Source organism: Calliphora vicina, chromosome 2, assembly GCF_958450345.1.
Source record: "Calliphora vicina chromosome 2, idCalVici1.1, whole genome shotgun sequence".
NCBI lineage: Eukaryota > Metazoa > Arthropoda > Insecta > Diptera > Calliphoridae > Calliphora > Calliphora vicina.
Window position 1 is genome coordinate 7764942 of NC_088781.1, and position 144179 is coordinate 7909120.

At 28.7% G+C, this 144179-nt stretch overlaps 3 protein-coding genes across 8 annotated transcripts; 1 reads left to right on the forward strand and 2 right to left on the reverse strand.

Moving 5' to 3' along the window:
- Nucleotides 1–3279: 3279 nt before the first annotated feature.
- GlyP (glycogen phosphorylase) lies at nucleotides 3280–17486 on the reverse strand. Its single transcript, XM_065502065.1, has 4 exons — nucleotides 17015–17486; nucleotides 5378–5906; nucleotides 3694–5300; nucleotides 3280–3608 (listed from the first exon to the last, which is right to left on the reverse strand). The coding sequence occupies exons 1-4, from the start codon at nucleotides 17255–17257 to the stop codon at nucleotides 3453–3455; spliced, it is 2535 nt and encodes an 844-aa protein (XP_065358137.1). The 5' UTR covers nucleotides 17258–17486; the 3' UTR covers nucleotides 3280–3452.
- Nucleotides 17487–21979: 4493 nt separating this feature from the next.
- On the reverse strand, nucleotides 21980–66902 carry Rtnl1 (Reticulon-like1). Of its 6 annotated transcripts, none has more exons than XM_065500962.1 (6): nucleotides 65336–66902; nucleotides 58584–58619; nucleotides 25762–25969; nucleotides 25473–25681; nucleotides 24298–24403; nucleotides 21980–24223 (listed from the first exon to the last, which is right to left on the reverse strand). In XM_065500962.1, exons 1-6 carry the CDS (start codon nucleotides 66453–66455, stop codon nucleotides 24157–24159), a joined length of 1746 nt encoding a protein of 581 aa, XP_065357034.1. In that variant the 5' UTR covers nucleotides 66456–66902; the 3' UTR covers nucleotides 21980–24156. The 6 variants fall into 6 exon arrangements, with proteins under 6 accessions (XP_065357034.1, XP_065357036.1, XP_065357035.1 ...); XM_065500964.1 differs by lacking the exon at nucleotides 65336–66902 and adding an exon at nucleotides 58994–59087; XM_065500963.1 differs by lacking the exon at nucleotides 58584–58619.
- A 2344-nt stretch (nucleotides 66903–69246) lies between these two features.
- Nucleotides 69247–82962, forward strand: lace. The gene is made up of 4 exons (XM_065499891.1): nucleotides 69247–69664; nucleotides 79932–81026; nucleotides 81086–81348; nucleotides 81416–82962. Exons 1-4 carry the CDS (start codon nucleotides 69422–69424, stop codon nucleotides 81630–81632), a joined length of 1818 nt encoding a protein of 605 aa, XP_065355963.1. The 5' UTR covers nucleotides 69247–69421; the 3' UTR covers nucleotides 81633–82962.
- Nucleotides 82963–144179: the final 61217 nt, after the last annotated feature.

Sequence of the window (144179 nt, forward strand, 5' to 3'; positions counted from 1 at the left end):
TCTATCAAAGTATCAATGATTTTTTATGGTCTTCAAATTAATAGAAACGCGGTTGGTGTTAACTACGTAGAACACGAACCGCTCGTTCGCATTTAGTGAAACAGGCAATACAAACTTGTTTTCAGTATTAGGTTTCGCTATTTTATTTTAGCTGTAAAGGTTTACTTTACACAAGTAAGAGTCGTATATTCACCCCTATCGTGAAAAACATGTGAAATTTATCCATTTCCCTCGAATTGAAAATTGCTATCGTGATATTCCCCTGAACTTTTTATTCACAATAGTTGATTTTTCCATCTAAAAATTTCTTTTTTCACGTGAACAAAGTTTATGAACGAAAAATGGAAAAAGGGAACATATTTCATGAAAATATGTTTTGTTAAAAAAAAATAGTGAAAAAAATTGGTGAAAATTATCACCCCTATCGCGAAATATGAAATATTTTCCCTTTTCCTTTTTTCGTTCATTAATATTGTTCACGTGGAAAAATTCCCCTTGTTGTGAAATTTTTAGATGGAATTTTGTAAACAATAAACAGCTGTTACGAACAAAATCAACTATTGTGAATGTAAAATTCATCGTGATATTCCCGATAGCAATTTTCCCTTCGAGGGAAATGGATATTTCATGGGAACAAAATTTCACATGTTATTGCCGATAGGGGTGAATGTTAGGTGAAAACAAAAAAATTGTGAAAAAAAATTTGTGTAGTGTAAAAAAATGTTTGTGAAAAAATTTTTATAGCAATCTAGATCAATCGTATATGAATTTTATTTTGGGGTCTTCGGAAAGTTCATTTCAAAAGACAGACCGACATAGCTATATCGAATCAGCAATCTATACAGATGCAGAAAATAGATACTTTATGGGGTCGCAAATGAAAAATGTTGAAATTGCAAACGGCAATTAAAAAAAAATCACTAAACTAGAGTTTATAAAAACCAGATTTTTTTGTCGGTTAACCGTTTTCGACAACACCGGTTAAAAGACATTTGAAGGAATTATTTTAGACACAAGGAGACTTCTAGCCGCATTGCAAAATCATTTCAATTTTACACGGCGTGTCATTGCGAGCCAAGGCCTTGCACACTCGCTGCTGTTAGAGGGCTGAGAGAAGGCCTACTTTGCAAGGGCTTCTAGAAGGTCTAATTGGGAAGAGCTATTAGAAGGGCTATTCGCAGGGCTGCTATATGGTCTTATGCCTGTAAAAAAAAACCTGTTATTACTGATATAAAGAAAGACCTGTAGAGTAATGCCATATGGAATGCATAGAAATGTAGGACTACTGCAAAGTCTTATGGAAGGGCTACATGAGAAGGCCTTATAAAGAGAAAAAAGCATTAGAATAAGACATCAAAGGACAGCCTATGAAAAGTCGTGCATTCTCAAGTTTTATAGAACGTCTACAATGGAAGACCTATTTAAAGTCTTATTAGAAGATCTAAAATAAAAATAAGAATTAAATGATTACATTCTTAAAAAACAACAAAAATAAATAAGAAGCCACATCAAGCAATTTATTGTTGTAAATTTAGTAAAGAGAGTTAATCAAAGAGATTTTGGTGTAGACTATTTTTATTTAACCACCTTCTAAGAGCAGGCAATGTGGAATGAGTATCGGATCTTTTAGAATGTGTAAGTATGCCTACAAACTGAAGTCCTACAATTTTTTCCCGCTGGGTATATTAATATACTATGTATGTATAAATAAACAGATAAGTACACTACGTAGCTATACAGCCCAATTATGAGTAAAAATTCCCCGGGAGTTTTTTCCCTTTTCTAATTTTTCATATTCAAATTCTATGTTAAAAAAACGAAAAGGGAAAAAACTCCCGGGGAATTTTTTTTAATAATTGGGCTGATAATCAGCCAGTGCTTAGTTACTTATGGAGTAAAAATATTTGGTAGATATTGATTTGAAATTAATGTCAAGTTACCTATTTGTTGAAATTACGGGCATAAATCGTTAACGGGTTTATATACAATAGGCTCAGCTGAATCTATCATACCTTCACTTCAGTATTCTTACATTGTGAAAAAAGTTTCAAAAACAATTTCTCATTTATACTAACTGATACCACGTGAAATATTTGGGCAGACGAATTTCAACTAACAAACGGATATTGTAGACATCTCCTAAAAATATGTTATACAAAAATTCGGATTTTTAATACATTATTTCAATTATTTTATTTTTTTAATTTAAAAATTTTATTTTTAAATTTAAAAAAAAAAATTTTGGTTTTTTTTCCGATTTTGACCCATTGTAGCTCCAACTTACACTTTCTAAGAATTAGATTTTTTTAGAGCTGAGTAAGCTTTCCAACTCGAAATGTGCGATCCTCTTTTATCATAATAGTATGTTTGATAAATATATTTAGGAATAGAACTCAATGCCTAACAGCAGATATTAGTAAATTTTTTTTTCAGAAAAACTTATGAAAAATTTAGATTTCAAATAATTTTGGTGAGGAAATTTAAAAATCGAAAAATATCAGAAATTAATATTTCGACTTTGACCTCAATGCGTTAGAACGTATAGTTATTTTATTTAAATCAAACCTGTACCACAGAACAAACAAATACATATGTATTAAAATAATTTAGTTTATATGATTAAATTTGGCACCACTAAAAGCAAAATTTTAAGCCTAAAAATATACTATGATTTAACATAAAATACTACCCACTGATTTTGTATTTAAATTCAAAAAATTTTTTTTAAATTTTTAAAATGGATTTCGAATTTTAATATTTAAACACAGATACGAGAAGTAATTATCAAAAACATAAGTCTGTTGTCAAAGATCTAACTCTTGCAAAAACAAAATACATGTTGGTCAATGTGTTTTGTTGTTGTATCAGACATTAGATTTGTGTCTCTATATGCAATTCTCCATGATTTCAACAATTAACGACTAATTGAAATGATTTCTTTACGTATTAATAAAACAATAGCAATTAAATAAGAACAGCAACTTGTTTCAAATAATTTGTTAATTTTTTTTTTTTATTTTGAAAATTTCTTAATTACAACAACATTTTACTAGAAATTTAAAAGTTTATCAGATTGATTAATTTATGCTAAATTCAAATTAAGATCTTTCGAAATTTATTTTTTTCCTGAGGTGATTTACTAAGGTACAGGTGTATGTTTTTTTTTTGTATTTATAAGAAATTCAATTGAATCTTTAAAGACATTTTCTATTAAATTGTTTTTTTTTTATTTAATTAAAAATGTGTAAATAAAAACAAATAAAAAATAAACAACAGATGTTTTATTAGATGTTTTTACGTTGTATTTCTCTTACAATTATAGAGAGATTTCGATTTTCTTTTTATTTTTTATAATATGAAAACAAAAAAATAAAATAATAAAACTTAAAAGTAAATGTTTATATTAAAAAAATAGTTGTATAGTTTCCCAATAAATACGGATATTATGCTGTTTAATGGGCAGGAGCGTCTTCAGGAGCGGGCAATTTTTGCCAAGTTGGCTCAACACCCCAGATTTCACGAGCGTATTCAGCAATGGTACGATCTGAAGAGAATTTACCGCTGGAAGCGATGTTGTTAATGGACATTTCCAACCATTTAGCTTGGTTCTGTAAAAAGGAAATTGAGGAATATTTTAAAACATAATCTCATAAACATAATTACGTGAAAATGTTAATATAAAGATTAAATTACCTGGTAAGTTTTAGAGACTTGATCTTGAGCCTTAATGTAAGCACCATAATCGGCCAACAAGTAGTAGTGATCGTATTTCAATAGAATGTCAGCAATATTCTTGAATTCATTGGGATTGCCGGGACTGAAGAAACCTCCAGCGATTTGATCAACACATTGCTTAATCTCAGGATTGCTGTTGTAGTAATCGTAAGCATTGTAACCCTTCTTCTTAAGAGCTTCTACCTCAGTGACGGTCATACCAAAAATGAAGATATTCTCATTACCCATCTCTTCGGCCATCTCAACATTAGCACCATCCAAAGTACCAATAGTCAAGGCACCGTTCAACTGGAATTTCATGTTGCCAGTACCGGAAGCTTCTGTACCAGCGGTGGAGATTTGTTCGGACAAATCAGCAGCGGGCATAATCTTCTCGGCCAAGGTGACGCGGTAGTTTTCAAGGAAGATGACCTTGAGTTTATCACCAACAATAGGATCGTTGTTGACTACATTGCCGACGGCGCAAATCAATTTAATGATTTGTTTGGCGACATAGTAACCAGGGGCAGCCTTGCCACCGATCATAATGGTACGTGGAGTAAATTGAGCGGTGGGATCCTTCTTGATGCGATTGTACAAAGTGATGATGTGCAAGCAGTTCAACAATTGACGTTTGTACTCGTGGATACGCTTGACTTGAATATCGAACATAGAGGCAGGATTGACCTTGACACCATAATCCTTCTCCAAAATTTGAGCCAACTTCAATTTGTTCTCTTGCTTGACGCGGGCAACATTGCGTTGGAAGTTGGGATCCTTAGCCCACTTCTTCAATGCAACCAATTGATCCAAATGTACGGGCCACTCGTTGCCGATCTTTTCACAGATCAAATCAGACAAGCCGGGGTTGCAGAGCAACAACCAACGACGAGGAGTAATACCATTGGTCTTGTTTTGGAACTTGTGAGGTTCCATCTCGTAGAACAAATGGAAAAGATCATCCTTCAAGATTTGAGAGTGAATAGCGGCTACACCGTTGACGGCATGAGAACCAACAATGGACAAATGAGCCATGTTGATGCGTTTCTCACCATCCTCTTCTACGCAAGACATACGGCGCATACGCTCCATATCATCGGGGTAGTGTTTCTTGACGTTCTCCATGTGCAAGAAGTTAATGTGATAGATAATTTGCAAGTGACGAGGCAAAATGGACTCAAGCATGGAAACGGGCCAGCGTTCCAAAGCTTCGGGAAGGACGGTATGGTTGGTGTAGGCACAGGTGCGTACGGTGATATCCCATGCCTTTTCCCAGGTCAAATGTTCTTCGTCGATCAAGATGCGCATAAGTTCAGGAATGGCCAATGAAGGATGGGTATCATTCAATTGAATGGCCACCTTCTCGGGGAAGTGGTCGAAGTTGGTGCGAACAGCTTCGCGAGAACCGAACTTGGAAGCCTTATAACGTCTGATGATATCTTGCAATGTGGCGGCACACATGAAGTATTCTTGTTTCAAACGCAATTCCTTGCCCTCGAAGAAGTTATCGTTGGGATACAAGACACGAGAAATATTCTCAGCCAAATTACGATCCAAAACGGCTTGGATATAATCACCATCGTTGACTGGAAGAGTAATAGATTATAAGAAACTTGATTCACCTTATATATGTATATGTATATTGTATAAGAAACAAACTTACAGAATTTCAAATTGAAATCAACTGGTGACTTAGCCGACCACAATCTCAAGGTGTTGACATAGTTGTTGCCATAGCCGGGAATGGGGTTATCATAGGGCATGGCGTAAACAATCTGTGTGTCTACCCACTTCTTGCCTTCGGGTGTATCAATAACACGGCCATAGAAATTCACGGGCAACATGAATTCAGGTCTGGCCTTTTCCCAGGGGTTACCAAAACGCAACCAATCATCGGGCTCCTCAGCTTGCTCGCCGTTCCTGATCTTTTGGGCGAAAATACCGTATTCATAACGAATACCATAACCGTAAGCAGCCAAACCCAAGGTGGCCATGGAATCAAGGAAACAGGCAGCCAAACGACCCAAGCCACCGTTACCCAAACCAGCATCTTCTTCCATTTCCTCCAAGCACTCAATATCGAGACCCAACTGATACATGGCTTCTTCGCATTCGCTTTGGACACCCAAGTTGATCATGGTGTTTTGCAGCGAGCGGCCCATATAATACTCCAAAGAAAGATAATAGACACGCTAAAAAGAATAAAAAAATGTAGATGTTAATTCAAATATTGAAACTTGTTGGAATTAAAAATGAAAATGAAAAATTGAATTTACCTTTAAAAATATGATAAACGGTTAAAATGTTAAATGCGATTGAAATTGGGCGATTATCATTATTATATAAAATTTGAACTTTGAACATCGATAAAAAACCAATGTAAATTTTTTAGCAAGTTCATATTGTATGGCCTAAAGAACCTGTGTACCAAGTTTTAATAAATTTGGAACGGGTAATGTCCGATGCCTTCTCGGACATTTTTGTTTTCTCCCTTTATTTTAGAAATTCCCTCATATTTAAAGCGCAAAACATTTTATTATTTTTTTCAAAGATACTTGTGTATCTTTTATGAACTGTATTTCAATTTAGTATTGCATATTCGTCACACAAATAAATACTCTATCTATTAAGCATTCTTCAATTCCTCTTAATCACGTTTTCTATAACAACTTCTAATATGTATTCTCAAAAACCAATTTTATTTCAAAAACAAACAAGAATATAAACAAACAAAAAATCAAATGTTTTACTATTAATTGGTAAAACAAAAAAATACTTTCACTATCAGTTCAAATAAAAACGACGATATGATTAAAGAAATTTTGCAAATTTGCGAGTAATAAAATAAAAACCTAAGGTTATATTAATAAAATGAGTAACTATAAAAATACTCTGCCATAAAATTTCTCTTAACTACCAGCTTAGCTAGTAGAAATTCTCTTATTCTATAAAATGTTATTGTGTATTTGAATTTTATAGAAAATCAAGTACATTGTTAATTTGCTCTCATTAAAAACGACTATAAACGATTGTGTATCTCAAAGATGCATTTCAAATATGTGTCAGTGTGCAAATTTTTAAAAATAGCTGAACATTAAAATCAAGTGCAACATGTTGTCTCGCTACTCATTTTACACACACGCACATCTGAAACAACTTTCATGTGTATGAGGCAAATGAAAATCTATTGTAGTAAGATGGAAAAATAGATAAAGTTCGACAGTTAGATACTCTACAACTTTTAGGAATTGGAGTCAAATGTGCTGTCGTTATAATTTTATGTAACCCTCCAGACACAACATTTTTTTAACACCCAAAATTTTAAGCTATTTTTTGATAAAAATATATTTCTACTGCAATTTAATTTTATAACTCTTTTAAATACTTTGAATTTAATATTGTTTTTATGTTTTTGAAATAAAAAGTGAAGAGATTATTTTCAAACTTGTCTTTCTTTTATTGATATCAATTTGATAGTCTCGATTGAAAATGATTGCGACTAACGGAGGGTTAATAGTATAGTTTATAAAACGTCTTTGTACCTAACCATACTTTGACAAAGTGCTTCGATTTAATTCACCAAAATGTCAATTCAGAATTTAAATATGTCAGCAATTTTTATCATAAAACTATACCAAAATCAATGTTATATTCTTTAGCTTCATTCAAAGGCTTTTATTTGAACAGAATTTAATTATATAATTCTTAACAATTTTCATCCAACATCTGAATGATAAAATCTTTCAAATCGAATCTTTATTTAAATCGCTTTTGTTTTTAATCAATTACAAATTGAATTCAATGAATACATATCTTCTATATATATAAAAATGAAATGGTCCATGTATGTAATGTCATCACGTGAGAACGGCTGGAGCGATTTGGCTGATTTTTTTTATTCGATTCGAAATTTTCAGGAGATGGTTTGTAAAGAAAAAAAATTCAAAAATTCCGGGTAATACTCGGAAATTCTTTTTTTTTGTGAGTCTAGTCAACTGTAATAAAAAAGCTCCCTAAAGTATGCAGTACAAATTTATATATTTTATTTGCAAATAAATAAGAACAGGCTGGTGTGCTTGGGTTGGAGAAACTTGAAGAACTTACATTAGTAAATGCTACCGGGCGAAGCGGGGCGATCAAGTAGTATTTAATAAATTTGAATTGATAAAAAATTTATCAATCATTCAATAAATTTTATTCTGTTTAAAAAAATCGGGTTAAAAATATTTTTTTCAGATTTTGACCCATTGTTGGTCCGAATTTCTATGGTTGGAAATGTCTATCATTGGATATTATGTATGTTAACTTAGTAATCCAGATATAGATCAATAATAGGCAGTAATCCAGATATAGATCAATAATCGAGGTAGTCGTCGTGTTTTGCTTATATCCATCTCAGCCATATATGTATGTGCCGATTTTCCAGAATTTAAATAGCAACCTAACCGTCACTATAGGTATATTGATGTATTAATCATGTATGTAAGTTATTTGGGGGCTTCGTAAAGTTTATTTCAGATGGACATGGCTAAATCGACTCTGGTATCTATGGCGATTCAGAATGTATGTATAAACTTTATGGGGTTGCAAATGAAAAATGTAAATGTAATGACAAACTTAATGACAAACTTATATATTTATAGCCTTACCACTATGGTAAAGGGTATAAAAACAAAACGTTCTCGTTCCTTGACTTGTAAAAATAGAAATATTAAATGTATATAAAAAATAGACAATTTATGGAATAATTTATTCGCTTTAATGACAACACAATGTTCACTTCACATAAAGTGAAGAACTAGAACCTGTCCCTCTCTTCCCTTCCCTAGAGAATCATTACGGACACATGTTAATACATTTGTAAACCAAAGAGTTGTCCATTTATTTCATTAGAACTTCATATATCTACATGACGTTCACATTGTTCAAAAATCAAATATTTCACTTTTCTTTGAACAAATATTTATTTTAATTATTTCAGCCTAACCATATAAGAAATTTAAGTTAATCAGCCTAACTGCAAAAGCAGAAAAACCGATTTGAAATCCACAAAGTCTGAAACAAATAAACTTCAAACTGAATTTAGTCAAAAAGCTGTATTTTTAAATAAATTCGACTTTAACAAAAATGAACTATGTATAAAATTTATTTTATAGTAAGGCTTTATCGACTTATCTTCATTACTACTATGAAGTCGTTGATATATTGTCAAATACTTGACTGAACCCTAACTTCAACATGTAATAAATAAAAAATAAGTTTAATTATTAAAAAATTAAAAAAAAAAAAAATTAAAAAAACAATTCGAAAACAAATTGTTTTCCCAAAAAATTAAAAAAACCACTTTGGAAAAAAAAATAAAATTTAAAATTATTTTAAATTTTTATTTTGAAGTATAATTTGGTGAAGGGTATATAAGATTCGGCACAGCCGAATATAGCTCTCTTACATGTTTTTAATCAATTTACCTTTTATTCTTAAAACTTTAATGCCAAAGCACTCGAACTAACTTTTTTCCTTTGGAAATAAATAGGCAATAAATATAATTATATCTCGTTTTATTACTATTCATGTTTTAGGGAGTTAATCTATTTGGCATTAAATTTAAAAAGCAAAAACAATTATTTCCAAAATGAAAATCGTTGTTTATGCGGAAGGTTTGGAAACCTCCTAATGTACACCCAAACTGTATATGTTCACATCGATTTAGAAAGTTATTCTTAGTCCATTATTACATGTCTGGGTCAAGTAATTTTGTCAATGTTAAAAAACAAACATTTGCTGAAACACATGCCGGCCCAGCCGCCTGTGCTAGTTTAGGGCATTAATTGTGTTTCTATGTAGGTACTTCTTATCTGCTGTATGCTAATTTATAAATATATTTTTATTTTTATTACAATTATTACATAATAACAATTGACATTTGTTCCCCATTTATTTAAAGTTAATAATAAATATTGCAATTATTAGATTTATTTTAATGATTATAATAACACAATTGATAAGAAGAAAGTCGATCATGTATGAACACTAGTTGACAGCGTGTCTCTCCACAATAATGTTCCAATTGTATGTAGTTTTATTTTATTATTGCTTGCAATTGATAAAGTTTCGTTATTATTGTTTTTCTAAACATTTTCTTTATGGTCTGTTTAAAATTTATTTGTTACATTTAGTGCAAAATGCCGTCATTGGATGGGGTACATAAATGTATATTAAGTATTATATTTACTTCATCACTTCACAGCTAAAAGGTCAATTGAGAATTATCATCAAAGTACATAGAGTACTTCCAAGTAGAGACTAAATATCAATTGGATTCTAATTGTGTTAATAATTTTATTTATTATAAATGTATTTTGAGAATCCTAGACATACATACAGGTTGTTGATAAGAGTGCTTATACTTTGTACATATGTTTTATATGTAAAAAACAACTGCAATTTGTTACTTGCTGAACAAAATAACATTGCATATTGCGGTTTGAAATCTTTAATTTGATACCCTCAAAGCGGCGCTAAGAAATATTACATTACAAACATTTGTTGTAATTCAAATGATTATAAATATTTTTTTATTTCCTACTTAGCTATGAATATAATTGTCTAAATCAGCTGTTTTCTATCTAAATTTGTCCAATTGTTTTTTATAAGACAAGATAATAAGTCTACAGGCCTTAATTCAACAAATAAAAGGTAAATTCTAAAACCCAAAGTACAAAATTTATTATGAATTTTTATTCTGTATTTCCCACTAACCACCAAAGCCCCAAAATATTCAAACACTTGAAAATTTTGTTGGAATTTGATATGAATGTAAATGTAATTATGTTTTAAACTTGAAAATTATTTGTAAAGTTAAATATTTATCAAACAAAAAACATATGGCTTGAATTTATGTTATTCAATTGCTTGACTATAATTCAAGGCTTGACTTACACTTGCTTTCAACTTGAATTCCAGTAAAAATGCTTATTAGGTTAATTCTAGAGATAAAGCCAAACTTAAATAAATTCTTTTAAATGCAAAACTTTATAATAATATGTATAATGAAGTTTTTTTAAAAATAACAAATTTATTCTCAATGGTTAAAGAAAAATTTGGGCTTGAAATACAAATAAAAAAAACCTAAAGGAAAAAATATATTCTTTAGGGATCTATTTCATAGGCTGCTGCCACAACCACAACATTCTGCGCGTATTATTTTGTCTTTGGACTGAACTACTTTTGAGCGGTCCTAGTTTACTTCTCTGAGGTACACAAGAGGAAATTGTGGAAAATTTGTTTTATGCAACATTACAATACATTTACTAACGTGGAATGTTCTGTCGTTGCCGACCACTGCTTAAAGCATGAAAAATTGAGATTTTTAATTAGTACTCAACTAAAACCAAAGAAAAGTTAAACTATATATCATAAATAACATAAATCTCTTATTAATCATGTTATGGTTTAACGATCATATTATGATAGAAGCATAACCATAATATGATTATGTCAAACCATATTATGTTTCCACCTCAACCAATCATATAATGGTTGTGCCAATCATATTACTGTTGATTCCAATCATACTATTGAGCTCAACCATATTAAGGTGGTTTCACATTATGGTTGAATCCAATTATATTATGGTTGAATACAATCATATTATGGTTGAACCAATCATATTATGGTTGATTCCAATCATATTATGGTTGATTCCAATCATAGTATGGTTGAGCTCAACCACATTATGGTGGTTTCACATTATGGTTGATTTTAAGTCGAAAGTGCGTTGAGAAACTGTCGATTAAAGTTATGGAGAGTGCTATGTGACCAGGGTTAAAAATAAGATGTGTTTGTATTGCAACAGTTGCTTAGTATGACTTCAATTGTAAAATAAACTTCCTTCCCATGGTTATATTACTTTGTGCTCTGAATTTTTAACAGCTGAATTTTGTAGTTGTGTAGGAAGGAGTTATTTTCCTGCTACAAATATTGGACCTAAACACACTTGCGAGTTTAAAAGCTGATTTAAGTTATAGAAAGTGCTATGAGAGGTAATTTTATATTATCATAGAAGTGACCTGGTTGTGCCAACGCATGGGGTAATAATCTTTTCTACGCAGTTGTAGAAATTCAAGACAAACTTTATTTATAACCTTACCCCTCCTAGTGAAGGTTATAAAAATCTTATTTTCTTGAGATTTCCTTATTCAGTTGACATCAAAGCTATAGCCTACTTAATGGCTTTTCCATTGTGATGGAAAATAACACAAGACATCACAAACATTTTATATTTATCATAATAATATTCGATTTATTAAATCTACTCTAACATATTGTCTACACATTGATAGAGAAGTAACTAATGGAAACTTAAAAACAAATTGGTTTAATGTAGTATGTAGACATTAATAAATACGTAATACATACATATATGTATGTATTGTATCTATATTAATAATAAATATAAATACAAAAAAACTTTTATCTAGTTACTCCCTAATAATAAAATTTTATTTTAATATGTCAACCAATCAACCATCCATCCCCCTTGTGCGGTTTCTTTCCAATAGTGAAAACAAATTTTTGTCTGTCTCCCCCAAAACGACACTAAAAATTCTCAAAGTCTACTAAATAGAACAACAGAAAACGAAGAAAGAATTTTCATTTATTTATTTTTGGGTAGTTGTCTCTCTGTTTTGTTCTTTTTTTCTTATTCTAAAGCAATAACCTTTCAATGACCTTGAAACATATTAGAAGGAAAACAATTCTATTTCATTTAATAATTGTTACAATTCTACAAAGAAAAATCTACAAAATAAAAGAATTCAAAATATCACAAATATAAATTAAATGAAACCCACAAACTTTTTTATAAAAGAGTTATAATAAAGTTGGAAAATTTAAATCGAATTAAAATAAATTTTATTCTCAAAAATTTCAAAAAATTAAAATTATTAAATTGAATTAATGCCAAAACATTTGTCTACTGCTTGCACATTTTATTAAATTTATTTATTTCTTTAGTTTGTTCGTTCGTTCATCATATTTATCTATTATAAATTTAAATTACTTTTATTTATTTATTGTGGTGACCAAGAATCAGCATCTTTGTTCAAATTATTCAAAAAAATAAAAATAACAAATATGTTTGTACATAATTGTTTTGGCCTATTTATTTTCCATTTTTTTGGATTTTTGTATAAATTAACTTGACTTTCAGAGAAGGACAATTTAAAAATGCGTTTCATTGAAAAGTACTTGACACCTCATATGTATACAATTGTACCACCTTCTTATGCCCTTTTCAATACTGAATTATTGTTTATATTATTCAATAACTTATTTTGATTTCATATTCATATTTTTAAAATAGCACGTGCCTGTTATGCCTGGTAACATGGTTAAACATGACATCTCCACATGATAGTGTGGCAAAATGGAATTTGGAATAAATATACAATACATATATATACATAAATATATATTTTTATCCATATACATATATGAATATTTTCACAATATTTGTGCAAATTTATGAGACCAACAAATTATTAATCCCTAATCGTTTCATTTGAAAATTTCCCTCAAAAAATATATATTTTTTGAAATATATTTAAATTATTATTATAATACTAATTTAAAACACAATTTTTAGTGCTGTATTTATGAACAAAATTGTATTTTAAATGAAAACGTTTATATCATTTTAAAATATTTATCTTAAGATATGTACCTAAAGTATGTATAAACAAATGTTTGACAACTATATAGAACAAATAGCTATAATTGCAAGTTTTTTTTCGGATTTTACAGTAAATCATTTTAATATTTAGTATTTTTATTAGAAATGTGTGTTTAACACTTTTAAAGAAGACTTTCCAAACTGTTATTTTTATCAATAACTCAATAAGGAATATTGAATAATAATTTTGGCCTTTATTTATAATAATAATAGTGACAATTTACAACCATAATTGCAAATTAATTTAACTTTCGAGATTATGTCAATTTCAAAATCAGTAGAGTCCGACTGAATAATCGGTTTTCGAACAATATTCGAATACCGAAATTGAAAGAAAAAACATATATTATGGAATAATACTAAGTATGTTTTTAAAAAAAAAAAAAACAAACAAAAAATTTTCCTTAAAAACAATTCTGTTTATGATAAAGATGGAAATAAGTTAGCCAAAACTTGCTTTAAAATTAAGATATTTAATTTATTTCAGAAATTGCTCGAATATAAGGTTTGGTTTCATTCTGAATTCCTTTGTTTCAGTCGGAACCTATAAATCAGCAAAAATCGATCCCAAAATAGTTGAGGTATGAGCAAATAAACATGATTCCCTTTAAGACTGTTCTGATTACTTTATATCGTCTGAGTTAGTACATGTTTACCATAACCATTTCAACATTTTTAACAATATTATAATCGCAGACATTATGTATATATATGATAGCGGTAACCATAATATGTTTAAGTTATCATTGTAGTCAATAAATATATGTTTATGGCTGTCATGTTCATAATGAATCATAATATCATTATATCATAACATGGTTGCCACAAAATTATATATAATTACTACAATCATATTATGGTTACCGCAATCATATACAATACTAACAGTGACCATAATATTGTTAATTTATTTAAAAATGTTAAAATGGTTATTTAAACATGTACAACTATATTTTTTCTCTGTGTGTAATAGCTGGCCTTTGATAAAATACATAAGGCAGGGACGTGTACGTAACTGTAGTAACTAACCCGATTTTGCCGATAAAGAGTAGTGTAAGTCCTTCTGATTAATGAGTTATAATAGTACTCACCGAGCCGGTTAAAATGAATTTAAATGTGAACGAATTACTAATATAACGTTCACTGATATGCATATTATCTGTACATTATTTAACAACGGAATGACAAATTTATACATATACAGGCCTGTCATAGAATTCCATTCCAATAAAAAGTGGAATTAACTCCGTATTTTGCTTCTTCAAAAAAAGAAAAACGAAAATTTCTTTCGGAATGAAACCACTTTAAGTTATCAAAGTGGAATTGATATTTCTTTGTAATTATTAGTTTTTCTACAATTTTTAATCAATTTTTATACCAAAACCTTCATTTTTGTTTTAATATTAATAAATTACACGGAATCTGAAGAACCTAAAACGAAATCGATCGGAATAAAAACTACGGAATTGAAACCATTCCTCATGGCGAATTTTGAAAATTGCAAAATACGATTCTAAATTCAAATATGCAATCGATTTGGAGACTTTCAGGCCTGTCACACATTTTATTCGGAATGGTTTCAATTCCTTAGTATTAATTCCGAACGATTTCGTTTTAGATTTTTCAGATTCCGCCAAATTATAATTCTGTATTTCTGATATTAATTTGACATCGTTTTTTATAAATTGACAAATCGATGACTAAATTCTTCAAATATAAAAACATGATCCAAAAATGTTATGAGCATTAAAATTCGTTTGAATTCCTGTTGAAAATTTTGCGCTATAATAGTAAGTTGAACCTACAATGAGTCAAAATCGGGAAAAATATTTTTTTAACTCGAATTTTTTTTCATCAAAAAAAATTTTTTTGTTAAATTTAAATTTAAAAAAATCTTTTCAAAAAATATTTAAAAAAAAAAATTGAAAAACAATTTCGAAAAAAAATTTAAATTTTGTTTTTCTAAAAATATTTAAAAAAAATTGATTTTTTTTATAATTTGGTGAAGGGTGTATAAGATTCGGCACTGCCGAATATAGCTCTCTTACATGAAATTAATATACAATTCTTATTCTGAAATATCTGGTAATCGCATGAGAAGTTGATCATACCTGAAACCATAGATGACAACTGGATACATAGGTAACTGAACACCAAAACCCAAAACTGTTGTCAAAAATCTAATTCATGACAATGTATTGCCTTGTATTTTGTATCACATTTCTCTCTCCTTCCGTTCTATGTATTTATTCTATGCGTAGAACCTCATTTAATAATTCCTAAAGGTCCTACGAGTTGAAAAAAAATCAGCTGTCTAAGAATGTTTTAGTAAAACATAGCTCATTTGCGTCAAAATAGATAAACATAGTGACCCTCTCAAATGAGCGAAATGTATTTTGTTATTCTAAGTATCAACCGTATCTGAGAAGATAAATTAATATCTTTGATTCAGTTTCCTTCGAGCTTTCTTATCTTTAGCCCGAAGCTTGTAAAGGATTTGAGTTCGAAACTAATTTTCTAAGCAATTTAGATACCTACATTTTAATTATATTTACTACATATTTTTAATCTATCACGAAAACATCAAAGTTCGATTAACAAACTTTGCAATTTTCTCTAAACTAAAAAACGGCTCCACTCCCAAATTTCAGCAAACGTAAATCAGTATCCAACTGTCGTTTTGTAGATAAAAAATCAAGACTTAAAACTAAATTGCTTTAAAAATTGAAAACAAGTGGGTACTTGTAATAACAACAGAATGTCTCTTTTTTCCACAAAAAGTGAAAGTGAATTTTGAAATTATTAAATAAAAAAAAACGCAGTTCCCTGTTAAAAATAAAACAATTTGCCGTCTGGTGCATTAAGGCCAACAACACACGATCACCATCATCATCATCATATGTGCTTGGATGGCTGTGTCAGTGAGTGAGTGTGGTTGGCAATGATCTCGTTAATCGTTATAGCCGTTGTGTTGTATTCGCTTTTATAATTGTTTTATTCTATTTTATAAAAACAAAACGAATTGGCAAATTTGCAAAGGACGCCAAAAAAATAAATACATAAAACTAGCAACAACAATCAAAAGATCTAAACTTGATGTTATATTTATGCAGTTTGTTTTGAATCAAAAAACTAAAAAAAAACAAAATAAATAGAATGATAAACAAGAAAAAAAAGAAAGAAGAATTATTTATAATTGATCTGTGTGAAAAGATGTCGTAAGAGATTACGAGACTTTTAATAAAGATATTTTAAATAAATTTTCATTTTTAATTTATATTTTCTTCATAGGATGAGTAATAAAATATTGGAGTTGGGGTGAGTTGCGCAGGGAAATTGCGTACTTATTTAGTAAGGTAGGTAGGTATACATACTAAGGAAATGATGGTGACAGTTTGAATGAAAAAAACCAAGAAATGATGTACATTATCGAATTTTCAACAATTTCCTTACAGGGATTTATGGTGAAATAACCTTCAATGTTCCTTAATAATATTAATCTAAATATGTATGTACTATGTACCTATGATCATTAAATTATTTTATGATGATGATGAGCAAACTTACCTTAGGATCCTTTTCATAGTAGTGTTGTTGTGTACGAATCCAACGTCCAACCATGTTATCCTTAACGGTATTGGCCAAGGCAAAGTAATAGTCGCGTAGAGTGGCCACATTACGATCCTTAACCAAAGTGTAATGCAAATGACGATTGAAATTCTTTTTCACTTCAGTGACATTGCCCACCTCTGCAATACCGCGTACCGAGATTTGCTTGCGCTTATCAGCATCTGATTGGGGTTTAGACATTTTTCTAAAATTAAAATTTCTTTCACTTTTTTCACTAAAAAAGTTATTTATAAGCACTAATTTTTATTTGTTCTATTGGCAATTTTCTTTAAGAATTGCCTTTTTATATTAATTTTATTAATTTATTTTTTGCTAAATCTGCACTCCAAGTCAAACGTTAGAGATAGACAGACGACAACCGAGTGAACACAACAACGAACAACAACCGTTTGCCACGAACTCTGGAGTGTTTCTCACTAGTGTGTTTAAAAAAATTAACAAAGTAGAATTCATTAAAATTGTTTTATAGCAAAACAAAACTCCTGTTTTTTTCTTTCTTTTTTTTCATATTCAATTCAAAGAGAGACATGCAGAGCGGGAGAAAGTGACTCGGTTTGCTCTTTCATTAGAAATATGAATTAGTTTCTCTTATCATTTTAATGTTGTTGATAAAAGTGGCTTTTTACTAACAACAAACTAACTAAATTAGCTGTGTTTACATTAGGCTCTTTGTTTGTTTTAATATAAAATGCATTAATAAATATTTGTACATATAGCTTTAGCATAAACAACTCTAAATTGATAATGTAATTCTGCTAATGTTGCTCTTTTTATGCATTTTAACGGTCACCTTGTCGGAAGGTCAAACATGCGTATATGTATGTTTTGTTTTTCATAAGTTCTCTCTCGCTCTCCTCTTAATCATCGAAATTTGTGCTTTTTGTGTACATTCCTCTGCCTCCCTCTAGTTAAGCCGGTGTGGATATGACTTGTCAAACATTAAGTAGACACAAAAAACATTTGTTATTTCATTTACACTCCTAAGCAAATGTTTAGTGTGGTTTTTTTTTTGTTTTGCGGAGGTGGGTGGTGGGGGTCCAAAAGTTCTACACCTAGCAGAGATGTGTTTTAAATATTATGTATCTTTTTGTAGCAAACTTATGGCACAAAAGTACCAACAAGTTCGTTTATGTCACAACTACAATTGGGTCATAGATTTAGGAGTTATAAATTATTACTTACATACTTATGGTTTTCGTATGTCTACTATTTTTTTATTACATTAAGTTAAATAAGGCGTCAAGTTCTTTAACCAAATATTGAATAATTCGTTGTTTACTACAGAAGTATATCGTCCCCTCAACAAAACAATATGCATATACACCATTATTTTTTATTGCATAATAAGAATCTACATAACTGAGTCTATATATGGTCTAAATTTGGTGAAATTCTACTTCCACAAAGTGGGTCAAAAGATCAATTGTAATATTACTTTTGTTCTAGATGTCTACTAACACAAAAATTTTAAACTCTATTATTTCTAAATGGCAAAAAAAATTATACACTGTTGTTTTATTAAGGGGACGATATATTTCATAAGTGATTCACGTCACCCTCTTTTTATGGTTGCGAAATTTTGCTCAAACAACTACAGTATTAAGAGCAAAAGGTTTGGTATTTTGTTATTGGCTTGATATGCATTTTTGTATTTGCAATGTTGCAAAACCAGTCGCTCTTAAGACTGAATACCACTAATGTTGTATTTGTGCAAAAGTTCGCTATTTTACTAGGGTTCAAAATATATAAAAATATAAAAACTATAAGGCTGTAATATAGAGACCAAATCGAATGTTCAAAAACGAATCAAATCGAATGTTGCATGAGTAAACAAATTATTTAATTTGTTATTGTTTCTTCCGTATGTGCAAAGAAAAGCTTTTCATAATTTAAAGATAACTTTTCCAAACAGCTATTCCTTTACTGCTGACATGAATCACTTAATCTAAATCACTAAACTTATTTATGGTTGGTCCGTTTTTGCCCATTTGCATTACAAAATATTTTTTATCAAGAGAGCCTCTATCGACCCTTCAACATGCAGACGGACAAAAGCTTTTCATAATTTAAAGATAACTTTTCCAAAAAGCTATTTCTGACATGAATCACCTGAAATCACTTAATCTAGATCACAAAACTTATTTATGGTTGGACCAATTTTGCCCATTTCCAATACGAAATATTTTGTATCAAGAGAGCCTTTAACAGGCAGATGAATATAGAAGAGTATTATAAGGACACAGAAAACACTTTCGTTGGTGGTGGGTAAAATAAAACTAAACATGTGCCAGAAATTGAAGTAGGGTTGACTAGGCAGTTGATTATGAATGAAGTGTCATTGTGACCTTGACCACTAGCTGGTCATAAATTGTGGTCACACGGTAAAATTTAAATCTAATATTCCACCTGTTGCAATACCTGTTGGAAGATCAGCAGGTCATAGCTACCGATGGCCAAGATGTACTTTGAATAAATTTATAATAAACAAGTAAGAGACCTATATTCGGCTGTGCCGAATCTTATATACTTCACCAAATTATTCTTCATACAAATTTAAAATATTTTTAGATAAACAAAATTTTTTTTTTTTTTTTAATTTTTTGTTAAAATTTTTTTAATTGAAATTTTATATTTTTTAAATTTAAAAAAAAAAATTATTTTTTAATTTTTTTTTGTTAAAAAAAAATTCGGGTTAAAAAATATTTTTTCCGATTTTGACCCATTGTAGGTCCAACTTACTATGTTGCAAAGGTTTTTGAAATATCTATCATTAGATATTCATATTGTCTATATTAATGACTTAGTAATCCAGATATAGATCAAAAATCGAGATTGTCCTGGTTTTTTCCTCATATCTCAGCCATTTGTGGACCGATTTTGCTGATTTTATATACCAAACATCTCGAAAGCATGTCTGACAGAATTATTGATGATTTGGATCTAGAAGATATCTGGGGTCTTCAGAAAATTGATTTCAACAGACAGACAGACAGACGGACATTGCTTAATCGACTCCGCTATCTATAAGGATCCAGAATATATATACTTTATAGGGTCGGAAATGAAAAATGTAGAAATTACAAACGGAATGACAAACTTATATAAAAATTAATAAACAATAAAATATTTGTACGCCAGAAGGTTGAAAAAATACATAAAAAGCCTACTATATCAATCGGTTCATGTTCAGGTCTGAAAAGGTTATGAAAGGCATCTCCTATCATTGTTTAAATATGTATAACATTTAAATCTAAACGAAAACAGACGATTATTTCACATTTTATATAACTTGTTTTGACAACAAATTGTTAAGTAAAGATTTATGATTTTTTGTAATCTATAATTAAAATTTTATATAAATGCAACAAAAATGAGTTTGGGTGCAATCAGAGTTGAAAAAGTAACATTTTTAATAATGTTTGGCAGAATTTGTGAATTTATTTTTCTATCTTTGGCAACTTTTTGCGCAGAAACTCTTTTCTTCGTTCATTAGAAGTGTAGAGAAGCAAATAGGACAGAAAAAGTTGCACGATGTCGAGCTATGCGACATCGTGTTGTTAAAAATTATTATTAATAAGACTTGCAAGGCACAATATATGTATAAATAAAATTGCTACGATTAATCCCCAATGTAAATAGGCTCTAACATAATGTGGGCCAAGAATTTATTAGTTGCAATGAGATTCATTGCAACTAATAAATCTACATGTTTCCTTAGTTTTAAAAACTATTACAATACTCACCCATTGTTACCTTTTATTCCTCATTGTATAGTAAGATTAGGAAGAGTGTATTTTAAATGAAATTTTGAATAAGTCGTTTGTTAATTCATTTTATCAACTAAAAATTAAATAAAAAATAAAAATCTAATTATAAATTATTATGTATTAATGATTAGATGTAAAATACTTACTTTTACCCATATGATTCCTTAAAACAGGCTGTTAGAACGTGATAGGCGTCTAAATGATTTATATTTTTAAATTGTATTTATTAATGTTTCTTGTTTACTTCATTTTTTTTTTATAATTTAAATTGATTTGAAATACTTGACGATACTTTTTAGACTGCAGCAAATCAACGTTTATTTTTTTTGTTTTATTTTTTTTTTTTAATTGTATAATATAAATTTTGTTTTTTTCTTAAAAGATGACTGAAAACAAAAAAAATTAACATTTAAAACTAAAAGGATTCAAGTTAAGCACATGCTTAATAATAGTGAAATATATTTAAAAAAATGTATTTATATGTATGTAATTATGTATGTTTTTTTGTTCGATATTTGCAAATAAATGGACAATGAAATATGAAATATTTCCATAATTGTATGTTTCCTAGCGAGTGTTAATATAGTGTAGTTTATTAAAAAAAGAAGCATCAAATTTAAAGCATACTTTTAAGCTGAACATAATTGTATAAAAAATAAAGCAGAATTTTAGGCTTCTAACGTTTAGGTAAATTTGTTTAAATAACATTTTAAAATATTTCAGCTAAATAAAAACGTTTATTTTCTTTTAAATATTCTTGTTGTTATTTTTTTGATTTTAAGGCATTTTGATGATAACAAAGTTAAACAAAACTATTTATTTGCAACTTATAAAAGGCAAAAATTATGTATATTATTATGTATGATTCGTTTGTTGGTTGGTTGTATGTATGTAATGGGATATTTAAATATTGTTGTTTGGTTTTTGGTTTTATTTACTAACATTTATTAATTGTTTGCTTGAATCGGTATTATTAAAAAATAAAATTCATTATTAAATACATCAAAGTGATTCTGTTTTATATAGAGCGTTGTTGATGTATAGAGAGTATGTCTGTATATAATTTTATACTACCTGTTTAAAGTTTTGTTTTGCTTTTGGACAATTTTAAATCTTTACTTTTGTAATAAAAAAATTTTGATATATTTTATATATATAATTTTTTTGTTTAAGTTTTAAAGTTTCTTTTATTTATTTACTCAGTTATCTTAATAATGTTTTGTTTGTTGGTTTTTTTCTTTCTTCATGTTATTTATTCTTGGTTTTCAAGTAAATGTAGCTAGCTAATTAGCTTAGTAATGATGTCATAATATAATAATAATAATAGATAGATAGTTTAAGTCTTCTTCAACTAAAAAACAAAGGATTAAGCTACAATTTAAAAAAAAAAAATCAACAAATAAATGGGAAAAATTTATTTTATATAGAACTATAAATGTAGAAACTAAGAGAAAAAAAAGAGATAAAAACAGCTCGAAATTGCATTGTTTTTAGTTTTCCTTAAAAGGGTAAATTTTTGTTTGTTTATGCTTCATTTCTTTTTTAAGGAAAATCTATTTAATAAAATTACCAAATAAAAGAGTTATAATTAGTAATAGTAATAATCATCATAATATAATTCATATTTTCAAAAATAAGCATAATTAAAAATAAAACATGTTGGTTGTTATTATTTTCTTATTATATTAACACATATCGTTCAATCATCCAAAAGTAATAATAATCATCATTATAAAGTCAAAACTACATTACAAAACATTTTTGTTAAATAAAAATGTTTTTCTTTTTGTTATTGTTTATTTCCTCTTTTGTTTAAAAGTTTTATTTATGTAGTATAGGCCAAAATTGTTTTTGGTTGTTTGTTTGTCTGTGGTATTTGAGAAAAGTTTTGAAAAATATATATAAAGAAAAAAATACAAAATAAATAAAATGAATTTCGTTCGGTATAGAGTTTTAAGTTGAATTTAAAGTGCTACCAATAAATTTTGTTACGTTTTCTGTTTTTGTTTGTTTTTGTTTTTTTGAGGATTGTGTGTTTATTTTATACAGAGCTGTAAATGAATCACTCATTTTTGAATTAATTCGCGAATCATTCACACAAAAAAATGAATTGAATGAAATTTGAGTCAATTCAAATGAATTTGGTAAAAATGAATTGCAATTCGTTTCTAATTCAAATGAATTGAATTGATTTTGAATTAATTCAAATGAATTTGGTAAAAATGAATTGCAATTCGTTTCCAATTCAAATGAATTGAATTGATTTTGAATTAATTCAATTCATTTACAATTCATTTGAATTGAATTGATTTTGAATTAATTCAAATGAATTAGAAAAAAAATTAGCAATTCATTTCCAAATGCATTCTAATTAAATCTAATTAGCCTTATTTATGAAACTCAATTGTGTTTTGAACTACATACATTGTTATTTTTCCTGATTTTTGATTATTTTTGGAAGATAGTTTTATTTTTTTGAAATAAATATAATATAAATATTAGCAAAAAGTTTGTCGTTGGGTGGTCGTGGGTCACAAAATTTCAAAAATTATTAATTGCTTCTTGAATATTAAATATGTTTTGTCGTTCAGCGTATTTCAAAATAAAAATCAGTTCTTCTTGAAGAAATAAACTCCAAACACCATGTTTTCATTGATCAGGCGCGTATACAGGACAAGGCTTTTCAATTTTTGTACTGGATATTTTCATTTTGGTAGGAGAAATGTTTCATTCCCCCTAGAGATCTGCTCTTGAATTTGATTGATTGCAACTCATTTTCGAGTCATTCATTTGAATTGCTAATTCTTTTTTCTAATTCATTTGAATTAATTCAAAATCAATTCAATTCAAATGAATTGTAAATGAATTGCAACTCATTTTTACAAATTCATTTGAATTAGAAATGAATTGAAATTCATTTCTGCTTAATTCGTTTGAATTGATTCAAATTTCATTCAATTCATTTTTTCAATTCAATGAATTAATTCAAAATTTAGCTAATTCATAATGAATTAAAATCAAAAAAGAATGATTCATTTACAGCTCTGATTTTATATTGTTGTATATGGTTATTAAAAATGTTGTTTGTAAATTATTTTGGGTTTTATCTTAACACAAAGAAAAAATATATGTAATTGCAATTAGATAGTAAAGTTGCGTTTGTTTTTGTTTGCTTTCTCCTCAATCTTCATCTTGTTCTCTTGGTTTTTCTTTATTTTGTTTGTTTTTCTTTTTTACTTTTTAAGATGTTAATACAAATTAATGTTGCTTTACAACATGGTTGTTGGTTGGTTGGTTTGTTGCATTTGAAATTTACTTGTCCTTTTCGGTTTCAGCAGCAATGGGCTTCTTGTTGCCAATGGGAATGGCTACTTTGATCCTAAAAAGAAGTAAGATAAAAATAGAAATATTAATAACACATTAATTTATTAGAGAAGATTTGAGGTTACTTACTTTTCGGTTACTTCAGCAACTTTGCTTCTGGCCAAATCCAAGTAAGTATCAATAGATTGTTTGTTGTTTTCATAGACCTTGGGCAAGGTGAACAAGGAGACAAAGGCTGAAACAGAAAAAAGCAATGAATACATACATACATATTTTTTATAAAAAAAAATTTGTTAATTGTAAAAATTTTGGCGTGAAAAATCTTTAATAAACGATGACTTTTTTGTGAATTGATGTTTTTAGGTTATTTTTGTGTAGGACCATTTATACTAACAGGAAAAATAGGTATTTCAAAGTCTCATCGATCTGTATAAAATAAACATTCGAACATGTTCCACCATGCCAAAATTTTTCTGACAGTTTTTTCACCAACGAACAGTTTTCAATGGAACCTTTATTTTTAGTGAATTCAAACATTACTAGTTTGGAATAAAAATCGTAGAGGATTGACGAATTGTTAAATTAGCAATTCGTTGAAAATGGTTTTCAAAACTTTTCTAGAAATTTTTATATTTTTATTGAAATGAAACATTTTTTCAAACATCACTAGTTTGGAATAAAAAGCGTAGCGTATTTCCTTTAAAATAAGAACAGAAAATACGATTATATTTTGAGAGCATAAAAATCAGACATCCGAAAAAGAGGGTATGTTTTTTTCTTCGTTTTTTTGTTGCTATTTTTATCTGAGTTATTAAGAAATGTTGTTTTGCCAAATAGGCAATTCCAAAAATTGCGAATTGAAAATTAATTCAGAAAATGTTAAAAAATTTTGTAAAATTACAAAAAATTAAAATTAGCAGCAAATATTTTTTGGCGTTTTAAAATTCAGAGATTTGAAAGAATACAAAAAATACTCTTTATAAAAGAATAATCTTTATAAATCTACAACGGATTAAAAAAGTACAAGTACAATTTAAATGCGTAAAAATTATACAAGACAGTATTTTTACATTTATTTTAACTTTAAAAAAAAATACACAAAAAAGAGAAATATTTAAAAAACTTTCTGAAACTATTTATTGGCGACTTAAAAATCGCAGCGATTCTACAAAAAGTATTTTTTTTTTTTAATTTTAATTTTCGAAGTTTTAAGTTCGAATTTTTGTTTTTATGGAAATTTTACTTATTTTGAAGTGAAATGAAAAATATCTTTAACCTTTTTGCTTTAAATAAAGCGCACTTACCCAAAATCACCAATGTCATGCCATTGAACCAAGCTCCAATGTAGGTCATAACCCACATAATCACACCGAATTTAATGGAATCGACTAAATCCTCAACCAAGAACAATCTTCTCAATTCAGCAGTGAAGCCATTTAAATGGGCAACAGCAACACCGGCAATATTTTGGATTTTCTCTTGGGACAATGTTAAATCGAATTCCAAATATTCTCTAAAAGCGAAACGAAACAAAAAAATATTATTAATAACAATATTTTATAAATATTTAACAATATTAATAATACAACTTACTTGAAGGGATGACCATCGGAGGTCTTTTGTATGGCCTGCATAACTGATTTATAGATTCTGAAGGCAATTGTGCCTGTCAGTAAGATCAACGACAAATAGGCAAATACACTGATGACAGAGAAACATGAAATGGCCAAAAGTGTGACAAGACCAGCACCAAAAACAATACCCGATTTTTTCACATCGCGCCAGTAAATAAGGGACTCCACTAAAAGTAAAAAAAATAAAAAATAAATCAGTTAATTTTGTTTTTAAATTAAATAAATATTAAAAATAATAAGAGTACAATATATAAAATTTGTTATACAGTAGAATTCAAAATGTTTTAATTTCAAAATTGTTTAGACAGCTGGTTTTTTGTTTAATATATACAATATATTAAGCTTTTTAGGCATTTGTTTAGAGAGTGGTAATCGTTATTTGATAAGTAAAATTCAGATAATTTCGAAATGTTTAATATCAAAAACCTTTTTAAAATCTTTTCCAATAATTCCCCAGGAAAATGTTTAAATTTGTTTGATTTATGCGGTTTAATTGTAATATGTTTTCCACAGATTACACAGATATGAATTAGCTGGTTCCTAAAGAAAAAGAAATTGTTGTGGTTTTGAAAAGAGGGACAATGTCTATTGCATTTTTCTCTCGCTCTGCAAACCACGACCATTATAAAGTGTTTGTAGAATGTCAAAATAACGATATTACTTTTTTGAGAACTGTCATTTGTATCATATCTGTGTAATATGTTATGTTTTCTTTTGAAATTTAACTTTTTAAGAATCTTTTTCAATAATTCTTAGGAATATGTTCAAAATTATTTGATGTACATATATATTTTAAATGGAATTTCTTATGAGCCGAATTTTAGCCTTTTAAGAATTTTAGAAATTTTTTATTTTTTTTTAATTTAATGGAAGATTTCTTTTGATTGAAAAATTTACTGAAATTGGCAGTAATTTTTAGAATTAATCTAAAAATTTCGGAATAATTAGATTCTTACATTTTATTTGATCAGAATTTTTACTTTTTAACAATCATTTTCAATAATTCTTATACATTTGAATTAGAATATGTTTCTTTTTCAATAATTCCATAGGAAAATATTCGGATTAATTTGATTTTAATTCTAATATGTTCTCTTTTGAAACTAATTTTAACTTTCTAAGAATATTTTTCAATAATTCCCTAGGAAAATTTACGAATAATTCGAATTTGCTTTCATTTATGTCAAAATTTTGCATTTTAAATATATTTTTCAATAATTCCCTGCGAAAATTTTCAAATTATACAGTTTAATTCGAATATGTTTTCTTTTAGGTCGAAATTTGGCTTTTTAAGCATATTTTTCAATATTTTTTAGGAAAATATTCAAATTTTTTAGATTTTTTCATTTTAATTTTCTTTTGAGCTGAACTTTACATTTTCTGATAGTAAAATTGATAGAAATTGTTAGTCATTATCAGAATTTATCTAAGGATTTCTAAATATTTAGTTTAAAATTGAAATAATTTTTAAGATTTCAATTACTGAATCATTCGAATATGTTTGCTTTATAGGCACATTTTAATTGAAAAATATTCTTCTTTTTTTTTAAACAAACATAAACTGCGAAGCTTTTTGCTTGTCTGCGGGAATCGAACCCACAACCCTCAGATTGATAGCCCAGCACACTATTAACTGCTATAGTCTCAAAGTAAACTGATTAGTAATAAAATGTAGTCTTCTAATATATAACAAATGTTTATAATATTAGAACAAATATAGCAGGCAGCAGCTGGCATTTTAATTTAATTAAAATCTTTTTATTATTCGAAATAATTTTGCAAATAATCTGGAGATTTTCCGCCATATTTACAATCAATTTTTAAATTTATCAAAGGTTTATTTATAAAATAAAATTGGTATGAAAAATTGATTATGAATAAGGCAAAAATCCTAAAATATATTAAATATCAAACTAATTTAAATTAATAATTTATTGAAAACTGAATATGAATTAAATTCTTAAAAATTTCACATTTCAATTGTTTAAGTTTTAAATAAATTGTATCAACAATTATAATAAATTGTTGTTGTTTAGTTAAAACATTAATCATAGATATCACACACATCTCAAAAAAAATTTTAGATTTTCAAAAGATGCCAAAAATACCGCACAATAAAACGAACAGCCACAAACACACATGCCAACAACTTTTTTTCTTTTTTCTAAAAAAGACGAATACCACACACTCTCAAAAATCATAATTATGCAACCTTTTAGACAATATTTTCTAAATATTCTTTTTAAATATTTTAAAATCTTTGTTTGCTAAGTTTTAAAATAAGTACTTATAATTATTATATTTTTTGTTTTCATATATAACACAATTTCAATTACTTTTTGACATATTTGTAGGAAATTAAATGAAAAATACTATAAATGCACTTTATAAAAGAATTATCTGTATAAATCTACAACGGATCACAAATAAAAAATACAATTTTAAATGCGTACAAATGAGACAAGACTGAATGACTGGCGTTGTTACTTTTACTTTAAACTTTTTTCCAACAAAAAATACCCCCAAAAAAAATAAAGAGAAATATTTAAAAATTCGAATTTCGATCTTTACGTAGAGGAGAATGATTGTTTAAAAATAAACAAACAACATTTGTTTTATATTTTTTTGTTTTTGTTCTTTATTATAACCTCCCTCAGACAAAGCAGAGTAGGAGGAGTGTGAGTGAATAGTTTCATTATGTCAAACGGTTTGTACTCAATGACCACACGGCTGAAGAATTTTATAAAACAAATTTAAACTCTGTATTTTAGCAAAAGGTTTGTAAATAGATTGAAAGTTGTTAAGTAATGATAAGAAAAGGATGTATTTAGTATTACAGAAAATGCATAAAGAAATGTTGATAAATAAAGGCGGAAAAGAGCATTATTTGTTAATATAAATATCTATAAAATCAGGCCCTGAAGTGAGGATATTAAAAATGCTATTTTGTAGTTTAATACAAGGAAATGAGGAGATCATTACATCATTTAAATTATCATCAAAGTCTCACTGATGCTAAAAATGTCAACTTAGCGGCAACTATAACCGGCAGTTTTCTACCATGGAACTTAACAAGTCATTACTGTTCTTATAATAAAGATTACCAAAGTTTGTTATGCCAGAGGAAGGGTATCTACCATTCGCCTTAAAATTATACCAAATTTTACCGATTTTAATTATAATTAAAAAAAAAAAAACTCAAGATGTTTTTTTCGTGTAGCTTTGTATAAAAAGCGTGGGGGATTTCCATTAAATTAGGAAGAAAGCAAAAAAAAAAACAGATTTTATGGTGAATATTATTTAAAATTGAAAATGACTATTTTGAGAGCATACAAAAATAGAGAGTTGAAAGAAAGAGACTAATTAATGCATTTTTATTACTGTACAGAAATATTTGAAAAAGTTGAAATTTTTCAAAAAATTTCTAAAAACAATGTTGTTTACTAAATAGGCAATTGCAAAAATATATATTATTAATAAGTTCAACATATAATGTTAATGTGAAAATACTTCACATTGTTTAAATATTTGGAGAAATAAGATTAAATACTATTTCCAAAAAAGAAATTTTTGTTTGATCATAAATAATGTCAAAAAAAAATATATTAATGACCTTCTAGTCATCTTTTCTTAATTATAGATTGTTTAAGTGAAAGAGAAATAACGATTTTTTAGTGATCACGCATTGTTCTTGATATATTTGTACAAAGTGAACATATTTTATTAAATATTAAAGGAAATGTTAAATTCAAAGTACCAAAAATAAAAATTATCTGAAAATATTTGTTGACAATTCGAATGGAATGAAACACTTTCGAATGCCAATGTATTTCGGAAATTTTTATCTTTGAATCAAGTTAAGCAGTAAACTTCAGTCTTCAGATGGATTATAAAACTTAAGGTCTCATTTTATAAAACGAAGTGTTCAGAAACGAAACAGGAAAAAGGTTTCAAACTTGAATTTTGCCCATACAAAATTAGTTTACAAAATGAGGCCCTTATAGTCGACAAATGCTAGTAAAATACCAGGCAACCGATCAATATATTCTTACTGCGTCATATTTCAATTCTTTGCTTCTAGAAAATCGACATTTTGAAAATCTTCCAATCCAAAGTAAACAATTTAAAAAGAAAATCATCCAATAAAATCTAAATAATCGAGGTTTTTCTTTAGAGATTTTGTCTAAATGTGAAATAAATCTAAAATCTCCACACATCTTGATCTAGAAAATTAAATTATGTGTAAATTAAAGGATGCATGTAAACATTGTAAAGTATGATGAGATAGATCCATTAATGCTGACTTTAACTCAATTATATGTTGCGATTTAAAAAGAAGTTCTTTCTGAGTCCCCTCTATTAAAGTTAAACAATTTAAAAAGAACTTCTTGTTGTGACAGTTCAACAAATAGGCCTATTTGCAATGATTTTTACCGGCAATCCCAGCAATAATACTAAAATTAATAAGAATAGTGAATTTCAAAATTGGTCGATCTATTGGGATATCTATCTATATATATAAAAATGAAATGGTCCATGTATGTAATGTCATCACGTGAGAACTGCCGGAGCGATTTGGCTGTTTTTTTTTATTCGATTCGAAATTTTCAGAAGATGGTTTGTAAAGAAAAAAAATTTAAAAATCCGGGTAAAACTCGGAAATTTCTTTTTTTTGTGAGTCCAGTCAACTGTAATAAAAAGCTCCCTAAAGTATGCAGTACAAATTTAGATATTTTATTTGCAAATAAATAAGAACATGCTGATGTGCGTGGGTTGGAGAAACTTGAAGAACTAACATTAGTAAATGCCACCGGGCGAAGCCGGGGCGATCAACTAGTAATAAATAAAAGCTACCATAATTTGAGGTTATGAAGTTTTAAATTGCCTGTCATATGATGAAATGTCAAGAATTGAGCTGTCATCCTTTGACATTTATTTGACATTTTATTCGGGAAATAATTTTAAAACTTTTAAGGATATTCATATGGACGCATGGAACAATTGAATTGGCTTTTTGAATAACTTAGAAAAAAAAAAACATTTTTTTTACAAAATCATACTTAGTAATGAGGTACAATTTTCGCAAAATTTATCGATGTCAAGACTTGTTATTTATTTCTCGAGAGCATTTGAAAGACCGGATTTACGTGAACATTAAGAACAAGTGTTTTTTGGACATAGAGGTGGACATTTGTCCAACAGCATATTGTATTACAAATTCCCATATTACTATTTTATATTGTAGTCAAAAAAACTGAATTTGTCCATGTAGCAATTTCTGAATGAGACTAAAGAACTTGCTTGCTACAAAACAAGATGCTGTTAAAAAAGTATAGAAAATTTGTTGAACACTGACAAAATCTCTAAGGCCCTAATTTTGTAAATCACGTCACAAAGTGATATTTATATGGAAAGCAAAAACAAAATTTCAAAAATTTGAAAAATTTGTTTTTGTTTTATATACAAATTCTTAACAGAAAAAACTAACCAAAAATTCAAGCGTTGATTTGCCTTTCATAATTTGAAAATTTTGTATATAAAACAAAAACAAATTTTTCAAATTTTTTAAATTTTGTTTTTGCTTTTTATATAAATATCACTTTGGTGACGTGATTTACAAAATTAGGGCCCAAGTTACTCTATAATTTTTGATTCATAAGATCGAATACTTATGAGAAAGTGAGAGTGTATACAGGATTTTAAATTAAAAATGTCGGAATAACTAACATTCATAAGGGCATAAGAATTAGTAAATGTACGTTTTACTCCATCACTTAGCAACATATACATATTTATAATTTGATTTTACTAACATTTCAACAAATGAGAACGTCAAAAATAAAACTCTATTGGAATAATATACGGGTGGAGCATCATACAAATTAGATTTGACGTTGGTGAACAACCATTAAAACTTAAAGAATTTATATATTGCGATTTTTTATTTTTAGTATTGAGCCATTAAGAGATCAGAACAAGATATTTATGATATATTTAAAATTTCAGTTTCCTGCTTTAAATCTTTTGTATAAAACTGGTAAATAATTAAAAAAAAATATATTTTATAATACAAAACATAATATATTCAAACCAACAACAAAAAACCTATAGAATCTCATTAAAAACTAGATGCATTTAAAATAGATTTATTTAAAAATTTTGTTAATTTTGAGAATTTCAATACTTTTAACTATAAATTTTAAATTTAGAAAGTTAAATCTTAAACAAAACAAAAAACTAGTAAGAAATACAATACTTAAAATAAAAAACATCTTCATGATTTATTTACAAAACTATAAAAATTTTATATTTTCAAACAAAAAATTATGAATAATTGATGATGTCATAATTTAATGAGGTCGATTTGACAAGTGAATTGCTATAAGTGTAACAAAGTAATTATTGATAGAATATGTAAAAAAAAAAATCAAACATAAAATTACTTTTCTAGCATTAACACAACTTTATCAAAATTCCTTAGAAATACGTTTCTTATGTTAACATTAATGTACGTGTCAAGTTATGTTTGCTTTACTCATCATTGACTACGTAATTTGTTATAATTTGGCTCAAATGTGTTAAAATCTAGATTTTGTTTAAAAAGAAAACTAACAAAAACTAAACCGCACCCGCCAGCAATAATTCGAAAAAAAAGCAGGCAAACAAACAGAAAGTAATAAAAATTCACTATCACTAAGAGAACAAGTTATGACTAGAATCTATTTAAATTAAAAACAAAAATAATAAAAATAAATTCAAATAAGTTGTTTAAAACAAATGACTAAAAATGGTACTAACAACTAGTTGGGGAGTAATGGCATCACATAAACAACATGTTCTTTCAGATAACCTTGAAAAAAAATCTGTACAAATATTGTCTGGCAAATTTCGCACACATAAACATTTTATTCTACCCAATAGTAATTATTGTTAAACACAAATTGTTTTATTAATATTAAAAATAAAATGAAATAAAAAATGTAATAAATGATATGAAATCAATTAAAGAGGCCATAATGAAAGCGTGGCACTTACAAATACAATTACCAATCAAAACCTAACAACAACAGCCAGATATCAAAATTAAATTGTCTACGTTAATACGAAAATTTGGCCACAAAAAAAAATTGAATACGTTTACACTATTCAGCAACAATGAAAAATCGTATAACACAATTTGTTAGTGTTTTTATTATTGTTATTATTAATAAGATCAATTGTTGTGTTTAAATCATGTTGGGAAGCCACGTTGACAAATTTTTGTACAAATTTATAAATAAAAAAATAATAAAAAAACACAACATCGACTGAAATATTTTCGAACCTTTAAGAACGTGTATTTTAATGTTGTTGTTGTGGCTGTAGAGTAGTAGATACTTATAAGAGCTTTAATATTTATACAAAATCACTGCACTACAGCTCACAATACAAACAAGAGATAAGATTTGAGATATTCTATATACAGTTGTTCAGAAAATTAAACGTACATCTTTCTTAAAATAAATTTTTAATAATAATAATAGAAATTTTTAGACTTTCAGGTAAGTGATGGAAATCGATAAGTTTTTAAACGATCGATTTGAAAGATCGTAAGAATAATCCATTTCGTTTGATTTTAAATATGATTTTTTAAGTAAATACATCCCAGATGACAAATATCAAATAATTTAACAGAATTCAGTCAACAAATGTAAGCAAAAATATTAAATTGAATATTTTAACAATACACAAAACGAAAGTAATGAATCACAATATTTTTCGATTTCAAAACGATTCGTTTTCAAAATCGATTTGCATCAAAAACCTGTTTGTGAATTTCTTAAATAAATAATAACATTTTCATGGCTCTTTGATGACAACATTTGTTAAAATTTCAGGATGATGTCAATATTATGCAGTTTTTTACCCACCACGACCTTTAAGTTCTATTACTAACTTTACTTTTCTTGTCTGACAGATCTTATAAAAAATCAGGAGCTTTCATTAAGTTTTTTTTAAGGAAGCAAGTAAAGACAAATTGCAGATACCTTAAATTTTGTTTTATTTAGTGAAATATATCTTAGGCTTGATTCAGAAACATGTCCAACAAATTTTTTATGAAAATCTGTGTGTTTGAGTGTTTTTTTATACAAAACCAATAAGCCTCAAAGAAAGCCCCAAATATTCAAGCACTTGAACATTTGATTGGAATTTGACATGCATGCAAACATAATTATGTTTTAAACAAAAAACATATGGCTTGAATTTATGTTTCCTTTTTCATTGAGAATGCTATTTATATAAAGTGTAATACAACTATAATTCAATTGCTTGATTTTAATTCAAGGCTTGAATTACACTTGCTTACAACTTGAATTCCAGTAAAAATGCTTATTGAGTACATTTTTAACATTTCCCAATAAGAACCAAAGCCCCAAAAATTCAAGCACTTGAACATTTTATTGGAATTTGACTTGAATGCAAATTTAATAATGTTTTAAACTTGAAAAATATTTGAAAAATTAAATATTTTTTACAAAAAACATATGGCTTGTAATTATGTTTCCTTTTTACTGGAGAACGCTATTGAAATAAAGTGTAACACAACTGTAATTCAAGGCTTGAATTACACTTGCATTCATTGATTCCAGTAAAAATGCTTATTGGGTTTATTTTATTTGTTGAGTTTTTTGAGAGTACATTGTATAACGAGATAATAAGACAACAAATCCTCTAATTTTATCATTTAGACAAAATCGGCAGGTTATCGGAAAAGGTGAAACAACGTAGAGCAAATATGAGGTATGTAGTACTATATCCGCTAATTTTGTCCTGTTGGCATTTGAACAAATGTTTGATATAGATGGGGATTATCAAGAAGGTCATTGCGTAATTGGATGCACAAGAAAATATGTTCGAATATAATGGATTTCAAACAAATTCTATTAGAATCGTAATTACCAGATAAAACCCCTAGAATGAAATTAAATGTTATTGAAGGGGGGTTTGAGGAAATTAAAAATGGACAAAATCAGCAGAATATTATATAAAACTGAGACATCAACGACATTTTAACAAACTTTTAGTAGTATTAAAACCCAGATTGAAATTTGAAAAAAGTAAATCTTTTTATTACCCCAAAAACATAAAATACTTTCATTTTTTTAAACCATAATAAAATCCAAACTGCAATAACTATAAAAAATAATATGTATTCTCTGTCTTTGAAAACTACCCACTGTACGAACACTTGTCTCAACAACTGTTATACAAATAAATTACGTAGCTTGCTCTGCTTTTAGAAAGTTTTTTTTTATTTTTTTTTTAAATATTGTTTTTAATTAAAGTCAGTGCTTGTTTTACCTGGTCCTCTTTCGGGCAATTGTTGATTTGATGAATTGTTACGTGAAATTTTTCTACCACCAGCCATTTTTATTGAATATTTTTTTTTTATTTAGTTTTCTAAATTATTGAACACTTTTATTTTTAGTTATGGCAAACTTTTGTTTTGGCGCCAAAGGAAGGAACAATTAATTGAATTTTTTTTGTTAGATGCGTGTTAACTGGCAATTAAGCGTAACTAACTAATGTGTGTGTTTAACCAAAAAGTAAACTTGTTAAACTTATTTTATTTAAATATAAATTATAAATCGTGGCGATACTGCAGACCGTCAACGTTTTTCAAGGAATGAAGTTTACTTAATGACTAAAAGTCTATTGTGTTCCAAAGAAATTTAAGACTCAAAACCAAACCAAAAGCACTGACTGGCTGGCTGTCTGTTTGTATGTTAGTTAGTAGTTATGGTTGAGTATCATATAGAGAGTGTAAATACGTGTTTTATTATTGTTGTTGTTTGTTTAGTTTTTATAATTTTATTTTTTGAAAGGTTGTGTTAAAGTTGCAACGTAACCTACACGACACGATCTTAATACAAATAAAAATTCAAGTGTTTCTTAAGACAGCTCCAAAGAATGTATGTTTCTCTACAAGATAGTGCGGTTTGTCTCTCTCTCTCTCTCTTCTGTTTTTTTTTTTGTCGGAAACAAGTTTTGAACTGACACTACTTTTACGTAGTGATAAAAAGAGAAGAGGAAAATAGGGCTTTAAACTTGCAGACAAGAACTTGATAAAATGTTTGTATTATATACAGTGGGCAAAGAAATAAAAATGTAAAATATAGAAAATGAGACTTTATGTTTTAAAGTTTTTTTTTAAAAAATTTCACAACTTTGTCAGAAATTTTCGAATCGAATTTAAAATTTTTTAAGTTCCAAAGATATTCATAAATAGTTTTTAAATTTATCAACGATTTATAAAACAAGCTTTTTATGGAAATTTCGTTTTATTTACCTTTTTAAATATTAAAAAATTGACTTTAAATCATGCTTTTGTTATAAATAGCAGTCTATTAAACTATTTTAGATGGTTAACTAATCCACAGATCAATTATGGTTATATAAATTGATCTGTTTAGATTGAAACCCAGCTAAATACATACTGTATTATGATATGTTTGCAAAAACTAAATTGCAACTAATATAGAAAGTATGCCGCATTTCACTTTTCAGATCATCCATCAGTTATATGGCCCCAGAGAAAACAGTCCAGCAGTCACTATTTTTATAGAAAATTCGTACAATTAAACAATTTTGGTCGTGTTTTTATTGGTTTTTTAAATTTTTAAATAAGAACTTAACCCCCATTTTCTCAATCTCTGGTTATTTTTTATCGTGACGATAAACTGACAGTTCTCATACAAAAAAAATGTTAATTGGAGGTTTATCGTTACGAAAAACGATAATCAGATATTGAGAAAATGGGGGTTAAGTTCTTATTTAAAAATTTAAAAAACCAATAAAAACACGACCAACATTTTGTTATTGTACGAATTTTCTATCAAAATAGTGACAATTGTACGGTTTCACTTCTGCGCTACCAAACCATGATAACCGATATTTTGGTCTCAGTGACCAGTCAGTTATTCCATGAGAAATTTACTGGTCGCGGATTTGGCGATGTCAATTGTCCGCCTCCTTCTGTTAATTGGAGGTTTATCGTTACGAAAAACGATAATCAGATATTGAGAAAATGGGGGTAAAAGTACCAAAAATTTAATTTTTTAATACTTTTTGCAATATGTATTATTATTGTATTTTTTATTAAAATTATGAGAAAATGGTATAAATGACAAAAGGGACTTTTTTTTAAAAAAAGTAGTATTTTTGATACTTTTTTAAAATTATTAAAAAGTTATTTTATTTTTTTTACTTTTTTAACAACTTTAATTAAAATTTATAAATTTTCACAATTGGTTTTTAATTTAAGTTTCGTAAAAATAAGTTATTTTTATTGCTTTTTCTAGTTCTATAAATAAGAACTTTAAAAGTACAAAAAATTTATTTTTTTAAAAAAGTAGTATTTTTGGTATTTTTTAACTGTATTTTTAATACATTTTGCAATATTATTATTGTATTTTGGATTCAAATTGTGAGAAAATGGCCCAAATTGTAAAAGATACTTCTTTTTAAAAAAGTAGTATTTTTGGTACTTTTTTAAAATTAATAAAAAGTTATTATTATTAACAACTTTAATTACAATATGTAAAAAGTAACTTTATTAATAAATTACAATGATAAAAAATATTAATTTTTGGTAATTTCTAAAAATTAAAGCATTTACTACTTTTTTTACCAACTAGTATAGTTAAAATTTCTTAAATGTATTAAAATTAATATTTTTTAAAAAGTAGTATTTTAAGTACTTTATCAAATTTGCTAAAAATTTGGATTTCTATTATTTCATTTTAATTTATTTTTTTTAATTTACATTTTCTTCTGATTCAATCAGAAGCAATACATAGTTCTACATCTCGTCATCTTGTTTGGATTTAAAACAATTCTAACCTCCATTTTCTCAATCTCTGGTTATTTTTTATCGTGACGATAAACTGACAGTTCTCATATAAAAAAAATGTTAATTGGAGGTTTATCGTTACGAAAAACGATAACCATATATGGGGGTAAGTCGTCAAAGAAGCGGTCTATGAAAATAGAAAATCTCTTTCGCTTTAAGCCCGACAATATCTATCCATAGTATCTTTGACATTTAAGCGAAAGTCGTTTTGCGGAACCATCTAATATGACGGTTAGCAACTTATTCACCCTAAGAATTATTCTTGTTTGGATTTATTGGTATACAGAGCCAGTTTGAGGTTATAAATTAGAAAGAAATAATAGTTTTCAGGCCCACAGTAACTTATAAAGGGATAATTAAACTTGAATTTAAAACCAGACAATGAAATCTTTGTATACACTCTATCGACGTCATCACAGCAGGTCCAGTTTATTATTGAAATTCAAAAAAAAAAAAACAACAACAACAACAATACAACTAATAACTAACTATATGTATAATAAAACTACTTTTATACAAACTATAAAATAAATATTTGAGACTCTCCATGAAGATCATTGAACGATAGACAAGAGAAAGAGAGAATGCCCCCACATAATTAAACACTTTATTCATATACATAGATACAAATATACCTACATATGTATATAAATGTATGCCAGCAGATAATGCAGAAATCCACGATGGGCGATATAGTGTAGTAGTAATAACAATGTGTACCGTATAAAAACATACGTATACGACTTAGGGTACTTGCAGGCATACATTCATACATACGTTATTCGTTATTTATACATACATTTGACTACACATTCGTCGTACGCAAACACAACGTGTCATTATTATACGAATGTTGTTGGTGGGGTTCATCGTGAAACCATGGTTAAATTCGTATAACAATGTTTTTTGTTTTTATTTTTGTCTGGGGGTTTTTTCCGTCTTTTCTTAGTGGAGACTTAGAGAAAGGTAAAACGTAGTACTAAAAGAGAGCAAAAAAATTAAAGCAAAGTCTACAAACCAAGTATTTTTTTGTTTGTTGGTAGTAGTGGGTGCGGTTAGGTGAAGTATGAATCATTTTAAAAATGCAATAAGAGCAGAGCAGAAAAATATAAACTACGTAATATGTATAAGAGAATTGTGTTGAAATATAACAAGCTGTAAAAATTGGCTCGTTTTATTGTCTACTTTATAAAAATTATGACGTAGTTTTATAACGATTATTTTTCTGTTATTTTATACGCCGCTCAGATTTTTTTTTTTCATTTTATAGGTACTATAAATATGAATATAGTAAATGTATGTCATTTAAGCAAATAATAATGGTTGAATAATTGCAAGTAATATGAGAAATTTAAACGTGAACATGAAATAAACGTGAAATGTAAGATTCATTGTGTAGTAAACACTGGCTGCATTGCTATGGTTTGTCAAACTAAACAACAACAAAAGAAATTCTATTGTTTATTGTTTGAAAAGTGAGAAAAGAAAAAGAATGAGAGGAAATAAGGTAGCACTACATACATTTTTACATACATATATGGGCAATTCCATATCATCGTACGTGACATTTGTACGCCTATAGAGTGGAATAGATTTTGAAAAAATAAGAGTATCTGAAAAATAATTTTGTCTTTATGTTCCATTCAGAGAGTACTATATTTTAAAATAATAAAAAGTTCTTTCGAAATATTGTTGTCCAAAATATTGAGCAAAATAAGGGTATATCGTACGTGACATATAACGGAACTCATTTTGAGGTACATGTAGAAATATGCTAAAATATTCGAATCGTGAAAGGCGTTATGTTTTCTTTTAATTTTTTTGCACTAAACGAAATATTTTTCCTTTATAATCCATCATATTTAAAAAAAAAAAAAATCTTTGGATGATTTTATAATAAATAAAATTTAAATAATAAAAATTAAATTTCTCTTATAATAAAACAATATACTATATTCTGTAAATATAGGTATACAAAAACTAAAAAAGGGAATAGAAAATATATATTCGGTTTCAATAAACAATTTGACAATAGCAAAAAAAACAATCACGAGTCAAATTCATTTCATACTACAAGCTAATTGGGAGCCTAGTTTTCGCCGCAATTTTAGCCTAAAACATACCTAAACATTAAAAAATTAAATATAATCAGTTTAAACTATTATTTTTGTCTTTAAAATGTTGTAATATGATCCAAATACTTTCACATACTCGTAGTAACATTTTATTATTTTCTTCTATTCAAATCATCTTGAAAAAAGTTTCAAGGGTTTTTGTTTTTTCAGTCGTGGTAGCGATTCTCGTGGAATTGCCCATATGTAACTAAATTTTATTGTTTACAAAACACAATAAATAATTTAGATATTCTTGCTCACTCGAATTTTGCTAAATCTGTAAACTTTCATATATCTAGAGATGTAAAATGTTGCATGTTCTGCTTTATAAACCACATTAAAATAATATGAATGGACCTAATTAAAAAAAAAACAATTTCCTCTCTCATTTACCACACTATATACGAGTACAAAGTTCAGGTAGCACAAAAACAAACCAATAAAAAGAAAATTAAATGCCGCAGAAAAATTAAAAAAAAAGAAAACAAATAAATAAATCTACAAATTACACAAAACAGATACTGCCTTGTAACGGTCAATGTATAGTAGAGTCTGCACAAAGAATACAAATAATGCAGTCAAGTCAGCAAATTGAAGAAGAACAACAAAAAATGCGTAGATATAACAAAAAGTTCATTGGCATTTACAAAAAAATCTAGTCAATGCAGTAGTATCTTTATCTGTCAGTCAGTCTGTCTATCTAGTACTTGTCTCTCTATCTATCCATCCAACCCAAAGTCTATTTAAATACTCAAGTGAGTGTAATAATGAAATTAAATTGCGATTTCAGGAAAATAATAAAAAAAAACACAAAGAAAAGACACTTTGAAATGCAATTTAATTAACTAATTAATGTTTTTTCTTGTGTTTTTCCTTAAACTTGTGTTACTTTCTTTTATAGTGCTTTACAGTGGCCATAAAAACATAAATGACATCATAAAATAAATATTGAATGTTTATTATTTCATCATTTGTATAGAATTATGACTGGTAAAGAAACGTAGTTGAATTTAAATTCATATAACAACCCCCATTCATAAGTTCGATAAGTGTACTACTACAGTAGACTCTCATAATAAACCACTAACAATATTTGCTTCCATTTCTGTTTCTGAAAACGATTAAAATCGATCCTTGTAAGCGTAAGCTAAACTTAGTTTCCCTGAATAAGTGAATCTCAGCTTTTATAAGCGATAGGTACACACTTTCCTAATTAACATCAATTGGCTTCTCACATGTCTGCGAACAGAGGACTTGAAACATATGGTTGAAAAGGTTCTACTGTTTACATTTGTAGCACTCACTACCTTTTTCACATAGAAACAATTTAATAAAACATGTCTGACAACAAAGGGTTTAAACTAAACCAGCAGGTATATTAAACAGGTTCCACTGTACATTACTATATTCATTTAAAGCGTTCACACACTAACTTTTTCATACAGAAAACATGTCCGCGTACAAAGGACTTAAAGAGGTTCCACTGTACATTACTTTAGACATTTAAAGCACTCATTCACTACCTTTTTCATTTTATACACAATTTAATGCCACAACATTTCATTTTATGGCCCATAGAATTTATTTTTTTACTTTATTTTATAAACAATGATCTCATCTATTACTAATTCACGTTTGAGGCTTTTTGTTCAAAACGTAAATGTATAAATCTATTAATTTTAACAAAATTTTGCACTTACATACATACTACTACATATTTTACTTTATTTTTCGCATTTAATTTTCTTTATAAGTTTAAACAAAATTTGCCATATTATTTCATTACCCTTAATTTTGACATGCAAAATTTTGTGTTTGTTTTTATTTTGTCTACACCTGTCAATATCAAAATCTTCTTACATAATTATTACATGTGCTATAATTTGTTGAAAATGTGTATTTCATACAGAAACGCTTTTATTCGTGTTCTAACGTATTTATAGTACTGTACTGTTTAGTTATTGTGAGTACATTATGTAGGTATTTAGCTGAAATACTGTTTTAAACCATTACGATGGACATTTTATGCAGCAATGTGTATAGAAAATAGAATATTAATATAAGGATTGAGACCGATCAAATTAGTTCATGCATTTTTACTTGTCATATGCGGGAAGTTTAGCTTTACTTCTTTAAAAAGTGCCGCTGAAGAACACCGACGAAGCTTATGGTGAATGTATTCCATCGGTTTCAACGTTCGAGGGAAGGTTTGTGCGGTTCAGAAGGAGTGATTTTGACACTCCTTCTTCCCCCAGGCCAGTCAAAAAAGTTCGAAGACCAAGAATTGGAGGCATTATTCCATGAAGAATATTGTAAAAGAGCTTGTAGCAAGAGCATGAAAAATCATTGGTAGCTACTCAAGCAGAAATTGCAAATTGGGTACCACACGAATTGAATCTGAGAGAACTTTAAAGACAATTTTTTATGTCCAAAATGATGCTTGAACGCAATAAAAAAAATAATTTTTACATCGAATCATTACTTGAGATGAAAAATGGATTCATTACAATAATCCAAAGTGTAAGAGATCGTATGTGAAGTCCGACCAACCAGCCGAATTGACACCAAAGCCAAATATCCATGGCGCTAAGGTAATTCTCTGTATTCGGTGGTAGCAAAAGGGTCCTATCTATTATGAGCTGCTGAAATCTGACCAGACCATCACAGGGAACCTGTACCCAACGCAACGGATTCGTTTGAAGCTATCACTGACCGAAAAACAACCAGGTATGCGGCAGTCATGAAACCCACATGTTGCAATACCTGTTACTCTATTTCTTATTTTTCTAAATGACCTTCTACGTCAAACTTCCAACCCTATCTATTCTTTTGCAGATGACAGCAACATTTGCCATTCATATTCATACAGTTACAGACCAAGCCTGTCGGAGATTGGGGCAATGAGGCAAAATATGAATGATTCCCTTAATCGGGACCTTCTGACAATCTCTGAATGGGGTCGTGCGAATAGAGTCGCTTTCAACGCTCGCAAGACTCAGTGTTGCATGTTGACACATAAACGAATGACAGACCATCGCATCATCTGTATTTATAGGTGGTGTAAATATTGTGGAATCAGACACTCTTGATGTTCTGGGAATGAGAATACAATGTCTAAACACATTTTTCAAGTGTCGAAAGAAGCATTCAAGTGTCTCGGATTTCTGTAGGAATTACTTCACTCCATCTGATCTCCTCACTATTTACACCACCTACATATATCCGACCGAAAATGGAATACAACTCCCATGTATGGGCCGGTGCTTCAAAGTCTATTTTGGAGCTTCTCGACCGCGTACAGGAGAGGGCGAAGGTTATTATTGGTGACAGTAGGGTATCCAACTCTATTGATTCGCTGGATCACCGTCGCAATGTGGGCTGCGTTTCACTGTTCTATCGATACTACAATGGAATGTGTTCTGGTGAAATTAGGGAACTTGTTCCTTTTTCATCAATAACACATCCCTTTGTGGTCGATTGGCCAGTGGACCGCACAACACACTACAGAGAAAATTCGTTATTTAGTCGTACTGTACGTATGTGGAACAAACTTCCCGCTAAAGTGTTTCCTGTCAATGTAGGAAAGTTCAAATCTAATGTCCATAAACACTACTCCCTCTTTCCTCCCTCCCATAACCTATTTTCCTAGTTCCAACACAATGCTTTGCATGAGTAGGGGCCATCAACTGAGTGCTGGTCCAAGAAAAAAAAATTCCATAATCTGTGTTTGACAAAATACCGAATTCTAGTACATATTAAGACGATTTTTGGCCTAATCCGAAACTGAATATCGATGGGGCTCTACAAAATAGCCCCTTGTAATTCGGCCTGACTTAAATCAGTGATAGGCACACATAGCCGTGGCACTGAGGCCGAACTTTACATGAAAAATTCTCGAATGTCAACAAAGTTCATAAAAATTATAAAAAACAAAAATCTCAATAGCTATATTGAGAGTAGGAAGGATCATAACATGATATAATAGAAGTGCCATGTTCTCTTTATGACGACCACTAACACATCTAAATTAACAAAATAAATTAAAATTCACAAAAAAGTTGTCAAGGCTGTTTAATACATATTTAATCCCTTATTCACAAATGAACGTTTTAGTAAAAAAAGGACTTCATAAATTTTTGTTTGTTTAACATTGGATGTTCATACTTTGAATAACGGTAATTTAACGATAATGTTAGCTTAGAGGTAACGTCAAGCAGCATTGGCATATACAATTATATGCAAATTGACAAGTTGTTTGTCTCTTAAGGGATTAAAATTAAATGCAATGTCTCACTTCGCACAAATTACATACATTTAAATGTTATTAACAAATGCAAACAATAAAGATAATAACTAACTAAAGTACGTATATGAAAAGCATTTGAAAATGAGATTTAAAGACCAACTCAAAATCTGCTGAGTAACTCTCCTAATACAGATTATTAAAGTTAACAAATATTTAGTGAAAGAATTTCATATGGAAATTTTATTTAATAATAATTTAATTTTTCTATACACCGGTTAATTTTCATTTATTGCAATTAACGCCCATAATTAAACAACTAAAACTAATAATACTAAATAAAAAAAAATGAAATACTTACAAGATTCACGATTTAAAGGCATTTCCGTGATTTCTGTCAAAAGTGCCAAAATTTCTTGTACTTGTTCTAAGGCAGCCATTTTCAATTTATATTTTTATATTAAATATTTTCTTAATAAAACACACTTAAATTTTAATAATAGAATAGTAGAAGAGGAACGAAGAACACACTTTTTTTTTCTACGTACAAATGAAAAAAAAATTTAGAACTAAAATATGAAGAAAAATAAAAATAAATATTATTAATGATCACCACATTCACACTTTATTACGAAATGCAACTGACTGACTGCTGCAGTCATTAAAGGTTGGAAAATAACTGATTATTTAAAGTGTTCACAGATAATTGAAGTAACGTTTTTGGTTTTTAGAACTTTGTGTTGCGGCGAAGGGTTCAGCAGCAGCACTTTCGTTATCAATATTTGATTATTACTATTATTGTTACTTTCTATTTTATTATTTGCACTCAAGATAAGGAAAAGATTTTTGTTAAACTAAGGCAGGTTAAAGAACACAAAATTTTGTGTATTTATCTATTTCAAAATAAAGTCAAATAAATGTTGAGTTTAAATCGCTTGTTAGTTAGTTAGTTATCTCTATTATATAATTTTTTATTTTTTTTTTAAAGAATTTTGTAAAATTTGCAAGCAACACTTTCTCTTTTAATCAGTATTGAATTCAGCAGTACATATATATTTATTTATTTACTTTTATAGACAAAAATAATAAGTATTTTAGGTTTATTTTTCTTATTTTCTTTTTTAAAATGACCCCCACCTTTGCTTTACAAGAACTTTTACAAAATTCGTTTCTTTTAGAAATTAAATGAGTTCTCGAAAACCGTGTGCGTCGATTACGGTATACGGCAAACTAAAGGGAAGATTTTGCCTAAAAACTACAAAAATACACGACAATGAGACAAAAACGCCAGACCGCGCTAGCATCACCAAAATTAAAAACTATTTTTTTTCAATTTTTTTCTGTTGTATTTTCCTCGTTTTAAATAATCCCCAAGATGTTACAACAAAAAAACACACAAGAAAATCCAATTCTCTCAAATTGTATAGCAGGAATCCCAAAGATACAAAATACAAAGTGTCACTTAAAAAAAATCTTTAAAAATGAAATAAAACAGATTACGAACAATACAGAAATTAGTTTGAAAATAATAAATTTTCTAAATTAAAGAAAATTTTAAAACTTTTTTTTTTTTGATTGACGACTTAATACTGAAAAACAACTGAGAAAACGGCTTGTTTCAATTTGTTATTAATTTTGTTTGTTTTTTTGCGTCGCTTTACCTACGACTTGTTTATTGACCGTTTATTTCTTTACTCTCAGAACAACTGCAATTTAAAATAAATATTTTATTTTATTTATTTACTACTACTATGTATGTACTACCACTACTACTTTTGCTACTCTTCTCTTGTCAATGTTTGAGATGGAGATGGCGATGATGATGTTGATCATTTATCATAGAGTGTAATTCAATTGAGTTTTAGATTGGAAATTCTCAACGAATATGACTATTTTCTACGATATTAATACGCGCAATTGTAGTCGTATCCACTTGACTTCACAAACAACTCAACTAAAAAGCTCACTTGTGTAGCTGTGAATTACTGGCAAATATTTTAAACATTATTAATCATATAAATAGTACTCGTTATTCGTTTGTACTTGTAATTAAATTAAAAAATTATTTTATTATAAAATCAAACTAAAGCGTGATGAAATCATAAATTTAATGAGATGAATTAGTTAACCCCTTAGCATACTTTGATGTGTATTTGTTTAACCACATACGAGGTTGTATTGTTTGTGGGAAAAACCCAATTCATCTTTTTTTAAACTTGCTAAGAATGTAAAAGAATAATAAATTATATTTAGTACAGAATTTTTAGCTCAAGTACCGTTACCGCTAAAATACCGTTACTGAAATAACTGTAAATGACAATATGTACTTCAGAAATACCGGTACTGGGATATAACTTAAAAATACAGGGATTCACAACAGATGGTGTATCTTTTGAACGCGGTTTTTGTCTTTAATAAACATAAAGAGCGTTATTTACATACAACTTTGGTATATTTGGTGACCTCCACTAAAATTTTCCGGCATACATTTTCGTAGAATAGTTTAATCCTTAAATGTCCTTTTTTAAAGAAATTTTTTTGATTTTCTCCAAAAAAGGATCAAATTAATAAGAATTCTCTCATACATTAACTTACAACATTTTTTTCGTTAAAAAAATTAAAACTTTCACCCACTGTAAAAAAATTCAAACCAGCTGGACTATAAGTTTATTCTACAAAAATGATCTACTCAACATGCCCAAAGTTTCTTAGAATTTTTCGTAGATTACCTTTATGCTATACGCCTGTTGTCCAACAAAATTGACTCATTCTAGTAACAACAACGTTTTTTTGCTTCGAAAATGTCGAATTTTTTGCCAACAAAGCGTCATATGCGGGAAGTTTTGCTTTACTTCTTTAATTTATAAAAAGTGCAGCTGAAGCACACCGATGCTCACCAAAGCTTATGGTGAATGTGTTGCATCGGCTTCAACGTGCGAGAGATGGTTTGCTTGGTTCAGAAGTGGTGATTTTTACGCGGAAGAAAAATATCACCCAGGCCAGCCAAAAAAGTTTGAAGACTAAGAATTGCAGGCATTACTCCATGAAGATTGTTGCAAAACTCAACAAGAGCTTGCAAAATCATTGGGAGCTATTCAAGCAGCAATTTTAAAACATTTGCGAGCAGATTCATCCAAAAGCACCATACGAATTGATGCCGAGAGATCTTGAAGACGATTTCGAATGTCCGAAAAAAGAAAATCATTTTAGAAACGAATCATTACTTATGATGAAAAATGGATCCATTACGATAACCCGAAGCGGAAGAGATTGGATGTAAAGCCCAGCTAACCAGCCGAATCGACACCAAGTCAAATATCCATGGCGCTAAGGTAATTCTCTGTATTTGGAGCTGCTGAAATCTGACCAGACCACCACAGGGAACCTGTCCGAACGCAACTGATTCGTTTGAAGCGAGCATTGGCCGCAAAACGCCCAGGATATACGGCCAGACATGAAACCGATATATTCCACTCGGCCACATGTTGCAATACCTGTAGTATTTAGAATGATGTAGTTGGGAAATTTTGCCTCACCCGCTTTATAGTCCAGACCGTGCTTCGTCCGACTACTATTTGTTTCGATCTATGCAGAACGCACCCTCTTCACTTTGGAATAGAGTATCCGAAATTCGCTTGATTCCTTCTTGGCCTCACAAGATGAGAAGTTCTTTTGGCGCGGAATCCATATGTTGCCAGAAAGATGGGAAAAGGTCATAGCTAACAATGGCAAATACTTTGAATAAATTTATATTGTACAAATGTTTCAAAATAAAAACTAAAAATTTGAAAAATCCATCATTTTATGTCATTACATCTTTGTAATGTAGATGGTTTGTAGTTAGTTAATGGTTGTTTTGGAGTTAGAGACCGATTCCAGTTCAACGACTTCATATGAAAGAAACCTATGTAACAGGACACCTTTTAGGCAATTTGTGACTAGTCACGAAACTAACCCAAATGAACTTGTTGTTTTGGTCTTAATTTACTGACCATTTTAGATCACAGCAATATGCTTTGGACATGATGATATTGACCTAGTCTACCCCTAGAATTAAGGATAAGGTGTCGTAGCATACCATTGCATACCATTATTCATGACTTAACAACAGCTACAACATTCTTCTGAACCTTAAATCGGGTCGAAATATTATCCAAATATTTCAAATAAATATGTATATAGCATTTTAAGTCACTTGGAGGTAATAAACGTGCCACTTATGTTTTATAAAGAGTACTGAAAAGGAATTATAAATAAGGAATCAAATTAAATCTGAATAATCCTTAACTTCTTCAAGAACAAGGAATACAGTTTTTTTTACTAAGGAAATGTTTTAAAATCTTAATTTGAGACTATTAAGAAATATAACTATTTAATCAATATTATAATGCGATATTCTTTGTAAAGTGTGAGCAAATTAGAGGTTAGCAGATAAATTGGCTTAAAAGCATTAAAATTATCTTTTAAGAAAGTGCTGTTTTATTGATACCAAAGTAAAGCTGAAATAGGGCAATAAATAATATAATATTATGTAGGGCAAATGTCCAGCTACAGCAATTCAGCAGACCTTTGCTCTTTTCAAAAAATTTGTAACCACATTTTGCAATTCTGTTAAATTATCATGAATAAATGTCAAAGCTTCATTATTGACATTTCATCATTTGACAACCAATAAACTTCCAACCTCAATTTTGTTACTTTTGACTTTTACTCGCTTTTCTGAATGTAATTCAAGAGAAGTGCAAAGAATAGTTTTAACATCCTTACAAGAATACCATCATTATAGCATTTCAATTTATCTAAACCACAAAATTGTTTAGCTATAGGCTCTTAAACAAAAATGCCAATCCCAAATGCAACAATTTGAAAAAAGTCAATAAACTGTTTAAAATCTATAGATTGGTTTATTGGCATCTTGTTCTCCTTCCACTCTTCAACTAAACCGCACTAATCGTACTGCTGACAGAGTACAGTGGAGTGGTACATGCCCCGAAATACGCATAGACCAATAGATAGATTTGGCAAATTTGTTGGCAACCAAACAAACACAATACTCGTACATACAAATGATGAAAATGACATGGGTTAGATATTTCTTGAAAACATACTGAAAACTAACCGAAAAAAAGCAACAATTTTTGTTGGCTGAATGCTAAATTTAGAAATTCGGAAAAGTAGCAACTAAACGAAACAAGTGAATGAAAATTGCCACATTCTATAGACAACATGTATTATTGTAGAAGAAATAAACAAGCGCAACAATATGAAATTATTTAAAAACTAAAAAATAAAATTAGATAATAAAAATGTGTAGAAAAGAACGTGACGTTGCCAACAAATGTCCAAGAGAGCGGCCGCCACAATGAAAATGGTGTAAACAAACGCAATTAAAATCAGACGAGAAGAGAGTAACATAATTTCTTTAAGTCAATTTGTAAATGTTATTGGCAACATTTAAAATAATTCAAATAATATTTAGTATTAACTGTTTAATGACTTCTTCTGTGATTTTAGATTATTAGATTATAAAATACGCTTCCCCATTGGAACCATTGCGATACCTTTCAGAAATAGATCAAGTTAAGGAAATAAATGAAATCCCGGTCTGAAGGACAAAAAAATGTATAGATCGGGATTCTCCGGGAGGACTGCCATTCAAAATAGCCAGCCTATTCCCCTGATAAATCCTAGAAGCTTGTATAGGTTATATATAGATATATCCCCTAGTTCATTGTGGAATTTATCCCATGAAAAAGATCGATTAATATCGAGGAAAATTAAAAATTAAGTCAAATATTTACACATTTTATAAGATTATGAAAATCAACTTAATCCAGGATTAAATATATGGAACTGAAACCTTGTAGATACGTTTTTATAAGGGTTTAAAGTCCGGATTGAAGTCTATTTTTAGCTGGAGATATTAAAAGTGAAATGGTTACTGTTTCCCAAAGAATTTAATTTAAAAAAAATGTTCGATTCTTTATAATTGCAACAAATATTTTCTTATTAAACATTTCATTGTTTGATGATTTCATTTAATGTGTGTTGCTCTTATTCTAATTTGATCTAATTTAATGTCGAACATAGTAACAAGCTAATCATATTATGTAGTAGGTAGGGTACACAAACAAATCAATGTTACGTACTGTTTTACTGGCTAAACACAATTAAAGCTCATTGCACGAGAATAAGCGGCATAATGAATTCAAAATACAAAAACAAACAAAACAAATTTGAGAATATTTTCAAGGTTAAAAGATAATTTGTGAAATTAAAAAATTAAACTATTTAAAAAGCTTTCCAACTCAAACATGTATGATGCCAACATTTATAGCACACACACTCAAACACTCAGAAACCAGTGTTGACAAAAATGTTCTAAAGAAGAAAAAAAACGCCAAACATAAAACTGTAGCTTTAAGGTATTGGAAGGACCAGGTCTAGCAAAAGTAAAAGGATTCCTTTATATTTGATGACAATAAAAGATTTTATAATGATCGAATTTTTTCTAGCAATTGTGTGAATTCAAAATTACGGAATAATTGAATTTAAGCAAAACTTCAAAATCAAAACTTGCCGCCCACTACCGTAAAGTAAAGGGATCAATATGAACAGTTAAAGGTATAATAATGTGTCAAAGAAGAGATATCTTTTTCAAAATTACGGAATAATTGAATTTAAGCTTAATTTAGAATAATGAAATGTCTGCAATTCATTCCATAAAACCACTTTAAAACGATTTTATTTGAATAGAATTCATTAATTGTTAAATTAATTAATAATAAAACTAATTCATAATAAAATTCAACATTTTAATGAATGGTTACATTTTTGTTAATTCAAATCCAAATTGAATGAAAATATCTATTCATCATTTAATTTGTTTTGTTTTTAATCATTTACAAAATCTGTTGAAAAATATTGTCGTTATTAGAATTATTAAAAATTAATTTTCAAAAAATTAAATCCAAAATTTTTCAGAAATTAAGGCTATGAACTAATTCGTAATGAATTCTTTAAGGGAATGGTTATGAGATACAATTTAATTAGATTTTGAAAATAAAGAATTAATTCTTTCGAATTTTTGATGTGATTCGTTCTATCCAACAAAAGCTGTACTTTGGAAATATGAATTTGGATGAAAATCTTATTGACTATTTTAAGTAGTTGTGTAATAATTAGGGTTTTTAATTTCACGACCTTTTTTGATTCCCGGAAATCGGTAAAATTTGTCTCTACATTCCCGGGTACCCGGCTATTCCCGAAATATATAATAATACTGTAAACTATGAATATTATATCAAAATGTCATATAAAAACTTAGTGTTAGAGCTTCGTATCAATTAATTAAATTTGAGATTAATTCACTAAACTCTTAATCCGTTATTAAAAAATTTCAGTCTTTCATTTCATAAATCCATTCCCAATATCTAATCCTTTAGCTTCCAGAAAACTAGTGTTTTCTGGAATAATTCGCACCGGTCAATCTTGGCGTTTAAGATTATTCACCTTTATTTCTAGATCGTGCAGTTTTTCATATGCTTTTTTAAATGTTCATTAGCGGTCTGTTATTGCCGAGATATAAACCAAAAACTGTAAAAAAAACTTATTTTAAAAAATAGAGTTCTAACTTGTTTTCTTTGCAGTTTCGTCAGTTTTTAATTCACGGGAATCCCGACTAAAAATCCCGTGAATCGGGTAGTGAAAAATTGGCAAAATTACCGGGAAATTCGTCCCGGGAATTCCCGAGATAAAAACCATAGTAATAATGTATGAAGTTTTCAATAACACAAATTTTACGATTGTTTGATATTTTCACCAGCATAAGCTTATTTGGAACCAGTTTTTGGATTAATGATTTTAGTATGAAATGATCGCGCTTGGAACTAGTTCAAAAAAAGCTTCTTCTTGGCAACTATTTTGGAAGTAGTTTTTATCAGTGATATTTTTTTGAAATTGTATGGTATTAAATATACCTTTGAATAGTTTATTTAGTTTTATTTACCGTAATATATTTAAATATGTCATGTAAGTCTATCTACTTGAGATCAAATGTGATTCCAAGGAGCAAAAATCCTTAAATTTAAATTTTTGGGATTTTTTATTATCTTTTTTCTATGAAGCAATGAGTAAAAGCGAATTTCAGCCAAAGTTTTGTGTCTTGCACTTGAGATTTAAAGTATATTTAGGATAAAAGTTTCTAGCAATTCTATTTTTACATTGAAAATCTTCAAAGAAATATTTAAAACGCATATAAAAATTTCAAATCGTTGCTTTATTCTTGTGCTCCAATATGTAAATTGACACAAGTAGCAACGCCAAATAAAAATTTGGTACACAAAAATAATGCGATAAATAATTTTTTTTGTAGCTTGTTATCATGTTTTATATTTGTAGAAGTGAGTATAAATAAAAGTAAACAATTTTTTTTTATAAAGTACATATTTTTTTATATTCTTTTCAAAATGTTTTTGCAAAAATTTTCACAGCTTACTTTCATATTATTATTTTTTTAACGCTAATGAATATAATGCAATGCAATGGGTGAGTGTGTGAATGACTGAATGTTTTGTAAAGGTATTGATTGGTAAAATGTTAAAAAATATTGAAATATTGTTGAATTCACAAAAACCTGCAAATTAGTTTAGATATTTGAATGAATTGCAGTATAAACAACAAAAAAAAATACTGTCAAATTTAGTTTTCTATACAGAGTGTTTAAAGGAATTAAATGTTTAAACGAATCCCAATCATGAGATTTTTAATATTTGATTGAAAATATTGTTTAAGTTCAGTAAACATATTTAGCTGAGATAAGTCTACATTTTCTTTTAAAACCCTTACTAGGCAGCAATGTATTTAAATTTTAAAAATCATTTATTCTTTCAAATCCCTGCTGATACTAGATATGTAGGTATAACGATGATGATGATGATGATAACGAACAAATATTTGCTAATAATATTCCCATTAGTACAGTCAGCAAATAAAATAAATTAGCGTTCAAAAAAGAGTAGAGAAAACAAATCCTAAATTAAAATACATTTTTCTTTATGCACATAAGTATTTAAAAACAGCTTTTTCTTCATAATTAATATTTATAAACACCTTCTGCTCAAAAGAAACCAAAACCGGCCGGTAATTGTTGCATGTTTTTATACACCGTAGGTGTCTTCACGTTACTTATGGCGATAATTCTATTTTTACTAGTTTGTTTGCTCGTTGTCAGCCATTTGGATTTCCAAGTGGAATTGGTTATGCCAGTAACTATGGTTTTTATTTTCCGCATTAGTAATTATAACATGAAAACTCATTAATAACATGGTCGGTTTGAATGTTAAGCATTTTTACCAAAAATTTAAAGTAAATTTACATTTTTTGTTTGCTTTGAAAATAATCAAGCATGTTATGTGTAGGTATGACCTTTAATTAAGTGTGTTTTTCTGTTTTTGAAAGTAAAATTAAATTTTGTAAAGAAAAACAATTCAGGCTTTAAAAATACCTATAAGTTTTAAAATAAAGATTAAAAAAATAAAATTTTAGTATTATATATCATGAAGATAAACCAGCTATAGATTATTTATGGTTTATTTCTTATATTTTGCCGTATGGATCGACTAAAACACCTATGCAATGTTTTTTCCTAAAACCTAAAAGTAGGCAATATATTTTATTTATATGAGATTTTCTCAAAATTCGTCAATATGTATTAGGAATTTTAAAAATGGATTTATATGAAAAAAACATTTAAATTAAGGTCGAACGGTCCTAAAAGACACTTTAAGCGCTGTTCGTAACGTTCCCACGACAATTGGATCTACGCTCCGGAACAAACAGTATAAATAAAACAAAAGTTGAACTTGTTTTTCAAAAAGGTTTTGCAAACCTAAGGAAGTGATGCCGGTAAATATCATAGTGCAACATAGGGTTCTATAGCTCAAACAAAAAGTCGACTTTTCGACTTTTTCCGTTTTTTAAAAAGTCGACTTTTGGTAGTTTATGAAAAGTCGACTTTTCGAACTTTCGACTTTTTAGTTAATCGGCTTTTTTCGACTTTTCGACTATTTTCAACTTTTTACCATTTCTTGTAAAAAATACATGGTTTCTACATTTATTGATGCGCCTTTTGTAAAGTTTTGCAATAAAAATGAAATTTATCAAGGCGATAATAGTTAGAATAATGTTGTTGAATGTGTAGAAAAAAGCTTTATTTTATAAACATTTATTTATTATTTACTTATATTAGCATACAGTACAAAAAATGCAAGTGCAATATTTTTTTTAACAATCTAAAAAGTCGACTTTTTTCGACTTTTATCGACTATTCGACTTTTATCGACTTTTGAGATAACATAATCGACTGTTCGACTTTTTTCCGACCAAAAAGTCGATTTCGACTTTTTTCAGGAAGATTCGAACAATCGAACAATCGACTTATAGAACCCTAGTGCAATACGAAAAAAAATAACCATATACGGAAGTTTCCCTTATCATAAAGAACAAAAATTGTGAACATATAAAATCAAAAGAACTTCATATTCAAGATCAATATCGCAAAAAACTTTAAAAAATTCGATTTACCTTTTTCCCCTGTTCAGGTCCATATGTAGAAAACCGTTCAAAATTCAAGAAAACAATCAACTACAAAAATGTACCTATCTCATTAAACCACTTTTTAAAACATATAAACTTCGTAATAATGATTCTTAACACCGTTTAGGTAGGTCAGTATAAGTTAGTAAGAAAATACTAAAGGACTTAATTCCGTTTTGGGCCATAAACTATTAAATTATTATAAACTAAAGCATAGTTTTAGGCAGCGTAAACAAATTATTTCGAATTTTTTAAAGTTTTTTTGCGATTTTGATCTTGAAGATTAAATTTTTTTATTTTATATGTTCACAATTTGTGTTCTTTATGACAAGGGCTAAAACTTTGCCTCAGAGAGTAAATCAAAATTCCGGACTGTTTGCAAGATATGAGCCTGAGAAAATTATCACTTTTTTGCAAAAATGACACCGAGGCCCCAAAATTTTTGGGGGCCCATAAAATATGTACATGACTTTGGGCAAAACTGGGTGACACGGGTCTTTGTTTTTTGGTCTTTTATCACGTAATGGTGTCCGTATATGGTTATATTTCCATGAATCAAAAAATTAGAAACCACGAAATTTACAGTAATTCAATTTTTGGACACTGGACAAAATGTTTGAATTACAATTGGTTTCAAATTGAATTCCAGCAAAAATGCTTTTTGGGTAGAGAAGATTTTGGAAATAGTTTAGTTTCGAAAAGCCGAACACGCTTTCGACAATTCACACGAATGTGAGCGAAACTCGTTCAAATGATCAAAAAAGGTAACAAATTGCGAGATTTTGCATCAAAAACACAATCAGAAAATTCATTTAATGCAACATTAAAATATATTTACCACCGTTTCTCTAATTTCATTCACTTTCCTATTAGGAGTACTATGTAATAAACTGGGTGTCACACTAAGAAACTCACTTGGAATCGGGTTATAATAAATATAGTAGAAAACCCTCTAGGACTATTTGGTCGTCATAACGTGACCAGTAGATGTTTAAGGTGGTATGTATATGGAATAGCTCCATCTGCAAAAATGCGAGAATATGTATGCCATTTGACAGATGTAATTTCAGACTTAAAAATTAAGCCAATTATCACTTGCGCTACTCTAAACTTCATACGATTTTAACTATAGCCATAAAAAATAAGGTGATGTATTGAATAACTATGTTCCAAACTGCAACAATGATATGAAGATATGAAGGATCCAAAATTTGATTTCGAAAGTTCGATCTCTGTTTACTGGATTTCTATTTGTACATTGTTGTCTTAACTATTCTATATGGTTCATTAATCAAACTAGTTTAACTATGTGCCGCTTATGAATAAAGGACATGCGTCATATGAAAATGTAGTGCATGTAATTTATTTTAGTCCAGGACTCAGACTCTCAAAAATGTATATTTCTTTATCATAATTCTCGACTTAAGAAAGAATGCTTAACTTCAATTTGTTCCAATATAGGAACAAACAAATAAATAAATTTTAAAATGATTTTGTACATTTTTCTGTTCTTGTTTTAATCAGCTGTGTAATTACAATTAGGGTTTTTAATTTCCCGACCTTTTTGGATTCCCGGGAATCGGGAAATTTTTTTCTACATTCCCGGGTACCCTGCTATTCCCGAAATATATAATGATACTGTAAATTAGGAATATTATAGCCAAATTTCATATAAAATTTCATTAAATATCAGAGCTTCGAATTAATTAATAAAATTTGTGCTTAATTCACTAAAATCTTAATCCCTAATTAAAAAATATCAGCCTTTCATTCCATAACTACATTCCTAATATTTAATTTTTGAGATTCATTCCAAAGCCTTTGTTTAAACTTAATTAATTTTAAAGTTAATTAATTTATTCAAACTTTTAATGATCAAATTTTTGTTAAAATTAATCGAAAAATTTGTCTTAAGCCTTTTTGTAATAGATTTGAATTGAAGAACAAGTTAATAATTTAATAAATTTTTGAAGCTGTTTTGTTATGGATTTGAAGAAGAAATTTAAAGAAATTAGAATGATTCAATAAGAAATAAATTCTATATATGTATAATGAATTCACTTTTTAAATTTTCCTCAAATAAATAATAATAATAAGCGGTCTATTATTGCCGAGATATAAGCAAAAAACTGTAAAAAACTTTCCACTGTTTTTTGGTGAAAAAATAGAGTTCTAAGTTGTTTTCTATGTATTTTCATCAGTTTTTAATTCCCGGGATTCCCGACTAAAAATCCCGGGAATCGAGTAGTGAAAAATTGGCAAAATTCCCGGGAAATTTGTACCGGGAATTCCCGTGATAAAAACCCTAATTACAATATATTCTCTAAGGCGAATTTATAATATGTGGACTTATTAATACAGTTGATTATTTTTTGTATATGAAATTCTATATATATAATAAAATATTTTCTCACAACATCATCCTGGTGATGGTGATGATAATGTGTCTATTTTTATAGTTTGTTCTATTTTGTTCTTGGAAAATAATTTTAAGGATTGTTAAGTGATTCATTGTCTCGCCAAGGTGTGACTAAGTTTTATTTTCACCAAACCACTATCCACTAAATTTGTCTTCAATTCGTTTCATTAAAGTTAAAAAACTTTGGTATATGCCCATATTAATACCCCTTTTCTTAACACAGTTTTAAGAAGAAAAAAAACTATGTTTAAGCATAAAAGTTAAATTGATGTGTCTCTTATTTTACAAGTGACACGAGATAATAGCTTGCGAGGAGACTCTATAAGAAAAAATCATCACGTAAACAATTTTTACATTGGCAAAAAGCCAAAAAAAGAAAAACACTTACAGATAATAAACTCAATACATCAAATTGTATATAAAATTGAATTGAATGAAAAAAGAGACATGAAAATCACAGCATAATTTAAGGATTGCATACAAAACAAAAAAACGCAATATTTTTTTTTGCGTTTCCCTTAAGTTCACATCAATATATTTCGGTAAAACTGCTAAGAAAACTGACGTCATTTCCAAGATAATGACATTTCACAAATGTAACGAAGCGTATAAACGACATTAACAATTTCATTTTCTTTGTAATATGAGATTGTTCTGTTAATCTATTTTGCTGTAATAAAAAAAAAACTGTACTTTATTTATACACCTTCACAGAATTTTTAATACATACTTTATTGTAATTGCATGTTTTGCAAAATAATTGCGTTTTAAATAAGAATTGCAAGAAAAATATAAATGTATGTATGTTTGTATGGAAAATTAGCATATAAAATAGACCGTTACAGACATGTTAGCCAGTAAGAATAACCATTACTATTGATTTTCTTTTAAAAATTTGAAATAAAGCTTTTTTACAGGGCTGGTACGTACATACATATATGGAAATTTTTTGTAGTTTTATAAGGACTTGGGGTTTTGCAAAATACGGACACCATTTTCACATTGTAGAGAAATTGAAGAAACATTGTCATTATAAAGTATTTGCAAATAAAGAAATTATGCAGAACATGTTCATTTCTAAACAAGACTTTGGAAATGGTGTACAAATTATAAGCTATACAAAAACTATATAAAAGTGGTCATTGAACTAAAGGATAATAGATATATAATAGCTATAAAGACATACATATAAACATATGAAGAGGTAATATAAAAATACATATGTACATACAAACACGACACCAATTTATAGTGTATGTATGGATGTATAAATGTACAATACTTGTGCAAAATATTTTTAAAGTGTAAGCATACTTATAGGCAAAAAAAAAATTAAGCAATATGAATAATGTTAGAGCACAGACATTGAGTCTAGCTATTTATGTTATAGTTTCTCTATATAATTGTATCGTCCATTGGAAAATTTACAGGCGTTTTCTTATTTCAAGTTGTATTATAAATAGACAAAACGAAATTATGGCAGAAAGAGAGAAACATAGAACGTATTATAACTTACCTCGTGGATGTAAGCGTTCCGGCTTAAACCATGCGTCTGAAATTAGTAAATATTGATTATTTTTAAGGTAAAGAGGTGTTAAGAAAAAGCATGATTAGTCAAGAACAGAACAAAAGAAAAACCAGAAATGATGCAATATAATTTAGAACAGAAACAGATGATCAAACACAAACAAAGAAATTAAAATTGTTTATTAAAGCATACTTTTAAGAGGTTAGTTAAAAACAAATGCAGAGTGTTGTTGTTAGGGCAATACATTGTATTAGTAGTTAAATTACCACACCAATCGTTTTTCTACTTTTTTAAAAAATACTTTTTAAATAGTGTTTATTATATTTTATAGTATATATTTAAAGTTAGAAGACTAAATACTTGTATATAATTACTTGGGGAATTTAATTAACACTTACTGGGATCTAATAAGGAACATATGAAAGGACGTTTTTTGTAAACACCATTTTGTGCAGGTTGTTCTCCAACTGTATCCATTTTTTTAGTTTCTTTTTTTTACTTTTTGTTTAGCTATAAATTTTTGAATTTATTGTTTAAATTTTTTTTTCACTTCAAAATTCTTTTGTTTATTAAAAAACAATAAATTGTTAAATGTTTACAGACAATGACAGCGTATTTTAAATGTGCTAATTTCCGAAACAATTACATCTATATGTAGCTATTTTCCGGATAATAAACGAGTGTAAAAATCTTAAATTTTTTGACAAATATTTTTATTAAAAAATTGTAATTGAAATTCGTTTTAAAAACTTTCAAACTTAATTTTTTTTTTTCAATTTACACACCCTTTTATTTGTTAAAAATTCTTTTTATTTGCTTCCTATACTTTCATTAATATTAAATATTAAATGATTGCAAATTTATTGTTGTGGCCAGGAAAATACCATGTTACAATATTATAGGTTTATCACGTTAACACATCGAACAACTAACTAAAATCGAAATAGTATTACTGAAACAGTACGAGTACTTGCCAAAGTACACACAGCAAAGTCCTTTCGTAATTGTGATTGAATTTCCTGATTGTTAGACAAGGAAGCCTATAGTAAACCTCTGTCAACCTAAATAATGCGCAGAGCTTAAATCCGCATTAAAAGAGCGTCTACATGGAGACTTTCTGTCGCAAAAACAACTAGAGACTCATCACTACAATAAAAATAAAAAAAATTATTAACAATATAAACAAAGACAGTTCAAAGACTTGCTTCAAGGGAGAGTTTTAGCTTTAACTAGTACATTTGAGGTTACCCTGACCCTTATATGTATGTATGTTATATTGCCTAAAATATTTTCCCAAAGGGAACCAAATTTTTTATTTTAAATACAAAAAGTCTCCACTAGTTATTGATTATATTCTATTGTAATTTCTTAGTGGAGGTGAATTTTGTAGTTAAGGGTTGTCGTTTTGTTATTTGGGGAACATGCGCTTAAGAATACCAAAAATTACAAAGTATTTTTCAACAATGGTGTATAAAATTGTAACAAAGACACTGTTGCTGCTTTTATTTAGACTTTGTAAAGAAATGAAAACATATTAAATCATTTCAAAGATTGATTTTGTACAAAGTTAAATGCTAGCACATGAATAACCAGCCAGCATTTTAAATGATTTAGAATCGATTTTATTTATAGTCAAGTTTATAAAAATACAAAATGTCTTAAAATATCCAAACTGAACAGCCTGGATTCTTTACTTTTTTAATTATTATAAGAATTTTTCATTCTACATGCAATTACAATATCCCAGACATCTATCTGGTTTTGTTTAAAAGTTATAGACAGTTGTTTAAGAAAGAAATTCCGCAGTTTTTGTCAAAACACAAAATTGTCTATAGAAAAAACTGTTATACAGAAAAACTGTTCTATTATACTGAAAATTTTCCATAGAAAAAACTGTTATACACAAAATTTTCTATAGAAAATACTTTTACACAGACAATTTTCACAGAAAAAACTGTTATACTGAAAATTTTCTATTGAAAATCAGTTAAAAATTATCTATAGAAAACACATTTATACACAAAATTTTCTATAGAAAACACTCTTATAGAAAAAAACTGTTATACTGAAAATTGCCTATAATAAAAACTGTAATACAAAAAATTTACCTTAGAAACAAATTGTTATACCGAAAAACTGTTATACAGAAAATTATTACAGAAAAAAATTGTTATACACACAATTTAAAAAACTGTTATACATAAAATTTTCTATAGAAAAACTAGTCAACACGAAATGTTCTATAGAAAAAACTGTTATACAAAAAATTTTGAAGCTGTCCATCCTAAATAGCTTAGATTATTTTTTCGCATTTTCTGTGCAGATCGATATTAATTTTGATGTTCAAATTGAAAATCAGATGTATTTTAATAATTTCGAATTGAATTTTCAATTGAATATCTCCAAATTTTATAGTTTATGATAAATATTTTGTTATAAAAGCTACCACTTCTAATTTTACATAGGATGCGTTACAAGATCCAGCGAACTGACCTACGCTGTGCTATTAGACAGATATTTCTTGGGGAACCATATTTTAGCAGATTTACAATAGAATTCCAGCAAACATTTCATGAAAACTGTTCACGAATCTAATAAATAATTTACACAACACAATACCGATATTTACTTTTTTCGAAAAATTTAAATAAAGCTTAAATTACTAAAGAGTTTAAAAAACGTGGTTATATGAGTAATAGTAACAATTACTTTCTTTTTTACTTTAACAGCAACCAGCAAAAGGAGGAGCTTAATTACCGTTTCAAGTTTTTGTAATAAAAATAAAACCAACGATAAATGTCACAAAGAACTAAAAATGTAAGATAAATGGAATTCCTAGACAATAATACAAACAACCAACCAACCTAACCAAGCCCTAGCATTGATATTTTGCATTTTTAGTGTTTTAAATGACAATGTATTTTTCCTGCTTAAAAATAAAATCGAACATAATCAATAAAAATAAAAAGAAAATAGTTTTTTACCACGACACACACCACATGCCAAGCAAAAAATAAAAAATAAGGAAAAAAAAACAAGAGGTCTTGAAATGTTCATACAAACTAATTGAAAAACCAAAAGATACCCACAAGAGAAATTCCAAACTTAGTTTTTTTTTGTTACTTTTTATTCTTTCTTTTATCAACTTGGCATCTATAAAATGAAATGTGCTCAGGCTGTAGACAACAGCGTACCGCTAGCCTAGCATCACCCAAATCTGAAGTACAAAACAAACACACATGATACATATGGACTACTTACTACAGGAAAAAACCAACAACAACAACAATTCATGTCAATGACAATGAAAAGAAAAGCAATGCAAAACAAACAACACCATGTGAAATATGTATTCCAATTGGAGCGCATAAAAAAATATAAATATATTAAAAAGATTTTCAATAAAATAGATGATGGAACTGCAGAAAGAAAGCAAATAAAACACAAGACAAGACTTGTTGGCTGGCCAACAATTAAATTAAGAACAAAAGGAAAATAATGTTGAGCAAGAAAATTATTTTAAATCAGAAAAAATAAATATAATTTTAAATATTTTTTAAGATACATAATTGATTTTATTAAAGTATATAAATAGATTTTTATCTGCAGAAAAATAATTGAAATTTTAGTTCAAAATATACACCCACTATTTTTGGATAATTTTGATCCTTAGTGCAGAAAATGTTTCATTTGCAATTTTTCCTTAAATTTATCTTTTATTAGATATTCTAAAGTTGTTAAATTTTCACTATATTTCTAATGATTTAGGCAAAGTGATGACAAAACATAGATTTAATTCAATCCTCTAGCTTTATCAAATTAGAAAATAATGTGTGTTAGTGATGGAAAATTTTAGTAGAATATTTTGTTTTCCTATTGAAAATTTTGTGCATAACAGTTTTTCTATAGAAAATTCTATAGGAAATAATTTGTGTAACAGTTTTTTCTATAATCAGTTTTCTGAATAATAGTATTTATATAGAAAATTTTGTGTATAACAATTTTATCTATAGAACATTATGTGTGTAAGTTTTTTCTATAAAAAAATTCCCAGTATAACAGTTTTTCCATAGAAAATGCTTTGTATAAGTCTTTTTTATAGAAAATTCTGTGTATACAATTTTTTCTTATTGGAAATAGTAGTTTTTTCTATAGGAAATTCTGTGTATAACAGTTTTTTTACTATAGAAAATTTTGTGTATAACAGTTTTCTCTAAAGAAATGTTTTTCTTTAGAAAATTTAGTTTTGGAATTGTTCTGTATAACTGTTATACACAAAACTGTTATACCGAACCTTATCCATTAAAAAATTCTGTATAACTGTTTTTTTCTAAAGAACATTTTTTTGTTTTTATATAGAACAACTGTTTTTTATAGAAAATTTGCAATATAATTTGTTTTTATAACTATTTCTACAGAAAATTTTCTGTATTACAGTTTTTTCTATAGAAAATTTTCTTTATTATAGTTTTCTTTCATAGAAAATTTTCTGTATAGCAATTTTTCTGTTGAATTATTATAACAGTTTTCTCAGAAAAATTTCTGTATTTTTCTATATAGAAAAGCTATGGAAGATATAAAGAAAACTTTCTGTATAAAAGTTTTTTTTTGTATAGAAAATATTCTTTATAACACTTTCTATAGACATTTTCCTGTATAACAGATTTTTTCTACAGAAAATGTTCTGTATACCAATTCAACATTTTCTGTAGAAAAAATCTGTTACACAGGAAAATGTCTATAGAAAGTGTTATAAAGAATATTTTCTATACAAAAACAAACTTATAGAAAATATTCTTTATAACACTTTCTATAGACTTTTTCCTGTATAACAGTTTTTTCTACAGAAAATGTTCTGTATACCAGTTCTTTTTTTGAAAAACTTTCTGTACATAAAATGTTCTGTATACCAGTTTTTTCTTTGAAAAACTTTCTGTATAACAGTTTTTTCTATAGAAAATTGCAAAAATATTTAAAATTTAAAGTTTAAAAGTACTCATGTTCTTTAAATTTAATGTCTTCTAAAAGTGTTATACTTTTATGATTTTCTACTTTAACAAAGTATGTATATATAAATCTTTAACCTTCATGTTTTTATACCAACCATAGACCAGGTACTTTGAAAGTTCTTCAAAACATAATAATGAATAATCCCCACTACTTTTTATTTTCAAGTGTTTAGTTAAATAATTAGAAATGCTAGTAATTCTATTTTTTTTTACTTCAGACATGACGGCTAGAAAAAAAAACTTTAAGGAAATAGAAAAGAAAGAAAATATAAAACCAAGAAACACGCTCTTGGTAACAGAAGTAATTGTTTGACGAGCATTTTTAAGACTTTCCAGCCAACTCAATAACAAGTGAAGCTTTAAAAGATGAAAACAGCAAAAAAAACATGATAATGTTTTAAAGTTAAGAAACAGTTTAAAAGAAAATTAAATACCTTTCAAAAAGAAATGTGGCAAGTTTTGAAAAATATAAAGCAAAATTAAAATGAAATGAAACATTTCTAAATATAGAGAAATAAATAAATTCACAATCATATGACTCATTTTTGTTAAATGTATTTAAAAAAATAATGCAATAAACAAAAAAAGCCGGTATGTATATGTTTAAATAAAAGTGATAAAGCCAAATTCTTTATAAATAACGAAATCAAGTATTTTAAAAAAAACTTGAATAAATTGAAATTTGTAAAGGATTTCGGGAAAATAAATCAATAACTAAACTAATCAGTTGAAAGTCATAGATTCGAAATGATTATTATATTCATCTACATGTATTTTCATTGTAGCTTTTATTGTTGCTGTGGGTATGACATCATTATCTAGTGTTCTTTCACTACAACAACAACAGCACAAAAATATGATTCATAACAAACAAATAAAAAGTTTTAATGCTAAATAATAAACACGAATGGAATAAAACAGAGAAAAAAAGTGTATCTAACAAAATCGAAAAATAACGTGTCACTAGGCGTTTAATAGTCTACCAGACAGTCACTAACATTGTCACTTACAAACTAACCAACAATATTTCAATATATTTTACTTAACATAAATTAAAATACAATAATTATTAGAGCATATAAGCAATGAACAAATATTTGGTACCACTTTTAGGACTCGACACAACCTAAACAAGGATATTAAAAAGTATGACGCAAGGAAATGCAAAGAATATTCTTTTTTTCTTGCATTAGCATGTACAAAAGTCAAATTTCAAAATACAATATTCAATAGTTTATGTATGTAAAGTTTTTTTTATATTTCTGCATTTAGTTGATAACTAAACAAACATGCTCATGTGTTTAACTTGTGATTAGATTAAATAAACGAAAAACCTCAAACAGAATAATTTATAACAATTTAAATAAACAAACAAAAAAGCTGCAACAATTGTTTAATTAACGAGTATAACAAAATGAAAATTGACATGTAAAACAAATATTACATGACCTACAGACCATCATAAAAGCACTCAATAAATAAAATTAATATCATATTTAAATCAAAGCATTAGGAATCGCATAAGCCCACTAAATGAGCTTCAATTCAAATTAAACATTTTGTATGAGAATAAAAAACTTGCTAAATTTATTTATAACTTTGACCGGCTTTTTTAAAACTTTCAGAGTGCTTTTTTTAATGTTCTGTAGACACAAATGTTTCAAATTTCCAATACAAATAGATGAAATTATCAAAATTGTTTTATAGAAAATAAGAAAAAAAAAAACTTACCCAAACCATATTTGTAGAAAATATCCTCGACCGACACAATATTTGGTTGTTGTGCATTCGTAGTAGTCTTTGTAGTCTTGGGCTTTGTTTCGATAACAACAGGAGTTGGTGTTTCTTTTTTTGTTTCTTGAACTGGTGGTGGTGGCTGAGTTTTAGCCGGTTCCGGTACAACCGGAGCTGGTTTAGCCACTGGAACTGGTGTGGGTTCTATAACAGGAGCCGCAATCTTTTGTTCGACTGGTTTAGCTGGTATTTCAGCTTGAACAAAGTCTTCATCATCGTCTTCGTTATCCAAGTCTGTAGTTGGTACGGCTGGTGGTGCTTTAGTTTGTGTGGGAAGTTTAGCGGAAGCCTGTGAGTCGGGAGTAGCGGTGCGCTCTTCCTTAAAGTCGCCCAAAAGATCTTCAGATGAAATGAATTTTTCATTATCCTGTTCTTTCAAAGCATCGGTAGCAGGTATTTTCTTAACCGGTGAGGGGTTGTAAGAAATGGAAGGAGAATCGTTGTCTGAATCTTTGCTAATAGCAGAAGCAGTGGTCGAAGTTTTACCAAATGTGGTCATGGGAGCATTGTCATCCATGAAGTTGTTGAAATTGTTGTTAGCAGATTGCACATTATCGTCGAGGGGAGCAGAGGCTTCGAATTTATTGTCACCGCTGCCCAAGTGTGAACCGAAGAGATCATCGACAGCCTGGGCTGCCTTTTTCTCAATATCCTTGGCCTTATCACCGGCACCGGTCATAAAACCGCGTTCGGCATTCATAAAATCATTGGTGGCAGCAGCCACACCTTGCTTGGCATTATTGCTGGTTTGACCAAAGAAATCATCCAAATCCTCTTTAGTTTGTGAAAATTTGGCATCCAATTGTTCTTGAGCCTCTTTGGCTCCAGCAGACATACGTTGTACGAATGTTTGTGGATCTACATGCTCAAAATCCATTTCTTTTTGGTCGTTGCCAAAGCTCTGTTCAGTGTGAGAATTGTCATCTTGACGTCCTCCTCCACCAAGGTGTCCTAGTAAATCCTGACCCACTTGTTTGGTTGCTTCACTTGTATGACTGAATATATCGTCAGCTGTGGCAGCAGCTTCCTTTTTTAAATCGGTAAAATTGAAATCCATTTTTGTAGAATAGAGAAAAGGACGTTTCTTTTTATTTGTCCAATTGGTTGTGAAAATTTATTTCAACGAAAAGTGACGTATGGGGTTTTTTATCACACTTTTCACACACACACCCTGTTTCGTTTGGTCAATTGTTTTTCTTGACTTGACACTTTTCCCTTTCGCTCAGAAACAAAACTCTCTTTTTTTCTAATCGTTCTCTCTCACGCTTTTTCTTTGAGGACTTTTTATATTTTTCTTCTCAACCCCTTTTCCTTGAATTTCACAATTTTTTCCAATAAAAAATTCTTGTTTAATCACAAAATATTTTATAAATATATTTTTTAATACTATTTTTGGTTAATATGAATGTCTGTTTAACAATTTTCAAGTTTATATTGCGGCTCCTTTTTTATTTGAATTAAAAACACAACTAAATGGTCGTCGCGTATTTGATGGTTGCACTTCAAAAAGCAAATTGTAAATGATTCAAATTATGTACGCAGTGCTTTTTTTCATCTGCTTCTTCTTTTGCAGTGGGTCTCTTTGTTTGTGTATATTTTTTAGAGCTTCCTAATTTGTTATTATTTTTATTTGTATGTGAAAATTAAATTATATCTGTGTTGCTTTCTTGTTGGAATAAGATTATATTTATTTAAATTAATTTTATAAAATATATCTTAGATTTTATTATCAATGTATATTTTGCAAAATCTATTTTCTTTGAAATTTAAAAAGCCTTTTTTCCGGCTCAAAGCTTTTTTCATTTTACTCATTCAAAATGTCAAAATAACAGAGTTGTTTTTTAATCGTGAGAAGTTACCAGATGTTGGGTTACTAAAAAGGCTTTTTGATAGTGTTGGTAAATAGTCCTAAAAGTGTGTTGAAAACGATTGCTTTTCAATCATTTCGTTTTCCAACACTAAAAGCGTTTCTCTATTTTTTGGGACATTTGTGAATTTGAGATACTCACCATTCTGGAGTAGTGAATATAGAAAAAGTGGGGAATAAAATTAGAATTATCATAAAAAACCTCTATTATCGGTGGTGAATTTTGACACGGTACTGCCAACAAAGGTGAATTTTATTGGCGCGAAATTTGATTATACATATTTATCACACTCAATGAATAAAAATAACCGCTGGCATTTTTTTGTTAGTTTTTTAAAGAGTGATAAAGAATAGGAAAGAGGAAGAAAGGCGCTCTGAAGTAGGTTTGTAAATTAAACCGTAAATAAGTAAATTGAAATGTAGGATGTGAGAGAGCGAAAGAAAGTTTTATAGAAATACCCTATAATAAATAATCCAGAGACCAAAATAACTCGTCCACATAATAAAAATACATACCAAAATTGTGATTTATAATTTTGTGGTTGATATTTAAAACATTTGTATTTATTTATACATGTATAAATTTTTTATATATCAATTTTAGAAAGAATATGATGAACATGAAGTAATGCAGTGATGAGATGGGTGGAAAAAATAACACAATTGTTTTCAATTTAAATTGTGGAATTAACGATCTGAATTTTTTTTAAATTTATAATTTTTTGTAACTTAATAATAATTATAATTTTTTGTAAAATTAGTGATTTCCAGATTTATTAAAAAAATTTTAATTTTTGGAAAATAAAATTGATTTTGCTTTGAAAAATTTTCGATTTTATTTAAATTTTTGCAAAAATGTTTTTTTTAAATTTTCGATTTTTTTAAATCGTTACGGCTGTGAATTTACCATTGAAATGAATGACGTTTGTTAAAAAATGTCGAAATCGGCTATTTTGGTAGGAAAAAAGTCTAACAATAAATTGTTTAAAAAAAATTTATGATTTTTTTTAAAAATTGTATAATTTTGTTTACAACTATAGAACTCTAGTATCTAGGTCTTGAAAATCGCTACAATTCAAATACTCACTACATTTACAACACAATAAAATTCAGCACGAGTTTTTCACGGTTGGAAATTTTTCTTCCAGGGCAGCACAAAAAAAATAAGCTTGAAGTCGGTCGTCAAGCACCCTATGTAAAATTGCCATAAGTGCTTGATGATTACTGATCTCCTAGGAGAAGCGCTGGATATTATGCACATAAGAAACATATGTGTTTCTGTGAAGTCAAAGATTTGAAGTTATTTTCTGTCGGTAAGCATTATTTTTTCTGCCAACTCATAAATGTCGACATTGTTTAGAGAATAAATTTAATTATCATTCCAATTTTTGTCTTCATACGAATACCAAGTTATAAGAAATTGTATAAATTCACAATAGCGGTATTCACAATGTAGAGTACTTGGCCTAGTAAAAAAGCAGAAAAGCTATTTATTGACAAACATTTCAATTTCAAATGTATTTTGTTTTTTGATATTGTGCTCTTTTACTACATTTACAGGCCAAGTAGTCTACATTGTGAATACCGCTAATCATTTTTTAAATTTATTTCAAGTTTATAAAACAAATTTTGTATGGAAATTTGTAAGAAAATTTAATAAATAAAAAGTAAACAAAAAATGCAACTAGGGTACACTGAACAAGAAATATTGCTAAATTACCATCACAGTTAATTAAGCAGGCACTAGGGCACACTCAAAAAGGTAGTGACAGTTCCACAAAACAAGCAGTAGTACAAAAACAACAGGCATTTTGTTATTGTAAAATGATATGACTCTGCCAATGTCTGCCTGTTGTTGTTGGGGTAGTTGGATTTTTGGCAACAACAAACACATATTATATTGACAGTTGTATCATACAGCAAACTAAAACCATAATAATCAGCTGTTTGACAGATATTACCTCGTTCAGTGTCCACTGGTTTGTAGTTTTTTTCTTAGTCGGGTTTGTCCGTCGTTGTAGTTACTCATTTTGTGGTGGCTTTTTGGATAAGAATTTCTTGTTTAAAAAGAATTCTTGTGATTGAAAAGTGTCTAATAAAATTTGTTGGCTAGTGAGTTGCTGCGGTGGTGACGACAGATAGAATTGGAAAATAAAATGGGAAACCTTGACGGCGGTACTTTCGCCGAAAGCGGCATCATAACATCATCATCAGCTGCTGGCAGTAGCTGCTCCAGCAGTACCTTAACTAACAATACAGCAGAAATAGAACAACAAATCGAATATGACCGGGAGCTGCATGAGAAAAAATTTGCAGCACCGGCATACAAGGAAATACGCACACGAAAAAATGGTCTCAAGGCTAATAATGGAGTGACCATGAACGGTAATGGCATCAAGGTAAATGGGATGTGTGTGTGTGTAAATTAATCAAAAAAGTATAATTTAAAATGTGTGTGAAAAAAACCTCAAGTTGTTGCACTAATTAAGGAATGAAAGTAAAAATTAAAAATATGTTAAAAAAAGCAAAAAACCTATAAATTTAGCTACTTGTGTTGGTGGTGTGATTTTAATGATAGAACATGGAGTTGCCAGATATAAACTAGGCAACTTAATTAAACATGTAAAAGGATTCTTATTAGTAATTTATAACTGAAAAGTGTTTTTAATTACAACAACTAGTCAATTATTTTGAATAGTGAGTGCTCGATTCTTATTTGCATAGAAAATAATTGGTTACAATTGTCTGTCTGGCATCTTTTATTGCAGTGTTTTTTCGTTACGCGTTTAAACGCTGCTACAGCGAAGCTATAAAAAAAGGCGTGCTTGTTTGTGTTTTTTTTTGATTTCGTAGATAAAAATGTGAATTAATTAATATTCCTAAAAAAACAAACAAAGAATTTTGTACAACTAGTTTAAATTGTATATGACAGCTTTTTTGTTTTGCATATTTTTGGTACAACAACAAGAAACAATGTTTTTGTTGTCATTTTTTTTTCTTATTGGAAAGTTAATTTCATTTTGACATTTAGAACTGCTCTAATTTCTGTAGAGTGACCATATTTTGTAGTGGTTTTGTATTCATTAATTCAAAATTCTTAGGTACATATTGTTAATTGGATAACATAAGTTTTCATACCCTTCACCATTTGTAATTTCTACATTTTTCATTTGCGATCCCATAAAGTATATATATTTTGGATCGTTATAGACAGCGGAGTCGATATAGCCATGTACGTCAGTCCATCTGTATGTTGAAATAAACTTTCCATAGCTCCAAAATAACTTACATGATTTATACCTCAATACATCAGCAATAGACCCGGTTCGGCTGCTATTTAAAATCGAAAATCGGCCTATAAATGGCTGAGATATAAGGAAAAAACCAGGACAACATCGATTTTTTACCTATTTGTAATCTATATCTCTATTAATATGTTATTAATATAGAAAATATGGATTAATATATCAAAGATCATTGTATATAATGCCATAGTCGGACCTACAATGGGTAAAAATCGGGAAAAATATTTTTAACTCGATTTTTTTTTCACCAAAAAAAATTTTTTTTTCAGTAATAAATTAAATTTTTTTTCTTCAAATTTATTACTGAAAAAAAATTTTAAAATTATTTTTGAAAAAACGTTTGTTTAAAAATTAAAAAAAAATATTTTTAAAATTTTTTTAATCTAAAAACGTCTTTGAAAAAACTTTTCGATTTGGATCACATAGATTTATAGGAATAAACAATTAAATTTTCTATACCTACGATTTTGAAAAACTATATACAAATTGTATAAAAACATACTTAAAGTGTATGAATAATTTCATATCCAAAATACCTAGAAAATGTTTTGGTTTAATGTAAACATTTAAATTCAAATTAATTACTTTTGTATTCTAATAGTATCTATGTATATATCATAATTAATTATTGCCTGATTCATAAACTTGAATAGACAATTTATTTTAAATATTTGCATTAAATAAAATCTCAATTTTCAAATAATTTTTTAGTTTTTTATACAAAAATTTACTGTTAATGTTTTTCAACATTAAAAAACATATTTAATATAACTTTTGTCTGCAAAAATATTTAATTTATTTCAATATTTTAATCACATTGATGAGTTATTCAAAAAGTTCAATTAACATTTTCATTCAAACATAAAAATGGCTAAACAAAATATTTTCTAATGTAATAATTTTAATAAGTTTGTGCATGGTATTAACATTTTTTTATATATTATTTCCTTGAAATCTAAGTTCTTCAATGTAGTTAAATTAATTGCACTGCGTTAACAAAATTCCAATCTATTGAAAACATATACACACACTTGCTTTATCATTATCTATAGCCATGTGAGATTCGTTAATAATTCGTCCATAAAATCGATAAGAAATGATTGAATAACGAGCGTACCTTCTCTTATCAGTTGCAGTTGAATTGTTCTATTTGTTTTTTGTACATACCAGAGGGATTTTTGAACGGAATAGGATGAATCATAATAGCGTATGTATATACAATTTGTTTATATGAATGTTGTACATTATAAATAGCAAAAAAAAAAAAATTAAATTAATTACCTAAATAAATTAAAATATTTTTCTATTTAGTTAGTCATTGCTTTAAGTGCTAAACTTAGGGCATTTTCCATTTAATTTTGCATTGACATTTGTGTTATTGTGTTTTCATGTAAATATCTATTTACAGGGCCATTATTTATTTACATGAAAATAAATATGTAGGTTTTTATACAACTATTTAAGTTGCCAAAATTTGTTTGTCTTTGAATTTCCGTTTTAATTTTAAGGCTTGAAATGTCAACACACAAAAAAAAATAGTTTATAAATATTATATGAATATGCTAGTTTCATAGAGAAATCTACATAGAAAGGAACCTAAAAAAAAGAAACTCAAAAAAAAAAATACTCCAAAAATCACTGCTACAAGTGTTGTTTTTGTTTTCACATAGTTTTTTTTTTACTAATAGATTCTCACCACTTAGGTTTTTGACATCTTTGACAGGAGAGTTTCCGATCTATGTGTATCTATCTATAGCTAGCTTTATATGGCCATTTTTATTTCAAATTTCTCATGAGACTGTTAATTTAAGTTGAAGTTTTATATACAAACATGTATGTATGTTGCTCACAGCTTATCTAATCGCGTACGTAACTAAAATAACTTTTGTCCCCTAATCAGTTGCCTTCTTTTGCAATTTATATAGTTTTAACTAAAAACGGTAAAATGCCCATATTATTTAGCTGGATATATCTATCGTTTCATTATTTTTCTACCAAATAAATTAAATAATTGAATACAACTGATTACCTATCATTCCCTTTTTCCAATTAGCTTAACATACTTACTTAGTTGTTGTATGCAAACAAATATATGTTTAGATATAACTTTTAGGATCATTATCTAAATCAATGATGCATAACAAGTAAATCTAATTCATAATCAATAATTTCAGTTAATATATTGTATATTGTAGGGCCGTTGTATTCAATGCTACTGTTTTCTATTAATAGTTAGATATATAATTGTATTTTTATTGACTACAAAACATACAATGTGTACATACACATTTTTCTACACTGATTTCAAAATATTTGTATCTATGTTTATAATAATGTAAATTTTTCTGTTTTTGTAGTTAAATAATATTCACTGACCACTTTAACATAAATGAACTATTGACATTCCTAAATTAAATAACTGTGCACTTAATAAAAAAAAACTATAAGAAAATACTCGAATAGTTTATTTAGAAAACGTGCACAATTTTTTTCTGAAAATTAATATTTTTATACAAAATATTTTAATAATTTTATTTCTTGTTGTTATGCTGTATCCTACAAAAGATTCAAAAACTATCGATACAAAAGAACCAAAACGTATTGGTTGTATAACTTAAAAATGCAGAATTCACAACAGAAGGTGTACCTTTTGAACGAGGTTTTTGTCTTTATATGTCACTTTAAAGGGAACATGTCTGTCTGTCAGTCTCAGTTAGTTATTGAACATTATAGTTTTTTTTTTTTTGCTTCGAAAATGTCGAATTTTGTACCAACAAAGCGTCAAAGGGAAGTTTTGCTTTACTTTTTTAATTTGAAATAAAGTGCCGCTAAAACACACTGGAGTTTATGGTGAATGTGTTCTTCGGTTTCAAAGTGCGAGAGTTGGTTTGTGCGGTTCAGAAGTGGTGATTTTGACACGGAAGACAAATATCGCCCGGGCTCTGTATTTGGTGGGACCAAAACGGTCTAATCTATTATGAGCTGCTGAAATCTGGACAGTCCATCACAGGGAAACTGTACCGATCGCAACTGGTTCGTTTGAAGCGAGTATTGCGAACATGCAACCAAACATGAAACCGTAATATTCCATAATGACAATGCTCGGTCACATGTTGCAATACCTGTTAAAAAGTATTTAGAATGAAGTGGTTGGAAAGTTTTGCCTCAACCGCTTTATAGTCCAGACCTTGCCCCGTCCGACTACTATTTGTTTCGATCGATGCAGAACTGTGAAATAGGCTTGATTCGTTCTTGGCCTCAAAAGATGAGCAGTTCTTTTGACATGGAATCGTTATGGTTCCATAATGATGGGAAAAGTTCATTGCTAACAATGGTCAATAGTAGAGTGTCCAAAAAACCGGCAAATTTTATAAACCGGTTTCCGGTTTAACCGAAATAGTATGTTTTTGAAAAAAACCGGTTTCGATTATTGTCTTTTAAAAAACCCGGTTAAGCGGTTTCGGTTTTTGTCTTCAAAAAAACCGGTTAACCGGTTTATAGTAAATTTTTATTTAATGGAAATTTAACATTTTGGAATTCTTTATGCAATTATTTTAAATCTTTTACGAAATGTCAAATGCTACAATTTTCTATAAAATAAATCAATATTTTTAAAAATGGTATCAAAGATTTTCATAAATATGTTTGAATGAGCTTTAGAAAATATATTTCATTAAAACTGGTTAACCGTCTTACAAAAACCGGTTTGTCAAAAAACCGAAAAGTTAAAAAAAACCGAAACCGGTGGATTTAACAAATATGAAAAAACCGGTTGACCGGTTTTCGGTTTCGGTTTTGGATACTCTAGTCAATACTTTGAATAAATTTATATTGTACAAATGTTTCAAAATAAAAGCTAAACATTTGAAAAAAATACCGCATTTTTTAGTTATACACTCAATATGTCAATTAAATAGTTAAAAACGGCAGATATATCACACATGTTAAATAAAATATATACTACTCGCTTCCACTATCAATTTTATAGATTACAAAATACTTTTCTGAAATTTTTCCTTATTAAAATGAAATTTTGAATAAGGAGCCTATTGCGTGATAATGCAGGGCATTGACAGGTGAAGTGAAAGGTTAGAAATTTATCATTAAAACAATTTCTAAAAAAAATATTGATTGACTTCAAACTCCATCCACCACCAAATTATACAGTAAACTGTAATAATTCCTACGGCCTGCTTCAGAAACACCGGAAAAACAATTTTAAATTTTTTGTATGAAAAATATTCACAACACTGTGTAACTGTCTAGACTACAATATGGCTAGGGGAAAGATTCCATGATGAATTCGGGGATATAGCTCGATATGATCTAGGAAATCTATTAGACATTATCAGAGGAATAGGGTGGCTATTTTAGGTAACGGGACTCTGAGAATCCCAGTCTATATTTATATCCAGTCCTTTTTCTTTCTCTTGGGACTGGGTTTTTCACTTTATTTATCTTTATGTCACCTGACTTCTTCCGTTTTCTCTTCAATTTCATTTCTTCTCTTCATATCAAGTTCACACCGGGTTATATTTCTAAAGGATATCACAATGGATCCTAAGGGTCTCCAAGCGGAAGTGTACTTCTATAGTACACAACCCTTCAAATCTATCCATCTAACATTTTCAAAAATGTTTAACCAAATTTTTAAAAAAATCGAAAATCCTGTGATTTGATTATTTAAGATAATGAAAATCAAAAAAATCGAATATTAGGTTTGGTTCTGAAAAAATCACTTTTGAGGCTGTTTATACATGAACAAATTACAAGTTGTTGTAACAGGTCAGCTGTTGTGGAATGTTCTTTGCTGGAGAAAAAACATTGCGATCATACAACTGTCGTTAGGTTTACAATCTTTGGCCGAGAGAATAATAGGTTGTTTCGAAGTGCAGATCCAATTGTCATGGGAATGAATGAACAAGTAAACTTAGTAGTGCCTGTAAAATAAACTTCTAAAATCGTTAATATGTTTAAGATTTTTTTCTATTTCTATAATGTTTTTAATTTTAATTTCTACTATTTCGAGATTAGTGTGTTTGTATTTAAGTTTCTATGCTTTAGCTACAATTGCACTTAACACTTTGATGCTAATAGACATATAAAAGTAAAATATTAACATACAAATATGTTTATAACAACCATACAAGTACATGCCCAGTACATTGGTTACTAAAAACTACTTCTTTTTTCTAATCAAATTTTAAAATAGCTACTACAAATAATAGTTTAAATTAATGTAAACGTTTATTTACATTTGATTACAGCAATTATTATTTATTGTGTGCTTTAATGTAAATTGGTGGTATGTGCTCATAAATAATTATTACAATATTAAATAAATTATTATTATTATCAAAAGTATTTACTTTGTTGGTTTTATATATGAAACAAATTTTAATAGTTTTTGTAAATTTAGAGTAGTTTAGGATAATTGCTCGAATTTAAATTTTATAATTCGAAAGTAAATTTATTCTGGCTCAAGTTTATTTGTTTTTTATAATTGATCTGTAATAAATCAAATGAAATATTCAAATCTCTTAAAAATAAAAAAAGAGCTTTCCCTACCAATTTTCTTAGCGACTATGTGCGTTGGTTTTAAAAACCCTGCATAATTTGCTTTGATACGATTCTAGTTTTGAATTCAATTACGCCATCCATACCTCTCTTAGACATTAAATTTGAATAAAACTGTTTTATTTCTCACAATGTCATTAAAAATCAATTTTGAGTAGTAATAAGTCCTAGAAATAGTGTTTATTCAAATTATTTTTATTGTAGAACACTACTTAGCTTCCAATTAGTGCACTATTGTAAAATTACATTTAAAATCCTCTATTTATTTCCAGTCACACCTCCCCACTTAACTAAAACTGCAAAAAAAAAAATCTAAAAAAAATTTACAAGCGCCCTCGCAATAAAAAACATGCAAGTCAAACTAATAAATTGCTTCACTAATAAACATTAAATATTTACAATAATATTGTTGTTTTATAATATAGTTCAACAAAATAAACAAAATCCAAATACTAATAGACAACAGCAAAAAAAAAGATATGTATTGTACAACCGCTAACTCATCATAAAATTGTTATCGTAAAATGACTCAAATTATTTTTTTTATTAAAAAGCATTTAAAACTACGAAAAAGTATAAAGAGTGGCGTGTTTTTAGTTTTAATTTTTTATGAATATTGTATACAAAACATTACGTATGATGAGTATCCACAATTTTAATTATTTTGAGTAAAATTACTACATTGTAGTAAAGAAAAATAAATGAATTTACATACATTTACCGCCACTAATGCGTAACTTTAGTTGCTTTTTTTCTCCTAACTTGTTTGTATATATTTCATTAATATTCAAACCCTGTAACATGGATTTTGTTTCATACAAATTTAGCTTATAACACGCTTTTTTAACGATTTTATTTTCGCTTTTTTTAAATGTTGTTGCTATTTAGTTAACAAAAAAAAATATCAATTAAAAAATTAATATTATGAAATATTATATGTATGCATGATAGATATTATCTTTATTTGCATATGGATAAGAACATATTTATAATTGTAGGAGTATCTATTGTATTTATTTTTTGTTTTATTAATAATGACACATTTGCTATTTGTGGTTTAATTTTTGTTTAATAAACAATAAACCTAGAGATTTTATCACTGTCTCGTCCATGATATTTGTGTTATCATGTTTAAATTTGCTATGTTTTACTTTTTTTATATATTACGGCAGACAATAAACGTTCTAAAATCTTTAGTCTTAACTATTTTAAAAGCTCTTAATTGGGGAACTTTCTAATAAAATAGGCAGCTTAACATTTGCAAATCAAGTGGTTTCACAAATAAATGATTTTGAAAAACAAACAAATTGATGTTCTTGAAATCGCACGATTTTGTACAATCGAAAGTAAAACGTGATTGGATTCGATTAACAGAACACAAAAATATGTGAATTCGTTTTAAAATCAAAAATGTTCTTTGAAAGAAAAACACTTTAATTATGGAAAAAGCTTTTTAAACTATTTTAAAAAAATTTAAAACGATTTTATAAAAATATAAATGAATATAACTTATTCAATACCGATTCGGACAAATTTTAAAGAATTTTGTAATTATAGTTCTCAAGATATTTAGAAATAATTATTTTGTTTGTGACTCACCCCCTTTTCCGACTTTTTGTTAAACCTCATGCAGTGATAATAAATTGAATCGTTTAGTTCTTCGAAATTAACTATTTACATTTTATGGGAGTTGCCACGCCTACTAATCCAATCCATACCATTTTCAGGCAAACCATGAAAAATTATAAGAGAGCTATCGGACAAAGTATGAAGAATCTTGCAATTATAGTTCTCATGCTATTAAGAATTACTTACTTTGTTTTGTAGGTGACTCACCCCCTGTTCCGAACCTTCCCATTTTTGGTTAAACTTCATGTCGTGATATGAAATTGATTCATCTATAGTTTGAAAACATTCACAATTATAGTACTCCAGATATTCGAAAATAACTATTTAGTTTGTATGATAGGTGCCACGCCCACTAATCCACTACAGTGATATGAAATTGATTCATACAAAATTTAGATACTTTTACAATTATAGTTCTCCAGATATTCGAAAAAAAACTATTTAATTTGTATGGGTGGTGCCACACCCCCTGTTCGGATCCGTCACATTTTTGGTTAGACTTCATGCACTGATAACAAATTTATTCGTATAAAATTTGAATTAAATTAAATTAATCAAATCAAATCAAAGTTTTTTTTTAAAAGCCTGTTTGTGAAAATGCTTTGTAAACTTTCTCCCAAATGCATAAACAATTTTTAAATTTATCAAAGGTTTATAAAACAAAATTTCCATTCAAAATTGTTTTTATAAACCTTTGAGAAATTTAAAAACTGTTTATGCCATGATGTAATAAGTAAGGTGCGAGCGTTTCGACAACAAACAATATTTCTTGCTGACAAGTGCATAGGTTATGTCAAAATTGAATTTGTCAAATAAAAGATAAACAAATTTTATTTTGGCATCCTTTAGATTTTTTTAATGGGATGTTTATTTTTTAAGTTCAATTTTATTGATACTCACCTGATTATTTTGTATATTTTTTTAACATTGATTTTAGCAAAATTTTGCTTCAAAATGTTGCTTTTCAGAATTAAAGAGATTTTAATTTTTGTTAGAATTTTTAAATTTATTATTTTTTATGTCTACACACAATGTAAATAATCTTTGACAAAACCGTTACCAATGTAAACACAAAGCTTTTGTTATTTTTGCATATTAACTAAAAAACGGCCGTTAAATTTAAATTATATTTGAAAAAGAACAACGGTTTAATAGTGCTTTATCCAAATTTCATAATATGAAATCTTTTTATTCACATTTTCATTCATGTTTTTTGATTTAAAAATTTTCTTCTTTGAAAATAAAATTTATTATTTTTTCAAAATAAATTCAGTTTGACAAAACTCAAGCACTTTCAAAATAGATAAATAAATCAGCTGTGTTGTTGATTTCACCTTACTTAGTGCATCCTGGTTTATGCATATGGGGGTTCGTTTTTAAAAAAAGCTAACCAACAAAAAAGCTTTATACTATTTAAGGTAAAAATTTTTTTAAACTTTTTAATGAATTTTTTTTTTATTTTTTTTGTGAAAAAGTTTTTTTAAAATTATTTTTACATAAATGATAAAAGAACTTGCTTGTTTGTGATAAAGCTTTACATGTATGTAAATCTTTTTTTTTTTTGTGAAAATAGCCTTTTAACCTTTTTTTGTAAAAAAAACTTTCTTGTAAACAAATCCTTTTTTTTTTGAAAAAATTGATTTTTAAATTTTTTTTAGTGAAGCAATTTTTTTTAAGTAACTGCAAAACGATGTTTTATAAAAAAACCTTTTTATAAATATTTTGTTGTCGCAATTGAACTAGTTTTGTAATTTCTACAATATTCATATGCCACCCTATATTCTGAATCATACACAGGGAAGATGATGTAACCATGTCCGTCTGTCCGTACGTTAGTTAAAATCAACTTTCCAAAGGTCACAGAAATTATATGGATCCATAAATGCCAGAGATATGAACAAAAACACACATCTCAATATTTGTAAGCAAATTAGTGAAATAACTATGAAAAAAAAATTATTTTTTTAAACCCTTTTTGTAAAAAAGCTTTAACTTTGAAAAAATGTATTTCTGTATAAAATTATTGGAAAAACAGTAGCGAAAATAAAATATTCAATAAAAAATTTTATTGAAAAAGTGTTACTTTTTATAAAAAAGTAACATTATGAGCAAACTTTTTTTATTTAATATTTACCATAATTTCTCTCTCTTTCAGTCCAATGGCTACTTTCCACAAAAGAACAACGGCACAGCCTCAGCAGACTATGGGGTTGCGGCCAAGCCATCGGCTGCGGAACGTAAGCTGACACCCGCAGAAGAACACTTTAAGAAGACCTCATTTGAAGAGGTGCCCTTACATACCGCCTGCTTTACATATTTAGGTTTTTATTTACTCATGATCTTGGGCTATCTAAATCAACTGCTGTTCGTACCCAAAGTTGCCAAGGAGGAGAATCGTGAGGGTTACGTTACACTCTACGATGCATTTGAAAGTTTTTACTCGCGTTATGTGTATCGGCGTGTTAGGGACTGCTGGAATCGTCCGATTTGCAGTGTGCCCGGAGCCGAGTTAACTTTAAAAGATCGTGTGACACATGATTATGGCTGGAGTTTTGAATTTACGGGCACAGAGACCAGATGCTTAAATTTGGGCTCTTATAATTATTTGGGTTTTGCCGACAACTCTGGCCCATGTGCTGAAAATTCGGAAAAGACCACCAAGGAAATGGGTCTGTCACTTTGCAGTCCCCGCGTTGAGCTGGGTAATACTCAGCTGCATAATGATTTGGAAAAGCTGACCGCCCGTTATTTGGGCGTGGAGGACGCTATAGTATTTGGCATGGGTTTCGCCACAAATGCCCTTAATTTACCCTCACTTCTCACGCCCGGCTGTTTGGTTGTAAGTGATGAGAAAAATCATGCCTCTATTATATTGGGCATACGTTTGTCGGGTGCCACCACCAAGGTGTTTAAACACAACAATATGAAAGATTTGGAACGGGTATTAAGGCATAGTGTGGTGAATGGCAATACCAAAAATGGTGGCAAACCATGGAAGAAAATCTTAATTATTGTGGAGGGTGTGTTCAGTATGGAAGGCTCGATTGTACGACTGCCCGAGATAGTCGCCTTGAAAAAGAAATACAAGGCATATTTGTATTTAGATGAGGCGCACAGTATTGGTGCGATGGGTCCAAATGGTGGTGGTGCACCGGATTATTTTGGTGTTGATCCCAAAGATGTTGATATTCTAATGGGTACATTCACTAAGAGTTTTGGCAGTGCTGGCGGTTATATTGCGGGATCAAAGGTGAGTTAACAGCGAGAGATAAATTTCGTTGCGCGAGAATAACTTTTTCCATTTTTCAGAAACTTGTTGACTTTTTACGCACAAACAGTCATGCACATTGTTATGCCTCTACCATGTCACCGCCAGTGGCTCAACAAATTTACACATCCATGAGCATTATAATGGGCTTAGATGGCAGCGATATGGGACGCCGAAAAATCAATCAATTAGCACGTAATACACGATATTTCCGCAAGCGTTTAGCACAAATGGGTGTTATTACTTATGGCCATGAAGATTCGCCAGTTGTGCCGATGTTGGTGTATCTATTCTCCAAGATAGGGTATGTAATTTGAAATAAATATTTCTTTGAAGAACAAATTTAAACAATGCTTTACATTTCTAAACAGAGCTGTTGTACGTACCTTAACCACCCGCCATATAGCCGTTGTAGGTGTTGGTTTCCCAGCCACACCCATTATGGAGGGCCGTATACGTTATTGTCTATCGGCTGCACATACCAAAGAACAACTTGACTATGCTCTAGAAGTTATCGATGAAATCAGCGATAATTTGGGCTTGAAATATTCACGTAAGAAACGTGATCCCAATCCCATAGAATACTGATTTCCAACAACAACAAATCGAGCAAAATAATTTATTACTGTTTCTTCTAAACTAATAGTTAACCTAACACACAAAAACACAACCTACACACAAAAAGCTATATTCAATAACTTTACAAACATTCTTTTTAGGAAATACTACAGAAAAGTTAAAAAAATAACAATTTTTTCTCTCTCCAATTTACTCTTTAACAAAAACCAAACAAACATTGAAAAATCTTTACAAATTCTATGCTTAAAACCTCAAATAAGTAACATTAACAAACAAAATAAGAAAAACAAATTTAAAGGAATTAATTTTTTTAACTTAGGCTAAGCAAGAGATCTACGAGTCAAACAAATTATATTAATGAGAAAAAAAAAGTAATAATGTGTTTTAAAATGCCTCCATTTCTTTAGTTAGTAAGCCTCTTTGTATTAACAACATATATAGTCATTTTTTAAGAAAGGTTTGCTTTCCTCTTTTTTGGTTTTCCTTAATTGTATTAAAATATACATAATACATTTATATTATTCATATATTTTATTGTTTTCTTTTTCTTCAAAAAAGTGTTTTAAATATTTGTTATATTTTACCACTAGCATTTATTTTGTGTTTATATAAAAAAAGAAATACAATTATTTAAACTTTATTTGTAAATTTATGTTTAAAAAATTAAAATATAAAAATAAATCTATTTAAATGAAAGAACCTATTTAAATGGTGTGCGATGCTTGATTTGAATCAAATTTTATATAATGGATTTACAAGTCTTCAGAAATCTGAAAATAAGTTTTCACATTTTCTAGCAAAAACCAAAAATTCGGCAAGTAAATGTTTATAAAACGCTACAAAAACTAGTTTTAAATTAAGTCATATCAATAATTCTTTTTATGCTTTGAAATGTAAAACAATTTGCTATAAATATCAAATCTGTATTCTAAATACTTTTGCAAAATAATGAGAGTTCGTAAATATTAATAATTGTAATGTGAAATCAACATCTAAGCGTCCTTATGTTACCAAACAAAACAGAGTTACAATTAAATTTATGTATTTTAGATTTAAATTTATATTAGATCGCACATCTTAACTAACTATTAATTCGTACTACTTAATATTGTCTTGTCTATTTTGTACACTGTGTTTTTTATGTTTTCTTTTATTAAAAACATATTTTATACCTACATACATTTATCTACTACATCCATATATTTCTTATGTTTTATAAGATTTGTTTTTAATAAATACATATTAATTTAATTGCTTATATTTAATGATTAATTTAAATTTATTTAAAATGGAACAAACAAATAAAATAAATCAAAATAAAATTTTGTTTTCGTAAAAACTGTATTAGTTTAATTTAAGATTATATTTACCAAAGTAGGAAAAATATAGTAAAAGGTATATTCCAGAGACTAAAAAATAAATCGTCCATATAATCAAAATACCCAAATTGTGATTTATATTTTGTTATAAACAAATAAATCACTCAAAATATCAGTTATAAAAGGATTAATGGTTTGGTAGGACTAGGGTTTTTAATTTCCCGACCTTTTTTGATTTCCGGGAATCGGTAAAAATTGTCTCTACATTCCCGGGTACCCGGCTATTCCCGAAATATATAATAATACTGTAAACTATGAATATTATAGCAAAATTTCATATAAAAACTTAGTGTTATAATCATTATATATAGAGCTTTGTATTAATTGATTTAATTTGAGCTTAATTTACTAAAATCTTAATCCGTAGTTAAAAAATGTCAGCTTTCATTTCATAAATCCATTCACAATATCTAATTCTTTAGCTTCCTTCAAAAGCTTCATTTAAATTTAATTAATTTTGCAGTTAATTAATAACAAAATTTATTCAAAACTTTGAATGATTAAATTTTTGTTGATTCAAATCTACTACAAATTGAGTTCAAATGTTTTTTCTTCATTCAGTTTTATTTAGCTTTTAATCATTTTCAAAATGAATTGAAAAACAAATTTCTTAAGCCTTTTAGTAAAACGAATGAATTTAATACATTTAACTGAATAGTTAAGAGACAAAATTTATGTTGATCTCGAAAATTTCCAAATTATTGGATTTAAAGTTGAATTTTTATAATACAACATCTGCAAAACACACTCATTATAAAGCTGTCATTGTTACCAAGGTATATTGCTGTGTTTCCTTTCAAGGCCAAAATCAATTCTATACTGGAAAATACCAAATGGTGCCGCCATCAAAAGTGGGGGACTTTGTTCTACTATTGTTTTCTGGAATAATTAGCACCGATCAATCTTGTCATTGAAGATTATTCACCTGTATTTCTAGATCGTTAAGATTTTTTAAATGGTCATTCGAAAAACCCCAAATAAATAATAATAAGTGATTTATTATTGCCGAGATATAAACGAAAAACAGTAAAACAAAACTTTTCACTTAAAAAAAAATAGAGTTCTAACTTGTTTTCTTTGTAGTTTCGTCAGTTTTTAATTCCCGTGAATTCCGACTAAAAATCCAGGGAATCGGGTAGTGAAAAATTCACGGGAAATTTGTCCCGGGAATTCCTGGGATAAAAACCCTAGGTAGGACCTTTATTAGTCTTTGCTTTGGTTGAAGATAAACAATTTCAATTGTGGTTGATCTTAATAGCTGTTGCCATTCTTAAACATTTTATTTACATACTATAACCGGCGCACAGTGGCTTATAATCGTTTTCATCGTCCGAAACTGAATATATGTATATTTATATTTTTTTTCTGATGGGGAGATATTTTCTTGAATTTTTCTCCAATTTTATTTTCATTCTAATCCAGTGATGGCAATTTGATCTTAAAAAGTACAATGGTACACCAATGATTCATTTGGTACAATTTGAAAATTTATTTCACAGTTAATATATTAAAACCAATTTACCAATTTATGTTCTCTATCAATTATATCAAAATATTTAAAATTATACTTATGAGTTTTTGAAATAAAGAAGAAATAGCGGCATTTGACTAGTCTTGCCACACGTAATTTTTAGCGTTTTTCAAACCAAAAAGTATATTAACAAATTTAAGCCATTATTATTGCCATTATTTTCTGTTGAATATGAATATCCATAGAATTTGTAATTCTTAATGACAGAATTTTTCTGCTGTGGCTAAAAAATGTTAAATGGGTTACAAAAATTTGATAATTTAAACTACGATGCTTCATTATCAACTGAATATCTGTTGCTAGAACCAAAAGAATGAATGGATGTAATGGAATCGATTCAAATTTATTCATTACAACTGTTCATTTGTTTATTGTAACTTTAAAAAAAGTTAGAAATTTCACAGGAATTTCACAGTGGAAAAAGTACAATTTCTGATGCTGATTGGTACAATTTTTAAATTTCATTTGCCATCCCTGTTCTAATCGATTCAGCTGTTGTTAAGAAATTTTAGGCTAAAGTTGAACTTTTATTTTTTATAGCATTTATTATGAAAATACGAATTTTTTGTTTTTTTTTTGAATCAGCTTTACTTATAAACAAAGTTATAAGCTGAAAAAAAAACAAAATAATAATACACAGGATAATTTTGTGAACAGGTTCCCACTTTATTAACTAGAATAGGTTTCTCTAGAATCGGTTGTTTTTGGACCAAAAAATTAAGATTTTTTTTATGTTTATTTTGTTTTTTATTTAAATAACAATAAGAGAAAATTATAATTATTTCAATTATTCCATATTAGTTCAATATTATTTCTGTTCTCTAGCAGCCCTTTTGCTTCTTCATCAAAGACCCGATATTCTGCCTTCCATTGACTTCGTATGTTAGAGATGAGCATTGAGCGTTGCCAGTAATATATTAAATATATCTTAATTTGTAGAATTCGTGATATTTTTCTGGTATTATTGTGCTCTCTATAATATCTGTAATCCCTATTCCTTTTTTCTTGGGCTTCCTCTGATAGATCTTCAAGTGTTACTAAATGATGCCTAATGACATCTTCTCCATGAAATATGATTTTGTGAACTGCATACATATTTCTCCATGGATATTTAGTTGTATGGGGGATTTCACGTCAAGACAACCAACTTTTAATATCGATGTCTTCAAATGAAAGCTTAGGTCCATTCCTTTAAGAGCTTTTTGGTCTCTTAGTGGAATGCGAGTGGGATAGTATCAAAATAAATGTTTTAACACAAAAATTTTATGTCTTGAGTTACAAAATATTTATACTACTCGCATCCCACTAAGAGACCAAAAAGATCTTAAAGGAATGGACCTAAGCTTTCATTTGAGTAAACAAATTTTTTAAAAAGAGGACCCATTTTAAAAAAAGTTAGATTTTGCAAAAAAAAAAGTCAAAAATTTCATATTTTGAGTTACAAAACATTTATTTTGATAGATATCCCACTCGCATCCCACTAAGTGACTAAATACGTCATCAAGGAAAATATCTGAGCTTTCTGTTGAAAAAAAAGTCAACAATTTTTTGATTTTCCAAAAAAAGTCAAAAATTGCATGTTTTGATCCTTAAGGAAAATATCTAAGCTTTATTTTAAGAAAAAAAGGGCCCATTTTGAAAAAAAAGTCAAAAGAGTTTTTGATTTCGGAAAAAAATATTAAACATTTTTAATTTTATTTTAAAAATTTTTTCGAAAGATTGAAGAAATAGTTATCTAAAATATTTGGGTCACATTTTGCTAAGAACAATAAGTAATAAGTTACATGGATGAGAAAAATCACATGTCAAATTTTGACCCCCTCTAACACCGAGAGTTCTTGACCGATCTTGTTGAAATTACTATCCTATAGGTCTAACCTTGGTGGAAATTTCATCCCGAAGATAAATTTCAATCCCCCTATATATTCGTGCAGTTTCCTTCGAATAATCTCCAAATTTTCTAGCATCAATTTCTTCATTGAGATATTATTGAAGTAAACTTCGAAAAGTATAATATATATGGGGCATTTCACGTCAAGTGAACCAACTTTTGAAATCGATGTCTTCCGATCGCGATAAAATTTGCACCAATGTTAGTTCTATTGGATAGTAATTCGGACACCATTTTTCAACAAGATCGGTCAAGAACTCTCTGAGTTATAGGAGGTCAAAATTTGACATTTTGGCCAAACAGGTGTTTTTTTATCCATATAACTTATTACCTATTGTTCTTAGCAAAATGTGTCCCAAATAGTTTAGATAGCTATTTATGCAATCTTTCGAAAAAAAAAATTAAAAAAATTTAATAAAATATTTTTGATTTTTTTTTTTTAAATCAAAAATATTTTTTACTTTTTTTTTCAAAATGGGCCCTTTTTATAATAAAACAATTTAAAACTTTGTAAATAGAGCGTATTATGGGAAAATAAGTTCAATCTGTGATCACCAAAAATAGATTTTTACTATGCAAAATAATAAAAATGGGTATTTGAATAAAAATGGTATTCCTTATCTTATTTATTTTTATTTCTAAGCAATCCAATACACTAAAATTTATCCACAAATAAAAGTAAAATTAAAAATAAAACCGCATATTCCTTAAAAATAAATTAAATACAAGCAATTTATTACTGCCATCAAATACTTTTATGAATTCATCCAAAAAAATCCAATAATACTTATTTAATGAATCTCTATAAAAATCACTTTTCTATGGGCTTCCCAAAATGTTTCTCTAACGAACAGGCAGAAAAAGTGGACATTACCCTGTAATTACGGCAAATATACCTGTTGTAGCTGTAGAAAATAAAAACTAAATAAATCAAATTCGAAATTAACAATCGTTCAACACAATGGGCTGTCACTTGAAAATACCATCGTAAAATAAGCCAATTATCCTCATAAAACAAAGGAGTAAAAAAGTTAGTTGTGAAATAATTTTAATTTGGACATCATGGTGGCAATAATCTTTAACACAATAAAAAAAAAGAACAACGAAAATATCAAAAATTAAAAGAACAGCAAAAGGAAAACAAGAAAGACAACAACATCATAAATGAGCAAGAAAATAATGTAAAATAACAGCATGAAGAGTGACAGAGAGAGATAGAGAGGGAAAGTGAGAAAAATCAAATGAAAAAAAGGTTGTTTTATGTATGTTGGTTGTTGTAGTAGTAGCCATGTCCTTGTGCCAGTTCTCTGTTGTTGTTTTTTTGTTCTTCTTTAAATTTTGCTTACAAACAACAACAAGCTGTTTATAAAAATAAATAAACTTAAGAAAAATAAACATGACAACAACATAAGGACACTTAAATGACAATTGTTGCCCGAAGACAATTTTTTTTTATTCGGGTAAAAAAAGAAAACATCAAGGCAGCTTTGGCTAAAAATGATGAAGCTAGGGAGCAAAGAGTAGAACCATTTTGTTTGGTGTTACGGTAGCATAAGTTTATTTTTAACACTTTTTTTCCACTAAAGAGGTTTCTTTTCAAACTCTTCTTTTTTTCTTGTTGTACTTGGTTTCTGTTTTTGGGGTTTTATGGCGATGTTGTTGTTTAATTTTTAAAGGTTTTTTTGCGGTTGTTCAAATTGGGTTCTTTTTCGTTTAATGTTTTTGTTGCTTTTTGCTGATGACACTCAATGAGTTCGGTTTACAATTTTTTGTATTACATTAGTGAACGACAGCTTCGACAATGGCCAAACAATGAGTTGGAAAGTAAAAAAAAGTAAGAATATAACGAAACATCACAATAAGAGGTTTATTGCCATCAACTTCTTGTTGTTTTATTTAGTATTTTCTTTATTTTTTTATAATTCTTTTTTTGAAAACACAGAATTTTTCAACAAACAACAAAAAACTTTGCTACAAATATCCTCTGGCATAAGGACACAAATTTGTTAATGAAATAAGAAAATAAAATCCTTAAAAAAGGTCTAATAAACTAAGACTGAGTTGCAGTGGTGGGTACAAAATATGCAAACTGCAGTGAAAGGCAGAAACAATCCTAAATTAAAAATGTTCAAATAGATTACTAACAAACTTAATAAATTTGTGACCAAAAACTAAAATTCGAAGTCCGCCAATATAAAATCGGTTTTCACGATAACCCATAACACTGCAACCTTTAAAATATGCATTTTTAATATTTTAATAGAGTATTTGCTGATTATTTCAAAAGTGTCAAAATGCTTCCTTAAGAATTGTTAAGATTGCTAGCAAATTGTCTTGGAAAACCGTCTACACCAGTAAAGGAAGGTTCTCACAGTCATGTGATATAATGTTTTATTCCTCCTGAGAGTCATACGAACTATAACATCATACAGTTAGATTCCCCTTCCTTGAGGTTTTGTAAATACTGTTTTCGACAAAATGATGTGACCAATCAATCATATTTCATCCAAAAATAAATTTTTAGTATGAAAATTCAAAAAAAAATTCTGAGAAAATAATCGCAATCTGTGGTCAGTCATATTTAAACTAAAAATCGATTTTTAGTATAAAAAACACAAATATCTTAAATCTTTAATAATTTCGTAAATATTGCTTTTTTGAGAAAATTAACTCAATCTGTGATCACTTATATTTAAATCGATTTTAATTATGAAAAATTTAAATTTTAAATTCTTACAAACTTCTTAAGGAGAGCGTATTTTAAGCGTATTAAAAAAACGGTTTTTAAACATTGAATATTTGTCTGTTTATTTGTTTGTTTGTACATTATAAAAGACTAACCACTTGGTCCGATCGCTTTGAAATTTCTATTGTACATTCCGCTATATTTGGAAGAAACAATAAGCTGGCCTTTAGTTTACGAATAATAAGAAATTTTAGTTATTTTGGAACTTTCTTCATGAAAATCAAATTTTAATGGAAAATATGAGTGATCACAGATTTCCATTATTTTCGCTCTATGCCCCTTAGTTTACGAATTATAAACAATTTTAGATAAAATTTTCTTCATGAAAATCGAATTTTGATGCGAAATATGAGTAATCACAGATTTCCAGTATTTTTGCTCTAGGCAGTTTAGTTTACGAATTATAAGCAATTTTAGATATTTTTTAATCTCCGTAATAAAAATCGAATTTTGATGAGAATATGAGCGATCACAGATTTCAATTACTTTCATTCTTAGCCCTTTAGTTTTCACATTATAAGCAGTTTTAGAGTGAGTGATTACATATTTCCATTATTTTCGCTATAGGCCCTTTATTTGAAGAATTAAAAGCAATTTTAGATATTTTGGAATTTTCGTTACAAAAATCAAGTTTTGGTGAGAAATATGAGTGATCACAGATTTCCATTATTTTCGCTCTAGGACCTTTAGTTTACAAATTATAAGCAATTTTAGATATTTTGGAATTTTCTTCATGAAAATCGAATTTTGATGGGAAATATGAGTGATCAAGAGGTGAAAGGCACTTTTTTATTATTTTAAATTATATAACTTATCTTATAACCGTAGTAATAAAACTATATTAACAGATTTCAAAAATATTAAAAACAAAGGATTTTAATTTGTTTTGTGTCTCCTGTAAAATTTGAGAAAGAACCTATTTTTTAGAAACAAAACTAAATATCATCATTTTACCTCTCCAGTTGAAACCAATTTGCTTCTAGTTAAAATCAATTCTCTTCTATTTATTCAAACACAACTGTAGACCTTATTCTTACAAGCTTCCCCATAATATCGTATACAGTTGAAAGTTTTGTATAACCATTAAACCACAATCAAGTTTCAAAGACCAATGATGATGGTCTGTCTATGTAATGTATTTGTTTTTGTGACACAAGTACCTCAATAGGAAATAATATCACTTAGAACAACTGCTTGTTATTTTGTAAATAATTCTATTGTCTTTTATTGCCAAAGAATAATAGAAAAAACATCACCACAATTTTCAAATTTGTTTAATGATTTTATCTGAAAAATTATTTTAAAAGATTGAAAAACGTTGTGCGTTTGAAATTTATACCCATTATAAATTAATTAAATATTTACCGCATGTGTTGTTACACAAGCCTGCATAAAACAATTTTCTCTGTGTTTCCTTTTTTTTTATTCATTCATTGCTGCTCTTTTTTGTGAGTTTTTTCTTTTTTATTTTATTTTAGAAACCACAACATAATTTTCCACTTCATAAATTTCGAGGTTTTAGTGTACAGCTTACTCACACTCACACATACTCCAAAAAAACAAAAAAGAAAACAAAAGGAAATTTTAATTCTTTTCATTTAATGTTTTTGTTGTTGTATATATTATTTAAAGCTTAAAGTTATTTTTTCATTTCACTTTGTTCTGGCCTACCACAGTGTTGCTTTAATTTTTGGCCCAATAGCTGCTACTATTAGTCGTCGTAAAGCATGTGTGTTATGTTTCTTGGGGTAACGTTGAAAAAAATAAAATAAAATTAAAACAAATATTTTGCTATTGCAAGCTATTTTTCGTGTGCCTCCTTTGCTTTCCTTTAATGTAGTTACTAAATCATTTGCTTGCGAATCTTTTTTTGCTGTTGGCATCTTCTAGGCTTTATAGCTTTTATGGTTGTGTTCTTTTGTTTTTTGTTTGAGTTTTTTTTTTATTTCACTTTCTTAGTTTTTTGCTGTTAAGTGCAAGAATAAGAAAGAACTCTTTTGTGTTGAGCTGATTTTTAATGGGGAATAAAGTTTCTTGCTAATTATTAATAGTCAAGTGAATCTTAGGCTGATGGTAAAAGACATGTATGGGAATGGTTAATTGTTGTAAATAGGTTTCGAAAATTGGTATTTGAGACTGTTTTTTTTTTGTTTTTAAATTTCCAGTTTGTAGTTCGTATTACATATTTGGGTGCGTATGTGGAATATTAATTAATGTTATTAATAAATATTAAGTATACGTACAGTTGGCAACATTTTAGATCGCATATTTTTATTAATTTTTTAAAGTATTATAAATAATTCGGTAATTCGTGTCCTCTTGGAGATATCGTAATGAAATTTACATGGCCTCGTAGTTGGAATTGGAGGCAAGTCTACGATTTTTTTTAAAAAATCACCAAAAATTCAGTTCTTGTCCGAATTTCAAGAAATGTTATATTTACATATGTAACTTATCTCTTTTAGTTCAAGAGATATTTGTGTTGAGATATTCACCGATAGTTTTAGATAGTAGAGTCGCTATAGCCATGTTCGTCTGTATGTTGAAATCAACTTTCCGTAGCCCAGAAATGGCTGAGATATATTGAAAAAAAAACCGGGACAATCTCGATTTTTGGCCTATTTTTGATTCAAATCTGGATTACTAAGTCATTAATACAGACAATATGGATATCTAATGTTAGATTTTTTTCTTTTAAATATTCAATAACAATTTTGAACAACAATTTTTTTTAAATTTTGTTTACTTAAAAATATTTAAAACTAGTTGACTAGTTCTTCAAGTTTCTCCAACCCACATACACCTGCCAACAAATTTATTTGCAAATAAAATATCTAAATTTGTACTGCATACTTTAGGGAGCTTTTTTATTACAGTTGACTGGACTCAAAAAAAAAAAAAATTCCGAGTTTTACCCGGAATTTCTGAATTTTTTTCTTTACAAACCATCTCCTGAAAATTTCGAATCGAATAAAAAAAAAATCAGCCAAATCGCTCCAGCCGTTCTCACGTGATGCCATTACATACATGGACCATTTCATTTTTATATATATAGATTTGTATTTTAAAGTATAATTTGGTTAAGGGTATATAAGATTCGGTACAGCCGATTATAGCTCTCTTACCAGTTTTTCCCTAAAAAGGTCTTTATATTATAACTCTTTCAGAAAAAAATTATTCGGACAAAAACTGGCTCATTTAAGGGAACAGTGGCCACTCAGTCCTATCAAAACATGGCAACTTTTTAAGAAAATTTAAGATTTATTGGGTGAATGACTTAAAAATGCGGGAAAAATGCAAAGAACGAATCAAACCAATTTCGGATAGTCAGTTCCAAAGATAAGCGTATCCCAGAGAGAGCGTTCTGCATCGATCGAAACAAATAGTAGTCAGCTATTGCAACATGTGGCCGAGTGTTGTCATGATGGAATATTACTGTTTCATGTCTGGCCGCATGGTCTGGGCATTTCTCGGTCAATGCTGGCTTCAAATGAATCAGTTGTATTCGGTTCAGGTTTCCTCTCATGGTCTGACCAGATTTCAACAGTTCATAATAGGTAGAACACTTTTGCTCCCACCAAATACAGAGCATTACCTTGCGCGATAGATATTTGGCTTTGATGTCGATTCGGCTAGTTGATCGGGCTTCACATACGATCTCTTATGCTTCGGCTAACGTAATGGATCCATTTTTCATCGCAAATAATGATTTGATGTAAAAATTATTTTCTTTTATAATTTTGGACATGCAAAATCGTCATTCTAGGTCTCTCAACTTTAATTCGAATGCTACCAAATTTCCCTGCTTTTGGACGAATCCTTCTGCTCACAAACATTTTAAGATTGCTGATTTAGTAGCTAGCAATGATTTTGCAAGCTCTTGTTGAGTTCGACAACAATCTTCTTGGAGAAATTCCTCCAATTCTAGATCTTCAAACTTTTTGCGCTGGCCTGGGCAATCTTTGTCATCCGTGTCAAAATCACCACTTCTGAACCGAAAAAACCACTTGAAAATGATGCACCACTTTCACCATAAGCTTTGATGAGCAATCAGTGTGCACTTTATACAAATTAAAGAAGTAAATCAAAACTTCCCGCATATGACACTTTGTTGGCACAAAATTCGACATTTTCAAAGTAAAAAATCTTTGTTTTTTTACACTATAATTTTCAATAATTAAGTGAGAATAAATTACAGATTAGTACTTTTCAAAATGACACATAAGTTATTAAAAACAAAACCCCCGTTCAAAAGATACGTCACGTTGTATATCCCGCATTTTTAAGTCATACACCCAATATAATTTCTCTTATTTATTCGGGCTCATATATATTTTCTATATGTTCTTGAAAGCAAACTTAACGTAAATGCGTGTAAAACTAAAATTGACTAATTCAAGGAAAAAGTGCTCTCCTCATATCCAAAAAATTCTAAAAATGCAAGAAGGCCCTATCTATATATATAAAAATGAAATGGTCCATGTATGTAATGGCATCACGTGAGAACAGCTGGAGCGATTTGGCTGATCTTTTTTTTTATTCGATTCGAAAATTTCAGGAGATGGTTTGTAAAGAAAAAAATTCAAAAATTCCGGGTAAAACTCGGATTTTTTTTTTTGAGTCCAGTCAACTCAAGTAAAGTATGCAGTACAAATTTAGATATTTTATTTGCAAATAAATAAGAACAGGCAGGTTTATGTTGGTTGGAGAAACTTGAAGAACTAACATTAGTAAATGCTACCGGGCGAAGCGGGGCGGTCAACTAGTTTATAATATAAATTCACAATAAGTTTGTAAGCTTTCACAAATAACTGCAGAGCAGCCTCTCAATTTTTAGAACATATTTTCCCTATTTTAGGAATTTCGGTATTTAAGTACAGATAATGTCCTTTCGGTCTACATTACTTCCAAATTTCCTTTAAATTTTAATATATAATTCAAAAACAGATACTGAGAATAACTGGTCCCTAAATCAAAGTGATAGAAATTAAAACTTATTTTAATTTATAAAATGGTTTTTGTGTTGATTTCTTATGAATTTTTTAAATTATGTTTAATGCGAAGATCTTTGTTTTGTATTCAAAAATTTCAATTCCATATCATCGTACGTGACATTTGTGCGCCTATAGAGTGGAATAAATTTTGCAGAAATAAGAGTATCTGAAAAATAATTTGGTCTTTATGTTTCATTCAGAGGGTACTATATCTTAAAATAATAAAAATTTCTTTATTGACATAAAACGGAACTCATTTTGAGGTACATGTAGAAATATGCGAAAATATTCGAATCGTGAGAGGCGTTATGTTTTCTTTAAATTTCTTACACAAAACGAAATATTTTTCCTTTACAATCCATCATATTTAAATAAAAACCATCTTTGGATGATTTTATAATAAATAAAATTTAATATCGTACGTGACATACCGTACATGAGAAAAAAATAAAATTGGGAGCCAAGTTTTCGCCGCAATTTTAGCCTAAAATATACCTAAAACATTAAAAAATTAAATATAATCAGTTTAAACTATTATTTTTGTCTTTAAAATGTTGTAATATGATCTAAATACTTTCACATAGTAACATTTTATTATTTTCTTCTATTCAAATCATATTGAAAAAAATGTTCAAGGGTTTTTGTGTTTTCTGTCGTGGTAGCGATTCTCGTGGAATTGCCCATATGCAAAAAAGTTATAAAACTTGGCTAATAACATTTTGAAAATAAGTGGTCCCCTTATTTTTTAATGTAAAATTGAATAGAGTATATTCACTTAATGAATCTAAAATGAAAATATCTTTTAAATATTAAAAGTTAATATTAAAATTTTCTTAAACCTCCAATCTTAAGCAAAGTATATCAAGCAACTTATTTCTCACTTTGATGTTGCATTAGCATCCTTATAATAAAATTATTCAATAACTTCCCACTATTTTTAAAACTTTACCTTAATAAGTAGAAATTGATCATTATAATCAATTACAAAATTTACTTTAGTTTATAAAAAATAATATGAAAAATGTTAACGTAATTTTCTTTATTACATTTTGTTTTCATAATGGTTGTTTTTCATAAGTTTACAAATTGTTTGTTTAACGTCCTACATAATAAATATGGGGGATTTCATGTCAAGTGAACAAATCGATGTCTTCCTATTGAATAGTAATTCAGAAACAATTTTTCAACAAGATCGGTGGAGAACTCTCTGAGTTAAAGGTGCTCAAAATTTGATATTTTGTGCAAACTGTTTTTTTTTTCTCATCCATGTAACTTATTACCAAAATGAAAGCTTAGATCTTTTCTTTGAACACCTTTTCAAAAGTTGGTACACTTGACATGAAATCCACCATATGTTTATAAGTACTGGGTACGTATAAGTAACATTATTTAATATCTCATACGCAATAGGGTCTATTATAATTTAATTTGTTTATTTTATATTTTTTCTCAAAAGAACTTAATTTAAAATGCATTTAAAATGATACTTATTCCCCACAAACTACAAGTAGTTTATCCCACTTTTATTTTGTCATTTTTCTTAATATAATTTTTCTTTACGTTGTTCATGTTGTTGTTGTTATTTTTTTTTATATTCTATCCACTTAATCTAACATGTGTTTCATTTTACTACTTAAATACTCATTTGCGTTTAAACGCACACACGTTCATTCAGGCAAAAATTACTAAAAGCCTTGAGGGAAACTTAAAGCATCATATTTCGAAGAATTTTTTGTGTTCGGTATGTTTTTTTCATTTCAACTTCTTCTACTTATATGTAAATCTATGCAAATTATATTGCCAACACATAAAGCAACACACGTGTTCATTTTTTTTAAAAGAAATTATGTAGAGTAGAGTTGGTTGGTGGTATTATTTGTTGTTAGTGCAGATTGTAGCATTAAACATAAAGCATATTTGTCAAACGCCTAAAAATATGCTACTTTGTGGTTGTGCCAAAAGATGGCAAAAATGGCAAACAGAAAAACAAAGCTAAAAATAACATAAACATAAAAATTATATTAAAATATACCCCTTTTCAACACTTTCCACACACTCACTCACACATCACATTTTAACCGAAATATGTTCGTTTGAAACAACAACAACAAAGTGTTGCCATTTTTATTTACGAGAAATAAGTACTAGTAATATTTTATAAATTTAACTAAAAGCGAGGAACAAGACAAAGCACATGTTGCTCCTAAAAGTATGCTGCTTGCAGTTGTGTTTATATATCCACACATTACCAGCATAAGAAACAAACAAACAAACAAGGCGAAGAGAAAGTAAAGTGTTTTACTACTTTGGGTTAACACTCCCATACATCTATATGTACATATGTATATATTTATGTATGTGATAAACACACACATTCTTACTTAAAGGTACCATTACATTTATTCTTGCATATGATCATACAATGTAATTTGTCAATTTTATTACCTTTTACCAAAAATTTCCTGGGAAATTGTTTTTCTTGTGTTTTATTTTTTTTTTTTGTTTGTTTCCCATCTGCCCTAAAGCTGTTGCAAGTATGTTGGAATCCATCGTAAAGCTTGCAACACTTAGGAATTATATTATAAACTAAAAATACAGTTACGAATTTTTAAAGCGGAAGTTTTTTTTAAAGTCGTCTATATAAGTGGATATGCAAGATTCAATCGATGTGCATGGAAGTAATGCTCCATCGATGTACTAATATATAGTTGAATATGTTAACCATAACAATATCAACATATACCCAAACTAAAAGCTAAACCGTCCACCATTTTTATTTAAAAGAACTCCACCAATAACACTTTTAGACGCTATAAGTAAACTCCTTTTTATAATTCTTAATAAAATCCAATTAAAAGAATCCGTTTATTGTTTTTTTCTTTGTCAGGTCAACATAAATATTTTTTAAGGGTAAATCCATTTGGAAAATGCAATTAACTACAAACAACAAAATTGTTTAATATGACGATTTAATGTTAAAATTCAACAGTTTACTGTTAACTAATTAGTTGTTCAATAAGACAAACTCGTAATTGAAAAATATTGTTGAATGTTAACAATTTTGAGTAACAACCAAATTTTTTATATTTACAAAATCGGTTGTTGGTGATTTTTAATTAAAAAAATAATTGTATTGACGAATTTGGTAATTAATATGACAATTGATTTGTCGTAATTTTTTTTGAAAATTCAATAGAAATTTAAAATTTCAGATTCTATGCGAAATTAATTTAGAATTTGTATACCCATCACCATGAGTGGCAAGACCATATGAAGCCATCAGCGCAAAAGTGGCGTAACCCACAATTTTTGTTCTGGTGTTACATTACCAACTATTAATACAAAAGTGAGGTAAGCTACTTTTTGGAATTCAAAAGCAGATAGAGCTGAACAAATCGTTTGGGGTTACACCACTTTTGCACTGATAGCCTCATATACATATAAGTTTGTCATTCCATTTGCAATTTCCTCATTCTTTAATTGCGATCCCATGAATTATATGTATATAGTCGGCATCTTTATAGATAGCGAAGTCAATATAACCTTATACTTCTTTATGTTGAAATCAACTTTCCGAAGCCCCCAATTAACCTACATACATGATTTATACATCAATATATCTGCTATAGTGTAACTTACTTTGATATTTAAATATTTTTTTACGACATTTTTTATTTATCAAATATGTTTTGCCAAAAGTTTTTTTTCACCAATAATTTTTTTTTTTCACTAAAGAATACTTAAAGAATACTTTGGAAAAGGGTAAATAAGATTCGGGACAGGCGAATATAGCACTCTTACATGTTTTTAAGAAAATATTTTATAAGCTAATATGAAGACCACCGTGAAGATTACCTATAGGAACGTCCTAAAATTATTTCGGAATTCTTCTTTTAGAAATATGTATGTATATACAAAATACATACGAGCCTGAAAAAATTTTGTTTCTATAAGGGAAATAATATTGGGTGTATGACTTAAAAATGCGGGATTTACAATAGATGGCGTATCTTTTGAATACGAATTTTGTTTTTAATAACTTATGTGTAATTTTGAAGAATAAATATCTGACATTTATCCTCACTTATTTATTGAACAATATAGTGTACACAACACAATTTTATTTTCTTCGAAAATGTCGAATTTTGTACCAACGAATCGTCATATGCGGGAAGTTTTGCTTTACTTCTTTAATTGGAAAAAAAGTACAGTTGAAGCACACCGATTGCTCACCAAAACATATGGTGAATCTGTTCCATCGGTTATAACACGCGAGAGATGATTTGTGCGGTTCAGAAGTGGTGATTTAAGACCAAGAAGATTGTTGTCAAACTCAACAAGAGCTTGCAAAATCATTGGGAGCTACGCAAGCAGTAATTTCAAAACGCAGCAGGATTCTTCCAAAAGCTGGGAAATTGGGTACCATACGATTGAAGCGGAGATCTCAAAAGACGATTTTGCATGTCCTAAATGATGCTTGAACGCTATAAAAGAAAATTAGCACCGAATCATTACTTGCGATGAAAAATGGATCCATAATCCGAAGCGTAAGAGATCGTAAGTGAAATCCGGCTAGCCAGCCAAATATCCATGGCTCAAAGGTAATGCTCTGTATTTGGTGGAACTAAAAGGGTTCTATCTATTATGAGCTGCTGAAATCTGACAAGACCATTACAGGGAACCTGAAACGAATTCAACTTATTCGTTTGAAGCGAGCATTGATCGAAAAACGACCAGACATGAAACTGTAATATTTCATCATGACTACGCAATACCTGTTAAAAAGTATTTAGACTGAAGTGGTTGGGATATTTTGCTTCTATTATTGCGACTACTATTTGTTTCGATCGATGCAGAACTCTCTCTCTCTGGTTCTTAGCATCAAAAGATAAGCAGTTCTTTTGGCTAGGAATCCATATGTTGCCAGAAAGATGGGAAAAGTTCATTGCTAACAATGGCCAATACTTTGAATAAATTTACATTGTACAAATGTTTCAAAATATATGCTAAAAAAATTTAAAATATCCCGCATTTTTAAGTCATACACCGAATATTGTTGACTTTTATCATTGAAACAGAGTAGTTACTAAGCGACGTGAGCTACTTTGGAGGCCGATCACTAGTCCCCAATTACGAAGCAACAAATACAAATCAACTCTTAATGTGAAGTGTGACTATGTTAAATCTATATATATAAAAGAGTAACGTTACTGACTGACTGACTGACTGACTGACTGATTCATCATCGCACAGCCCAAACGGCTGAAGCTAGAATCACGAAATTTTAACTGTGGGTTCCTCCCTCCCCAAAACGATCCGATAAGAAGGGATTTTTGGAAATTCGAACGTTTAGGGGGTAAAAAAGGGTAAAAACGGGTAAATTCGGTAACCTTATATCTTCAAAACTAATAAAGATACAAAAAAACTTAAAATAGCATGTTACTCCATTTAAAAAATAAGCTGACAGGTGTTTCGTACTTTTTGGAAATTCGAAACTTTTAGGGGAGAAAACGGGTAAAAACTGTATTTTGGTACTTTTTTTGCACCCTATGTATCTTTTAAACCAATAAACATAGAAACAAATTTTAAATCGTATTCTTTAATTAACAAAAAATAAAAAATATAAGTTTGGTACTTTTTGGAAATTCGAACCTTTAAGGGATAAAAATTGTGTTAATTTTTGGTACTTTTTCATAAAATATGTTTTTCTATAATTTGACATAGACATACGAATATTTTATTATGAGCTCCCACCACGTTACAGAAATTTATTTGAATGAAATTATACCACCTCAATGGGGATAAAAAAGGTACCAAAAAGAGGATAAAATCGGGAAAATACAATTTATTTGAAATTATTAAACCAATTTTGATAATTTTTTTTAACGTTGGTTCCTGGATTCATACAAAAATTAACTAACAGCGTGTTATTTGGAACTCGAGTACCAAGGTGTATATTGGGCCAAATCCGGGTAAACAGTTTGGTACTTTTTTTAAAACATATTTATTCTTGGGCATTAACACATATTTTAATATTTTGATACATGCATATAGCATAAACAATTTTGGCAAAATGGAATATTTTTAAATTTTAAACTTGAGGGGTGTTCAAGTAAGAAAAGGGAAATTGGTACTTTTCTCCTAATGGTACTTTTTTTAAAATTTTAAATTATTTCAGTTATCGACATTAAAGTTAGCTGATATGTATTTGAGTGAAGTTAGTGTTAGGAATAGGGGATAATATTTAGGTATCAAAATGTGTGAACTGTACTATAGGTACTTTTTTGTTCATCTAATGGTACTTTTTTGAAATTTCTATAATAATGGACTTAGAAACATGAAATTAAACATATATGGTCCTAAGTGAGTGAGAATTCTAGCGGGAGACTTTTTGGTACTTTTTCTTTATTGGAATGGTACTTTTTGTAATTTCTTCACCAATGAACCTAGAAACATGAAATAAAGCTTATATATAAACCGAGTGAGTGGAAAACCACAAATGTGGGTTTTTTGGTACTTTTTCTATATTCTAATGGTACTTTTTTGAATTTTCTATAACTATGGACTTAGAAACATGAAATTAAGCATATATGGTCATAAGTGCGTGAGAATTCTAGGGGGAGACTTTTTGGTACTTTTTCTTTATTCTAATGGTACTTTTTGAATTTTCTATAACTATGGACTTAGAAACATGAAATTAAGCATATATGGTCATAAGTGAGTGATAATTCTAGGGGGAGACTTTTTGGTACTTTTTCTTTATTCGATTGGTACTTTTTGTAATTTCTTCACCAATGAACCTAGATACATGAAATAAAGCTTATATGGAACCGAGTGAGTGGGAAACCACAAGTGTGGGCTTTTTGGTCCTTTTTCTATATTCTAATGGTACTTTTTTGAATTTTCTATAACAATGGACTTAGAGACATGAAATTAAGCATATATGGTCCTAAGTGAGTGAGAATTCTAGGGGGAGACTTTTTGGTACTTTTTCTTTATTCGAATGGTACTTTTTGTAATTTCTTCACCAATGAACCTAAAAACATGAAATTAAGACCGGAGTGAGTGGGAATCTACAAGTGACTGCTTTTTGGTACTTTTTCTATATTCGAATGGTACTTTTTGAATTTTCTGTAATAATGGACATAGAAATATGAAGTTAAGCATATATGGTCCTAAGTAAGTGAGAATTCTATGGGGAGACTTTGTGGTACTTTTTCTTTATACGATTGGTACTTTTTGTAATTTCTTCACCAATGAACCTAGAAACATGAAATAAAGCTTATATGGAACCGAGTGAGTGGGAAACTACAAGTGGGTGCTTTTTGGTACTTTTTCTATATTCTAATGGTACTTTTTGAATTTTCTATAATATAATGGACCTAAATATGAAATTAAGCGTATATGGTCCTAAGTGATTGAAAATTCAAGCGGATACCTCATGGTACCTTTTGTTTATTCTAATGGTACTTCTTTTTAATTTTCTATAGCAATGGACTTAAAAACATGAAATTAAGCATACATGGTCCTAAGTGAGTTAGAATTCTAGGGGAGACTTTTTGTTACTTTTTCTTTATTCGAATGGTACTTTTTGTAATTTCTTCACCAATGAACCTTGAAATATAAAATAAAGGTTATATGGACCAGAGTGAGTGGGAATCCGCAAGTGGCTGCTTTTTGGTACTTTTTCTATATTCTAATGGTACTTTTTTGAATTGTCTATAACAATGGACTTATAAACATGAAATTAAACATATATGGTCCTAAGTGAGTGAGAATTCTAAGGGGAGACTTTTTGGTACTTTTTCTTTATTCGAATGGTACTTTTTGTAATTTCTTCACCAATGAACCTAGAATCATGAAATAAAGCTTATATGAACCCGAGTGACTGGAAAACCATAAGTGTATACTTTTTAGTACTTTTTCTATATTATAATGGTACTTTTTTGAATTTTCTATAACAATGGACTTAGAAACACGAAATTAAACATATATGGTCCTAAGTGAGTGAGAAGTCTAGGGGGAGAATTTTTGGTACTTATTCTTTATTCAAATGGTACTTTTTGTAATTTCTTCACCAATGAACCTAGAAACATTAAATAAAGGTTATACGGATCCGAATGGGTGAGCAACTACAAGTGGGTGCTTTTTGGTACTTTTTCTATATTCGAATGGTACTTTTTGAATTTTCTATAACATAATGGACCTAGAAATATGAAATTAAGCGTATATGGTCCTAAGTGATTGAAAATTCAAGCAGATACCTCATGGTACCTTTTGTTTATTCTAATGGTACTTTTTTTTAATTTTCTATAGCAATGGACTTAAAAACATGAAATTAAGCATACATGGTCCTAAGTGAGTTAGAATTCTAGGGGAGACTTTTTGGTACTTTTTCTTTATTCGAATGGTACTTTTTGTAATTTCTACACTAATGAACCTAAAGCCATGAAATTAAGCTTATATGGAAACGAGTGAGTGGGAAACCACAAGTGGGGGATTTTTGGTACTTTTTATATATTATAATGGTACTTTTTTGAATTTCCTATAATAATGGACCTAGACTTTCCAAAAGATCGAAGAATTTCAAAACCGCGGTTTCGGTTTTAAAAAATTAAAAACCGATCGGTTTCGGTTTTCTGATAATTTATTAAATCTTAAGTATTATAGAAACAAAATTAGTTGATAATATAGGAAATGATATACAAATCTAAAATTCAAGCTTGACGGGTTATGGTTTAGTGAATGCGAATTTAAAAGTGATAATCAATGGTACTATTTCCTTATTGCAATGGTACTTTTTGAATATTTTATAATAATAAACATAAAAATTTAAAATTAGGAACACATTTTGCATTTTCTATAATAATGGACCCAGAAATGTGAAATTAGACATTTACAATTAGATTCACAAAGTGAGACTTGATAGTACTATTTCTTTCTTCTAATTGGGGTGGCGAAGCGCACCGGGTCAGCTAGTAATAAATAAAATGTTTCCAAACCACTATGATATGGCGAAAGAACTCCGACTCAACCAAGAAACATGCTTTTTCTTTGACATATGCCAAATAAGCTCTAGTCCCACGCTGCAAGACTAAAGTCCACCAACGTATATCAGGATTGACCTTAGAATCCTCATGTTTGGGTAATGTATCAACTTTATATACCATTTAGAGACATTCTATCTTTTAGCAAAAATCATATATCAAAAAATCATATGGGTGCCCCGATTGACCAGTCAGATAGTGTGCTGGACTATTAATCTAAGGGTTGAGGGTTCGATTCCCGTTTGTGTTTGTTAAAAAATATATGTATATATTCTGTGGACTTTTTTCGCCCTTCTTTCAATACGATTTCTCCAGTACAGTTTCCAAATGAAATTGAACTAGAAATTCAGAACCTTACTTTAGCAGGCACAATTTCTATCTTTCTTCTAATGGTACTTTTTGTTAGCCTGCGGAATTTGCCTCAGATTAAATTGTACTTTTTGCATCCAATGGTACTTTTTGAACACTTAATGTTAAAGTACCTAAAATCGTGAAATTTCTGTGTAATATAAGTAAATCCTTAAAGAAGTTTGGTACATTTTTTAATAAAAGTAATAAACATCGAAATATGTATACAAATTTGGCACATGTTTCTATATCCACAACAAAAAAAATGTAGGAGTTTATTTGTACTTCAAATGGGTAAAGGTACTTGTTTTATTTTTCTAAATGAAATGGTACTTTTTCACATTTAATGTTAAAGTACCAAAAATCATGATATTCGGCATGAAATGTCTGTAAATCATTAAGAACTTTATCATATGTCTTTCTTTCTTAAATCATCCAACTTTTTCATTTCCTTATCTAACTACAAATAAAATCCCTTTTACATATTTCTTCCATATAGTTTAGTGGAGTAGCGTACCTGAAATTCTACTACATGATTCCCAGTTAAACTCTCTCTCCTCTATTTTTTTTTTCTGCAAAGTATGAAAAATATTAGCCACCATATGCAGCACAGTTTTCATAATGTTGTTCTTGTTGCTCCAGTTCCAGTAAGCAAACACAACAACAATAAAACAATGGGAAAAAAGGCAATAAACAAAAATTGTTAACAATATATTGTATTTTGTTGCTGTTAAAGAAATAGCTGACGATTATTTTAAACATTAAAGCAGACAGACTTTCATTCATGCAGCGTTTATTATTTCATTGTTTTTTTTATTTCTCTAATACGTCTTGACAGGAGGAAGTTTAAATGTCATTTGACGCGCCTTTTAATAGGCTATTAAAATTGAAATTATTGAAGTTTGTAAGGTAAACCTACAGCAGAGCAGTGTTTTGGAGAGCCAGGTACTCTAAGCAGACATGTGTAAATGGCTGTTTTTTCGTTTGTAAAATTAAATAAATAATAAAAACAAATGTTTTAGATGTGCGTTTTTATAATTTTATTACCGTAACAATTTAAATTATTATAATGTTGTCAATTCTCAAGGTTAGATTATGTGAGCGTTATTTTAAGGCAAATTATATTAGAACATGTTGTTGGCTTTACTTTTGCCTTGTGTTTTCATCTTGTTGTGCACAAAAAGCTCGCGGGATTTTAAACGAGTAATAAAATGGAATGAAATAAAATAAAATATTATTTTTGTAATATAATTTCGCAAACAGTTTAAGAATGATGATAATTTATAGATTCTATTTTCATTTATGGCTGTTTTTATGTCGTTTTGGTCCTAAAGAGGCGAGAGAGAGAGAAATTTAAATTTAATAACAGGAATATAGGTAAGAAAGAGCATTAACATGTAATCTGTGTGTAATTACTGGATCTAAGTAGTAAAAAATAATGGAGTATTTTAAGTGTTTAAGTAATTTTTTAATGCAAGTACATGACCAAACATAATTCTTTTAGGTAAAAATTGGGAATATGAATTAAAAATTTGGGATTTTTGCAAATTTTGAAATTTTAAACATTTGTATAATATAAATTTATTCAATAAACTGCTCATCTTATGGGGCCAAGAACGAATCAAGCCAATATCGGATACTCTGTTCCAAAGTGAAGAGTATCCAAGAGAGAGCATTCTGCATCGATCGAAACAAATAGTAGTCGGAAGGGACATGGTCAACTTCATTGTAAATACTTTTAAGTAGGTACTGCAATATGGGCAATTCCACGAGAATCGCTACCACGACTGAAAACCAAAAGACCCTTGAAACTTTTTTTCAATATGATTTGAATAGAAGAAAATAATAAAATGTTACTATGTGGAAGTATTTAGATCATATTACAACATTTTAAAGACAAAAATAATAGTTTAAACTGATTATATTTAATTTTTTAATGTTTTATGTATATTTTAGGCTAAAATTGCGGCGAAAACTAGGCTCCCAATTAGTTTGTAGTATGAAATGAATTTGACTCTGATTGTTTATTGAAACCGAATATATATTTTCTATTATTTTTTTTAGTTTTTGTATACATACATACATATGTATATTTACAGAATATATATTGTTTTATTATAAGAGAAAAATCTGTCACGTACGGTATGTCACGTACGATATTAAATTTTGTTTATTATAAAATCATCCAAAGATTGTTTTTATTTAAATATGATGGATTGTAAAGGAAAAATATTTAGTTTAATGTAAGAAATTAAAAGAAAACAAAATGCCTCTCACGATTCGAAAATTTTCGCATATTTCTACATGTACCTCAAAATGAGTTCCGTTTTATGTCATGTACGATATACCCTTATTTTGCTCAATAATTTGGACAACAATATTTCGAAAGAACTTTTTATTATTTTAAAATATAGTACCCTCTGAATGGAACATAAAGACCAAATTATTTTTCAGATACTCTTATTTTTGCAAAATCTATTCCACTCTATAGGCGTACAAATGTCACGTACGATGATATGGAATTGCCCATATGTGACTGAGCGTTGTAATGATGAAATATAAAGGTTTCATGTTTGGCCGCATATTCTTGACGTTTTTCGGTCAATGATCACTTCAAACGAATCAGTTGCGTTTGGTACAGGTACCCTGTGATGGTCTGGCCAGATTTTAGTAGCTCACCTTAACTCTCACCAAATACAGAGCATTACCTTAGCGCCATGGATATTTAGCTTTGGTGTAGATTGGGCTGGTTAGCCGGACTTCACATACGATCTCTTACGCTTTGGGTTTTTGTAATGGATCCATTTTTCATCGCAAGTAATGATTTGGTGCAAAAATGATTTTCTTTTATAGCGTTCAAGCATCATATGCAAAATCGCCTTTCAAGGTCTCTCGGCTTCAATTCATATGGTATCCAATTTCCCTGCTTTTGGATGAATACTGCTGCTTGCAAACATTTCCCTGCTTTTGGATGAATACTGCTGCTTGCAAACATTTTGAAATCGGTGATTGAGTAGCTTCCAATGATTTTGCAAGCACTTGTGAGTTTGACAACAATCATGGAGTAATGCCAATTCTGGGTTATTTTTGGTTGGCCTGGGCGATCTTTGTCTTCTGTGTGAAAACTACCATTTCTGAACTGCACAAACAATCTCTCGCATGTTGAAACACATTCACCATAAGATTTGGTGAGCAATCGGCGTGCATCAGCGTTATTTTTTCAGAATTAAAGCAAAACTTCCCGCAAACTTCGAAGTAAAAAAATTATGTTGTTTACACTATAATGTTCAATAACAAATTGAGGATAAATGACAGATATTTATTCTTCAAAATGACATATAAGTTATTAAAAACAAGTACTGCGTTCAAAAGATATGTCATCTATTATAAATCCCGCATTTTTAAGTTATACACCCAATATGAAACTTCTTTCTCTTAACACTGACATACTCAGAACCCGCTGTTACTATTTATATACACAGCACCATCTTCTAGAAGTCTCATGCATAGCCTAACAGTAAAAACTGGAATGTTCTATTTCCACAATGATCACCAAGAGCTTTTAAAGCTACTTTACAGTAAATTCTGTCATACAAACAAAGTTAATAACTAGCCATGGAGACCGTTAAATTGATAATGCAATTTCATAACAACATCTACGCTTCAGCAAACTTACAGACCTCGCCTTCTCTTGAAATGTTTAATGTTTTCAGCCACCAGTGGTCGAACGAGATCGAAAATTCAAATTTTTACAACACGAATGTGAGCGAAACTCGTTAAAATTATTAATAGTGTTACGTTTTAACCTTTTCAAAACGCTGGTTTATTTCCTTTAAATAAACCGGATACTTTTGATTGCAAATAAAAGCCGTTTAGTAGTTTGAAAATTGTAACAACTATTTATTTATTTAAAAATGTACAACAACAACAGATTTAAATAGTCACTCAATGTTTTTTATACACGTTTGCAAATTCGCAGATATACAGACACAATTTATAATGTACACGAATTCACTTGAAAAACACAACATACTTTAAGGCACTCAATTCCTCAATTTATTCGAAAAGTGTCTCTGATAAACTGACTCACGACTGCAACCTCTGCCACTATTTATAACAATGCCATCTGCACTCCAGATTGTTCTTTAACTGTCAAAATTTGAATATTCTAGATCTTACTCATACATACGCCATCTGTGGTGTACTTTCTACAATGTTCTTTAACTGAATATTCGAATTCGAATACAGCGTTGCCAACTTACGATCAAATCAACTGAAATGCCCACAAGTATGTTACAGTTTGCTATTACAGCACTGTTATTTGAAAGCATTATGCTACTTTTAAATCAGCCCTTCAAATCGTTATATTTGAATTCAAGTACAATTCCGTAACAATAGGAAAACAAATTGGAGATTGTGTAACAAAATTCAGTCAGAAATTTAGTTTTTTGCTAAATTACAAAAATTCAAAAATGTTGAATGTTTTGTTTGTGCCGGCCACTGGTCTAGAGTGGAGTCAATCAAAAAGAGAAATGCTGTAATTTTAAATGAGAATATATTGATGCCTATTAACATGTGCTTGTTTGGAACTTCTTGTATAAAGTTTCGTTGGCGTTCGCGTTGTGTTTGTGTAAATAGCAGATTATTATTCGTGTCTCGGGGTTGTGCTAGGTTATCGTTGGTCTAAATGAGTTGCAACTTAAATTCAAAGCAATTCAATTAAAAGAATTTCTTTTTATTATAATTTTTGTAATAAATCCAAAGATTGTAGATTTATTTTTATGTTAATTACAATCATTCCTAACCCCATATTTGTCTCTTTGGATTAGTAATAATTCTATGCAAAATAATGTAATTTCAAAAAAAAAACTTGCAGCAGCATTTAAGAGAACATCAGCTAAAACAATTTTTAAAATATCTTTATAAACAATGACAATTTTATTTGATGCAAAAGACTTATGGCGTAATGAATTTCTTTCCGTTCTTATTTTATTTCTAGTTTGCTTCCAGTACTTTTTGCCGTTTGCCAAAAAAAAAAAAATGGAGACAGAAAAGCCAGAAAGAGAAATGTGTATTAAAATGTTTGTCTGCCATAAAATAAGATTTCCTTTATTTAAACGGTTTCAAAATGGTTGTCGAGTTTTTGGCAAAAGTACATACTTATTTGTTATAGTACATACTATATATTTAAAGCTTAAAGGGATTGAAAGCCAGTTGTAGATGGTTGGAAGAATTCAAATTAATTTTTGCACTTTTGACACAGTCTTAAAAAAAGAAGAAAACAAAATAATATACCAACATATATAAAAGAAATGAAGGACTTAAAAATTAGAAAAAAAAATACTCGTTGTCTGCACAAGTGGATACCAATGAAACAAAATTCAGCTTGCCAACAAAAAAAGCTACTTTTTATTTTAGCCATACATATTTGGCGTGCTCATTATCATCTTCTAGAAAGAAGATTCTTTCCAAGTTAAAAAATAAAAAAAAAAATAAAAAGCGAAATAATTGTTAAGCATTATTATTAAAGCAAAAGCTAAATATTCTGACATTTTGTGGGAGAAAAAAAAAACGAGCAGCCTTACAAAACCATAGAAAATATAAAGCGAAAAAAAATCGCTGTAGTGCAAGAAAGTAAAGTCGACCAATTTATACGATACGACCCAGCCAGCCAACCAACTAAATATCACAGCAGTAGTTTTAACATTTAGTGAATAAAAGTTCTACAGCTCGTAAATAATTTACACAGATTCCCAGACAAAAGCTAAATTCAAAATGAAGAAGAATTCACCAAAAATCTGATAAAAATATTTGTACAGAAAGGGATATTTTGGCATTTTCGATATTAAAATCGAATTTTGATGGGAAAAATGAGTGATCACAGATTTCCATTATTTTCGGTCCTAGAGCGAATTAACGAGTTAACGAATTATAAGCAATTTTAGATTTTTTGGAATTTTAATTACAAAAATCAAATTTTGGTGAGAAATATGAGTGATCACAGATTTCCATTATTTTCGCTCTAGGACCTTTAGTTAACGAATTATAAGCAATTTTAGATATTTTGCTTTATTTTAGCTCTAGGACCTTTAGTTAACGAATTATAAGCAATTTTAGATATTTTGGAATTTTCTTCATGAAAATCAAATTTTGATGGGAAATATGAGTGATCACAGATTTTCATTATTTTCGCTCTAGGACCTTTAGTTAACGAATTATAAGCAATTTTAGATATTTTGGAATTTTCTTCATGAAAATCAAATTTTGATGGGAAATATGAGTGATCACAGATTTTCATTATTTTTGCTCTAGGACCTTTAATTTACAAATTATAAGCAATTTTAGATATTTTGGAATTTTCGTTACAAAAATCAAATTTTGGTGGGAAATATGAGTGATCACAGATTTTTCATTATCTTCGCTCTAGGACCTTTAGTTAACGAATTATAAGCAATTTTAGATATTTTGGAATTTTCCTTACAAAAATCAAATTTTGGTGCGAAATATGAGTGATCACAGATTTTCATTATTTTCGCTCTAGGACCTTTAGTTAACGAATTATAAGCAATTTTAGATATTTTGGAATTTTCTTCATGAAAATCAAATTTTGATGGGAAATATGAGTGATCACAGATTTTCATTATTTTTGCTCTAGGACCTTTAATTTACAAATTATAAGCAATTTTAGATATTTTGGAATTTTCGTTACAAAAATCAAATTTTGGTGGGAAATATGAGTGATCACAGATTTTTCATTATCTTCGCTCTAGGACCTTTAGTTAACGAATTATAAGCAATTTTAGATATTTTGGAATTTTCCTTACAAAAATCAAATTTTGGTGCGAAATATGAGTGATCACAGATTTTCATTATCTTCGCTCTAGGACCTTTAGTTAACGAATTATAAGCAATTTTAGATATTTTGGAATTTTCCTTACAAAAATCAAATTTTGATGGGAAATATGAGTGATCACAGATTTTCATTATCTTCGCTCTAGGACCTTTAGTTAACGAATTATAAGCAATTTTAGATATTTTGGAATTTTCTTCATGAAAATCAAATTTTGATGGGAAATATGAGTGATCACAGATTTCCATTATTTTCGCTCTAGGACCTTTAGTTAACGAATTATAAGTAATTTTAGATATTTTGGAATTTTCCTTACAAAAATCAAATTTTGGTGGGAAATATGAGTGATCACAGATTTTCATTATTTTCGCTCTAGGACCTTTAGTTAACGAATTATAAGCAATTTTAGATATTTTGGAATTTTCTTCATGAAAATCAAATTTTGGTGGGAAATATGAGTGATCACAGATTTTCATTATTTTCGCTCTAGGACCTTTAGTTAACGAATTATAAGCAATTTTAGATATTTTGGAATTTTCTTCATGAAAATCAAATTTTGATGGGAAATATGAGTGATCACAGATTTTCATTATTTTCGCTCTAGGACCTTTAGTTAACGAATTATAAGCAATTTTAGATATTTTGGAATTTTCTTCATGAAAATCAAATTTTGGTGGGAAATATGAGTGATCACAGATTTTCATTATTTTCGCTCTAGGACCTTTAGTTAACGAATTATAAGCAATTTTAGATATTTTGGAATTTTCTTCATGAAAATCAAATTTTGATGGGAAATATGAGTGATCACAGATTTTCATTACTTTCGCTCTAGGACCTTTAGTTAACGAATTATAAGCAATTTTAGATATTTTGGAATTTTCTTCATGAAAATCAAATTTTGATGGGAAATATGAGTGATCACAGATTTTCATTATTTTCGCTCTAGGACCTTTAGTTAACGAATTATAAGCAATTTTAGATATTTTGGAATTTTCTTCATGAAAATCAAATTTTGGTGGGAAATATGAGTGATCACAGATTTTCATTATTTTCGCTCTAGGACCTTTAGTTAACGAATTATAAGCAATTTTAGATATTTTGGAATTTTCTTCATGAAAATCAAATTTTGATGGGAAATATGAGTGATCACAGATTTTCATTACTTTCGCTCTAGGACCTTTAGTTAACGAATTATAAGCAATTTTAGATATTTTGGAATTTTCTTCATGAAAATCAAATTTTGGTGGGAAATATGAGTGATCACAGATTTTCATTATTTTCGCTCTAGGACCTTTAGTTAACGAATTATAAGCAATTTTAGATATTTTGGAATTTTCGTTACAAAAATCAAATTTTGGTGGGAAATATGAGTGATCACAGATTTTCATTATTTTCGCTCTAGGACCTTTAGTTAACGAATTATAAGCAATTTTAGATATTTTGGAATTTTCTTCATGAAAATCAAATTTTGGTGGGAAATATGAGTGATCACAGATTTTCATTATTTTCGCTCTAGGACCTTTAGTTAACGAATTATAAGCAATTTTAGATATTTTGGAATTTTCTTCATGAAAATCAAATTTTGGTGGGAAATATGAGTGATCACAGATTTTCATTATTTTCGCTCTAGGACCTTTAGTTAACGAATTATAAGCAATTTTAGATATTTTGGAATTTTCTTCATGAAAATCAAATTTTGGTGGGAAATATGAGTGATCACAGATTTTCATTATTTTCGCTCTAGGACCTTTAGTTAACGAATTATAAGCAATTTTAGATATTTTGGAATTTTCTTCATGAAAATCAAATTTTGGTGGGAAATATGAGTGATCACAGATTTTCATTATTTTCGCTCTAGGACCTTTAGGTAACGAATTATAAGCAATTTTAGATATTTTGGAATTTTCCTTACAAAAATCAAATTTTGGTGGGAAATATGAGTGATCACAGATTTTCATTATTTTCGCTCTAGGACCTTTAGTTAACGAATTATAAGCAATTTTAGATATTTTGGAATTTTCTTCATGAAAATCAAATTTTGGTGGGAAATATGAGTGATCACAGATTTTCATTATTTTCGCTCTAGGACCTTTAGTTAACGAATTATAAGCAATTTTAGATATTTTGGAATTTTCCTTACAAAAATCAAATTTTGGTGGGAAATATGAGTGATCACAGATTTTCATTATTTTCGCTCTAGGACCTTTAGTTAACGAATTATAAGCAATTTTAGATATTTTGGAATTTTCTTCATGAAAATCAAATTTTGGTGGGAAATATGAGTGATCACAGATTTTCATTATTTTCGCTCTAGGACCTTTAGTTAACGAATTATAAGCAATTTTAGATATTTTGGAATTTTCTTCATGAAAATCAAATTTTGGTGGGAAATATGAGTGATCACAGATTTTCATTATTTTCGCTCTAGGACCTTTAGTTAACGAATTATAAGCAATTTTAGATATTTTGGAATTTTCCTTACAATGATCAAATTTTGGTGGGAAATATGAGTGATCACAGATTTTCATTATTTTCGCTCTAGGACCTTTAGTTAACGAATTATAAGCAATTTTAGATATTTTGGAATTTTCTTCATGAAAATCAAATTTTGGTGGGAAATATGAGTGATCACAGATTTGCATTATTTTCGCTCTAGGACCTTTAGTTAACGAATTATAAGCAATTTTAGATATTTTGGAATTTTCTTCATGAAAATCAAATTTTGGTGGGAAATATGAGTGATCACAGATTTTCATTATTTTCGCTCTAGGACCTTTAGTTAACGAATTATAAGCAATTTTAGATATTTTGGAATTTTCTTCATGAAAATCAAATTTTGGTGGGAAATATGAGTGATCACAGATTTTCATTATTTTCGCTCTAGGACCTTTAGTTAACGAATTATAAGCAATTTTAGATATTTTGGAATTTTCCTTACAATGATCAAATTTTGGTGGGAAATATGAGTGATCACAGATTTTCATTATTTTCGCTCTAGGACCTTTAGTTAACGAATTATAAGCAATTTTAGATATTTTGGAATTTTCCTTACAAAAATAAAATTTTGGTGGGAAATATGAGTGATCACAGATTTTCATTATTTTCGCTCTAGGACCTTTAGTTAACGAATTATAAGCAATTTTAGATATTTTGGAATTTTCCTTACAAAAATCAAATTTTGGTGGGAAATATGAGTGATCACAGATTTTCATTATTTTCGCTCTAGGACCTTTAGTTAACGAATTATAAGCAATTTTAGATATTTTGGAATTTTCGTTACAATAATCAAATTTTGGTGGGAAATATGAGTGATCACAGATTTTCATTATTTTCGCTCTAGGACCTTTAGTTAACGAATTATAAGCAATTTTAGATATTTTGGAATTTTCGTTACAATAATCAAATTTTGGTGTGAAATATGAGTGATCACAGATTTCCATTATTTTCGCTCTAGGACCTTTAGTTAACGAATTATAAGCAATTTTAGATATTTTGGAATTTTCTTCATGAAAATCAAATTTTGATGGGAAATATGAGTGATCACAGATTTTCATTATTTTCGCTCTAGGACCTTTAGTTAACGAATTATAAGCAATTTTAGATATTTTGGAATTTTCCTTACAAAAATCAAATTTTGGTGGGAAATATGAGTGATCACAGATTTTCATTATTTTCGCTCTAGGACCTTTAGTTAACGAATTATAAGCAATTTTAGATATTTTGGAATTTTCTTCATGAAAATCAAATTTTGATGGGAAATATGAGTGATCACAGATTTTCATTATTTTCGCTCTAGGACCTTTAGTTAACGAATTATAAGCAATTTTAGATATTTTGGAATTTTCCTTACAAAAATCAAATTTTGGTGGGAAATATGAGTGATCACAGATTTTCATTATTTTCGCTCTAGGACCTTTAGTTAACGAATTATAAGCAATTTTAGATATTTTGGAATTTTCTTCATGAAAATCAAATTTTGATGGGAAATATGAGTGATCACAGATTTTCATTATTTTCGCTCTAGGACCTTTAGTTAACGAATTATAAGCAATTTTAGATATTTTGGAATTTTCCTTACAAAAATAAAATTTTGGTGGGAAATATGAGTGATCACAGATTTTCATTATTTTCGCTCTAGGACCTTTAGTTAACGAATTATAAGCAATTTTAGATATTTTGGAATTTTCCTTACAAAAATCAAATTTTGGTGGGAAATATGAGTGATCACAGATTTTCATTATTTTCGCTCTAGGACCTTTAGTTAACGAATTATAAGCAATTTTAGATATTTTGGAATTTTCTTCATGAAAATCAAATTTTGGTGGGAAATATGAGTGATCACAGATTTTCATTATTTTCGCTCTAGGACCTTTAATTTACAAATTATAAGCAATTTTAGATATTTTGGAATTTTCGTTACAAAAATCAAATTTTGGTGCGAAATATGAGTGATCACAGATTTTCATTATCTTCGCTCTAGGACCTTTAGTTAACGAATTATAAGCAATTTTAGATATTTTGGAATTTTCCTTACAAAAATCAAATTTTGATGGGAAATATGAGTGATCACAGATTTCCATTATTTTCGCTCTAGGACCTTTAGTTAACGAATTATAAGCAATTTTAGATATTTTGGAATTTTCTTCATGAAAATCAAATTTTGATGGGAAATATGAGTGATCACAGATTTTCATTATTTTCGCTCTAGGACCTTTAGTTAACGAATTATAAGCAATTTTAGATATTTTGGAATTTTCTTCATGAAAATCAAATTTTGATGGGAAATATGAGTGATCACAGATTTTCATTATTTTCGCTCTAGGACCTTTAGTTAACGAATTATAAGCAATTTTAGATATTTTGGAATTTTCGTTACAATAATCAAATTTTGGTGTGAAATATGAGTGATCACAGATTTTCATTATTTTCGCTCTAGGACCTTTAGTTAACGAATTATAAGCAATTTTAGATATTTTGGAATTTTCCTTACAAAAATCAAATTTTGGTGGGAAAAATGAGTGATCACAGATTTTCATTATTTTCGCTCTAGGACCTTTAGTTAACGAATTATAAGCAATTTTAGATATTTTGGAATTTTCTTCATGAAAATCAAATTTTGGTGGGAAATATGAGTGATCACAGATTTTCATTATTTTCGCTCTAGGACCTTTAGGTAACGAATTATAAGCAATTTTAGATATTTTGGAATTTTCCTTACAAAAATCAAATTTTGGTGGGAAATATGAGTGATCACAGATTTTCATTATTTTCGCTCTAGGACCTTTAGTTAACGAATTATAAGCAATTTTAGATATTTTGGAATTTTCTTCATGAAAATCAAATTTTGGTGGGAAATATGAGTGATCACAGATTTTCATTATTTTCGCTCTAGGACCTTTAGTTAACGAATTATAAGCAATTTTAGATATTTTGGAATTTTCTTCATGAAAATCAAATTTTGGTGGGAAATATGAGTGATCACAGATTTTCATTATTTTCGCTCTAGGACCTTTAGGTAACGAATTATAAGCAATTTTAGATATTTTGGAATTTTCCTTACAAAAATCAAATTTTGGTGGGAAATATGAGTGATCACAGATTTTCATTATTTTCGCTCTAGGACCTTTAGTTAACGAATTATAAGCAATTTTAGATATTTTGGAATTTTCTTCATGAAAATCAAATTTTGGTGGGAAATATGAGTGATCACAGATTTTCATTATTTTCGCTCTAGGACCTTTAGTTAACGAATTATAAGCAATTTTAGATATTTTGGAATTTTCTTCATGAAAATCAAATTTTGGTGGGAAATATGAGTGATCACAGATTTTCATTATTTTCGCTCTAGGACCTTTAGTTAACGAATTATAAGCAATTTTAGATATTTTGGAATTTTCCTTACAAAAATCAAATTTTGGTGGGAAATATGAGTGATCACAGATTTTCATTATTTTCGCTCTAGGACCTTTAGTTAACGAATTATAAGCAATTTTAGATATTTTGGAATTTTCTTCATGAAAATCAAATTTTGGTGGGAAATATGAGTGATCACAGATTTTCATTATTTTCGCTCTAGGACCTTTAGTTAACGAATTATAAGCAATTTTAGATATTTTGGAATTTTCTTCATGAAAATCAAATTTTGGTGGGAAATATGAGTGATCACAGATTTTCATTATTTTCGCTCTAGGACCTTTAGTTAACGAATTATAAGCAATTTTAGATATTTTGGAATTTTCCTTACAATGATCAAATTTTGGTGGGAAATATGAGTGATCACAGATTTTCATTATTTTCGCTCTAGGACCTTTAGTTAACGAATTATAAGCAATTTTAGATATTTTGGAATTTTCTTCATGAAAATCAAATTTTGGTGGGAAATATGAGTGATCACAGATTTTCATTATTTTCGCTCTAGGACCTTTAGTTAACGAATTATAAGCAATTTTAGATATTTTGGAATTTTCCTTACAAAAATAAAATTTTGGTGGGAAATATGAGTGATCACAGATTTTCATTATTTTCGCTCTAGGACCTTTAGTTAACGAATTATAAGCAATTTTAGATATTTTGGAATTTTCCTTACAAAAATCAAATTTTGGTGGGAAATATGAGTGATCACAGATTTTCATTATTTTCGCTCTAGGACCTTTAGTTAACGAATTATAAGCAATTTTAGATATTTTGGAATTTTCGTTACAATAATCAAATTTTGGTGGGAAATATGAGTGATCACAGATTTTCATTATTTTCGCTCTAGGACCTTTAGTTAACGAATTATAAGCAATTTTAGATATTTTGGAATTTTCGTTACAATAATCAAATTTTGGTGTGAAATATGAGTGATCACAGATTTCCATTATTTTCGCTCTAGGACCTTTAGTTAACGAATTATAAGCAATTTTAGATATTTTGGAATTTTCTTCATGAAAATCAAATTTTGGTGGGAAATATGAGTGATCACAGATTTTCATTATTTTCGCTCTAGGACCTTTAGTTAACGAATTATAAGCAATTTTAGATATTTTGGAATTTTCCTTACAAAAATCAAATTTTGGTGGGAAATATGAGTGATCACAGATTTTCATTATTTTCGCTCTAGGACCTTTAGTTAACGAATTATAAGCAATTTTAGATATTTTGGAATTTTCGTTACAATAATCAAATTTTGGTGTGAAATATGAGTGATCACAGATTTCCATTATTTTCGCTCTAGGACCTTTAGTTAACGAATTATAAGCAATTTTAGATATTTTGGAATTTTCTTCATGAAAATCAAATTTTGATGGGAAATATGAGTGATCACAGATTTTCATTATTTTCGCTCTAGGACCTTTAGTTAACGAATTATAAGCAATTTTAGATATTTTGGAATTTTCCTTACAAAAATCAAATTTTGGTGGGAAATATGAGTGATCACAGATTTTCATTATTTTCGCTCTAGGACCTTTAGTTAACGAATTATAAGCAATTTTAGATATTTTGGAATTTTCTTCATGAAAATCAAATTTTGATGGGAAATATGAGTGATCACAGATTTTCATTATTTTCGCTCTAGGACCTTTAGTTAACGAATTATAAGCAATTTTAGATATTTTGGAATTTTCTTCATGAAAATCAAATTTTGGTGGGAAATATGAGTGATCACAGATTTTCATTATTTTCGCTCTAGGACCTTTAGTTAACGAATTATAAGCAATTTTAGATATTTTGGAATTTTCTTCATGAAAATCAAATTTTGATGGGAAATATGAGTGATCACAGATTTTCATTATTTTCGCTCTAGGACCTTTAGTTAACGAATTATAAGCAATTTTAGATATTTTGGAATTTTCCTTACAAAAATCAAATTTTGGTGGGAAATATGAGTGATCACAGATTTTCATTATTTTCGCTCTAGGACCTTTAGTTAACGAATTATAAGCAATTTTAGATATTTTGGAATTTTCGTTACAATAATCAAATTTTGGTGTGAAATATGAGTGATCACAGATTTCCATTATTTTCGCTCTAGGACCTTTAGTTAACGAATTATAAGCAATTTTAGATATTTTGGAATTTTCTTCATGAAAATCAAATTTTGATGGGAAATATGAGTGATCACAGATTTTCATTATTTTCGCTCTAGGACCTTTAGTTAACGAATTATAAGCAATTTTAGATATTTTGGAATTTTCTTCATGAAAATCAAATTTTGGTGGGAAATATGAGTGATCACAGATTTTCATTATTTTCGCTCTAGGACCTTTAGTTAACGAATTATAAGCAATTTTAGATATTTTGGAATTTTCTTCATGAAAATCAAATTTTGATGGGAAATATGAGTGATCACAGATTTTCATTATTTTCGCTCTAGGACCTTTAGTTAACGAATTATAAGCAATTTTAGATATTTTGGAATTTTCCTTACAAAAATCAAATTTTGGTGGGAAATATGAGTGATCACAGATTTTCATTATTTTCGCTCTAGGACCTTTAGTTAACGAATTATAAGCAATTTTAGATATTTTGGAATTTTCGTTACAATAATCAAATTTTGGTGTGAAATATGAGTGATCACAGATTTCCATTATTTTCGCTCTAGGACCTTTAGTTAACGAATTATAAGCAATTTTAGATATTTTGGAATTTTCTTCATGAAAATCAAATTTTGATGGGAAATATGAGTGATCACAGATTTTCATTATTTTCGCTCTAGGACCTTTAGTTAACGAATTATAAGCAATTTTAGATATTTTGGAATTTTCCTTACAAAAATCAAATTTTGGTGGGAAATATGAGTGATCACAGATTTTCATTATTTTCGCTCTAGGACCTTTAGTTAACGAATTATAAGCAATTTTAGATATTTTGGAATTTTCCTTACAAAAATAAAATTTTGGTGGGAAATATGAGTGATCACAGATTTTCATTATTTTCGCTCTAGGACCTTTAGTTAACGAATTATAAGCAATTTTAGATATTTTGGAATTTTCTTCATGAAAATCAAATTTTGATGGGAAATATGAGTGATCACAGATTTTCATTATTTTCGCTCTAGGACCTTTAGTTAACGAATTATAAGCAATTTTAGATATTTTGGAATTTTCCTTACAAAAATCAAATTTTGGTGGGAAATATGAGTGATCACAGATTTTCATTATTTTCGCTCTAGGACCTTTAGTTAACGAATTATAAGCAATTTTAGATATTTTGGAATTTTCGTTACAATAATCAAATTTTGGTGTGAAATATGAGTGATCACAGATTTCCATTATTTTCGCTCTAGGACCTTTAGTTAACGAATTATAAGCAATTTTAGATATTTTGGAATTTTCTTCATGAAAATCAAATTTTGATGGGAAATATGAGTGATCACAGATTTTCATTATTTTCGCTCTAGGACCTTTAGTTAACGAATTATAAGCAATTTTAGATATTTTGGAATTTTCGTTACAATAATCAAATTTTGGTGTGAAATATGAGTGATCACAGATTTCCATTATTTTCGCTCTAGGACCTTTAGTTAACGAATTATAAGCAATTTTAGATATTTTGGAATTTTCTTCATGAAAATCAAATTTTGGTGGGAAATATGAGTGATCACAGATTTTCATTATTTTCGCTCTAGGACCTTTAGTTAACGAATTATAAGCAATTTTAGATATTTTGGAATTTTCCTTACAAAAATCAAATTTTGGTGGGAAATATGAGTGATCACAGATTTTCATTATTTTCGCTCTAGGACCTTTAGTTAACGAATTATAAGCAATTTTAGATATTTTGGAATTTTCTTCATGAAAATCAAATTTTGATGGGAAATATGAGTGATCACAGATTTTCATTATTTTCGCTCTAGGACCTTTAGTTAACGAATTATAAGCAATTTTAGATATTTTGGAATTTTCGTTACAAAAATCAAATTTTGGTGGGAAATATGAGTGATCACAGATTTTCATTATTTTCGCTCTAGGACCTTTAGTTAACGAATTATAAGCAATTTTAGATTTTTTTGAATTTTCGTTACAAAAATCAAATTTTGGGTGAAAATATGAGTTATCACAGATTTCCATTATTTTCGCTCTAGGACCTTTAGTTAACGAATTATAAGCAATTTTAGATATTTTGGAATTTTCTTCATGAAAATCAAATTTTGATGGGAAATATGAGTGATCACAGATTTCCATTATTTTAGCTCTACGACCTTTAGTTAACGAATTATAAGCAATTTTAGATATTTTGGAATTTTCGTTACAAAAATCACAGATTTCCATTATTTTCGCTCTAGGACCTTTAGTTTACGAATTAAAAGCAGTTTTAGTTTACAAATTATAAACAATTTTAGATGTTCAAGCAGCAATTTCAAAACGTTTGCGAGTAGCAGTATTCATTGAGATGCAGGGAAATTGGGTATCATATGAATTGAAGCCGAGATACCTTGAACGACGATTTTGCATGTCCGAAATTATGCTTGAACGCTAGAAAAAGAAAATCAGTTTTGCCGTAAGCGTAAGAGATCGTATGTGAAGTCCTGCCAATCAGCCGAATCGTCACCAAAGCCAAATATACATGGCGTTAAGGTAATTCTCTGTATTTGGTGGGAGCAAAAGGGTCCTATTTATTATGAGCTGCTGAATTCTGGACAGAGCTGCACAACTAATTCGTGTGAAACCTGAATAATAGACGTGTTAAAAACAATTCATCCGATTTGTAGTCCAGAGCGTGCCACGATCGACTATTGTTTGTTACGATGCAGAACGATCTCTGTGGTATACGCTTCACTTTAGAACAAAGTATTCATTATTTGCTTGATTCGTTCTTGGAATCCATATGTTGCCAGAAAGATGGGAATAGGTCATAGTTAACAATGGCCAATATTTTGAATAAATCTATATTGTACAAATGTTTTAAAATAATAGCTAAACAAAAAAAGTTTTGGTTTTTAGTGGCCTTTAAAAGCCAAAATGTTAAAATTGTTTATAACTTTAATAAATATCAATAGATTTTAAGTATTTTTATGGTATATTAAAGCTAATACCACAAGCTATACTTTCTCCGATTTTTAGATATTTAGTTATCAACATTCAGTACATAATTCATGCAAATTTCTAAAAGAGATATTTTTATAAATTGGAATATAAATTAAAAATATTATTAAATGATTGATTAGTTATGGCTCAACTACCAGCTTCTCTCTCGCTAATTAGATCTATAAAGGACAAATTTTAAAATATTGAAAGACTAAAAAAGTGTTAAACTGGTACTCTTTGTATCATTTAAACATGGTCGCTGAGCCTCAGACTATCAGTTCCTCTCACGTCTAATAGATTTATAAAGTACAAGTTTAAGGCGCAGATCTACAATTCACAAAGATTGTTTTTAAAATTGTTATACTTTCTGGTACTTTTTTCTTATAGAAAATTAAAACTAATGCTCGTAAATGGTGTAAGTTTTAGAAAAAACCTCTATGTATGTAAGATTGAGTATAAAACACTCATGAATATCTAAGAAATTTCTACTAAATAAAATGCAATAAAAAAAGAAAAATAATAAGAAGAAAATGTTAATATAATGAAAGAATCAAGAATACAAATAAATCCTTTTTTTATGGTAAGAATTCAAATTAACTTTTCATCTCATTTTAACAGCTTCTTAAGACTCTCTTCATGGTATCCACTATTAATGACTGGCAGACTGTCTGTCCGTCCATCCGTCCGTCCGTCTGTCTGTCATTTCAACTACTACTAAGTAAGTTTAAATGTAAGTAAGTTGTATGATGATGCCTGGCGAATGGATGTTTGAATATGTGAGAGCTTCTAATAAATTTGTTTGTCTTTTTGCCGAAGCAAAAAGATTTAATTTGAGTCATAATGAGCAGACCCCAATATTTGAAGAAAAACAAAACAAACACAAGCTGAAAACTTGAGCAAGTGAAAAATTCAATGATGTTGAAGAGGAGCATCAAGAAGATGATGATGATGACATTATATATTGTCATTTCCTAACAGTCTGACAAAGACAAACAAATATCCTCAAGAAAAGACAGATATTTAAACAGCGATTGTTGAAACAGACAGACAGACATTTAGTCATTGCCAAAGTGTAAAATTAATTGATTTGTACTCATACTGATGTAAAGACACACTAAAGATGAGATGATAAAAATGCTGATGAAATAGAAAAATAATAAAACCAAAAACAAAAACAAAATGAGTTTGAAAATTAAATTAAACAGAGCGTGTCTAAGATTTTATGTTCAAGATTTTTTATGACCTCACATAAATATTAATGCAATTTTCAATAAATTCCTCAACTTCTTAGATTTCGTTCTTGTGCTTGTTCTGCTGCTGCTGCTGCTACAGCTTCTGCTGTTTTAGTACTAAAAAAAGTTGTTGAATTAATTTTGCACAAAACTTGTGGCAGAAAAACGCGCGCTATAAAGCAACGGAAAAGGAAGAGGGGCAAGAGTTGAGGGGTGGAGTCGGGCGTTTGTGTGATTGCTATAAGTTGGTGTAAAGAAAACAACTGTGAAGTGTAAAGCGTATATTTTTTAAATCTATCTGTAAGCAATTTCCTTTTTTAATTTTCCTAGTATAAAATATACATTTCTTGTTTTTTTTTTTGTTGCGCTTCCCATATATATTCTTTTCAATCTCATTCAACTTGTTAAAGAAATTTTATTAGTGCGTGCCACCGATTAATCGTAAATACTCGTGTATTAAATATTCGGTTTTAGTTTTAGTTAATCTTACTTATTCGGTGGAGAAAACTTTTTTAAAATCCATGTGAAATGTAGGAAGAAACTACTGCGATTAAAGATTTCAGCAACATTAAAATCAGTATTTTGAATATTTTATATAAATTCCTAAAAAAAGTAATCTGTAACATAAAAATCTTTATTTAATACATTTTCTTTAAATTCCTAAAAATAGATTTTTAATACCCAAAATGGGATTTTACAGAAAACCCTTAAATATTCATTTATACAAAGTTTTTCTAAATTATATTAACAAGAAAAATTCGTTAAAATTAATAAAAATTACCAAAATTTAATAAATTGCTATAAAAAAGTAATTTGTGACATAAACATCATTATTTACTCCATTTTCTTTAAATTCCTAAAAAGGGATTTTTAATACCCAAAATGGGAATTTAAAAAATTCACACAAGCCCTTGAATAATCACTTAGATAAAGTTTTTCTAAATTATACTAACAAGAAAATTCACTTTTAATGAAATTCCTAAAAAGGGGATTTAAAATCCCAAAATGGTAATTCGTTAAAATTTAAAAAAAATAACCAAAATTTATTAAATTGTTATAAAAATGTAATTTGTAACATAAAAATCATTATTTACTCCATTTTCTTTAAATTACTATAAAGAGATTTTTAATACCCAAAATAGGAATTTAAAAAATTGAAGTAAACCCTTAAATAATAATTCAAACAAAGAAAAATGTGTTTTAATGAAATTCCTAAAAAGGGAATTTTTAATACCCAAAATAAGAATTCGTTTAAGATAAAAAAAATTACCAACATTTATTAAATAGCGATAATAAAGTAATTTGTAACATAAAAATCATTTTTTACTCCATTTGCTTTAAATTCCTAAAAAGGGATTTTTAATACCCAAAATGGGATTAAAAAAACGTGTCAAAATTAAAAAAAATGTTTCTAAACTTATTAGTAATATAAAAATAATAAAAATACATAAAAACCTGTGTTTGAAACATTTTAGTTAAATTCCTAAATTGGGGATTTTAAATACCCACAACTGGAATTCAAATAATCATTTGAATCATTTAGACTATACTTTATTTGACTATCTCCCAAAACTATAAACAGTCTCTAAGACGGACTATTTGAGCTCTATTATCCTCCGAACATAAAAATATTAAAATAAATAGTGTAACTGCCCAAACGACTGAAGCTAGAATCATGAAATTTTAACTGTGGGTTCCTCCCTCCCCAAAACGTTCCACTAAGAAGGGATTTTTGGAAATTCGAACGTTTAGGGGGTAAAAAAGGGTAAAAACGGGTAAATCCGGTAATTTTATATCTTCAAAACTAATAAAGATACAAAAAAACTTGAAATTGCATGTTACTCCATTTAAAAAATAAGCTGACAGGTGTTTCGTACTTTTTCGAAATTCGAACCTTTTAGATGAGAAAACGGGTAAAAACTGTATTTTGGTACTTTTTTTGGCACCCTATGTATCTTTTAAATCAATAAATATATTAACAAATTTTAAAACGTATTCTTTAACTAACAAAAAATAAAAAATATGAGTTTGGTACTTTTTGGAAATTCGAACCTTTAAGGGATAAAAATTGTGTTTATTTTTGGTACTTTTTCATAAAATATGTTTTTCTATAATTTGACATAGACATTCGACTATTTTACTATGAGCTCCCACCACGATACAGAAAATTATTTTAATAATATTTTACCACCGCATTGGGGATAAAAAAGGTACCAAAAAGGGGATAAAATCGGGAAAATACATTTTATTGCAAATTATTAAGCCGATTTTGATAATTTTTTTAACATTGGTTCTTGGATTCATACAAAAATTAACTAACAGGTTGTTATTTGGAACTCGAGTGCCATGGTGTATTTTAGGCCAAATTCGGGAAAACAGTTTGGTACTTTTTTTAAAACATATTTTTTCTTGGGCACATTAACACAGATTTTAATCGATTGAGACATGTCTGTAGCATAAACAACTTTTGCAAAATGAAATATTTTTAAATTTCAAACTTGAGGGGTGTTCAAGGAGGAACAGGGAAATTGGTACTTTTCTCCTAATGGTACCTTTTTAATATTTTAAATTATTTCACTTATCGACATTAAAGTTAGCTGATATGTATCTGAGTGAAGTTAGTGTTAGAAATAAGGGATTATATTTAGGTACCAAAATGTGAGAACTGAACTATAGGTACTTTTTCATTATTCTAATGGTACTTTTTGAATTTTGTATTACAATGGACTTAGAAACATGAAATTAAGCATATATGGTCCTAAGTGAGTGAGAATTTTAGGGGAAGACTTTTTGGTACTTTTTCTTTATTCGAATGGTACTTTTTGTAATTTCTTCACCAATGAACCTAGAAACATGAAATAAAGCTTACATAGGACCGAGTGAGTGGCAAACCACAAGTGTGGACTTTCTGGTACTTTTTATATATTCTAATGGTACTTTTTTGAATTTCTATAACAATGGACTTAGAAACATGAGTGAGTGCAAATTCAAGGGGATATTTCATGATACTTTTTCTTTAATCTAATGGTACTTTTTGTAATTTCTTCACCAATGAACCTAGAAACATGAAATAAAGCTTATATGGACCCAAGTGAGTGGGAAACTACAAGTATATATGGTCCTAAGTGAGAGAAAATTCAAGGCGATACTTCATGATACTTTTTCATTAATCTAATGGTACTTTTTTGAAATTTCTATTCCAATGGACTTAGAATCATGAAATTAAGCATATATGGTCCTAAGTGAGTTAGGATTCTAGGGGTAGACTTGTTGGTACTATTTCTTTATTCGAATGGTACTTTTAGTAATTTCTTCACCAATGAATTTAGAAACATGAAATAAAGATTATGTGCACCGGAGTGAGCGGGAGACTTAATAGTACTATTTCTTTCTTCTAATTGGGGTGGCGAAGCGCACCGGGTCAGCTAGTGTTTGTATAACTTTGTACCAGCTACAAGGTGGTCCTTCTTATTATTTACGCACATGTTAAAATCAATGGGTTTACCTATCAGTTTTTATTTGGCTGATAAAAATGTAATTTATTTGGCTGATAAAAATGAATTTTAGTGTCATTTGACACTTATGTATCCTTTATAATGTAAAGAGTCAGGTGGTTACTTTGCACACCCCAAGTAATCTAGCGTAAAGTCAGTAGTCACTTTAGAGTCCTTAAGTATTTTGGAGTATAGTTTTTTAATAAAAATAAGTAAATTATTAATTGTAATGCATTTTGTTGCTCTACAACTAGTCCGAACTAATGGAAAATATATATCAGAAGAATTAAAAAATTAGTGGACATATTGTTGAAGCTAGATCTGTCGAGTTGGCTGTTTGTTTTGCCAAAATGCGCTTCGCCCATTTTACGATGAGGTCCATTTCTGTATGAATGGGTACGTCAATCACAAATGTTTAAAGAGCGTCCAATGCATTTTGAAAAAGTCACTGTTTGGTGAAGATTTTTGGACGTTGGACAGGCCATCAACGGTTGATTATTACCAACTTCCTTTGGCCTGAATTGTATGATATGGACACTAAAATGGATATGTGGTTTCAATAGAACGGTGTCACGTTACAGACAGGAGCGATCACTTTTTCTTGTAGGGTTTTCTTAAGTCCCAGGTCTAATCGAATAAGTCACAAACCACAAGCTAACATAACCCATGCCATCGGTCAAATTCAGCCTGATTTATGTGTCAGAGTCACGGAAAATTGGACATTTTGGATGCGGACATTTGCACGATGTTATATTCCAAATATTCCAAAGGGCTTTCCAACGAATAACAACTTTTGATGATACCTCACACATACTTTGTTTTATTTAAATTTAAAGATAGAAAGCGCGTATTGAATTCAAATTAAAAACAGTTCTCATTTTACCCATTAAACGTTCAGTATTCGGTTACCTTTAAAACCGTATAATATCTGCACTTCTCCATTTTGTTTGAAAATTTCCATTTAATGTTGCTTCCTCCCCTTACATTTCTTAAACTCTCACATTCTACTCTCCCTCACTTTGTGTAGTCAGTTTTAAAGTTAATAGTTTTTCAAAAATAATTTCCGTTTTTGCATTCATTTTGTTTTTGTAATATTGCTTAGTGATTTTGCTCTTTGTCCCTCTTCCTCTCTGTCTTTAGCTTGGCATGTTGTTGTTGCTGTTCGCATACTATTTACCTTTAAGTTTACCTTTGATGTTGTTAAAGATGAAGATGAGAAAAATTAAACTAGCGAGCGAGAGAGAGAGAAGGAAAGAAGAAAAAACAATTTATATATAATAAGCAGCATGCTGATGCATGTTGTTTATTTTGATGTGTTTTTAAAGAAATTTGTTGTTGTTGTTGTTGCTTTTACTACTTTGGAATACGTGTAAAGTTATGTTGTACGTGTTTCGAAATACTTCTTTCTATTTTTTGCAATATTTTCTTATAAATAAAAATCAAATTCATATTTTCTTTTACAACACTTGTTTGTTGTAGTTGCTGCTTGCACTATTTACCAGGGAATATTTATGTAAAAGTGCTACCTTGCTACCATCGTTGGGGGAAAAACGTAGTTAAAAGTAATAAATATTAAAAACAAATACATATATTGCAATTTACCCGGGATGATGAAATATAAAGAAAAAAAAAATAGTTCATCTAAAGTTATTTAGTTTAATAGAAAATGTTTGCTTTTTCGATTGGCATTAACATGAAATAATAATTTAAATTTAATATTTACCTTAGTTTACTTTATACTATAATAGTTAAAGATCTTTTTTGTTTTTTATTTCTATATAAAACAAATAAATTTCCACAAATCGTTTTCACGAAATTCACTTATCATATCACTTACCATATTTTGACTGCAGATTTGCTACTCTCAGTAAAAAAAAAATAAAGAAAAACTGGCTACAAAAATAGTATGTGTATGTGGCCACTTGAATAAATAACGAAAAATCATACAAAAATATGCAATTTAACTTTTTATTTTTGTTAAAACAAAGCAAGATGAAAGATGTGGGGAAAATGTTTGGAATGGGGGAAAACATAACAAGAAAATGCCCTTAAGTTTAAGTAAACTACAACTCATACACACATCCATACTTATACGTATGTAGGTATCCTTTAGATCTGATAGTGACAATGTATCTCTTCCTTGTGCCTAGAACTTGATGGACTTCTATTCATATTGGGGAATGTGTAAATTTAATAAAGAAGTGGATTAAATACGGATTAAAGCGAGCATAACTTTTAAACGAAACAACGTATGTTAACATTTTATACATGAAATTAAAGGTAATTTATTAAGCTTTAGGTTTACGTGTCTTTATTGCGAATAAATTTTCTGGCTTTTCTTCTTATGCCTCCCATTAATAGCTGCACAACTTTTCTTCCCACTTCTATCGTTATTCCAGCATATTCATTCCACTTTATTCTCATCAAAATCTGGTTATTTACTGTACCTGCACTCTTTTTCAATTTACGTTTTACAATTGCCCAATATATCTCGATCGGACGAAGATTTAGGCAATTTGTTTAATTGATGTGTTTTGGTATAACGTCAATATTGTTCTCATTATAGCACTTCATAGTTGTATTTGAGTAATGACAACTTGTCATTGAGTAATGATAACTTGGCTGAAACTTTGTATCAGATGTATGAGTCTTATAAACTCTGAATTATATATAAATAATTCTGAAAATTCTTTAAAAACCTGTCTGAAAAGCTTGACTCTTCAAACCGCAGCTGCGGATTGTCTGTCAAACTAATATTTTTGTTCAATTTTACGTATTCATATTTAAAGTCCATACAACCTCGAGCTGCCGAGACGTAAACATTTTGTTATGATATCTACCGAAAATCAGATTTTGGCTATATTTTAACCCGACAAAGTTGGATTTTCTAGATATTTGTGCACAATTTTATTTCTAGCTTCATTTTCCATTGTGTCTACACTTTTTAAAACTAAACATAATTCATTGTAGAATAATGGTAGATTTGTTGTTAAAAATCTATGTACATTTTTTTCCATTTTGATAACAGGGGGCGTTGTTATGATTACTATAGTGCGTACGGATTTTAAGTGGCCACTTCTTTACTTTACACATCCTTGGTAATTTAATGTGGAGTCAATTGACACATAAGTGTCCCTAAGTAATCTTTAGCAAGCTAGTTTAAACATTTTTGTATATTTCACTTCAGGAAGATCATATTTACTTTACTCACGAGAAATAAGAACTAGTTAGCGACTCCTACACTGGCCTATTATGGGTAAATTTGGTTTCTCTTAGTTAACGTAAGTGTAAAAATAACTAGTTAGGTTATTTAGACTTTCCTCTATGAGGATAATAAAGTAAAATAACACTATGCACGAAATTGACACTTTTTTCTGTCAAAATATACTGTTATTTCAAAAATGGAGGAGGTTGCATAACATATATTCGCGTAACTCAAAAACGGTTTAGTTTATTGAATAAACTGAAAAAAAACGAAATTCCGAAATGAAATTACCTTCAAGTAAAGCTTAACATGTTTATAATCTTTGCAGTCGTTTTAGATATATAATTTTTTTTTGGCAAATTTTCCAAATTTTTAATTTTCAAAACCGGCATTAAAAATTGGAAAATGCATATACGCTCTTAATTTTTAAATTCAAATGCATATAACTTTGGAGTCAGTCACGATTTGTAAACAATTCTTTTTTTGTTTGACATATACATTTGTAGTTAGTCCAATAAAAAAAGGAGGAAATCGGAAAATATTTGGACCCGCTGTTATCAAAAAACTGGAGTATGGTGGGTAAAAATGTTGATAATTTAATTTTCAAATGCGAATATCACCTAAGCTATAAGAGATAGTTGATAGCCACGACGGCGTTTTTTTGTAGTACTCGATGAGGAGATTCTATATGTGTAAGCTTTTTGAAATCGGAAGACAAGCGAAGAAATAGGATCGTTTTAAAAATTGATCATACCCGAGTCCTACTTTGGGGATCCATGGCCGCACCTCTGCTGGACTCATGCGGTCAATATTCAAACCTTAAACTCGACAATACTTCTTCTTTGCACATGTCAAATTTCATTCAAATTGGACTAAGGGTTTAGATTTATTTCCGTCTTTACTTTCTATACCACTTTCATGACGATCATATTTGGCCCCTGGTTCTATATGTTCCCACCACTGCACGGTGGTAAATTCCGGCCAAAAATGTTTTTTTTGTTAAATTTTTATAAAATTTTGATGGTAAATTTTTCTTAACACTTCAGAATATACAGTATCATTATTATTTTGGCGATAAAGTAACTTGTCATTTTAATATTATAAAAATGTGAATTTTTAACTTTTGAATCGAAGTAGCCTGTGCTTTTTTCTTTAAAGTTTTTTTTTGCAAATTAGCTCATGTTTTTATAACACAGTTAGCAGTTAACCATTCCACGTTGTTATTACGGATTTTTTGCGTGTTCTTTTTATATAAAAGTGAAGTGATTAGGAACTAGTTTTAAATCTATAGAAACTAAATTTAAAAAAAAGTTTGAAAGACCAGAACAAATTAAAAGGGGCTATTAGAGGTTAAGTGTAAATTTCATCTAATACTGTAAAGTATCAAGAGTAAGTACTATAAATTTTAGCTGCAATTCCAATAACCAGAACGATTTCAGTGCCTTCATATTTTGCATATTCTTTTTGGTATTTTTTTGGTCAATTTCAAAAATTATGTAAGTTTGAAACGTCTATGCTGATTTGGCCAAACCATGTATTTGTATGTCGAATGGAATCATTTATGTTATTTTTATGTCCGTAATTTCAACTAATAGATATCTACGGTGTAAAATATCCAGTAGATAAATTTACCTAATTGGTAACTTGACATTGATTTCAAATCAATATCTACGGGTAAAAATTACCAAATATTTTTACTCCATAAGTAACTAAGCACTAATAGATATCTATTTGTTGAAATTACGGGCATTAATTATAAAACTAATTGAGCCATATACAAAAATGACATACTTTTTTCGATACTTTTATAAAGTCAATATTTATTTGGCCAACTCCTGTATGCAATTTATAATATTTTTTGCGATTGATCAGGTATGTTGTTCTTAAATGTACATAAAATTTCAGGCATTTACATGAATAACCTAATTTTTCCGATAATTTCAAAACGTCCATGATTGTTTGGCCAAACCCTGTTTATGTATTACGAAATTTGTACCACCATTTTTTTCAATCACTTATGCTATTCTTCATTTTTGGACTAAATTCCAGGCATTTACATGAATAACCTAATTTTTTCGATACTTTTAAAACGTCCATGATTGTTTGGCCAAACCCTATCTATATATGTACTCCGAAATTTGAATCACCACTTTTTTTTTTGTTTCCATATTTTATTCTTTATTTTTGGACTAAGATGCAATTTTTTTTTGATACTTTTAGAACATCCATGCTTTTTGGCCAAACTCTGCATTTGAACATCAAAATATTTATCGATCGGTCGGTTATGTTATTCTTAATACAAATATTTTAATGAAGAAATAAAGAAGTTATGGATTTTTGGCAGGAATTGAACATCGTGCACTGATCTAAATTGAAGGAAAAATCATAAGTTTTGGACACATTCACCAGAACTGCCGGGAAACGTATACATATATTTGGACAAGTGTTAAAACAGTGTTTTCAATTTAATTTTGAAAGATAAAAATGGCCATACAGGAAAAATATGTAGGTATTAAAATAAAATTTGTAACTATGAAATCTATCATTTTGAATCAATATATTAACTCTTAAAATATAACTGCTCTCAGTTACTGGTTTGTATGAATATTAAATATTTTGCTCCTTTGAAAAGTGCTGGCACACAGTATTTTGATCAAGAGAATAAAGTGGGTCCACATTTTGAAAGTTGAAAAAGATTACTTACAGTCAAGGTAATTGAGCAAATTTTATACAATTATTTATCAAAAATATTATAATTAAAATTTTTAAAAATTTTCATTGTGTGATCATTCCATTTGTAATTTCTACATTTTTTATTTTCGATCCCACAAAGTATCTATATATATCGGAGTCGATATAATAATGTCAGTATGTTCGTCTGTATGTTAAAATCAACTTACCGTAGTACCCAAATAACTTAATGATGTATATTTCAAAGACCTTTGCAACGCCTTAGTAAGTCGGGTCAAAATCGGGAAAAATATTTTTTTAACACGAATTTTTTTTCATCCAAAAAATGTTTTTAGGTCAAATAGCGATTATTTACTCAAAAATATGTACCGTAATTCATCTAAATTTAATAATTTTATTGAAATATTGAAGTTGTTAAAAATAAAGTTTATTTTGAAATACTTTCAGTATTACTTTTAGTTAATTTTGAAGAATTTTCATTGTGTGTTGTGCTCGAATACGGATTACTTAGTAAAAATATGAATGTTTACTCGCCTAAAACTTTATAATTTTTTAGTTTACTAAGCAGAGTTAATTTTGAAGAATTTTTGAAACAAATACTTAGTACTTGCCTGAGATTTTATAATTTGTCAAAAATATTGCGTTGATATTTCCAAAGTAGTTACTTTTATTCAACTTAGATCTTAGTAAATGAATCTCATTATCCAAATTTCTTTAAAATATTTTAAAGAATTTTCGTCATGACTTTTAATTCAAATAGCGATTACATTTTAAAAATATCGGTTACTCGTCTAAAATTTTATAATTTATCAAAAATATTGTAATTAGACTTCTGCAGAGTTAATTTAAAATAATTGTTTTTATAAATAACCAGTAATTTCTGCAATTATGAAATTATAAACGGTTACTCTATTAATTTATCAAAAATTTTGTATGTATTCTGAACAGTATTAATATTTAAGTTGTCATTCGAATAAAAGTTATTCAAATAATCGAGTAAAATAAAAATATATTTACTCGAATGAATAAAATTTTTCAGTTTAGAACAAAAAATTATTCGATTAATAATTGTAGAATAATCGAATACTCGAATAAATTTATATAAGTAGAAAATATTAACTAAAAGACGAAGACTTTGTTGCAATTTTAAAGATAAAATTATGAAATCTATACTTTGACACAAGGCTGAATCCTATTGAAATCTGTCCTCCCGGAACTGGGCAAAAGAACTTATGTATATGTTAAATACCCTAGAATCATCATACAATTTGGTAAAAATGTTTTGTCTACAAGTATATATTCTAATTATATTGTTAAATATGGTTAATGATCATATAAAAACATATAATTTGAGCATCCCTGCATATGACTACATACAGTCTGCATTACATAGAAGTTGTCGTAAGCTGTTCTGTTTCTACTGATAAAGGCTTCTGTGAGACCTAACTATTAACTACTTTTAGCGATATCAATGTAATGACTTATATAGAAGCTATTGTTTAAGTACTTGCCCCCAATTATTGTGTAAGTTGTGAAGTTCCAGAATTTAGCATATTAACTCATTACTTGCATTAATGAAAGCTATTGTTGGGAAATTATATGAGGATCGGTTAAAAATTCAGCTTATGTTGTATTGAAATTAATGTCCAACTGTACTTTCTTACTTCGTTTTTATACCCAGCATCAGAAAAGACCCACATTAATATATAAGATTCTATGTATGTATGTCCGTCTGTCTTTCTGTTGAAAACACGCAGTGCCCAAACGAAAGAAGCTAGCTGGTTTATTTTTCACAAATACTCTCTGTTGATAATGTTTGTCTGGTATTGAAAATGGCAAGTCATGTTGATTCTGCGACTATCCTGAAATTTTTCAAAAATTAGTTCTAAGTACTCTGAAATGATACTGTAAAGTATGACGAAAATCGAGCAACATTATATTTGAATATAACTCTCTTATTTGTCGTTAACGTGTAAGAAATTTTCTGATATGAAATATCTCAGCAGTTAAGCAAGTACACACAGAAAACAGATCGATTGGAAATCAGTTACTATTGTTAATATTTAATCAAATGAACTGAAATTGTATAGTTATTATTAAAAGATTATAAACTCAACTAACTTTCTATGTTATGAATAGAAAAGCCCTAATTTGAATCGAATTATGGTACTAACAACTCTAATGTTAGTTAGATGAACTAATATGTATATGAAATAAAATGTATGTTATGAATTCGTCTACAATAACTAACTATAATTCAGCAATATGTACTTCATTTCCAATTATTAGTTCATGTAATCGAAAATTCGATAATGATTTAAGAAAATCAAATTCGGTGTTCTCAACCGACTGAAAATTATCTGACATTTTTGTATAATAACATTTCTAAAATAAAATAAATTGAAAATGAAAAATACAAAATATGATAAATTTTATTGAATTTTAAATTTAAAATTAGCTGATGGACATGAATGGGTAAGTATATTAGCTTTATCTTTTCTTAAAATCGTGAATATAACAATGTATTAAAAGCGTGTTTAAATCCATTTCAGATTTACTAACACGGAAATAACAAATTCCTGCATCAAAAAATGCTATTAAATTTGGATGAATTTGGAGAGCTCAAAATAGAAGAGATACATATGGTTGAGTTTTTCTAATCACTATCAGCCTTAATGTGAATAAGGATTATATGGAAGTAAATATGGACTCCATTAAGAAATCCCCGTAGGAAAATTGCCGCTTTTTACAAAAATGTACGATTTATCTTTCGGAGCCTAATAATAATCTTTGGGACGTTCATTTAACTTAGAACACGAGAATCTCTAAATTTCGCTTGTATTTTTAAATGGTGCGTTTGCCTTTATTCTACTTTCAACTTTGCCTTGGAATTTGACAACATGACTGAGGTCTGAATAGAAACCCAACAATATCAGTTAATTTGATTTTACAAATCACTATCAGCTTCTCGTCGACAAGAATAGCTGAATATCTACATCATTTGTTTCATTGTAATACTAACAATTATTAATTTAATCTTAAGATTATGTTTATATATTAAGAATAAATAAATTGGGAAAAAATACATTTGCATGTAATTTGTTCTTAAAATAAAAAAAAATATTTTAGCTACCCCTACCTACATATCAGTCCTTAGCACCGACTGGTTTAATTTTTAATAGTTGCGTGTACCATTAATTCAGCAATTGATTTGTGCTCGTACCATATATTCAGTTGCTTCAATCGAATTCTGAGATAGTACGTGCAACCGACAAAATTCGATTGGCGACAAATTCGGTTGCAATAACGAATCTGTTTTCTCTGTGTAGTCAATGTATCCCTTAAAAACAGTAATTGTCACAAATGTCTTATCACTTGGCTGACTCCAATTTATATATTTTGGGTCATTTAGCACGTGTGTGCACTTTGTAGTGTAGAGAGAAGACAATTGGTTACTTTATACATCCCAAGTAATCTAGCGTGTAGACAATTGACACTTAAGTGTCTCTAAGTAATCTGGACACTTTAAACGTTTTGTGAGTAATTCGTACAAACTGGTTTTATACAAATTGTATTGATATAATTCTCATACAGTTTATTTTTATTTTTGCTTAAGTATCTGGTATCCCATGTAACATAGCATGAATTCAATAGTCACTTTAGTGTCTCTTAGTAACCTATGGAGAAGTCACTTCAAACTTTTTTTGTACTGCTCTTTATTTTACCCAACAGAAGCGTTGCTATCAGATAGTCAAATTGTAATCAAAAGGGTCAATTGACCCGCTGCTTAGGACATGCACGTGTTAAAATAATTAGTCAAGTATGTAACGATTCTTAGAATAGGGGTATTACCTTGAGAACAATGCTACCTATTCAATTGAATTATAGTTTTCGTTTGATGAAAATTTTCAAAAATTTTGACAATCCAAAACAAATAAAATCAGTGCCAGCTCAATTAACTTTTAAATATTTTAAAACAAATTTCAATAAACAATTCCTACACCCAGACTAAAACATTAGTAAAACTATTAATTTGTAACAATGAATTTATCAAAAAATCAATTCCAATACCCATGGAAATTGTCACCATCACAAGTAGCTGATCAAGTAAGCAGTTACAAAGCTAGTAAGGTAACTGACGCTATGTATCCTCATGCATTGCCTAATTTGGACCAGCTGTTAGACAGTCCCATTTTAATCAAAAAGAGACAATTGACCCCCTGCTTAGGACATGTCCGTGTTAAAAAGACTAGTCACGTGGCTATTGAAGTAACTAGCTCCTGTCTACTAGAACTGCTGGGATATTTTAGTAAATTATTCGATTAATAATTTTTGTTAAAAAATTAATCGATCACTCGTTGTGACTTTTAGTTCGATTACTGATTACTTTTAAATATAAAAGCGGTTACTCGCCAGAAATCTAATTGATTTCAGTAAAAATTATTGCTACTTATTTAACTAGCAAACACCTATTGTGGTTATAAACAATGACACTGTGGCGTATGATTATTTTATGTGCTGTTTTTCTATAGCGAACGAGTACTTTGAGTGGAAATTTAACATGTGTTTTGTTATTGTAACAAAAACAAAATACATGTAAAACGTCCACTCAAAACGCTCATTCGCTATAGAAAAAAAGCACATTAAATTAATAAAAGTTGCTTATACTTGCAGAGTCAAATGAAAATATAGGATATTTTTACAATATTAAAAAACCACTGTCTTAGACTTACAAAACTTACAAAAATATACTGTTACAAACACAAATGTACAATTTGATATGAACACTTAAGGCTGTTAAAAATATCACTGTCAACAAATCTCAAACAAAAGCAAACATATACCGAGACTCAACTGCAAACATACTCATACATATGTAGTTACTAAGGCTGGTATAAACTAAGACATAGATACAATTCAAATATATACTTACAAGAAACACAAACACATAATATATTACAGCTTCAAAAAAAGTATATATGTACATATGTATTAGTACATATATACAAAATACCGAAACTTGTATAAACCTACATAAACATATACATATGTACTATAAATGGCTGGCAATACTTAACCCGCAAAGTATACTATACTTATTTTGTATTTATCATACAATGCATATGTACAGATGTGTTATGTGTATGAACATGTGCACAAGTCTAAGTAGTTTTTGGTAGTTCGTTCAGTTTAAGATGTGACCACTTGAAACATGATTGCATTTGAAATGGAGAAGTAAAATAAAATAAACTTAACGAAATGAAATATTACTCATATCTATTATTAAGAGCTCTAATATGTTAGTGGCAGGTTTCGAATATACTACGTACGACTACCAACCAACCACTACAACTAGACAAGTGCAATTTATATACATACTTACATACATACATTCATACATATATATTTGTGTGTTTTTTTCTTTAGTTTTGTTACTTCAACTTTCAAATAAACTTTATTTGAATATGAGGTAAAATATCGCTAGAAAAAAACCTTTGTATTCAAAATACAGCTGGCACTCGGTTGTTAACAAGGTTGTGCATTAATGTTGGAAGATGAAAAAGATGTTTTCTTAAAAGGTCTATTTATCTTTACATCAAACAAGCTAAGAAATAAGTATTTTGTTTGTCATATCTAGAAGGAATTCAATTAAAACGACTTTTGATTGCAAATGTCTGTACAGAGGAAGTGGTAATTCTAGTTGGATAAAATGTATTAAAAAAAAAGTAAATTGAGATTTAAGTGATAAATATTTAGTTTTAAATTTAAGGTACCAAAATGAGCTGTATTTTAATATTTCTACCTTCAATGCATGTATTCAAATTCACTTGTTTATTTTAAGATTTTAGTTCTCGATTTGTTAATGTTTGTGTTGGTCTTTGTGTGATTTTGTTTGAATGCAGGTGGGTAGAGATGTTTGTTAAATTTCTTTTTTTTGCTAGAAACATAGTTTGTTTTCAAATGTTATCTGTTTGCATTTAAAGTTAAAAAATAACTATATACAATTAAATATGTACCTATATAAATATAAATGTTTAGAATACATATTACAGCAAATACTCATAAATAAGTTATTGATGATTAACTAAATAAAAAAAAAATTGGATTATTAATTAAGCATAATTATAGTCACGCAGATAAAAAATATAGTTGTACATTTCAACATTTTTACAAGATTTTTAACAATATTATTCTCACACTATTTATTTATAAGATTGTGATAACCATAATATGGTAAATTTAAGGTTAATATGATTGTAGCAATCATATATCGTCCCCTTAAAATAAATTTAAAACAACGTCATTTTTCTACATACAGTTGCCTGGTAATTAATAATTTAGGAGAACAATAATAATATTTCTGAAAGATGACCTACACTTGTTGTTTATGCAATATAAATAATTTAAAATATTTGTTACTCTCTTAAAATGGGAAAATAGTGAAAATAGGGCTATAGTTAAAGCGTAGTATATAACTATGGCCCTATTTTCACTTCATTGAATTATGTTTTAGAACAACAGCAACAGGCAACAGCATCCTTTCCTTCAATTATGACACAGTAAAGATGTATAATATTTGTCATTTATTGAAAGCATCTAAACTAATTAATTACTATTTGAAGAATGTAAGTAAATAAGGCTGTTTAATTGAAAATTTAAATAAATTAATAATATTTTTAATTTAATTACAGACTAATACACCCATATACAACACTCTCTCTCTCACTCTCTTTCACACAAACACACACTCTGTTAAAAACCCAGCAGTTAAGCAAGTAGTCAATGTATCCCTTATAGATAGGAATTGTCACAAATGTCTTATCACTTGGCTGACTCCAATTTATATATTTTGGGTCATTTGGCACGTATGTGCTCTTTGTAGTAGAGAGAGCAGTCAATTGGTTACTTTATACATCCCAGGTAATCTAGCGTGAAGACAATTGTCACTTAAGTGTCTCTAAGTAATCTAGAGTGTAGTCACTTTAAACGTTTATTTTGTAATGCACTTAAGAAAGCAATTATTGTCTAGATGTCTTTTTAACTGACAATTTGAGGTCAATTAGCACCCGTATATGGGCAATTCCACGAGAATGGCTACCACGACTGAAAACACAAAAACCCTTGAAACATTTTTTTAAGATGATTTGAATAGAAGAAAATAATAAAATGTTACTATGTGAAAGTATTTAGATCATATTACAACATTTCAAAAGGCAAAAATAATAGTTTAAACTGATTATATTTAATTTTTTAATATTTTAGGCTAAAGTTGCGGCGAAAACTAGGCTCCCAATTAGCTTGTAGTATGAAATGAATTTGACTCTCATTTTTTTTCTCTTGTCAAATTGTTTATTGAAACCGAACGTATATTTTCTATTAACTTTTTTAGTTTTTGTATACATATATTTACAAAATATATATTGTTTTATTATAAGAGAAAAATCTGTCACGTACGATATTAAATTTTATTTATTATAAAATCACCCGAAGATTGTTTTTATTTAAATATGACGGATTGTAAAAGAAAAATATTTCGTTTAGTGTAAGAAATTAAAAGAAAACATAACGCCTCTCACGATTCGAATATTTTCGCATATTTCTACATGTACCTCAAAATGAGTTCCGTTTTATGTCACGTACGATATACCCTTATTTTGCTCAATAATTTGGACAACAATATTTCGAAATAACTTTTTGTTATTTTAAAATATGGTACCCTCTGAATGGAACATAAAGACCAAATTATTTTTCAGATACTCTTATTTTTGCAAAATCTATTCCACTATATGGCGTACAAATGTCACGTACGATGATACGGAATTGCCCATATGTTAAAATAACTACACAGAGAAAACAGATTCGTGTTGGCAACCGACTTTGTTGCCAATCGAATGATTCTATCTTCGTGACCGAATTTTACAGTTGAGGCTACAGCATTTTAGAAGTGGTAACAAAAGTTTGTTTACTTTAACCGAAATTCTTCTTTATCAACTGACTTTCTGTTGATAGAATCGAAAAATTCTATGCGTACAACCGAATCATTCGATTGGCAACAAATTCGGTTGCTATCACGAATCTGTTTTCTCTGTGTAGTTATGTAGTTAATCAAGTAGCCAGTTAGGTAGCTAGTAAGGTAACTGACTCTATAAAACTGTAACTTTGGACTAGCTAACGGACAGTCTCATTGTAATCTAAAAGAGTCAATTAACCTCTTGCTTAGGTTGTCACCCCAAATTATAAGTAAAATCACTAATTTGGTACAGTCTCCTAGAACGGCTGGGGATTTAACCAACTACCACCTCTACATTTAATAATTATAGACCTCATTTACAACATCTACAAGAGCTGTAATATTTACCAGAAAATGTTTGACACCAAAGTTACTTTTCGCTTAGAAATTTCAAAGAGCTTTTATATTTTTTTTAATAAATTTCCACCAACAACTAAGTGGAAATCATCAATTACTTATGTTCCAAAAAAAAAAAAAATAACGCTGTATAAATTGTAAATTATAAATAATAATGAATGATACGTGCCACATTTGCAATACTAAGTATTTTCCTCCACTCCATTTTCAATTTTTGATGTGCTGTTTGATTTTTCTCTGTGCCTCATGTCGCTGCTGCTTTGAAGAGCATTTGGCTGTTGGTGGTTGTTTCTGTCTTTCATCTTTTATCGACGGTTTTCAAGTGTTGTAAGTATAAACTACAAAATCATAGGAATGAAAATAGTTCGGTTATTTTGAATTTTTTTTTGTTTGCCTGTTCGATTGTACATATTAAACACTCTAATGATGGTGCGCTCAAGAAAGTACAAAAAAAAATGTGGAAGTGTAAAAGAAGTAACAGCCTCATCGTTGTGGCTGTTGGTACTTAAACATACTTTAAGATGATGTTAAGAGCCTGTTGCTGGCATTTTTAATTGCCACATTATTGATGCATCATTAGTTGAGGCTTGTGTGTGTTCAACTGAATATTTTCTGTGTGTGCGTCTTTAATTTGGTGTGTGTGTTTTTTTTGATGTTTAATTGGAAAAAACTTAGATTTCCATTGTTAAGGAAATTCAATTTAGATTTTTTTTATATGAAATTTTAAAGTCATTAATATATGTTTTATTTTAGAGAGAAGGTGACAAATTAAGGTAGAATTGCTACTAGTTTAGAATTATTGATTAATTTTGCTATTTGAATTGAAAATTCCCTGGTCAAAGAATGAATGAATCGGCTCTGTAATATTTCGACACGTTTGAAAAAGTTTAAGTTGATAATTACATTAACCTTTGTTTACGAATCTCTATCTCTGCAGCCATTAATATATTAAGCAAATAATTATCTAATATAGGAGATGGAAAAGTAATTGTAAGAAAATCAAAATTTTAGCAAGAAAATTTTTTTAAAAAAATGTAAAATTCGTTTGTAAAAAAATGTAAAAGCTTTAGCCATAAATTTTTAATAAATATTTTTGATAAAAAAGCTAAAAAAAAATATCCGGTCCACGTTACTGGCCCTTAGAAAACATCTGTTGGACAAAACTAAAGCACAGACTCCCCCCACCTAACTTCGCACCCGAAACACTTATTACAAAGTGCAACAGTGCAAAAAAACTAACGGTCAGGACTATACTACCAAAGGGTAGTAAAATCCTATACTCAGTTTAGCGATTTTGGTGACCAATTTATTTTTATGGTCCTCCAAAAATTCTGAAAATCAGTGGGCCCTCAAAAAAAGGTGTCATCTGTTTTTGACCAACAGCTAGTTCAGACTTGGTGATACCTTTTAACTATATAAACAATAATATCGCTAAGAGTCCACCAAACGAATTTTGGTTAAATTTTTTGCCAAAAAAATTGCTTTTTCATGGCCAAAAATATAGGAAGAATATTTTTTTCTTCAATTTTTTAGAATAGACTCCTTATTTTTTACTATTTTTAGACGCTAAACAAAGATCTTTTGTTAAAAATAAAATTTTAGGAAAAAGCTTTTTTCCCAAACAAAAAGGTTTTTTTTATTAAAAAGATTTTACACATAATAATTTTTAAAATTTTTTTTCCAAAGATAGATTTAATAATAAAGCTTTTTTAGAAAAATTGTTTATATTGAAATAAAAGAGCTTTTTACAAAATAAATATTCTTCATAAAAAGCGTTTTTTTACAAAAAAGTATTTATCAATCTGGCACTGGTTTTTGTTTTAATCGATTAATAACGTTTAAAGCTTATTTTTGAAATAAATGTTAATTAACACTCTTAAGCTGTAAAAATTTCAATTAAATGTCTTTTGCTGTATAAATAGTGAATAAGAAGACTTCTAAAGGTAGGGTCACACACGGCAAATATTTCCTCAAAAAAGCGTAATTTGTTTGATCAAACAGCATGAAATAAAATAAAACTCAATTTTTTGTTTTGAATCATCCTAAGTAAAATAAGTTTTTGAAATAAATAAAAGAATTCAAATGTATTTTATTTAGTGGTTACGTCTTTTTCGTCAAATATTTGTCATGTGTGATCCTACCTTAAGTAGTTCCCTATTTTTAATTTTGCATTTTATGAAACAATGACTCTAAAGCTCTAAATACCAACAAGATGCTCTCAAGTAAAATAACTTAAATTTAAAAATATGTTCTTCATGAGTCACTCACTCAATTCCAGTGCATCAAGCAATTTATGTATGCATCCTCCATGTGGATGTTTTCATGTGCAAAACTTTAACATCATAAATTAGTGTTTATGTTCTCATGGAATTTAACATGAAAACTTCCTCTTCCGCTAAACAAGGACATCAGAAAAAAAGAATCTACCAACTTTTAATGAGCTTCTGTAGGAAGAAAAAAATAAAAAACAATAAATAGCTAAAAGAAAAAAGAACCTAGTGCAGGAACATATGTTAACTTTAAAACTTAAGGGTTAGAAAATGACAACGAATTTAAAAGGAACTACTTAGCGATATTCTTTAGATACATGATTGTTTTAGTATCCAGTTTTAATTAAGAGCTTTCAAATAATCAAATTTTTGTCACAGACAAAACATTATCAAGTAATATTGATTGATTTGTAATATATCGCTAGTTATTTTTATATCTATCTCTAAAATTGATTATATTTCAAAACAACTCACCTGTCTAGCGATTTGGCGCTTATCAGCAATATTTCCCGGATGTTCCGATTTAAAATAAATTTGCCAACTTCTGGCTCAAATTAAAAATGCCTTCTCCAAGATGCTGTAGCGCAAAGAAAACTAACATTCAAAAAGCAACAAGGTATATGATTTTGAGTAAAAACTCCGCCAACCAAAAAGCAAGTGCTTAACAGCAAAACAAGCGAAAAACTTTTACGAGTTTGTCTTCATAAGGACAGGAGTTTTCCAGGTTTTTTGTTTTATTTTTGCGCAGATTTTTGCTCAGTCTTGTTTTTTTTTTGGTGTTTTGGCTGTTCCTTAGTTTAGTTTAGGGTTGTTACATTTTTGGCGTAAGTAATAACTATTATGATAACAATTATTAAAAATGACACTTACGGTAACTAAGCAAAAGCTAAAGGAAAATAACTGTAGAAAAATAAGTTAAGTTTGAACAGGTGATGTTGGGGCACTGGTATGCTAAAAAGGAAGTAAAGTATTGAATAGGAGATAAAGTGATTTCGTTAAAGAGTTTACAAGGAAGTATATAGGTTAGGTTCCTGCAGTTCACTTGGGTCCATACAAAACTGAATCAAGAACTAAAGAGCAGCATATTTATTCAACATCCGTTACTTCCAAGTTGTAACAACCAGATTCTCTGATGAAGGAATGGATGCATCTCAGATTCATCCTTGATAACTCATCTTAAAACGAGAGGAAGGGGGTTCCAAGAATACTTTCCCTCAAGAGCCGGACAAAGAAAGAATAAGTAGGGCACAGTCTTCTCTTTTTCGTTTTGAGAAATCTTCAGTAGTCGTTAAATCGTAGGCCCATTTTACTAGCATCTGTTCCAATCATTTAGTGTCCTGTAATAAAAGAAAAAATACGAATTATTAGCTCAAGACGGAATTCTGTAAGTTGATTCGTCCGCCATTGTATACGTACCAGGTCGTCAGAGATCAGTCGCCTCCTCAGTCATCATAGATACCCCGCTTCTGGCCAATTTGTCTGCTATAGAATTACCCTGATT

Excerpts from the sequence above, each read along its gene's own strand:
- GlyP (XM_065502065.1), bottom strand. The coding sequence starts at position 17,257 with ATGTCTAAACCCCAATCAGATGCTGATAAGCGCAAGCAAATCTCGGTA. Across the intron at positions 5,301-5,377 it reads TGATTTCAATTTGAAATTCT|TCAACGATGGTGATTATATC; the intron begins GTAAGTTTGTTT and ends TTACTCTTCCAG. Across the intron at positions 3,609-3,693 it reads AAGTCTCTAAAACTTACCAG|AACCAAGCTAAATGGTTGGA; the intron begins GTAATTTAATCT and ends TCCTTTTTACAG.
- lace (XM_065499891.1), top strand. The coding sequence starts at position 69,422 with ATGGGAAACCTTGACGGCGGTACTTTCGCCGAAAGCGGCATCATAACA. Across the intron at positions 69,665-79,931 it reads TGAACGGTAATGGCATCAAG|TCCAATGGCTACTTTCCACA; the intron begins GTAAATGGGATG and ends TCTCTCTTTCAG. Across the intron at positions 81,349-81,415 it reads TATCTATTCTCCAAGATAGG|AGCTGTTGTACGTACCTTAA; the intron begins GTATGTAATTTG and ends ATTTCTAAACAG.
- Rtnl1 (XM_065500962.1), bottom strand. The coding sequence starts at position 66,455 with ATGGATTTCAATTTTACCGATTTAAAAAAGGAAGCTGCTGCCACAGCT. Across the intron at positions 58,620-65,335 it reads TTTCTACAAATATGGTTTGG|ACGCATGGTTTAAGCCGGAA; the intron begins GTAAGTTTTTTT and ends TACTAATTTCAG. Across the intron at positions 24,404-25,472 it reads CATGACATTGGTGATTTTGG|CCTTTGTCTCCTTGTTCACC; the intron begins GTAAGTGCGCTT and ends TTTCTGTTTCAG.